At 40.0% G+C, this 144,179-nt stretch overlaps 4 protein-coding genes across 7 annotated transcripts; 2 read left to right on the plus strand and 2 right to left on the minus strand.

Annotated features, from left to right (window-relative positions):
* Positions 1-10,353: 10,353 nt before the first annotated feature.
* Positions 10,354-20,475, minus strand: CNRIP1 (cannabinoid receptor interacting protein 1). Its single transcript, XM_070732581.1, has 3 exons — positions 19,802-20,475; positions 16,811-16,955; positions 10,354-11,854 (listed from the first exon to the last, which is right to left on the minus strand). The coding sequence occupies exons 1-3, from the start codon at positions 19,978-19,980 to the stop codon at positions 11,690-11,692; spliced, it is 489 nt and encodes a 162-aa protein (XP_070588682.1). The 5' UTR covers positions 19,981-20,475; the 3' UTR covers positions 10,354-11,689.
* PLEK (pleckstrin) lies at positions 19,631-51,043 on the plus strand. 3 transcript variants are annotated; one of them, XM_070732580.1, is made up of 12 exons: positions 19,898-20,248; positions 21,171-21,330; positions 25,829-25,968; positions 26,774-26,849; positions 39,260-39,415; positions 41,183-41,364; positions 42,453-42,544; positions 43,824-44,008; positions 44,938-45,042; positions 47,335-47,418; positions 49,642-49,711; positions 50,358-51,043. In XM_070732580.1, the coding sequence occupies exons 4-12, from the start codon at positions 26,796-26,798 to the stop codon at positions 50,495-50,497; spliced, it is 1,068 nt and encodes a 355-aa protein (XP_070588681.1). In that variant the 5' UTR covers positions 19,898-20,248; positions 21,171-21,330; positions 25,829-25,968; positions 26,774-26,795; the 3' UTR covers positions 50,498-51,043. The 3 variants fall into 3 exon arrangements, with proteins under 3 accessions (XP_070588679.1, XP_070588681.1, XP_070588678.1); XM_070732578.1 differs by lacking the exon at positions 21,171-21,330 and having other exon boundaries at positions 19,631-20,248; positions 26,680-26,849; XM_070732577.1 differs by lacking the exon at positions 19,898-20,248 and having other exon boundaries at positions 21,156-21,330; positions 26,680-26,849.
* Positions 51,044-63,729: 12,686 nt separating this feature from the next.
* Positions 63,730-66,053, minus strand: FBXO48 (F-box protein 48). 2 transcript variants are annotated; one of them, XM_070732588.1, is made up of 3 exons: positions 65,973-66,053; positions 65,078-65,432; positions 63,730-63,981 (listed from the first exon to the last, which is right to left on the minus strand). In XM_070732588.1, the coding sequence occupies exons 2-3, from the start codon at positions 65,402-65,404 to the stop codon at positions 63,802-63,804; spliced, it is 507 nt and encodes a 168-aa protein (XP_070588689.1). In that variant the 5' UTR covers positions 65,405-65,432; positions 65,973-66,053; the 3' UTR covers positions 63,730-63,801. The 2 variants fall into 2 exon arrangements, with proteins under 2 accessions (XP_070588689.1, XP_070588688.1); XM_070732587.1 differs by having other exon boundaries at positions 65,078-65,428; positions 65,973-66,048.
* A 2,718-nt stretch (positions 66,054-68,771) lies between these two features.
* APLF (aprataxin and PNKP like factor) lies at positions 68,772-99,584 on the plus strand. The gene is made up of 9 exons (XM_070732585.1): positions 68,772-68,859; positions 72,355-72,426; positions 78,501-78,613; positions 80,471-80,550; positions 84,312-84,697; positions 86,954-87,076; positions 89,404-89,450; positions 92,949-92,978; positions 98,968-99,584. The coding sequence occupies exons 3-9, from the start codon at positions 78,523-78,525 to the stop codon at positions 99,174-99,176; spliced, it is 966 nt and encodes a 321-aa protein (XP_070588686.1). The 5' UTR covers positions 68,772-68,859; positions 72,355-72,426; positions 78,501-78,522; the 3' UTR covers positions 99,177-99,584.
* The last annotated feature ends 44,595 nt before the right edge of the window (positions 99,585-144,179 follow it).

A 144,179-nucleotide genomic window follows, 5' to 3' on the forward strand; every position in this document is an offset into this window, starting at 1 on the left:
AAATAGTGGATTATATAAATATGATTGTGCAACAAAAGCTTAAATTTTCAGGATAATATTCTTTTGAACTATTCTTTTGAACTATATACTGTACTTATTGTCAGACCAAAGCCATTTTACTTGGGGTCTTTGGCCTGCCACACTTTATGCTATTTTAAAATTTATTATTTGCTGTGGGAATTTGGGAGGGGTAATAGCATGAGGGATATCTGCATGTAGCCATAATAAATTCCTTCTAGATTGCCAAGGTCATTTCTTGCCTTTACACTCCTGCACCTGCCCAGAAGGAGATGGGAGTTTCTGCCAAATGAATATAAGTCATTCTTCTATCAGATGAAGATTGATCAATGTGATGGACTTCGGGATGGGGGGTTGGTTCGCGTGCCAAAAGGGTGTGTATGCATGTGAGCATGCACGCACATGCCCACACCCATTCCCCCCATGCGTGCTCACCCGCACATTGCCCCTCTGTGCATGAGCACAACCACCCCTGTGCAAGGCCTCACTGAAGCCTGGGATGGTGAAAAAACAGACAAACCGGAAGTTCGGAAACACAGACTTCCAGTTTGCCTGTTGTGCTGTTTTTCACATTCTGGGGTTTCAGGGACCTTTCCTGAAGCCTCCAGAGGGCAAAACAGCCTTCCGCAAGGCCAAAAATAAACTGGCCAGCACTCACATGCATGCTGGAGCTGACATAGGGTAACGCCTTGCATCTCTTCCAATATGGCTCCCCATGCTATCTGCGGCCATAGGCTGGCCATCACTGCTCTAGGTTCTTAAACTAACCTGGGAAGTTAAAATAACAAAACAAAACTCAAGAAGAATTTAACAGCAAATCTCTTCTGTACTTTTGCCAGGAGAATTACATAAACCTCTTCGCTGGAGTATCCTTTTCCTGGAAAGTTCAAATGAGGTAATCTGAATGAATGGGTTGCTTCAAGTATCTTAGACCCAGGCTACTCAACTCCTAATAACCCCAGAAAATCCCAATCTCCCCATATAACCTTCCTAATCCAACAATCTCTGCAGGTAACAGCACAGTTATCCTCTATGGATAGCTTCTCCAATACTAATATGGGAGAAGGCGGCTTTAAGCTTAACTTTTTCAATGAACCCTGCAGGAAAGGGATTGTTGTGTCTGGGTAAATGAGAAAAGCTGAGTTGATCTGAAGAGAGGAGAGTACAAAAGGATGTATATACTGTATGTGCACATGGGTGCGTGCTTGTGGCGACGTTGGGTGAAAATTAATGCTGCACAGCTAAAACAGCAGGCAGCAGCAATATAGGAATATGCTGGAGACAGACCACTTTAGTGGCAATGGTAAAGGCATCATGTCATGCTGCAATAGGAGAAGGCACTCCTCTATTTTACCAAGAAAACTATGTGCATAGAAAAGACAACATGATTTAAGATATAATATGGACAATGGGGCCCTCAGGTTGTATGGCACTCAACCTGCTCATGAGGAAGGACAAAGGATATTTTGGAATGCTTATGACATTGCTACATTAAAACCTCTAGGACAGTGATGGTGAACCTATGGCACGGGCGACACAGGTGGCACACGAGCTGTTGCCCTAGCTCAGCTCCAACATGCATGTGTGTGCCGGCAAGCTAATTTTTGGCTTGCATAGAGGCTCTGGGAGGGGTTTTTTGGCTTCCAGAGAACCTATGAGAGGATGGGGAGGGCATTTTTACATTCCCCTGGCTCCAGAAAAGCCTTTGGAGCCTGAGGAGGGTGAAACACGAACCTACTGGGCCCATGAGAAGTTGGGAAACAGGCTATTTCTGGCCAAGTCTCTGAGAGGTGAGGGAAGATGTTTTCGCCCTCCCCAGACATTAGATTATGGGTGTGGGCAGTCGCACATGTGTGATAGACAATGCCCATGCTCTTTCATCACTCAAGGAAAAAAAGGTTCACCATCACTGCTCTAGGATGTTGCCATACAGGAAAAGAAAATGCAAAACTGCAAATACAGAATTACACTGGGAACATGGAACATAAGAAGTATGGTCACAAGAAAGCTCAACACAAGGCAATATGAAATTAAATTACCACAAATTAATATCTTGGGCTTCAGCAAACTGAGATGTCAGCAGTCAAACAGTATGTGCTTCATTGAGTATGGAAAGGTCTTTCATTGTGTTGATTATTTCAAGCTGTGAAATGCTTAGCAAACAATAGGACTTCCACAACTTTTTATTGTTCCCGGGTGAAACTTACATGCACATCAGAAAGTCACAGTATAAAGAGAACATGGTGAAACAGACTGAATCCAGTTTGGAAAAGGAGTGAGGCAAGGATGTTATTTATTCAATTTGTACGTGGAATACACATTGAGTGAAGCTGGATTGAAAGAAGATGAGTGTGGTTTTAAAATTGCAGGAAGAAACATTCACAATCTGCACTATGCTGATAACACTATTCTCAAAGCCAAAAATGCAAATGATTTACAAGCTCTTGCAAAAAGAGAAAAAAAACTTGAGCACAATAAAAAAAGAGAGAGAGAGAGAGCATAGTTAAATATAAGAAAGACATAATTAATCACAATAGGTACTAGCATATAGCCTTAAAAATGACAGCAAGGATATTGAAGTGGTGCATTTTAATACTTTTTAGTAAATTGTACAGTGGTACCTCTACTTAAGAACGCCTCTACTTAAGAACATTTCTAAATAAGAACCGGTGTTCAAGATTTTTTTGCCTCTACTTCAGAACCATTTTCTACTTAAGAACCCGAGCCCGGAAAAATTTCCTAGGAAATTTGAAAGTGGCACAAAGTCCCCGGCCAGTTTCCTGCCATTCCCCCTTTAATCCTGGCCATCTTGGACTTTTCTGGGCTGCCAGAGGAGCCTTTCAGTAGGGCTTAAGGAGGCTTTGGCAACCCAGAGCGAACAGAAGGAGATGTGTGCTCCTCCTCGCTGCCTCAGAATCCCTCTCTCTTTTTTTAAGCCTTAAAGCTTTGAATTTTTTTGATTCCCCTCACCTCACCTTCTTTCTTCAGCAGTGACTGTCCTCTTTCTCCTCCCACCCAAATTCTGAGCTTTTGTTTCTTTGCTTTTACATTGATTCCTATGGGAAAAATTGTTTCTACTTAAGAACTTTTCTATTTAAGAACGGCATAGAAATCAAATGGATGGATGGATGGATGGATGGATGGATGGATGGATGGATGGATGGATGGATAGATAGATAGATAGATAGATAGATAGATAGATAGATAGATAGATAGATAGATAGATAGATAGATAGATAATTTGGGGTCTAAATACAATTTTGCACATAAAACGGTATAATGGCCATGACCAGTGTAAGGGATGAGAAAATGATGTCATAGTAAACATACTATGTTTTCAAGATGATAAATCTTTGCATAGTTCAACAGTTAGGTTTATGAAAAGATTCGCCCCAAACTAATACTATTGAATTTATCTCATGGGAGATTCCACATTGTGATGGAATGCCAATAAATTCTAGAGTTCTCTGTTAATTCACTGATCACATGCACCAGGGGTGGGTTCTAATTTACCTTGCCTTTGCTTCAACCCAGGCTGCATGGTTGTGCAGGCACTGCGCACAATGTGGGCTTGCTACATAGGCAGGTGGGTGTTTCATGCGGGTGCACATGCATGCACAGTGCTGAAAATTCACAATTTTTTAAAAAAAATTCAAAACAAGGTGGCAGCGTATGCATAGTGCCAGAAACTCATCTTCTGCGCATGTACAGAAGAAAAAATCAGCAAAAAAAATTATTTAAAAATTGAAAAATAATTTTAAAAAACAGATGGCAACGTCCATGGATTGGCACCAAGAGAACTGGCTCTGTGAGGTCACCAGAGTTTTGCTGCTGGTTCTATAGAACTGGTGCAAACTGGGAGGAACCCATCTCTGACACACATACTCTTTTGACACCAGTGTTGATTTCTAGTAACTGCCCTTACCATTCACTGTAGTTTTCTTGGGAAAACTTTCAAAGTGATTTGCCTAGGGCTGACAGCAGGGATGAAGTCCAGCAGGTTCTCGGGAACTGATAGCAGAAATTTTGAGTAATTCAGAGAACTGACAAATACCACCTCTGGCTGGCCCCAGATTGGGGTAGGATTGGAGATTTTGCAATATCCTTACCTTCCCACACCCACCAAGCCACACTACACCGACCAAATGACGCACACAGAACCAGATAGTAAAAAAATAATAATAATTGGATTTCACCACTGGCAGAGAGTGAATAATTGTCCCAAATTTATTCAGCTGTTTCTAAGGTGAGACTAGAATTCACAGCTCCTGTTTCAAGCATGGTGCCTTAACCACAACGCTCAACTGGCAATATATACTGCTCAAAAAAATAAAGGGAACACTCAAATAACAAATCCTAGATCCGAGTGAATGAAATATTCCCATTGAATACTTTGCTCTGTACAAAGTTGAATGTGCACAACAGCATGTGAAATTGATTGTCAATCAGTGTTGTTTCCTAAGTGGACAGTTTGATTACACAGAAGTTTGATTTTCTTGGAGTTATATTGTGTTGTTTAAGTGTTCCCTTTATTTTTTTGAGCAATGCATATCCTATGCAATCTCTTCCTCTAGCCCAGTGATGGCAAACCTATGTCACGGGTGCCACAGGTGGCACACAGACCCATATCTGCTGGCACGTGAGCCGTTGCCCGAGCTGAGCTCCTATGTTCCAGCAAGCTGATTTTTGGCTCACACAGAGCTTCCAGTGGGATGGGGGAGGGCATTTTTAGCCTGCCCTGGCCCCAGGGAAGCCTTTGGAGTTTGGGGAGGGCAAAACACGAGCCTACTGGGCCCACCAGAAGTAAGGAAACAATCCATTTCCAGCCTCCAAAAGGTGGGGGAAGCTGTTTTCACCCTCCCCAGGCATTGAATTATGGGTATGGGCACTCACGCATGCGTGATAGCACGCAAGCACGTTCTTTTGGCACCTGAGGAAAAAAAGGTTCGCCATCACTGCTCTACCCATGGATGTCAAACTCACATCATCACAGCGGTGTCACATAACTTTTTGAGACTCCCTCCCCTTTGCTAAATGGGGTATGGGCATGGCCAGCATGTGACACATCTGGCCCCCATGTTTGACTGCCTTGCTCTAGCCTATTCCTATTCTCCATAGCAACTGCTTTAAAGAGTCAGGTGCCATATTTGTGGTCTGGCACATTGCAAATTGTGCACAACTCTAACACATGGTATAAACCTGGAACACAATGTTTAATTTAGTTCCATGTCATGCTGGAAGCAAGTTTGTGAAAAAGTTGTTCAGGTTCTCACTGCATTATTGAACACATAGAAAAACCAAAATCACTGCAGTGGATGTCCTTCATAATAGAAACATAGAAACATAGAAGTCTGACGGCAGAAAAAGACCTCATGGTCCATCTAGTCTGTGTTGCTTTTTTATGCCTTTGAAACCAAAGCAGAGCAACGTGTGTGTGTGTGTGTGTGTGTGTGTGTGTGTGTGTGTCTCACTTCGTTGGAAAAAGTGGTGTGAAGTTTCTTCACAGCTGCTAGCTAAGTACTTAATGACTGCTTAAGGCTAATTGTAAAGACTACCCGGTTGTTTTGGGAAGAGTGCTCTTTGCAATACAAAAAGAGTGCTTTGTTTATTTTGAATTTTGTGATAAAGAACATTGTTTTGAATTTTCAAATGTGTGTATGTGTGTCTGAAATTTGTACCCTTGAATTTTCAGGAGGCTCCTATCAGATCGCCCGGCAGAATAGGCTCGATCACACCTCACTTCTCTATCATATTGGATTTCACCCCCCCCCCTCTGTTTTAAAAGGGTCAAAACCCTTCAGAACAGCGAGTTATACTGTATTTATTAATCGGGTCAGCTTCTCCTTAAGGAAAAAAAACCTTAAATGCAATTTTTAAATGTTTTGGAAAAATATCATTTTATGCATTTAAAAGCAAGAGTGCTTGGAATATGGATTTTTATAAAGTTTAACAATAAAGTTAAAATTATAATTATAAATTATAATTTTAAATGCCCACTAAGAGTTTTGGGTTAATTAGAAACAAAAATTAACATGGGAAAATTGTGATTGTTTTGAATATTTTCATGATAAGGAAATCTTGAAGGTTGAACACCAGAGGGAGCTAGTGGATTAAGAAAATGAAGAAAAAAATCTTATGCAAATTTGGTTTGTCTGCCACTTTTTTTAGCAAAACATATACTGTACAGTGTTACCTCTACTTAAGAACTGAATTCGTTCCATGACCAGGTTCTTAAGTAGAAAAGTTTGTAAGTAAAAACTATTTTTTCCCATAGGAATCAATGTAAAGGCAAATAATACATGCAAACCCATTAGGAAAGAAATAAAAACTTGGAATTTGGGTGGGAGGAGGAGGAAGAAGAAGAGGAGGATAGTGGCTGCCGAAGGAAGGTGAGGTGAGGGGAATAAAAAAAATCCAAACCTTTAAGGCTTAAAAAAAAAAGAGGGACTCTGAGGCGGCGAGGAGAAGCACGCACCTCCCATATTCCCAGCGCGAGACTGCCTCCCATACACTGCGCCAGAGAAACCCAGGCGGGTGAGAGGGGGGAACCTCCCGCTCCTTTGACTAAAAGGGGGCTGCTGCTGCTGCTACCTGCTTCCTCTTCCTTCCCATGCTGAAGGGCTCCCCTCTCCTCTTGCTCGCTTTGTAGCCAACGCTTTTCCTTCACTGTGGTGACTCCTCAGTTTGGGTGAAGCACACCCTATTGCCTTTCCATGCCCAAATGCTCTGGGAGGCAACCCCGCACCGGGTGTATGGGAGGCAGCGCGAGGGAGTCACCACAGCGAAGTGGTTTATTCCCTTTCCAAGCTCCCAGAGAAAGGAAAATGCTTTGTTTGCTCTGGGCTGCCAAAGCCTCCTTAAGTACCACTGAAAGGCTCCTCTGGCAGCCTGGAAAAGGCCAAGGTGACTAGGATTAAAGGAGGAATGACAGGAAACTGGCCGGGCCTTCGCGCCACTCTCAAATTTCCTGGGAATTTTTTCCAGGCTCAAGTTCTTAAGTAGAAAATGGTTCTTAAGAAGAGGCAAAAAAATCTTGAAAATCCAGTTCTTATCTAGAAAAGTTCTTAAGTAGAGGCGTTCTTAGGTAGAGGTACCACTGTACAGTACACTTGTTGTTAAGATTGACAGAGTGTGTTGTAATGAAATTACAAGTTCAGCAGATGATTTTGAAATTATTTTTAAGGGGGACTTAAAAATGCAAATGTAAAAAGTAATGAGAAAGACATGGAAGAAGATATGGGACCAGAGGTGGGATTCAGCAGGTTCTGACCAGTTCTAAAGAATTAGTAGCAGAAATTTTGAATAGTTAGGAGAACTCGTATGGGCATTTTGAGAAGTTTGGAGAACCGGTAAAATACCACCTCTGACTGGCCCCAACTCCCATCTATTCTCTGCCTCCCGAGTTGATGATCGGGAGGAAATCAAGAGAGCCGGGGTGGCGCAGCAGGTAGAGTGTTGTAGTGCAGGCCACTGAAGCTGACTGTAGGTCACCGGTTCAAATCTCACCATCCGCTAAAGGTTGACTCTGCCTTCCATCCTTCCAAGGTGGGTGAAATGAGGACCCGGATTATGGGGGCAATATGCTGGCTCTGTTAAAAAGTGCTATTGCTAACATGTTATAAGCCACCCTGAGTCTACGGAGAAGGATGGCATAAAAATTGAATGAATGAACGAACAAACGAACAAACAAACAAATGGGGATTTTGCAGTATCCTTCCCCTGGAGTGGGGAGTGAATGGAGATTTTGCAGTATATTTCCCCTGCCATGCTCACCAAACCACACTCTCCAAGCCACGCCACACCCACCAAGCCACGCTGGTAGTAAAAAATTTGAATCCCACCACTGTATGGGTCCAACAAATTGATGAATTATTCCAGATGTAAATATTGAACCAGCAAACTGATTTAGATATTTTTTTATACACAAAAGAGCTCTGTTAAGATTTGAAAGGACTTTATTAAAAGTGGGAAACAGACTCTACTTGGATATACAAAAGAAATCTGCTAAAGTTCTGAAAAAAATACTGTTTGAAACAGATGAACAGAAAACTAATCCTGAAGATCTTTTTGAAGAGTTTTAAAAAATATATTTTAAAACTTAGGGAGCCTGGTTTAGTTGATGAGAAAAATATTTACATCTGGTTGCCCTGACTGGCTTTTGGTGACAAAGAAGTTGGATTTTTTAAAAAAATCAATAGATGAGCTATGAGGTGAAAAGATATGTTAGAGGTATTAAGATTGTCTTTACTTGCTATGATGAAGGGGAAGTTTTTTTCTCCACTCTTTTTCTTTTATGTTTTTTAGTTTGTATTTTTGTACCTTATACTGGATTCTTTACTTTTAATTTATAATAAAAATGAATCATTGGTTAACACGATTGTTAAGTGAATCTGGTTTCCCCATTGACATGGCTTGTCAGAAAGTTGCAAAAGGTGATCAGGACACGGCAACCGTCATAAAACCCTAAGCGAACTGTTGTCAATCAAGGACTACCTGTACTCTTGCAACAGAGATCTCTGAATTATGGGGATCATTCAGCAATTCCCTGAAGCAAATTAGTTTGGAAAAGCTGAACTAAGTATTTAAGTTATCAACATGTGTCTCAAGACAAGCAATAGCAATCTACTGTACTTCCATTCCATTGCCAAAAAATTGTGATGACTATGAGTCACTTTCTCAATTAGCCCTGTGATGGTGAACCTATGGAACGCTTGCCACAGATGGCATGCAGAGCTCTCTCTGCGGGCACACAAGCCGTCGCCCCAGCTCAGTTCCACTGTGCATGCGTGTGCACCTCCTGGTGGTCACCTGATTTTCAGGTCTCCACCGCACATGCATAGGGGATGGGTCATTATTATTATTATTATTATTATTATTATTATTCATTAGATTTGTATGCCGCCCCTCTCCGAAGACTTGGAGTGGCTCACAACAGGAATACAAAATACAAATCCAATGATTAAAAAAGCAAAACAGTTAAAAACCCTTGATTAAAAACACTCATACAACCCAAACAAACCATACATAAAACGAAGCGGTCGAGGGGAATAAATTTCCAAAGGTGGGTTTTAAGGAGTTTGCGAAAGGCAAGGAGGGTGGGGGCAGTCCTAATCTCCGGGGGGGGGAGTTGATTCCAGAGGGTAGGGGCCGACACAGAGAAGGCTCTTCCCCGTGGTCCCACCAAACAGCATTGTTTTGTCGACCCGACCTGGAGAAGGCCAACTCTGTGGGACCTAATCAGTTGCTGAGATTTGTGCGGCAGAAGGCGGTCCCGAAGGTATTCAGGTCATGCATGGATTATGCTCGCATGCATGGGGGTAATAATAATAATAATTATATTATTATAATTATAATTATAATTATTATTATTATTATTATTATTATTATTTATTAGACTTGTATGCCACCCCTCTCCAAAGACTCGGAGCGAGAGTCATGCGTGAGGAGTGTGTGTGTGTGTAAGCATATGCAGGGGATGGGAGAACGTGGGGAGGTCACGCACACATGCACGTGGGGCGCAAGCAGGGGGAGTGTCAGGATTTAGCATATCCTGAGGTAATGTCTCAATGCAGAAAGAAGGCCTAGGTTGAGAATGCTGAGTCATTCTGAGGCAATTAAGCATGCAGCAATCCCATCAGGTGAAAAATATTTAAATATGCAAGAGCTCTCTGCTTGCCCCCCTGTTCTCTCTGCTCCCTTGCTTTCTCTGATTCCTGATCCTGCTCTGTGTTAAGTGTGCTCTGAAGTTGCTGTATTGATCTATCGGGTCTTGTGAGTTATTGTAATTGAGATAGTTGTAGTGAGATACTAGTGAGATACTAGTGTGATATCTGTATAGTAAAGTAGAATACAGTTAGTAGTGTGAATAAGAAGTAAATATATTTTTCTAAGACTTCCTACTTCTGCTGTGTTTCACGGAAGACTTCAACTCCATATCTATTGGTCTGTGGCTGGCTGGTTGGGTTGTTTATCTGGTTGGGCTGGTTTGCTGCTTGGGCTGAAATGCAGCTCTGATAGGGGGCATAAGTTTATGTGCAGGATCGCACATGCATTGTATTATGGCTGCAAACACGTGTGCTGTTGCACACACTTTCAGCACACAACACCACAAAGGTTAGCCATCACTGATCTAGCCAATATGTTCAAGTTAGATGGCAAGGCCCTGCTTATGATTCTAGTTATGGGTCTGGCTCACACCGAGAAGCTGAGGTAGGAACTTCCAAATGTACCAGTTCCAGCATTCTCTCCTTAATTTTGCATGGAAAACTCTGTTGCTTACTGAATTGGTACAAGTAAATTATTATTCCAAGCATGCTAAATAACTGCTAAGGAAAACACAGGTTTCCAATTCATTTATTACAAAGATCAAAAGCTGTATCACTTTACAGATTGTTCTCATGAATGGCACAAATACACTAATATGCAAAGTATCATCAACACAACCTCCTCTTATTAATCCAGTTGTACTTTGTAAAAGAAGCAGCCTTTATCTGAAATTCCTAAGAGATAAACGATGTGCTTCTCAGTTGCCTCAGATTTGTAAACAGGTTTACATAGGGTATAGCACCAGATTCCAGAACCCTGCACAAGCTTATATACAAATAGCTTTCTTTTTACTTGGAGAGCATCCTGATAAAATCATGTTTGACCTGAAATATCTGAACTGCTGCAGCTCAAATGTTACTTGTAGCAAATTGATTTCATTTTTCTTTTTAAAAAATATCGCTAGACAAGTAGCCTGAAAACTTGTGGGTTTGATATGCAACATTGGGATATATTTAATTGTAGCTGATGAAATTATGAGAATTATGACACAATTTAAAACCATTGATATTTTGCATAATTTCAAGAATCCCAACACTGCTTATAGTTTGATAGGTGAAAACTTACTCAAGTTATGTATTCAGCAAGCCTGAATACTCCTTCTCTGTGAAAACTAAGCAAAATAATAATAATAATTGAGCAGATAATCATTTACTACCACTTTATCAGATGCCCCATTGTCTGAAATTGGCACTGTACCAGGGGAATCTAGGGTATGGGTTTTTTTCAGAAATTGAAGGGTCAGAACAACCCAAAGACCCAATCAGCATGGATAAGGATGAAGAGTGTTGAGAGTCATATAGTCCAGTACCTTCCTCAGTTTTGGAAAAGCATTAGTAGAAAGGAGAGAAGGTATCCTGAATTTCAGAGCACAGAGGCAGCAGTGTAAACTGCATTTCACAACGCTTGCTAGCATGAATGAGAACCAGACTGTTATTATTACCATGTAGCAGATAACATTCTAAAACAATGATTTGGGGGGTGTCACAAACAGTACATTTCAGGATGATTATGGAAAGGGAGCTTCTAGAGCCTAGTGAATATTGCAAGATCACCTTTTGCCCAGTGCAAGTGAAAGGCCATTCACATTTAAGGAGGGAGCAAGAACCGTCTTCCAATCAACACTCACTTCTCACGACCACCATTTCCAGCCTACTCACTTGGAAAGCAAGCCTCGCCAGCTTCAAAGGAAACTTATTTGCAAGCAAACGGGCTGTAAGGTGGGGAAAGGGAGGAATCCGGTTTAATTCCACAAAAATATCTATAATTGAGGGCCTGAGTAAGGCTTTGCACTGGCTTGCAGATCAGTTATTTCACCAAGCAATTGTCCAGACATAGTTGCCTCACTTCAGAAGAAGGTCTCCTTATTGATCCACATGAGGCTGCGGGTTTCGTTAGGTTTGCATTCATACTCGATGCAGCCAAAGCTGTTTCCCCATTGGCAGTGGTCTCGCTTGTGATAGTTGTAGAATTTGACTTGCCAGACTGTTTCAAAAGCCCCAATGTCAGTGACCTGGAGAAAAAGTACAAACTCATCTCATTACTTCACCAGAGCAGCATTTCCTCTTTATATCTCGACAGGACCAACTATACCATACAAGAAGCCAGAAAACCAGTGAATGGCTATCGAAATTTTTACTGTGGCTGTGGTTTATGAAGAATGCCCTGCATTTTCTTTCAACATCTTTCAGTGTAAATTGGGTACTCTGGGATGGAGCTCCATTTTTGCTACCCCACTCTGTTCCCCCCCTTTCTGGGCAGCAGCCCACCCCTGCACAAAACCCACCTTGTTGAAGAGCAAGGAGTAAAATGTTCTCTCTCAAAACAAGACAGATATGTATCGGTGCAATCTGTTCACATCTGGGAAGAGGATAAAAGTTTTACTGCCTAATAAATCTGCCTCAGTTTGTAGCATGACTGCCAATGAGCATTATAGTTTGGATCTAGATTTGCAAGAGATCTTTCCATCAGCAGTTTTATTCAGAGCAACATTTCTGCTGAAAGGGCAAGAATGAAGTGATCTTTGCCAATTCCTTTCTGCCTGTATCAAGCAAGTTCTTCTCTCTTTCCAAAAATTTGGAGTGAGGGATTGTTCTATTTTCCCCATAGTGCAGATAACTCAAACTTAAGGCATTAAAATTTTCTTTACAATCAAAATAAAATTCTTGTCTGTGAGTATATGCCCTATTAAAGATAGGCAAGGGAAGAAATTGCCAGAAATTATCTTTCTTCAGAAATATATTTAAGAAGAGTTTCTCAGTTTTGTTCAATTAATGTAGAGCTAAAGTAAGTCTCTCTATGTTAAGGAAATAAATGATATGCTCATAAACGGAGAGGAATGATGAAAGGGGAAAATGAGTATGAAGAGGGGAGGGAAGGGAACTTGACCAAGGTAAAGCAATAGATGGAATTTACACAGACTTCTGCAAAGTCTTTGATTCAGTGGTACATGACAAACTACTGTTAAAACTATGCTTTTGCAGCATTTCACTGCACAACTGGATAGCTGCATTCTTCTCAACCAGGCAACAAGTAGTGAAAATAAAGAGTGCTCTATAAACCCTGCACCAGTTAGCAGCAGTGTCCCACATGGTAGCATTCTATGACCCAGTCTTTCTAATATATATAAATGACCTTTGCAATCATATTATAAGCAACTGCATCCTCTTTGCTGATGAGGTAAAACTATTTAATACCACTGACAATACTGCTGCCCTACAAAGTGGCCTAGACCAGGAGTGAAATGCTATCAGTTCGGGTTACAGGTAGCGGTGGCTGCTGGTGGTTCAGAGAACCGGTAGTGGCAGAGCACAAGGCTCCACCCATCTACCTGGCTGTCACTATTTCCTTGTTTTTAATCCTCTGTGCATGCATAAAGAATATTGATTATTTCTTCATTGCTTATTTGACCCCTATGACAATCTTTAAGTGTGGTACCGCATGATTCTTGACAAATGTATCTTTTTCTTTTATGTACACTGAGAGCATATGCATCAATGACAAATTCCTTGTGTATCCAATCACACTTGGCCAATAAAGAATTCTATGGAAGGTAAGTAGATTTCACCAATGACCTAGACTGTGTCAGAATGTTCAAATAATTGGCAACTTCAAATCTCAACCAACCAACAAATACTCTGACCTACATATTGGCCACAAAAACCAGAACACCAAATACAAACTGGGCAGATATGACCTCGTAGACGATCCTCCCTCTGTTGAGGACTTAGGAGTACTTATTTCAAAAGCCCTAGAGCTCACTGTAACAGCTTTCCCAAAAAGGCATAAAGAGTTGTCAACCTAATTTTACAAAGCTTCTTCTCTGATAACATTGGACTTGCAAACCAGGGCATATAAAACCTTTGCCAGACCAATTTTCGAATGCTGCTCATCTGCCTGGAATCCACACTGTATACCAGACATTACTCCAATTGAACAGGTTCAGAGGTATTTCATGAGAAGAGTACTCCATTCCTCTTCTCACAATAGAATACCTTATGCCACCACGCTTGAAATTTTGGGCCTGGACAACCTAAAACTATATTGCCTACTGTCTGATCTAAGCTTAGTACAAAAAATTGTCTGCTACAACGTCCTACCTGTCAAAGACTACTTTAGCTTCAAACCCAATAATATACGGGCAAATAATAGATATAAACCCATAGTAAACCACTCCAAACTCGATTGCAGAAAATACACCTTCAGCAATAGAGTGATCAATGCCTGGAATACACTACCTGACCCACTTGTTACATCCTCAAACCCCATAACTTCAACATTGATCTGTCTACCGTGGACCTCACCCAGGGGTGGTCTACTGCCCAGATGGGGGGAGGACGGACGCAGTGGGGTAGCGAAAATGGAGCTCCATCCCACAGCATCCAATTTGCACTGAAAGATGTTGAAAAAAAATGCATACACCATGCCCACAGTGTGGTAGTAAAAATTTTGGTAGCCTTCACTGACCTCACCCCATTCCTAAGAGGCCTGTAAAGGGGGTATGCATAAGTACAGCATGCTTACTGTCTCTGCCCTATTGTTCCCATTTATTCGTACTCATTTCATATGCTTATACCGGTTTATACTTCCATGTTTATCTTATGTTTACACTTATAAAGTACTTATTTTCTCATACATGCTTGGCAAAATAAATAAATAAAATAAACAAATAAATACAATCAACAAAATGGGAACAGCAGTGCAGGGAAAGCAGAATGAAGAGAGAAACCACACAAGTGGAACATGAAAAAAAGAGCAGCAAAGGAAAGTATGGGGCAAACCAAATAGTTGGGAAATTTAATATATGAGATAGGAGAGAGACATTTAACAAAAGGGAAATATGGCAAGAAATGGACAAATATGGGAGAAAAATTGGGAAATCCAATGGACAAAAAATTCAGGCTGAGATGGGTAGCAGGTTACATCTACCCCACTGCTGTGACAGAAGACCACACTACTTGCATTCTTGCCATAAAGCATGATTGTCCAATTACACTGCTAACAAAAAATAAAGGGAATACTTAAACAACACAATATAACTCCAAGTAAATCAAACTTCTGTGACATCAAACTGTCCACTTAGGAAGCAACACTGATTGACAATCAATTTCACATGCGGTTGTGCACATTCAACTTTTTACAGAACAAAGTATTCAATGAGAATATTTCATTCATTCAGATCTAGGATGTGTTATTTGAGTGTTCCCTTTGGTTTTTTTGAGCAGTATATATTGGAAGTCAAGAAATTTTGCAAAGAACTCAATTTAAAGAAACACTGTAAAAAACATTTGGTCATGTTACTGATGACAGCTAATCTTTGTCAGAGTTTCAGTCCAGTGTTCGTGGACTGACCTTTGCTCATCCGTATTTCAATTTTTCCAGTAGAGTGATTTATTATAAATGTCCTTTCCATAATAACTTCTGAGTCAACTCAGAATCAGAAGCTTCTATGTCTCATATATCAGACCCGAATATTTGCTTAATATTAGTTTATAAAGTGTAAAGCAATACTATTTCTGTCCCCAAAATTTATGAAGTGATATTAAAGCAGGGGTGAAAGGTGCCTGGTTCTCTTGTGCCTGTCAGTCATCAGAGAGCTGGTTGGGAAGGGAGTGTGAGGCTCCACCCACCTGACCAGACATTGCCATTTGGGTTCTTTTACCTTCTGCACATACACAGAACGCTTTGCGCATGCACAAAGGATAAAAGAACCCAAGTGACAGTGTCTGGGTAGGTGGGAGGAACCTCATGCTCCTTTCATGACTGGCTCTCCGATAATTGACAGGCACGAATGAACTGGGAGCATTTCACCCCTGTATCAAAGGGACCTTCAGTACTGTTTTTAAATTATAATTGTTATTTTTGTCAAAGGAAAAAGTTCTTAAAACATATCATCAAATCAGCTATACTTCTGTGTATATTCTTTTAAGTTTGAATTTTAATTTCACAAAATCAAATGCAAATTCTATCTGGAACCAATTTTCATCTTTATCCTGGAACTTCATGCTTTTGAAAATACAGCCTTGGCATTAGCTATGTTTTCCATTTGCAGAGTCATTGATTTCAAATGTCTTTCAAAAGAGTAGAAAGATCCAAACCACAGGTAGATTTTAGCAGATGACTTGACAATAATAGTGTTGACCACTTATGCTTAGAAAGAGAAGAATGACCTTGTAGCACCAAAGTTATTTTAATGGTCTCTCTCATCTACACCCATGGGGAAATCTTATGAAGAGCTAAGCATCAGATTCCCATCTGTAAAACACACTATCTCTAGCAATGGTTGTTAGAATTTTTGAAAGTTTACTTAAGTAAACTTAGGTTCACTACTTAAAGTTAATAAATTGGAGTAGACAAGAGACATATTTAATATTTTTAAGGGTTCCCAAATTTGGAGTGGGTAGTATCACATCAGATAAATAAGCCACCGAAGCTCATGTTTTGTATTCAGGTGCCTGGTCATGCAGTTGGTGCTGAGATTATTAACACCTCTGCCTTGCTTCAGGGATTGGTGGCAGAGCATGCAAATGACCTTTGTCTTGTCATCTATAAACTGTTTGAAAAAATGCCATGCTGGTGAGATTCTTTGTGGCACATATGGCCACGGTGGGCAATAGTACCAGCAGACTGAGCACTGAGGGTTTGCACCCTTCTCCCTCTTCTGCAGGCAAATGGGGTTCGGGTTTGGCAAACTTACCCAAACTCTGCCGAACCCGAACTTTGATGGGTTTGCCCAACACTACAGCTGACCACAAAATTAGTTTGCTTCTTTTGGAAGCAGGGAAAAAGATAAATATAAAAACTGAAAAAGTGTACGCAGCCCAAGCACAGCTAATTATCATAAAAATGAATGTGATCAAATCTATTTCACATATCACAGAGTTTACTGTTTTCACTCTTCATTCTACTAACTTTATTCCATTTATTTTTCATCCTCCTCCACCACCCTCCTTTCAGGGATATACACTACCTGTAGGTTGACTTGTATAGGTTGTCTTTCCCCACTTTTGGTATGAGGAACTCCTTCTGTGTCATAGATGCCAGTGTAAGTAACAACTTGTGGTTCTCTTGCTGTCTCTTCAAGGGGCACATTTACTCCACCTATTCCCATTGTCCTGAAACAGAGTTTGGTAAACTTAATATCTGTCAGTACTTAATTATCCTATTGTTTTGAGATGAGAAAATTTAAAAAAAAACCTGAACTGTGATAATAATTTTCTATGCATGTGGTCTATCTACTGTGCTCTCCTATGCAATAAGAATTGATGCCTTTGCTATTGTCACTAAAGTGCCTAGAAAAATCTATCAGTGTAGACACCAGGTATCAAAAATTACTTATGGCACATAATCAATGGAGAATAACCTCTTAAATAATCTTTCACTCAAAATGAAATATTGAGGAGGAAACATGCGGAAAATGGTTGGGTACTGCCATGGAAAGAGGGGGGCAGGAAAGAAAAATGCTGCTTTAAAGTTTGTCTTTATCTCTTTTGAATAAAATCCATAATGTTGATCCCACCATCATTTAAATAACACTCAACTAAATTAAGACAATTGAAATAAAGAAGATAACTCAAAGAAAACTGTGAAATCTTGGGTGTTGATAGCTCAAAAGGGAAAGAAATGCAAGACACAGCGAAACCCTTAATTAGGAGGATGTGAATCACCCAGCTCCAACAATTTAAATAAAGATTCAATAAAGAGGAAGCATGTGCACAGCTGTCCACCAAATTGCTAAATTATAGACTAAAAGCATCCAATCTTTTCCAATACATCAAATCAATTCAGTAGTTCAATTTGAATATTTTATTTGAAGACAGAAGTTGCCTCAACTGGTACTGAATCATGTTTAATCAAACCTGTGCATTGCCCTATTATTGCAAACCAAGTTGCACCATGTGATCAGACCCAAGGTCCCAGACATGGCATCAGGTTTCCAGATATTCCGAAAAGAGAATTTTCCTAGCACTACCTGGAAATACCGTGCATGAAAAAGCATGTGTAAAACTTCCAGGCTACAGCCTTTACAGTTGCGCTTCTCTCCGCCTAGAATAGGCCTTGTGACCTCCAAACAGCAACCTTTCCCAGTTGCAAAGAAACATGGGACTTTTATCTGCAACATCTGGAAGGAAACCTTGGGAAACTGGGCCACATCTACCATATTCCCAAATACAGCACAGCTACATAATCTATCTTTTTTTAATTAGTAAACACAGAATATTAACAGACATACAACAACCATTTGGTTTTTTTGCAACCCCATTTCTATCAGAAGTTCTTATTGGAGATATGCACATTTATACATTGTTCACAATATGATTGCTCATACTTTGTTTATGCTATAGTTACTTCTTCTATTAAACTCTTAAAGAATATCCCTGTATAGTTTTGTTTCATTTATCATTTCTTTCTTTTAATCAATTACAGAATTTGTCCCATATTTTGTAATAACCAGAATCCTCTTTCCCTTTCAGTTTCCTTGTGAGCATGTCCATTCCTGCGCAATCCATAATTATTTTAAATTATTGTTCCCTCTTTCGGTGTCTCTTTATTTTTCCATTGCTGCACATAAACCATCCTCCCCGATGTCAAGATATGAATAATCTACTGAATTTCCTTTTTATAAATCTTGTAAAAAATACTTAATAAAAATAACTCTGGATTTACTTAAGTAAAATTAGCTTTACTGCTTAATGTTCATTGGAGTAGACAAGAGACACATTTAATATTTTAAGGGTTCCCAAGTTTGTAATGGGTAGTGTCACATCCAACACATAAGCCCATCTGGGATTTGGGAGTGGTTCTTTGCTTTTTTTAACTGCTTACTTAAGAGTTTCCATAGATGTGCGAATTCAAAGTGGCAAGCAACTTGATTTTTCAGAAATCATTGTGAAATTTCAAAAGCAGGGAGTTGGGATACAGGTGATTCTAGAACCACAAGTGCTCACTCTTGTCATAAACTTTGATGAAAATGATGCAATAACAAAGAATAGATTAGTAATTATTTTGGGACCTTAGACATAGATGAAGATCTTATGGGCACTCTGGCAAATAATAACCTAGGCAGAAAACATTAATTTACCAGGAAGGTAACTTGGGAGTAATTATTCTAGACCAGGGTCTCCAACCTTCATTTTTTAAGGTCTCCAACCTTCATTTTTCCTTTGCTGTACATAAACCATCCTCCCTGCTGTCAAGATATGAATAATCTACTGAATTTCCTTTTTATAAATCTTGTTAAAAATACCTAATAATAAAAATAACTCTGGATTTTTTTTCTCCTAATCTATCCTTTTTAATACAACCCATGACTTTACTGATCTCAAGAGGCTGACAGCAGCGACTGTAATTCTAAATAAGAAGGTGGCCACAGATCCAACCTGGTTATGTCCCCAACGTAAAGCCGCACCCAAACAGAGAAGAGGCTGGGTAAGCCGGGAGGACCGTTATATAACCAGAGTTGGAAAGCCTTGGCCAATTAAACCGGCTTCTCCCGCAATTCATTCCAGATTGCCACCCGTTCCGCCTGGGCGTTTCTTGCGGCGGTCTCTTTTATTTTCTCCCTCCGCGGCCTATATAGCCCTAAAGATAAGCGCAGGCTCAGGCCTGGGTCCCCCATTGCTTTCCCTCCCGCCTAATGCTATATGGCTTCACCTAGCAGGGCGCGACTCTAGGGCGTTTCTACGAGCCTTAGAAGCGGGGAAGGCCTGGGATGGGTGTGTTCCATCTCCCGCGCTGGCTGCTTTGCCGGGGTCGTTTCGCGAAAGGGAGGAAAGAAGGGAGGCAGGGCGTCGCCCGAAAGCGGCTGACAGAAACCGCTCTATCCCCCCCAAGGCGGAAAAAATGGAAGCGCCTGCCCATCCGCTCGCCGGCCATGAATAAATAAATCTCGGCGCTCTAGCAAAGGAGGGCGGGTGGATTACGAAGAATTGGAGAAGGAAGGCGAGGGATGCGCACTTACCCGGCGTGGACGGTCCCCGGCTTCAGGACCACCTCGACCTTGTATTTGGACCCCGTCAACAATTTGATGGTGCGGTTCTGACCGAACCGCTGGCCGTCCACTTTGAAGAAGACGGGTCCGTCATTCGGCTGAATCTTGAGGGAGACCTTGATCCGGACCACGGGGGGCACCTCGGCCATGGTGCCTTTTTTTTTTTTTTACGGCGCGGCTGGAGGGACGCAAAGGAAAGATGAGGAACCCGCCCTCAGCCCCCCGCGAGATGACGACGGCGGCCCGTTAAGCCCCCGCTCCAATCCGGAATCGACCCAACCGGGCCCATCTGTGCCTGGTCGGCTTTTGCGGAGCCGCGGAAGCGAATCCGGTTCGGCCTGCTTCCTGCGCTCGCCCAATCCCCGGAGGGGGGCCGAGGGTGGGGTTCGAACCCGAACAGCTGGAGCGCGGGATAAGGTGGGCGGAAAAAATCGGGTGGGTGTGGAGTGGGTGGGTGGGGGGAATGAGGGGAAATAGCATTGGTTCGAATTGACCCGGTGGAAACAAAAAGCTTCGGCCGATTGGCCCCGGCGCCGCGGCTATAGTTCGCTCCCCTGCGCCCGCGGTGGGTGAAGTTGCGCAGACGGTAGCTCTTGCCTCGAAAAAGCGAGCACAAGCGTCCTCTGCTCGCCTAGAATACATCCATTGCTCTTGCGTTCTATTTGGCTGGTTCAGCGGAGACCCCCCACCCCCACCCCGCCATATGAAGGGAAAAAGAGAGAGGGAGTGACTGCTGGTTTTTTTTCTCTGTATCGTCTCCTTTCTGCTACCTAGCTGATGGAGAAGCAGGGTTGGCCTTAACTGAGCTTTGACCTTCTGGCCCTTTGGAAGAATATGCTAAGATAGTATGGTTTGTCCTCCGAGCTCTCTGCTTGACTCCGGGGCTTTTCATTAACGAACCTAGGCAACCTCTTCAGCTTTTGAAGGAAAGAGAGGAGAGAGAAGAGAGGAGGAGAGAGAATAGAAGTGACTAGAGAATAGAGGAGGATAGAGAATAGAGGAGAATAGAGAATAGAGGAGGAGAGAATAGAGTAAAATAGAGAATAGAGGTGAATAGAGTATAGAATAGAATAAAATTTGTTTTGGCCAAGTGTGACTGGACATACAAGCAATTTGTCTTTGTGCATATGCTCTCAGTATACATAAAAGAAAAGATACATTCCTCAAGAATCATTAGGTACAACACTTAATGATAGTCTGGATACAAATAGGCAATCTAATCATATTAGGAATCAGTCACTATAAATTGTAAGAATACAAGCAACAAAGTTACAATCATGCAGTCATTTGTGGGAGGAGATGGGTGATGGGAATGATCACCTCTTGTTCATTTATATAGGTCCTGGTTGGTCCATTCACTTTACCCAAACCTCTCCGCTGAAGATGTTACATAGTATGGTAATGAAATGTCTGGAAGCCAAGCAGCAAGCTGGGAGGACAAACATCTCCCCAGATCTACAGCCTAAGCTATGAATATTTTCCAACTTTCTAATAAGATGGTATGTTTTCCATAATCACCCGCCTTTTTCAATCTGGTGCCCTGCATGTGCCTTAGGAGTGTTTGTGCCCTTGACTCTCAGCTGCAATGTTCCATTGGAACCTATATGGGAAGCTACAGGTGCTGGATAGCCAGGGGTGGTAGAAAGGGAGCTACATTCAAATTGCTTCCAGACTGGAGAGAATCATAGCTTTCATTGCCAAAATTAAAGAAGGCAACTGAGCAGGTGCAGAGAGCATTGCTCGTATGTTTTTCTGGGGAGCTCCCCAGGGCCCATCCCCTCTGTTTCAACTGCCCAAAGAAGGTAAGCAAGAGAGTGAACACAGAAGTAGGAGTGGTTTAAATAAAGGAAACCTGACCAACTAATCCCTTTCCAGGTTTATTGTCCTAAAGTGAAAATGATTGCAAATCTTGGATAAATTGCTGGAATTCCTTTATTAGTGTTCTTAACTGGTAGTTTTTATAACAAATGCACCATGGCAGAGGCCTGATCGTGCCCATTTTCTGTAAACATTCAAATAATGGTAGCAAACTTTAGTAAAGTTTATAGCTTGAGCTGCTGCAGAATGGGGCCCTGAGAGCAACTTTGGGTGCCCCAGAATGGTGCATGCAACACCTTTGAAGTGGGACTTTCATTGGATGTCAGTTTGCTTTCAGATCCAATTCAAGGTGTTGATTATCACATTTAAAGCCCTGCATGGCAGAGGGCCAGGTTACCTGAGGAGCCACTTCTATCACATCAGCTCATCCCATCTGGTTAGACAGGGAAGGTATGTTATAGAGCAGATGTCAAGCCAGTACAGAAGTTGGTGATAACTTTTGCCACACTGATGGTGATAAACCTTGCCACACTATCTGTAGAAGGCCTGATGTTTATGGGAACTTGGGAGGGGTGATTTTCATGAGGGAACAAATGCAGCCACAAAGCGTTCTTTCAAGTGGTTCAAGGCCATCCTATGCCCACCCACCTGGGCGGAAGTGGAACAAGGACTTAGCACACTGGCAGAATCTGAGTAGGCAATGTGACACGTTTGTGGGTGGGGGACAAGGGATGCGAACTTTCCCAGTGTGGGTTCCAGGATGGCTCCAGCAATAAATTGGAACTATGAGGAGCACTTTGACTTGGACTCTGATTTAGTTTAGATGCTACCTGGAACCTTGATAGCAGAGATGGCAAACCTTTTTGAAACCAGACCGTGTGTGCAAGTGTGTGCACCAGAGCATCAGAAACCCAAAGACCAGCTGGCCAGTGTGCACATGCCTGGTTTTGGTCATTTTGGGGGTCGTTTTCAGGCCATTTTTGGGCCTGTTTTCACACTGGAATTTTGGGGGGCTCCCAAGCTCCATTTTCAGCTGCAATGGCCTCCTGCAACTCTCTGCCATGGAAATGGAGTTTGGGGGGTTTCCTGCAATGCTTGTGAGCTCCATTTTTGGCTGCAGTGGCCTCCTGGAACCCTCTGCATAGCTTTGTTTTGGCTGGCAGGGGCACCGCGGGCCAGTACTGTACTTTGCTGTTTCCAGAATGGCCCCATGGGCCGGATCCAGCCACTGGGGCCTTGAGTTTGACACCCCTACATTAAAACCACCTATAGCTTTCTCAACCAAATTACTTTCCCAGTAAGAAAGAGGGAGGGAGAGAGAGAGAGAGAGAATGTAATTCTCTCCTACAGCAATAAAACTTGGGAAAAGATATGTCAATGACATCAGTGGACATTTTGGAGAAAACCATAGCTGCATTATTGGAAAAAGTTGAATTGAACTCATATCCTGGAGAGCATCAGTAACTGTGTAGACATGGCTTTTAAATGCTTTCTTTGAATTCCTGGTTGACTCTGATCCATGAAAGTGTTAACTAGAACAGTCTAAGGTTGGCCAGTGGTTTCTAAATATGGCCTGCCTGCTACACAATTGCCATCTGCAGGGTATGTAAAAGATGCTGCAATATTTATGGTTTCAAGACTCAGACAAAATGAGTACAGTGTGAATTACATTGCAGTAGAAGAAAAGTGTAAGTACATTTGGTGACAAAGAAAGAGGAGCAAGTTCTTTTAAATATGATTAGATTCATATAGAATTGTGTAATCCACATTTGCAAAAATTGTCAATTATAAATCTATATTTCCTACTTAATAGATTATTCTGCTAGCCTTATCAGCTCCTCTTAGAAAGCAAAAGAGAACTAGGCTGCTTCCTTTTGATCCCCTAGCAATATAGCAGCAATATTATACAACATATTTTAAATTGAGATATAATATGAATATGTTTAAGAAAAAAGGCAACCATCTATTCTAATGGCTTTTTGATGTTGAGACCCAAATTCAGTGAACTTCCTAGTATTGTTTTCAACAGGATCTGATTACAACTGATTACTGACTATTTTAATCATAAAAAGAACAATGATGGTGTATAGATACACAATTTTATATAAGTTGTAGAGTGGGGGAGGTCCAGTTTTAAATATAGTTTCATTTTATTTTTTTTTAAAAACCAAGTTCATTATATATCCAAAGGCATCTGTTACTGATTGTTTCTGTTTATATTTTAACTGTTAAAAATAGGTTAAAAAGCTGAAAGTGTATATAAGTATTTTTATATGGGAACTTGATTTTATGGCAAAATAGGGAAATAAACCTGCCTAGAAGTCACACAAAATTGCCATAATGTATCTATTTACTCTTATGAGGACACTGCAAGATCTGGTTAGGAGAACTTTTAGTGTCGTAATAACAAAGTAAATATATCATTAGATCAGTCATGGCTAACAAGTGAAGTTACTAATTAACAAAATACTTAGTAAAAAATGCAGGAGCTAGGAAGAAAACTAGTGTAAATATTTATTGCACAATAAACTAGACAGAACTGGTGATCTTTGCAAAAATTAGGTAACTATTAGCTTTGCTAGTATTCACTTGTAACATTTAACAAAAAGGTAAATTATGACTTAAATGAACTGCATTATTGTTGGAAAATCAAATAATAGGTCTCATTTTTATTTATTTATAAAATGCATTGGCTCCCCATCTTACTACAGAGTAATTCTTGACAAATGTCCTTTCAGCACCACAGGTGTGGATAGTTACCAAGGAAGCAATATTTTCAAATTAATGTGTTGGTACATTGGAGTTCAACTCACAGAATTCTCTAGCCAGCTATTTTTCTGGGAGTTGAAGTCTGCAGGTTTAAAAATTGCCAAATTAGGGGATCACTAGTATATACTATAGATTACAGTAGCAATAGCATTACCTTCTGGGAATATAGCACCCATTGCTGTGAGGAGGCTACATTACTGTAAGACAAAAATTCTATTTTCAGTACCAGAAGAGGGCGCTTTTGGTATTAATGTAAAACTTCACCATAATTCATGTAAGCACAGAATTACACATCTTTAGCACTTTGCTAGAGCTTTGTAGCAATTTATTTTGTTTTCTAAAATAGCAATAGAACTTAAGATCTATTGCTTTTACAGCCCTCTCTAAGCAGTTTATTTATTATTATATTGCCCCCAACCATCTGGATCCACATTTTGCCCATGGAAAGATGGAAGGCTGAGTCAGAATAAACAGCAGAGTTATTTCATATTTATTGTGGACTTTCCAATCTCTTTCTTCTAAACCCTCCTTTTTTTATGATAATACTTTTCCCCCTAAATGCAAATATTACTCTTATTCTCATATTTTCTTTCTGCGAGAATGGGAATAATTTTTAGAATTAGTTAGCACATTCACCTCAGTTGAGAACCTTATAGATTATAGTATATAATCTAATATAGTAGTAGTCTAATAGAGCAATAGTAGACTCACAACTTTCTTCAGCTTGGAACCATTTCACTATTTTCCATAAGATTCATTTCAGGTGCTTTTCCCAAATGATTCTCTCCCCCAGTGAAGGGCTACCAAAATTTTTACTACCACATTGTGGGCGTGGCTTATGCATTTTCTTTCAACATCTTTCAGTGCAAATTGGGTGCTCTGGGCTCCATTTTCGCTACCCCACTGTGTTCTCCCACCTTCCGGGCAGTATCCCACCCCTGCTTCCTCCATTCACAGAGAGATCTGAAATATAGAAACAGGTCCTGCAAAAGGATTGGGAGACATCAATCCTTCTCCATTCCTGCCCCACTCAACACACAGTTTGATCCCATACAGCTTTTCAGGAATAAAAAGAGCTATGGGGAAAGGAAGAATTGGCAGAACTGATTGCTCAGCAGAAGCATTGTCCGAATCTCCATTTGCATCAAAGCATGTCATAAGTAGGGCATCCTTTTTTCTTTTTCTTTTTTTTCTGGCTGTGCAATGCTATCAACTACAGGAATCTTTTCTCTCTATATTCCAACATACCACAGAAAGGGACTTCGCATGAGTAAGATCTGCAAGGCTTTGTAACTCATTACCATGGAAGGAAATCAGAGGGCAATAGGTTCTTGATAGAGAGTCATTTGAGACAGAATAGAGATGAACAATGGGCACAGCAAATTTCATTATTGCATAATTTCCCAACAGATCAGAGATGACCAGAAAGCACTTGAGTTCAGCAATGGAAAAGCTTCTTGCTCATAACATATTCATGATCTGAAAGTACCGTAACGAAATGAAGGAACACCCATCTAGATATTTCTGCTTTCTGAGGATAGCTTGAGAAGGTAAGCTACATTTATATTGGGCTTTTATGGTGTCCCAAGCTTCCCTCATACATTATTGTGTCAAGATTCTTAATCATGATCCTTAATTAACAAAAATTTCACTCTGTTTCTCTTTGATTTGAGTGCTTTGAATTTTAATGAGAGATATATTTATTATTCATCCCTATCATTCAAAATGGATTACATCAAATGATCAAAAAGATTCTTAAATAACCAAAATCAGAGCAACATCAACCTGTCATTAATGGGTTAATGTTTAATCATAATTAAAAACCCAGACATTAAAACTGCTAATAAGAAAGTAAGATTTTCAACATTCTGAAAATCTAAGACAGAGGCATCTGTAATAACCTTTTCCAGAAAGGCAGCACCAATTTTTCCAGAAAAAAAAACCATGGAAAACTATGCTGAGGGGAAGACATAAAAATAATTTCAATTAATAAGAGCTCTAAATAATGAATCAAATAATCTTCATCTGGATCTAATTCAACAAGAGCAAAGTGCCAAATTTATTTTGCTTTATTTATCAAGATAATCTGTTTTTTGATCACTGACAAAAGTTAAATAAACACCTCAGACTGGTAATTGTTGAGTTGTCCTCTCATTTAATGAAAAGATGTCTCCGGGTTCATGTTATTTATGTGTATTGTGAGAAAAAAATGTTCTTAATTTAACCTTTACATTTGCTTCTACACGTCCTTCTTCCGGAAGAGGAAGTGAGCACGCTTTCATGTGATTAACAATCAGAGGAACTTGTGAAAGTGATAACTATATAAATGCAACTTACCAAACTCTTCTGAATTAGACTAAAGAAGAACAGTGCAGAGATGGAACCTGAACGAGAACCCAGGCGGATAAGGGAAGGCTATCTCGTGAAGAAGGTATGTGAGGATTATATGCAATTACATTCTTATGGAATTACAGCTGTGTATGTGTCTACATTTATCAGTATACACATAAGCATAATATATTTTTCTTTTTCTTCACTTGTGACTGATTCTTGGAGACTGACTGAAATTTTCTTGGCAAGATTTTTCAGAAATGATTTGCCATTGCTTTATCTCTGCAATATTTTAGAGATTGTTACCTTTCAGATTTGTTGGCATATAATTTCCATTTTCTACCAATGCTAAGATTGGGGAATGACAAAAAAAACATTGGTACTTATTTTCTTTGAGGATACTGGGACTGTGATAGTAATAGATCTAAACATGAGAAATGTACAACCAAAAATATTAAATCCTCCGGGATTTAATTTTATCCTCCATTTGTCTGGCTGATTGACTGAATATTTGGCTGCCAATTCAACACTATCATTCAGTGAAAAGACTTCTGCATGCATAGCTTTTTCTCTGTCCAAGATTATGGGTGTGTTACTGTTCCCATCCTCACCTGATCCTGAATGACATGATGTCAAAGGTGGCTGAATTACAGAATGCTAGGGAGCATTTGAGTATGTATAGTTTAATGAAAAGAAGGATTAGGGGGTGACATGATAGCAGTGTTCCAATATCTCAAGAGTTTTCACAAAAAAACAGTCAAGCTATTCTCCAAAGCACCTGAAGATAGGACAAGAAGCAATGGATGGTAACTAATCAAGGAGAAAAGCAACGTAGAACCAAGGAGAAATTTCCTGACAGTTAGAACAATTAATCAGTGGAACAACTTTCCTCCAGAAGTTGTAAGTGCTCCAACAATGTTTTTAAGAAGATGTTATTATTTATTATTTATTTATTATTTATTAGATTTGTATGCCGCCCCTCTCCAAAGACTGTTAGATCAATGGTTCTCAATCTGGGGGTGGGGATCTCTCTGGGGGTCAAATGACCATTTCACAGGGGTCGCCAAAGACCATGGGAAAAGACCAATTTCCCATGGTGTTAAGAGCTAAAGTTTCTATTCTGGCACCTTGGAACATATTTTTACAATCCAACCAATCAGGCGTTTATAGTGGAAGTGTCTCTCTAACCTTCCTGGCTATCAGCTTAAAGCTCTAGACGTATGTTGAGGGTTGAGATCACTATGTTGGATCATTTGTCCGAAGGGGTATAGGCAGCGGTGGGCTACGAGCCGGAACGCTAAATTGTGCTTGCCGCCGCGGCTCGTAGGTTCTTCCTGGACCAGTGCGATTTTGCTGCTGCACCTGTGGAGGTAGCAAAATCACGCACGGAGCTGCAGGTAAAACCTCATTGAAACACGGGCACAATTTTGCTACCTCCACAGGTGCAGCAGCAAAATCCGCTGGTCCCACAAGAACTTATGAGCTGCAGCAGTGAGCACAATTTAGCATTTCAGCTCGTAGCCCATTGCTGGGTATAAGGTTTTCCGCCTGAGCAGATAGTTGGACTAGAAGATCCCTTCCAACTCTATTATTCTGTTGTGTTCTGTTATGTTCTGTTCTATTCTACTCTATTCGTAGTAATTGATCCATCAGAAAGGCAATGTAATTTCCCTTGCCTAATAACAATTAGCCTTAATGGCCAATTCTTTAGGTTAATGATCAAAACTATGCTGTCCTAAATTTGTTTCAAATTTTTTTTCCCAATCATCCAGTCTGTGATGAGATTTTAAGTGATGTCTTGTATTTTAATCAATTATTTATTTATTTATTTTTATCTATTTAAGCAATAGTGGGGTTTAATGCAGCATAAGCCACAGTAGAAAGCATATCAACCAAATTTTCAATAAACAATTATTCCAAAAGATTTTGTAGGAAGAATTAAATTAAATTAGGACAATTTAAAGCTGTGAGTGATCAGACTTTACATCAAATCTGAATCAAACTATGCATTATGACAAACCATACTATTGAAAGTGGTATGTTTGGTTTTGACTTGTGCTGTATGAAGTTCACCATTTTGGCTTGTGATCCGGAGTATGGCTTAATGTAGTGTAAAAATCTAGCTCTGTATGGTGTAGTCAACAAAGCACGGTTAGCAAATAAAAATAAAAAAATTCTGCCACTAATTTTTTCTTAATTAGGGCTTCAAAGACAGAAACAGAAATCCTGATTAAGCATGAAATTTATCATGTGATTAGCCACCTGTTTGAAGTTCCGCCCACCCCTCCTTGTTATTCAGTTCCACCTATGTTATGAAACTAGATTTCACTGCTAGTAAGATTGCTTTCCTTCTCAATTGCTGCCACTTTGAAAGTCAGCCGCTTCCTGTGTTATCTTAAGTATTTTGGAAAATAACACACCTCATCTCTAATCAGTCTTAAGAAAGGGTTTCCCCACTTCTGATGTTATTTGCATGGTAGAATTTCTACAGAGAATGTGGTTAATGGGCATAAAGGCTTAAACTTTCTCTTTTTCCCCTACTGTGATTTTGGCAACAGTTACCTCTTTTCACTACTCCTGTGGTTAGCATGTGCACTGTATATAAAATGGATTATCAGAACATTTATCTGTTATCACAAGAAAAGGCCTGGCTTACCAGTAAAATTATCTCTTTTATAATGGCAGCTTCTGATTTTTTTGTCCCCAGTGCAAAGATGTTTTCTTTCTGTTTCTTTCCCCTCCTTTCATGGTTCTCTCATTTCTGTAATGTGATACTAATTAAAGTAAAGGGGAACAAGTTTGCCTTTCATTTTTATTTTCCCCTCTAGATCCATAGAACTGGAGCAAAGTTGAATTCTATAAAAGTTATTTCTAGTATATTTTCTGTATGTTGGCAGTTAAAAATTTAGGGGAAACAAGAAAAGGGGAATTTTTGCAATACCATGGGCAGGGATGGGAAAGCACGGAGGCAAACTTTCTCCCAACACGAGTAGAAACTGAAAGAGGCCCAGCAACATATTGTATGTAAGGGCTGAATAGAGAAGTGGGCATCTTAAAAGTGAATGGGAAAACACAGGATGGGGAAAGTTCATTGACGGAATGGGCCATCAGTTGATTATCCACACTAATGGCAGCTGCTGATCAGCAGAGAATGTAGCTATGTATACTGCATAGACAGTATAAGTGGGCTTAGAAGAGAAGGCAACTTCAAACCTGGGGGAGTTTCTACATTGATAATGGCCTGGGAACGGGTAGATGGTTATTTTTAGCTGATCTATCTATCTGCCTGCCTGCCTGCCTGCCTGCCTGCCTGCCTGCCTGCCTGCCTGCCTGCCTGCCTGCCTGCCTGCCTGCCTATCTATCTATCTATCTATCTATCTATCTATCTATCTATCTATCCATCTATCCGTGCACCCTTCTTCTGAGACTAAGGGCAGCTTACAGCAAATTTATGCACAACATGTTAGAAATCTACCAATAAAATCTACATTAAATACTATCCTAAAACCTCAAGCTAAAAATCCATCAGTCACTTCCATACAAGCATTCACTCATTCCCCGGGTTAGATATTAGTGATTCATCAGTCCCATGCCTGTCTGCAAATGTGGGTCTTCAGAGCCTTACTGAAGGTGGGGAGAGTGGGGGCAGTGAAGATCTCCGGAGGGAGTTCGTTCCACAGAGCCAGGGACACCACAGAGAAGGCTCTTCCCTTAGGCCCCACCAATTGGCATTGTCTGGCTGACCAGACCTAAGAAAGGCTGACTCTGTGGGCCCTGACCCATCGCTTTGAATGCAGCTGTTGCTGCAGAAATGACTTAAGTCAACTTGCCTTCAACTAATGGGAATTTGGAAAATTTAAACCACAAAATCAGGGCTGTGTTCATCCAATTCACTGATCTACATTTTAATTATCATATTCAATTAACACAAATGGCTAAATTTGCAGAAGATATTGCTCCATAAACTACCCACTTAATCTAAATAGCACACCCAGCTAAAATTGTTATTGTGGTTTGTGGATCACTGGGACTTGCAGGAACCTAGCCCTGAGGGACGATTAGCAAAGCTCCAGAGACAGTCAGCAAATGCTAGACCACAAAAGCAAATTAAATGGAATATGGGAGGAACTGAAGTAGGGCTCCGGTGTATAGATAAGATATTTTAGTTAATGGAATAATAAGAGCAATGACAAGAATAGAATCTGAAGCAATGGTCTAATATGTATATATATAAATCACCAGGGTGATTCGACACAAAAATATGTAACCCTTCCCTGGTGCAGAGCTGAAGGGATTGGATACTATCACCTAGAGGATAATTCTCTGCCTTACAAGGCAAAGGTTGCAGGTTCAAGTCCCAGTGGGTATGGCTAGCTGATGAGGCCAAAATAAGGCCAAAATAGATCTATCCTAGTCTCCCTTAATTTTCAAATTCAGCAAAAAAAATGTGACGTATATATGTGTGTGTGTGTTTGTTTGTTTATTTATTTATTTATTTGATCTATCTATCTATCTGTCTATTTATCTATTTGGATTGATATGCTGCCCCTCTCCGAGGTCTACAGTATTGTGCTTTGCTGGTTTGTTTTGCACTCCTTTTCTTCATTTCCTAGGGACCTTGTAGGACATCTAGTCCACCCCTCTGCTCAAGTCCCTACACTATTTCGGGCAAATGGCAGTCCAATATCCCTTGGAAAGTTTCAAGTGTTAGAGCTCTCACAACCTCCGCAGACAAGCTTTTCCACTGGTCGATCGCTCTCACTGTCAGAAAGTTCCTCCTTATTTCCAGATTGAATCTCTCCTTAGTCAGCTTACATCTATTATTCCTCATTCGGCCTTCTGGTGCTTTGGAAAACAGCCTGACCCCCTCCTCTCTGTGGGATCCCCTCAAGTATTGGAACACTGCTATCATGTCACCCCTGGTCCTTCTCTTCGCTAGGCTGGCCATGTCCAGTTCCTGCAACCACTCTTCGTATGTTATAGTTTCCAGTCCCTTAATCATCCTGGTTGCTCTCTTCTGCACTTTCTCTAGAGTTTCAATGTCCTTTTTTTAGTGTGGTGACCAAAACTGGATGCAGCACTCTAGTTTGTGGTCTAACTAAGGCTCTATAGAGTGGTATTAGTACCTCTCCAGCCCTAGATTGTATCTTTCTGTTAATGCAATTTAGGATTGCATTGACTTTTTTGGCTTAGAGGAAAAAAGCACCATGTAATAAATGGAACTTTTTTTTTGGCACTTCTCAGTTTTCTCCTTCTATCCTTCTTTTATACCTTCACCTCTTTAATGCTGTGTCAGTATGGAAGAAAACCCTCAGATGATTGTTAAACATACATCATTTGAGTTTTCCCCCCATACTGACATAGTGTTGATGATACAGACAGATATGCGTATAAAACTCTAAGCAAATTAAACAGTCATAGAAACCATGTCAGCAATAATTGAGACAAAAACTCATACAAAGGCTCAACTTAAAAAAAAAAGTCTGCAAGAACCACATTTATAGGTCTCACTAAGAAGCAGGGAAGAACTTAAAAATGAATTAAACTGAGCATGAAAAAAATATCATTGAATTTGGCACAGTTCTGCCAATTTCTCATTCAAACCACTGCATTTGGCTCAGCTGAAATGGAGTGCCTTCAAAGGCAACTATATAAAGTAGAGTACATTGCCATGGTAATTCAACCAGAATAGTGCAATTCCAGGCATATGGATGTTGAAACCAGAATTCAATGGGATTTAGATAAGTGCATGTAGGACTGCATTGGGGAAATGTTTTATTTATTTGTGCATGCAGGCTACAACACAGCACAGTATATGTGGTAAGATTTTGGGTTCTGAGAGGTGGTTTAAGCTGGGGAAATTACATCCTTGTAACAGAAGAGAGAAAAGAAGAAGTAAAGGTTTAGGGAAGTGGCATGGATGCTATTTCTTCATTTTTGAGTGTTCCCTTCTCAGCACCCATAAATATAACACCATTCCTCTGGCAAAAGTTTCTCCCTTGGCTTTGATCTTTGTTTTGGAGAAAGAATTGGTTCTAGTTTCAGTTGAGTTAGTGAAATCGATAAGATTTCAGCTATCAGAATTTTTTCCCCAGCCTGTCAAAGAAAATGCAACACAGTTGCATGAGTTCAAGCTACTCACTAAGAAAAACCTTATACATAATATGGTTAGAGAGTTCATTTGAAATTTGTTGTATTTTGGGAGACGTAGATCCTTCTTGATCTTGCAAAAGAAATCACATTAATAGTATAACTAAATGATAGCAAATTTTAGACCAAACGTTTTTGTCTATTTTTAGATGTCTTTTGCAATCTTTAAATATTTTAATTAATTGGATTATTATGATTTGTTTTCACTGTTGTGAGCCGCCCCGAGTCTTCGGAGAGGGGCGGCATACAAATCCAAATAATAAATAAATAAATAAATAAATCAGGATGCTATGAACTATCAACTATGCAGCACTCATTCTTTCTGATTAAGATGACACAGTATTGTCAGCCAGTCACTCTATTCACCAATACTAAGTGATTTTCCTGCTCCCTTCTGTTCCCTTTTTCACAAAAATAAAACAATTTTCTCACTGTCTGGGCTCACCAAGATGACAAATCTCTATTACTGTGGAACCTTGGTACTTAACTGCTTTAAAACTCATTGGATTTGGTATTCAATACATTTTTAACTCAAAAATTTTGCCCTTGGACTCATTATTTTGTACTCAACCCAAAATCTATAACTCGTCAGTGTCAGCTGCTTTATGACTCACTACATCATTTCTTATAGGAAAAAAATTATTTGGTACTCATCATTTTTGGTATTCATCATACCTCTCGGAACCATTTAACAATGCTACCAAGGTACCACTGTATTTTCAGAATTCCTAGTGCCTGTCTGCTATAATTATGCATTTATTTACTATTTTAGTAATTTAGTAATTACTATTTTAGATTTATTGGCTGTCCAACTCCAGTGGATTCTATCTAATTAATTATAACCCTTGTTTCTAAAACAAGGGTTATAACATCTACTGGTATGTTCTATAAATGTTTACATTTGTAAGGATCTTGAGGTCCCTATGGAAATTTATACAAATCATTTTCTGCACAAAAAGTCTTCTAATAATCATTTCCAGTTTAGAGGACTTAACCCTCTTTCTGATTAGTTTGAGAGAGATAAGAAGTTAACAAATCTATACAATAACTTTTAATAAGAAACTGCATGATCAGCTATGCAATTTCTCCCAAGATAGTTTAATTCAGGTAGTAATTCATTGTAAATGCCAGTGGAAGAAGCCAACCTTGGCAGCAGAGGGACAGAAAGGTGAGCTAAGTATGCAAAGAATGGCAATTTTGTAGCAATTTAAAAGTGCCTTTCAAAGAGTTCTTCAGGCTCAGACCAGTGAACAGAAACCTCAAACACCTGCTAGAGCTCCAGTTGATATTTGTTGGATTACTAATCGGCAGCTGCATTTTAATTTTCCATAAGGTCACCCACAAACCCCTCCTCCTGAGGGTTATAGGAAATTTAAATGCTAGTTTTCCAACATTCATCTGCAAATGAATGCAGATTGAAAATCTGGTACACAGCACCAAAATGGTATTACCAATACCCCAAATTCTATCACACTTGTTAGACAGTCACAAGTCCTCTACTGGGGGGTAATTATCCAATTTAACACTAAGCAAATAGTGCTAAGTGAGCCTTTTTTAGAACCTGATTTGATGCCCTCCCATTAGCTCTATCTGATGGAAGATGTCATGGGACCCCTAATTCACAGAGTCTTTTTACTGTACCCTTTTATTGTACAGGCTGGTCAAAGACCATAATAAAAATATTTGATTAGATTTGATGCTGCTGCTACAGCTTATAATCTGTTATCAGGTGCCTCTTATCAAGGTTTAGACCTATGGAGAAATTAAATCATTTTCCTATAAATTCTGCTTCTGTGCATCTGTTGATGATTCAGGCAAGAAGGAGCTAAAGACATTAGATATATTCACAGGATTTTTTAAAAAATTATTCACTTATTTCATAATTCCAATACTTAAAAACAGATTAGATTCCAATTACAGTGAATTTTGGCAGAAACTAAGCCTTTTCTCACATTTTGAAATATTATTCCTTAGCTACTACACATATGCACCCACATCTTCAAAGGGAATCAATTATTCTGATCAGTAAGCCTGATTTGAAATGGATTTGATCATACTAGGCAACGGCAGAAAATTCTGCCATTTTGCTGGTCTTACTACCTGGTGCTGGTGCTGGTCTTACTACCAAATACTACCAAATAACATATTCCTATGTTATTTGGGTCCATACTATTCCACATATTTCCCTTTTGCAACTCCAAAAGTATTTCAGAATAGGTGGGACTGAGATTTTTGGATTTCTATTCTTTATTTTTGTATTTTATGATGAGAGGAGCATGCTTTCTAAAGAACAAAGCAGGTACCTTAATTTTTTGCAAAAGCTTAAGACACCAGTTGCCATCCTTTGCCCTCTCCAAACTGGCTCCTTAATTGTTTTCTTAATACTAATACATTAAATTTCCTGTTCCATGGCTTTTTTTCTGTGAGGGCTTAGGCAACCTTATTAATTGCTTCATGTTGAACACCAGAAAGATAATTTTAAGCTAATGTGTCTCCCAATATTTATTGTCCCATCCTTCCCCCTTCCCCCATCCTCCCTGAATCTTCTGTTTGGTTTTGGGTTTTTTTAAATACCTCTGAAGTAAAGGAGTGGGAGTGAGTTCTCAACCAGATCCCTTGGCTGGCTGGGAGAATCAGAATTTTTGCCTTTAATGGAATGTGTAAATGACTTTGAGAAGTGAGAGAAAGAGATACATGGGTACCTCTACTTAAGAACGCCTCTACATAAGAACTTTTCTAAATAAGAACCGGGTGCTCAAGATTGATTTTTGCCTCTTCTTAAGAACTATTTTCTACTTAGGAACCCAGAAAAATTTCCCAGGAAATTTGAGAGGGGCACAAAGGCCTGGCCAGTTTCCTGCCATTCCCCCTTTAATCCCGACCATCTCTGGCTTTTCTGGGCTGCCAGAGGAGCCTTTCAGCGGTGTTTAAGGAGGCTTTGGCAGTCCGTAGCGAACAAAGCATTTTCCTTTCTCTGGACATTTGGAGAGGGAATAAACGTCTGCCAGCACCCAGAGAAAAGAAACACTCCCTTTGCTCTGGGCAAAGGCTGTCCTCCTTCACTTCTTCCTCCTCCTCCTCCCACTCATATTCCGAGCTTTTCTTTCTTTCCTAGTGGGTTTGCACGCATTATTTGCTTCTACATTGATTCCTATGAGAAAAATTGTTTCTACTTACAAACTGTTCTATTTAAGAACCTGGTCACAGAACGAATTAAGTTCTTAAGTAGAGGTACACTGTATTGCTTCGGATGCGGAATAAACACACAGACTCAAGTGCTGGGTATTATGGGTCAATTTATTTAATGTATTTTTTAAGACCTGCAGAGGCAACTAAACTGGGCAGAATTTCCTCTCAATAATCTTCCTAGGCATTTATGGACAAAACTCCGTGCTGAGCAAGGGGAGAAATAATTAGATGAGATAAGGGGGAGCCCCCAAGTGTTTAATGGTCAGAGGAAGGACCTATCTTAATGGAGCAGACAGTTAAAATTGGCAACAGGAAGTTTGTACCATCAGGCTTACAAGATTCTATTAATTAATGTAGTCTTACAAAAATGTGGAGTCAGCTTATCTAGTCATGTTTCCTATCTGGTTTCCCGGGAGGGCTAACAGCTATTGTTGTGACTAAAATTGAAGAATAGCAAATGGTGGCACCTGGTTAATTGTGGCTGCACTCAGAAACTATACAGGATCGGATGGAGTATATACTGTATGTATACATTCAGTCCTTTATACTCACTCTGTTAATTCAAAGGTAAAAGTTTCCCCTTTCCAGTTGTGTCTGACTCTAGGAGGTGTTGCTCTTTTCCATTTCTTAGTTGAGGGAGCCACGGAAGATGCTTTTGTGGTCACACAGCCAGCACGGCTATATATATGTTGAGGCTCATAGAATGCTGTTACCTTTCTGAAATATTTATCTGTTCATATTTCCATGCTTTTGAACTGCTAGGTGGGCAGGAACTAACAGGAGCTCCCCCCATTGCACAGTGCTCAACCCTGGACTGTCAGCTTTCCAAATGACAAGCTCAGCCATCGTGGTCCTGTCAGTCTGTTAATATTCAGTTCAAAACACGCCTCCTCCAAGTTTTAAAAAGTAATTTAAAATCCTTTTCTTTTTCCAAATCCAAATCCACTAGGTGGAATGAGGTGCTTTTCGGTGTAGCTGTTCCTGCTCCAGCTGTTACTAACCTTCAGGCAAACTCCTAGATCCAGGCAGGATTTCCACCAATATATGGTGTTTATCATAGCCTGTGGTGGTGACATTTGAATGAAAGTCCTGTTGCCTGCTTTTGATAGCCGCCAACCCACAGAACAGATGTCACCTCTGCTTCTTCATCTGTAGGCCATTTGTTTTTATTTTTCTTATTACTCACTCCTTTTTCTCACTCTGTCTTAATGTTTGTTTTTGTATGCTCAATACTGGGTGGGGTGAAGTTGCCTCTGGCTGTCAGACCCATCAAAACTCCAGGGTGCGGCTCAATTAGCACAGGCAGCTGCAACATCAGCTAGGATGCCTATGAGTAAATTTAAGAGTGCATGTCTCAGTGCCTGAGGAAAGTGTGGGGGCAAGGTTTCTACCAGCTGCAGCTGATTTTCCAAAACATAGGCAGCAATCCCAACTTCACTCACTCTCAAAGGTGATCAAGGACTACCAAAACCCTTAAAAAAAGATTCAAGAAAAAGGCAATGGCAAACCCTTTCTGTTCCATTGCTAACGAAATCATGGTTGTGTCCATGTACTGGTAGCTACCCAGGGCCAAGCTTTATCTTTTTTTTTTTTTTAAAGAACATGTAAATCCTCAATCTGAGTATTGTATTGGCAGTTCTGTGCTAGCAAAAACTTCAGAAGAGAAGGATTTAGGGGTAGTGGTTTCTGACAGTCTCAAAATGGGTGAACAGTGCAGTCAGGCGGTAGGGAAAGCAAGTAGAATGCTTGGCTGCATAGCTAGAGGTATAACAAGCAGGAAGAGGGAGAGTGTGATCCTGCTATATAGAGCACTGGTGAGACCACATTTTTAATACTGTGTTCAGTTCTGGAGACCTCACCTACAAAAAGATATTGACAAAATTGAACAGGTCTAAAGACTGACTACAAAAATGGTGGAAGGTATTAAGCATAAAACTTATCAGGAAAGACTTAATCTGTATAGTCTGGAGGACAGAAGGGAAAGGGGGGACATGATCGAAACATTTAAATATGCTAAAGGGTTAAATAAGGTTCAGGAGGGAAGTGTTTTTAATAGGAACACAAGAACAAGGGGGCACAATCTGAGGTTAGTTGGGGGAAAGATTAGAAGTAACATGAGAAAATATTATTTTACTGAGAGAGTAGTAGAGGTGGTTGGTAAATCCATAGTAACTGAATTTAGATATGCCTGGGAAAAATCCATCCTAAGATAAAATACAAGAAAGAGTATAAGGGCAGACTAGATGGACCATGAGGTCTTTTTCTGCCATCAATCTTCTATGTTTCTATTGAAGTTTATTATACAATAAAATATAATGAAAATAAACATTAAGAAAAAAGGGGTTGATGCAGGAATTTTTTTGTTTAAAAATGAAAAAGAGAAAAATGTTCAACTTCCTATTCTTTCTAAAACAGTAAAAGACTAACTTAGAACCTCAACACATTGCCTATAATTAGTGCAAGCATAAAAACCAGAAGCAATATCCCAATGGAAACAAGACCACATAAAATATATTTCTTTTGTTTAAAACAGTTGATATTGTCATCTTACCAACATCCAAAGGTATTTGAAGACATCCTTCTTTTTGAAAGAATAGAAGCACTTCCCACCACCACCCACAGATTTTGAAGCTCAAGCTTGTGCCCCTGAAATATATTGGATGTCGAATTCTAAGCGTTGTAGCTACATTTCAAAGAATCAAGGGTGGGGAACTATTGGCAGATTCACAGATCAGCTTTAGTGGTGTCATATCACGATATCTATGGGCTATGCACTCAAGAGCTCCCACACCATCTCAGGTTGCCTTACATTTATTTCCAATGCTTATTTCCGGAAGTATTCAGAAGTACTTTTGTCTGATTTTGGGAGGGGAGGTAGGAAACACAGGGATGTGTTTAAAGAGTGCAGAAAGAAAAAGGTGACAGAAGAATCTAAACTGATGGAGTAGCTAAGAAAGGGCATAGGGCCCAATAAAGGACATTTTCTCAAGTCTCCTCATTCTGAAATCACCTGCTGACATTTAGTGGGACAATGGCTGCAAAGCAAATAGTGTATATCACTTTATTCCTAGAATGTGAATATTCATTCTGATAATCTTTCTTTAAAAAGCAACAAAAATGTCCTTTTTGTATAGGCTGTATAGATAATACTCTTTTAATTGATTGATACAGGGGAGTATGTTTAATACCTGGAAGCCCATGTGGGTAGTGCTGTCAGAAGATGGAATTGAATTCTTTAAGAAGAAGACTGATAACAATCCTAAAGGAATGATTCCCCTCAAGGGAAGCACACTGACCAGTCCCTGCCAGGATTTTGCTAAAAGAACAGTAAGTATTTATGGTTTTTTAAAAGCATGCTGAAGTAAGGCCTATCCCAAAAGTAGGCAACACCGTTTGCTGTAGGACAGAAGGAAAAGGGGGGACATGATCGAAACATTTAAATATGTTAAATGGTTAAATAAGGTTCAGGAGGGAAGTGTTTTTAATAGGAAAGTGAGCACAAGAACAAGGGGACACAATCTGAAGTTAGTTGGGGGAAAGATCAAAAGCAACATGAGAAAATATTATTTCACTGAAAGAGTAGTAGATCCTTGGAACAAACTTCCAGCAGACGTGGTTGATAAATCCACAGTAACTGAATTTAAACATGCCTGGGATAAACATATATCCATTGTAAGATAAAATACAGTAAATAGTATAAGGGCAGACTAGATGGACTATGAGGTCTTTTTCTGCCGTCAGTCTTCTATGTTTCTATGCATTCAAGGGAAATGGCTGGGTATGTATTTAAGGACTGTATGTACATTCCCTGTGTTTGCATGTAAATATGTAGCCTTTCTGGACCAAATGATATTATGACATCACCAGGTATGAGGGATGGAATTATTCTGAAGGCATCATTCCAAGGTATACTGCACTTGGAAGTTGGGATGGTCTAAAAAGCAGAATCAATCTCTTAAGCCTTGTGAAATCTTATGATCATTTATTTTGTTCCTAATTACCTCAAGGGAATCATCTCATCTAACACCAAAGCCCTAAACCTTTGCCCTTAGGATGCAATCTGAGATTCAAATGGCTGTAAGAGATCTGATGGAAGGCTGCGCAAGTCCAATAGGCTGTGTCCTATGCTTGGTCTTTGACATTCATCAGACATGACCCCATTGAAGTATATTCATAGTTCCCAGTGGAAAGTGTGGATAGGAGTAAAACCTTGACAGCACAGGTAGCATCATCATCAGTAATCACAAATAATATTTTTATTTACTGCCAAAAGAGAAAATAACTAATCACAAATAGAATCTGGATTGGCCACAAGTGAGTTTTGAACAAAATAGTTTTAGGGTTGGATCCAGCACAGCTGTTTCTTTTGTTCCTGTGACGGAAGAATATAAAATAATCAGCAAAGTTAATGGAAAAGCTACTGATCAAAGAGATCATTTCCTTCTGCTGGTAGTTACCACAATACTTCTGATATACTGTGTTAACACAATGCTGCCTATTGTACTTTTAATAAAATTGTGAGTAAAAAATGGATTCATGTGTAATCCATATACACATTTTCTTTCCCCACCCTCAAAGCAACTGTGAAAATGGTTTTTTAACAGCCCTGTGGTTTTCTGACTAACACATTTCAAATGACAGTCAAATGATAAAATGCTTAGTACAACAGTATTTCCTCTTTTCAGCTAAGCACTTTAGGCTGAGTTGTGCAATATTTTCAGAAAAAGGGGTCTTCTTATTCTCCTGGCATGGCACACCAGCAGCAATGGGATATAAATACTGAACTGTGCTGCTTCCATCCCCTTTTCCCTGATTTTTAAAGTCATTGAAATCTTTAAACAGTGGATAATTTAATTTCTTCCCCTGCCCCTTTAGGCATTTCAAGGTAGATACTAATAAATAGTATTCTAATAAATAGAATAGAATAGAAATAGATTAGAGCGTAGCTACAGTGCTGTAGAATTGGCCCATTTGTCACTGAAGGAAGGCAAAAGATCCCCAACTGAGCACTCTACATTGATTGCTAACATAAGCTGTCAAAAAAAACCCCTACCTATTTATACAGGCTAACAATAAAATGTGTTCCTATTCCAGTTCGTCTTCAAACTCACAACAACCAAACAACAGGATCACATCTTCCAAGCTTCTCATCTTGGGGAGAGAGATGCTTGGGTGAAAGACATCAAGAAGGCCATCAAATGCATTTTGGGTGGGCAAAGGTTTTCTAGAAAATCAACGAAGAGATCTATTAAGCTACCTGAAACCATCAATCTGAGGTGTGTTCCAAAGCTAAACATTGGGATGTGGGAAAATACTTCTATTTCAAAAGCTTTATTTTTATGAGGCAGCTACAGGAAGCAGCTGCTTGAATTATTCTCTGTTAAAACTTGCAATCTAAATGCCTATTTTTTCTATATCAACAAGCTGGAATTAAATCATGCCTTATGTTATGCATTAAGGTTTGAATAAGTGCAAACTGTTTACTCAAAGGTCCACTTTCTAAAGCAGGAAAACCAAGACTGCTGATTGGTTGAACCAGCCAACAGCCCTCTATTTAAGGAGAGAGCTTCCTGGCTGGGTCCTTTACTGGATCTCTGTGTTATTCAATAAAGAGCTGTTAGCTACTACTGTCTCCAAGTGTCTTCAATACCAGAACTTAACACCTTATATGTTTTCTGGTGTGTCTGTTGGGATGTTTTTCCCACCCTTCTTGTTCTGGGGGAACTTAAATATTTCTTTCGGCAGCAGTTCTGAGCCAGTCAGGTAAAGTAGCTAACTTATTATGTCTCTCTCATCACATTTGAGCATCTCTGGCTGTCTGTTGCTTCCTAAGTTGAAAGTTGAGTTACTTCATATTTCTCTCCTGGGTTTAAAAAGATGTTTGGAAAACCTGGCACAATGAAATTTGTTTGAGATAATACCTAATAATAATAACTGGAAGAATATTAATCTCTTATTACACTGAAACCATGTTCCAATGCAGGTTATGGATTTAATCATGAGTGTTTGTCAGCCTCAACAATTTAAAATGGTGGATGTTGTGCAAGTCAGGGAGCACAGATCTAGACAAAACTATTGTTTGGAAGTGTTGATCTATTCCTATGTGTTCTTTCAGGCATAATATTTTAAGCTGTTCACAGGACTGAGGAACCTGGGACAAATCAATAGCCCATTTAGCACAATAAATAACTAAATTCTTTACATGCCTTCATGGGAATCTTAAAAACTTTGTGATTTTATTTAGCAGAAAGCCAATTTTTAAAAAATCAACAATGTTGCTGCTTTGTTTTAAAACATTTGTTTACTTCTTGCTGTTTAAAACAAATCTCAGTGTGGTCATATTACTCTCTTGTTTTCTGCACAGTGCTTTGTATCTCTCTATGAAAGACCCGACCAAGGGGATACGGGAAATGACGCTAGAAAAAGACAAGAAAATTTTCAATCACTGTTTTACAGGTAGGAAGTTGTCAATAATTGCTTAAACAGCAACAAAATGGGAATAAAGGGCAGCAAATAAATTTCACAAATAAATAAAATAATCTGAGGGATTCCGTTCTAATTGCAAGGATGTCCTATCCTATATATCAAAACTTTGTGAATGGAATAGAGATAAGCTTTCAGTTGATTGAAGAAATGTTTGAGAAGTACTATAAGGAATTGCATTGACTGATTCTTTCCTCCTTTCAACTGCTAATGCTTACAAAAACTTTCTCTGAAGACATAAAAAACCATTAACTACAGTTTAAGTATTTATTATAGTAGAATGACAGAATTGGAAGGGATTTTGGAGGTCTTCTAGTCCAATACCCTGCTCAAGCAGGAAACACTATTCCAGTGATGGCGAACCGTTTTTTTCTTGGGTGCCGAAAGTGCAAGCGTAAACCCTATTGTGTGCATGTGAATGCCCACATCCATAATTCAATGCTCCCTACCCCCCATGCATGCACTCATGACCCCACCTCTGGGGTGGGTCTGGTAGGCCCATTTTTCACCCTCCCCAGATTCCAGAGGCTTTCTTGGATCCTGGGAAAGGCAAAAATGGCTTCTCCCACTCCCACCCGGATGCCCTCCAGAGGCCGGAAATAACCCACTTCCCGATGATGGGCCCAGGTAGGCCTGTTTTTTACTCTCCCCAAGCTCTAGAGGTATCCCTGGAGCCTGGGGAGGCCGAAAAAGTTCTCCCCTGCCCCCAGAGGCTAAGAATGTCCTCCCAGAGCCTCTGTGCGAGACGAAAATCAGCTGGCTGGCACACATATGTGTGGTGGAGCTCAGCTAGATCAACAGCTTGCATGCCAGCAGATATGGCTTCACATACCACCAGTGGCACACGTGCCATAGGTTCGCCATCACAGCTCGCCATTCCAGATAAATGGTTGCCTAATCTCTTTTTAAAAACTTTCAACTTCTGGAGGCAACTTGTTCCAGTGATTAATTGTTCAGGAAATTACCCCTTAATTCTAAGTTGCTTCTCTAGTTGATTAGTTTCCATCCATTGTTTCTTGCCTGTCTTCAGGTCTTTGGAGAATAGCTTGACTCCCTCTTCTTTGTGGCAGCCCTTGAGATATTGGAATACCTTTTTTTCATTAAACTAGAACATCGTACATTATCTCAAACAAGATTTAGAGATGATCATTATCATGGGATTTGCTTTTCCGTTTTCTTAGTCCCTACCATATCTACTAATTTTTTAAATATATCTTTGGTGATCATCCTTTGTCCATCTCTTTGCCATCAGGTGATTCTGTGATTGATTGGTTACTTTCAAACAATTCATTACGAAATCGCCAAGAGTGCATAGTATTGGCATCTGCACTATTGAATGAAGGCTACTTTCAGGCAGCTGGTGATACATCGAAGAATGCGCTTGAAGGCCTGTCCGAAACCCCCTTCTTGGATATGGAGGATGCCTATTACTATTTTGTAAGTGTCAAGATGTTGTCGTCTTTATCTAATCGCCAAATATTTCTGGAGTATACCTATCAAACAAGCAATAAGAAAAGCATCTGCTCTCTCATCTAATACATTGCTTGCTCTCTCTACTTCACTCTTTTTTAAACAAAAAAACAAAAGCTACTCTCACAGATGTTTGAGTGTGTGTATATCTACATTTTTAAAAAACAGAAAACATTGCATTAGACCAGATGCTTCTCCACTACCAGTCCGAACATCATACACACTCTATGAACTGAAAGTTCTACTTTTTATACTTCCATGTGCAATGCATAAAAATTCTGCACTAACTTTACTTTAACTTTAAGGCTTCAGTAAAATTAATAAAAATTCGTAACTTTTACGTCTCCCACTCCTAAAATTTGCAGTCCAAAGCCACTCCCTTGAGTTAATTGTGTTCATTTTTGTACATTGGTGAATGAAAACCTGTATACTTCAAATATTTTAAGTACCATATTTTTGGAGAATAAGACGCACCTTCCTCCCTCCCCCCCCACACACACCAAGAGGCTGAAAATTTGGGTAGATCTTATACTCCAAATGTAGCTTTTTCCAAAGCCCTTTTTTCAGCTCTAATGAGGCGCTAACTATTTTCCTGGCTCTTCCGGGCTTGCAGGCTTTTTCATTGTTACTGCCTTCGAAAAAAGTTTTTTTCATTCTTAATAAGTTGCTAATGATCTTCCCGGCTTGCAGAGGTTTTTCATTGCTACCCCCTCAGAAGAATGTTTTCTCCAGCCCTAGGTTTTTGCAGGCTTTTTTTCATTGCTACCCCCTCCGAATAACCGGGAGCTTTCGGATAGCACCGGTGAAGAGGAATCCCACCTGGCTAGCATTATTTAATAGTCCAAATTATCTTATGAGACATTTATCAATTTGGCTTCTTCAATATCTTAAAATAGGCAGACAGTGGTTTCTTCTGTGAGGGCAACTCCAGTGATGATGACACAATCTTCAAGGAAGAATTCAGAGGCCTGGTGGTCAAACAGGGTTGTCTGCTGAAACAGGTTGGTGTATATCTTGGATTGTTTTGGTCACATAAAATGTAAACTTATGTAATACATATGTATGAAATTTTTAGCCAGTCTAAAAATATCACCAAACTCTGAATTTTCCTGGCTATATTCTGCATCTGCAGCATCACACACTGTAACATTGCTAAGCAGCGATCAATTGCTAGTGGAGATCCAGAAACTCTGCAAATTTTCTGAGCTAGCTTGCCAACTCCACTTACCAGCTCCTAGCTTGTTTCAACCCACCAAATAGAATAAGAGGTTTCTTTGAAAAGGGAAAAAACAAAGCTCACCTGTTTTTGAAGCAAGAAAGATACCGTATTTTTCGGACGATAAGACCCACTGGAGTAAAAGACACAATTTTGGGGGAGTAAAATAAGAAAAAAGCTGATTGATGGATGGATCGGCCTCCCGGAATACCCCCAATCAGCTGTTATCAGAGGTGAATTTTAGCAACAGGTTCATTGGTTGTGAGCTCTGCTCCTTGCTTTTTTTTACTGCCACTGAAACCTCAATATCAGAGGCTTTCTTTCTGAAGCTCCATTTCACATGCTTTTTTCAGCCTCTGAAACCTGTTTGAGAGATGGGGCAGGGCTACATTTGGAGTATAAGATGCACCTCCCCTCCCCAAAAAGAGGATGAAAATCTGGGTGCATATTATACTCCAAATGATTTCACCCTGTTTTTTGGAAGGGAAAGGTGCATCTTATACTCCGAAAAATATGGTACATCAGAGGGCAGGACTAGAATTGAGATGTCTTAGATTTACTGTACATCCACGCCAGTTCTCTGAGATGATTGTTACTGATATATGAGTAAATGTTAAAAAAAAGATGTCATCTGCCCTTGCAACAGCTTTAGAAGGAGAACTAAATATAACAGACAGCCAAAAGAATCATTTTCCTTGGTAGCACAGATTGAATGTAACAGTCATCTGATGTCTCAATGGTTCCAGACAGAAGGATCTAGCTTTAATAGAATTACAATGGGATTTTGCTATAAAGAACACTTGAAGACTTAAAAGCATATGACTAATTGAGTTTGTGACTTGATTCATGTTGTTCTGGCAGAAAATTAAAAAGTCACAGCATTTTGTGGAAATGATCAAGACCTACAGCAGAACTGATGATCAGTTTTTAAATGAGTTTCAAAAGCATAAAGTTTAACTCCTAGTTTTTGCTACCCATATTTAATAGACTGGTAAATCTTACTGAGAGAAAAATGTAACCTTTAACAAATTAAGCGTGAAACATGTTATATCTACTTCATTAAAAATCACAAATCACCAGATGTAAATGTCTAGTGCACTGCCTTTCATGCTGTCCATTTTGATTTTTGACACATTTTATTTACTTTTTCAACAAGCTTTTTTACTAAGCTTAAGAAAAGGAAAACAAAGATACACAAAAAGGGGGGAAAGTGGCAAAACTGATATTTTTATTCATATATTTATTAATAAAAAGCAAACTTAACTATACATCAAGAAGAAAACTCATGTACTAAAAGGTTGTATGCAAATGATATAATTTATCTTTTATTCATATTGCATGCAATTATATGGTAAATCCTTACAGGTGGCTGAGTTTAAACCAAACATGGAAAATCTTTTGGTGGCCAAGATCTATAGTTGAGGCAACAAGGCAAAATGAACAGGGTATCAGACATACCTGAGAGAAAGACAAAGGTTTTATCAGATTTAAGTCATACTTTGTGTCTGGAACTCTGTACTTTGATATGGCTCAAGGGCTAATCAATAAAGTAAACTGAAACTGAAACAAAAGTGTTTCTTCCCCTCCTCCCAATATCCTCCCCCCTTTTATCAGCAGGAAGGGCAGATAGAATATATTGTTTTAAAATAGTAAACCCATTTAATAGCTTGCACTATAGCTAGTTCTCTTTGCCCCCTCCCCTCAAAATTACGGGATTATGGAAACATCAAATTCAGACAAATGGTGGTAATCTAAAGCAAGAGGGTTCTAAGACCTGCAGACAGGGGACTCAGCAATCACTTGTAAGCCTAAGGATAGAAGTTATTGAGCCTGGTTTATGTCAAATGTAATAACAATAGTGATTTAACTGAAGGTCTGTCAAATATAAGCAAAATAACCAATTTGATCATCAGAGTAAAGTCCAATAAAATCATTGGAATCTTTGTTATTGATTTTACCAGAATGAGGATAATTTGAAGTGCCTTGTTCCATTGTTAAAACAAGGTTTGGTAATAGTTTGACATTTATTCCTGCAAACCAGAAAATTCAAAATTATGCTTTCTTAATATTTGTTTAGGGTCATAGAAGAAAAACCTGGAAAGTGCGGAAATTTGTTTTGAGAGAGGACCCTGCCTACATGCATTATTACGATCCTGCAGGAGTAAGTGTATATGTTACTCAATTTTGTTGAAATACTACCTGGTGATGAAATCACCTACTTAATAGTATGTTTACTATGTTTAGTATGTTTACTAGGAATGTTTACTAGGAATAGTATGTTTACTATGAATTTACCATTAGTACCCATCATTTACTACTAGCACTTATCCTTCTTCATAACAAAGCTCAAATACATTTGATCAGCTTTAAGTGATGCAGTAACTTTTTGCATGGTTTAATGATGCCACTTTCCTGAGTAAACAACCGTTGTGGATTTGTATAGTTTTGCACATTTGTCTCTGTTAATACTGAACTTCAACACCCAGAATCAATGGTAATTGAGGGTTCTAGCTTTTGCAGTTCAACACATCTGGATGTCAGCTGTGTGGAAAAGACTGCTCCACTCTCTCTGTACATGAATAAGCTTTCTTATCCTTCAAACTCTTTGACAACCGAACGTGTTCTTTATGCACATATGAAAACAAAACTGCAGAGATAATGGGACAGTGCCTCCTATATCTTTGGATGTCATTTCTATTTCTCCCTGACTTCCTTGTGTTGATCAAAGAAGTCTGAAAAGGAGGTTGAACAACTCTTCTTCTTCTCATTATTAAGTCAAAAGTCAACCAAATAATTCACTGAAACAAAATAGATTCTCATTTATCTGTTGGAAATCCAGTAGCCACAAAATTATTTGTAATAGTAGAGAAACTGTGCCCTAGAGCAATTTGTTATGAAATAGTTTCTCACAAGGGAGTTCCCCAGGTCAGACAGTTCATGAAGAAGATCTTTAAATTAATATGATGCTGTTTCTTCCAAACCACAGACCTGACTAAGACATGTGATCCCTTCCTTCCTAAAAGGAACCCATCTGATATCCTGATGAGGTTGGGGAAGGGCTAGGCAGTAATCTTAGGGCTTGTGTCCACAGTCCCATTTTCTACCGTTTACTGTTCATGTTTCCTTAAGAATTACTATAAATTCTCTGTCTTTGCTTGAGATGTCAGCAAAACTACTCATATGTACATACCTTTAACCTCTACTGCAAATAATGTCCAAGAACTTGATTTCTTTTCATTTTATTTTTTTTTGCATTCTCCTAAAATACAAACCTCTTTTGTAAATCCAATAGCGAAAACCTATCTCCTGGTTTATTTGTACATCCCTTTTAATTATTATTCAATTATTAAGACATCAACTGGTTTCTCTTGTATGTGTGATACCTTTTTCCATGTCATTCTTCTAACCTGCCATATTTAAATCTGTTTTCAAATGAGTCTCAGTCTTAACCGATAAGACTTGTTGATAACTTCTTTAAAATATAGTCTATAGAGGCAGACACTATTAAAATTAACTTCTAGGTCTAGACTCTAAAGTTTAAAAATATCATTCAGTACATCTAATATTACCATATTTTTCTTTAGTTTGCACTAAGAAGACAAATTTAAGTGTACTTCTCCTTTAATTGCAATTGTTAGTTCCTCCTGCTTTTCTCTAGTATTCAACCTTCAATGTCCCATCTTATCTTAAAAAAATAAATAAACAGAATTTAAACTAATAGTATTTTCCTGTGGGAAAGATTTTGGTGATTAATTCTAAAAATTTATTTCAAATCCACCTGGACTCTTCGTTTATTTGTAACTTTACAAAATCAAACTTCTAATTACACTTTTGCTGATTACTCCAAAACAGAGGTCTGCAAACTTGGCAACTTTAAGACTTGTGGACTTCAACTCCCAGAATTCTGGGAGTTGAAATCCACAAGTCTTAAAGTTGCCAAGCTTGGGGATCCCTGCTCCAAAATAAAACAAATTAAGTACTTAAAGTTTTATTTAAAACTTCTCTCACTAAGGAGTGAAGGAAACTCATCTGGGACTGTAAAACAATTGATCCAAAAATTCCTAGTAGCTAAAAAACAGTGAAAAAGCAACTGTCAAATAATTAGAAAAGAGATTATGAAATCCAATTTCCATTTGAAGGTATCAACCATGATTCAAGCAAGATGGCTATACCCTCATGTTCCAGAGTTCTAAATCTACTGTAAAACTGCTGTCTTGCAGTCTCCTCATGAGGAGCAACTGTATGGAGCATTTATGGTCAATCTCATATATTATCCAGAAGAAATTACAAAGTTTACATGCAGCTTCTGCATTCTACCACTAAAAGCAGAGCTGTTTTTCCTGGAGTTAGAGTCTGCATGAATATTAAATGAAATTTCTTTCAGGGAGAAGATCCACTTGGAGCCATTCACTTGAGGGGCTGTGTAGTGACGGCGATTGAAGACACATCAGATGGTAATTATTAAGCAGGAGTACTTAAATTAATACAATTGTGGACAGATTTGCCAAAACTGGGGGGGGGGGGGCTTGAGATTTGTACAGAGCCTCTCTTGCCTGATTTTCAGATTTCTGAAAATTATAACATACCTAATAACATTGTATTTTCATTCCCAATATCTGGGAAAATGTTGCTTCCAAGGCAAGCCTGTTACATTTATACATTAGTTCATTTATACAATAACTATGAATAAATGTAAGTATCTAAATAATAATTTATGCATTTGAATGCTATATACTTAAAGAGTATATTTTATATATTGTTGTATTCTTACTATCAGGATGGAGGTGAAGAGCCCTCCCTCCTTCCTTCTCGCTCTCTCTTTGAAGTGGAATACAGTTCTGGGAGGTGGCAGGTCTTAATTTGCATTTTAACTTTAGTCCGTTAAAAAAAACCCTGGACTAGTTGGTTCTACATAGATAAGCAGAAAGAGAGGCTTATAATGATAGAAAATTTGTATGTGAATTAAATGGAAGAGCAAAGAAAAATTAATGCTTGTTATCCAGTAAGAATGGAAGTGAATTATTTCTTCTGAGGCAGAAGTGCTGGAAAAAAATCTGTTCCTTTGCTCACTTTTCCACCCCTCTGTTCTCTCCAAATCAGGCAAGAAAAATGAAGTGGAGGGAAACCTCTTTGAGATTATTACTGCAAGTGAGGTGCACTACGTCCTTCAAGCAGCCACCTCTGCAGAACGTACGGAATGGATCAAGGCTATTCAGCTTGTCTCTAGAACTGGAAAATGAAAGACTCTTAGGTTTTAGTAAAAAAAAACAATCCTCAAAAGTGATTTACCAGCTCAGTAGCTCTTTGGAAAGGGACATCAGCTGGTTTAAAATTTAAACTGTTATTTAACCATAGATTGTTTTAGAATTGGCAGAATATTTAATGTGTGTGTAGATCAGATGTTTATTTTTCCTCTATCCCAAAGAGGGATGGCAATCTACAGATCTTCAGATGCTACTGACAAACACCTAGCAACCAGCAATATGGCCAACAATAAGGGATGGCGAGATAACCAGTTTACTAGCATCTGAAGGATCCAAAATCCCCCACTTTTTTTGTTTAAAACCCAATCTTGCATATAATGAGGATTTTCTGTTATATTTTGTTTTCTTTTAATGGAACAACTCTGAAGCAGATGAATGAATATTATATGATATCTGTGTTAAGATTGCTGCATATAGTGGTTGGGAAGAAAAATGTTTTCCTTGTAAACAGTATTTTCAATAAAATATGTATTTTAATAAAGTTTAATAAAATAAAGCTAGCATTATTGCCTTTGCTAAAAATGCAAACTTTCAGGGGTTTTTTATTCAACCTTGGCAATTTTAAGATGTGTGGACTTCAACATAGTGCCTGGGAAATTATTGGAGTTGAAGTGCATGTATCTTAAAAATTGCCAAGGTCGAGAACACTGTTTTATGTCATAAATGCCTGAGTTCCTGTAACTTAAATACAAAACAATAAACCAAAGATATTTTTCTGTTTGATAATAATAGTAACTTGTACTTGATAATATCTTACTAACTTGTACATCATATCCTAAGATACAAGTTCAACAAAGATACATTGTTGAACTTTTGCTAATTTAGGTGTAAATTTGATTCTCCTCCAGTTTTTGCATAAAATAGTGGGGTGGAGTTTTTTTAGTACAAAGTTATCAAGTTTTACTAATTTGATTCTTCTCCAGTTTTTGCATAAAATAGTGTGTGTATGTGGGAGGGGGGGGGCTTAGTACAAAGTTATAGAGTTTTCATAACAGGTGTTTGGGAAATATAACTTCCACAATCTTTTGATTCCCGGTATCTCTGGAGGGTATTGTATTGGAGAAGCTGAATTGCTATGAACTGAGAGAGATGGGGGAAGGCAGAGAGTGGGGGGACAGAGAGGGAGAGGAGAAGCGAGAAGGGGGGAGAAAGGAGAGAGGGGAGAGGGGAGGGAGAGAGAAGGGAGAAAGAGATTAACAACATTATGAAAAACAACTACTACAACTAGTAAAAAGAAATTTGCTTTTGAATCTTTACAAGCCAGAAGAGTAATATTTGCAAAGTCAGAATTTTTAATAGCAGCTTAAGATACTTCACACATCAGCTTTTGCTGCATTTTCCATATAGAACATGGTGGGACCAACTTTAAAAGTCACACATTCTAAGAATATCACAATCATTTTGTTAATAGTGTGTTAATTTTTACAGCTGCTTTATTAACCTTCCACTATATAACTAATCTCATACCACTGATTTGTAGATACTGTACACATTATTTGAGGCCCATTGAGCAAAAGAATGACCTCTACAGAATTTCTTTTTCTATATTCAGAAGAAATCCAAAAGAAAGGTAAAAACAAAAGTACCCTAAGAGGAGTATTTGTATCTATAAGCTCTAATCCATCTACATATGTTGAGAGTACTAATAGCCCTTTTGAAGTTTCAACAGCATTGAACAAAGTGACTTATGACCAGTTTTCAAACTTATGGCCATTATGGCCACTTAATTTACCTCTGGAAGCTTGACAACAGGTTCATATTTATGATAGTTGCAATGTCATAGGTCATGTGGTCATAATTTGCAACATTCTGACAAGCAAAATCAATGGGGGAACCAGATTCACTTAATGACCATGTTATTATTTTAACAGCTGCAGTGATTAAGTCAACAAATACGACAAGAAAAGTTGTAAAATGGGCCCAAACTCACTTAACAAATTTCTCACTTAGCAATATAAATTCTGGGCTAAATTGTAATATGAGCAGCAGTAGAGGGGTGACAGCTTGCCCCCTACTCCTTGTATTTTATAACAAGTCTTTGCCATCTATTCTCCAAAGCACCTGAAGGCCAGACAAGAAATAATGGATGGAAACTGACCAAGGAGAAATTCAACCTGGAAATAAGGAGAAACTTTCCGACAGTGAGAACAATCAACCAATAGAACAGCTTGCTTTCAGAGGTTGTTGGGAGTTTCATTGCCAAAGTCTTTCAAGAAGAGATTGGACTGCCCTTTTGTCAGAAATAGTATAGCGCAATAATGGTGCATCTTTTTCAGCTCGGGTGACAAAATGGTATGTGCACACACAATAGCACATGTGTGTGTGACCACACCCATAATGCTCTCCCCCCCCCCTTGCATGTGCATAGACCTTACTGAAGCCTCCGGACTTCCAGTAGGCCTGTTGGGCTGTTTTTCACTCTCCCCAGGGTTCAGGGGGAGCCTCCTGCAGCCTGGGGATGGCAAAAAATGGCCTCCATGCATGCTGGAGCTGATACAGGGCAGTGCCTTTCATGCCCTCAGATATGGCTCCGTGTGCCACCAGTGGCATGCATGACATAGGTTCACCATCACTGGTATAAGGTCTCCTGCTTGAGCGGGGGTGGGAGATGGACTAGATGACCTACAAGGTCCCTTCCAACTCTATTAATTTGTTAATCTCTGTGCTTGAAGAGAGGCCTTGAATAGCAGGGAGATTTCTCCTACCTAGCATATAGAATAAAGAAGGTCCCACAAGGAATTGTATAAGAAAAAGTGATTCACATCTGTGCTGAGTCTTTCTGAACAGGGTGAAAGTTGAATAAGTTTGAACTTCGATTGAGTTCCAATTTCCTAACCTAAGTAGAATTTGATCACATAAAGCATACATTCCCAAGCAGAATTTGATCACATAAAGCAAATTATGAAACAGTGTTGCATAATTAATACTACGTCAAAAATATGATCTTGTGTTTAATCAACCATCAGAAGATCAAACTGGTGTTACAGCAGAAAATACAGAACAGTTGATTTTCAGACAGATTCTATATAATTGTAACTCATTCTTTTCAAAAATTGACCCAATGAATTGATCAGACATTTTCCAACAACTTGTCAATATTGTTTCTTTCTTGGAAATGATACTTTGGAAATATGCATTGAAAATTATAAGGAAACATCACATCTCTAGGCACATGGATAGATAATTTTACCCAATCATCTGACAACATTTCCAAAGTAGGTCAATAGCAATAAGACTTATATACCACTTTACAGTCCTCTCTAAACTGTTTACAGTCAGCATATTGCTCCCAACAATTTGGGTCTTTTTACCCACCTTGGAAGGATGGGAGGCTGAGTCAACCTTGAGCCTGGTGAGATTTGAACTGACAAATTGCAGGCACTCAGCTGACAGTCAGTAGAAGTAGCCTGCAGTACTGCACACTAACCACTGTGCTACTGCGGCTTAACAACAGAAATAATATCTGGGATTATGTATTCCAGAGACTCAAGTGCAATACAAGTATTGCCTTATAAATAAGTAACAGTTATAAGAGGTATTATTGACATATCGGAGGTGAGAACTCAAAGAATGGCTAATTTAAGTCCATTGAGAAGTTGTAATTAAAATACCTCTAGAAAGAAATAATTTTCTAGATAATTCACAATTTAATCTTTTTGAATCATAATACTGTAACATTTCTAAGATGAAAGTATATAATAATATTTCCAGTTGACTGATATATTCTTCCATTTTTACTAGAGAGCAAATGTTGCTAAACACAGTACAGTTGTTTTCTGATGAAACATATATTATATTACATTACAGTCAGTAATGGGCTTCACTTACCTTTGCTATCAGTGCGCACAAATGTGTGCATTTGTGCATGTGCCACTTTTGCCCATGCGCAGAACATCCATGATAATATCTGGGTAGGTGGGTGAAGCCTTCACCACTGCGACTGAACTGGGGCGAACCGGTAGAAACAGGTAGAACCGGTAGAAGCAGGAAACTGGTAAAAACCCACCATTGATTAAAGTGAAAAATTAAATCTAATTTTCCATAATTCAGGAAAAATTTACTATTATAAACAAATATGTATAATTATATATGTATAACTATAAATAAGCATCTTGCATCAATTCAAGGTAGGAGAGCCTTCTCTGTGGCGGCACCGACTCTCTGGAACCAACTCCCCCCGGAGATCAGAACTGCCCCTACTCTTCCTGCCTTCCGTAAACTTCTCAAAACCCACCTTTGCCGTCAGGCATGGGGAAACTAAACATCTCCCCCTGGGCCCGCTGAATTTATACATGGTATGCTTGTGTGTGTGTATGTTAGTATAGGGTTTTTTTAAACTTTTAATATTTTAATTAATTGGATTATGTATTGGATTGTTTTTTCACTTGTTGTGAGCCGCCCCGAGTCTTCGGAGAGGGGCGGCATACAAATCCAAATAATAAATAAATAATAAATAAATAATAAGGTAGGATACAGGGCCTCCTGAGCTAAAAGTAGGAGAATTCTCCCCAATCCTATGCTTACATGGACAGAATGTTGATAGTATGTGTCAAAATACTCCATTTAAAAATATTTCAGATTTATATTAAGTTGTTAACTAAATACATACAAATTTACAATGTAAGGGCATAATGCTAGATTTATTGTCAATCATGCCTAAGCAAATAAACAATCAATTTCACTGCTTTTGAAGTGAAATCAGATGTTGACATGTTACATTTCTGTGCAGTGCAGATTGAGGGTGGATATTTTGAGGTGTAAATGATTTTATTTATTTTTCATGACTTCAATACAACTAGAATTTCACATCTCTGGGTGCATCATTCAGGCATCTAAATTATAATGCAATCCACATCATAACACACATTAAAAGGAGCTCAAAATTAGCATAATACAGTACCAAACAGATGGCATACAAAACACAGATTCTAATCTCCAAAAGCTTTTTGGGACAATCAAGTTTTGATAGCTTTCCAAAAGATGATTGAATTAGAGTCCATCTGGATCATGGACTAAACTATAGCTAATTCCACAATAGCGATGCAGAAACATTTTTCGGTATCCTAAACAATGTTCCCTCTAATTTTTTTCCGGGGTGGGTGGAAAAGTATAGTGTCTGAGCGGCAGTCCCCTTGGGACTGGGCGGCATAGAAGTACAAATAAATAAATAAATAAATAAATAAATAAATGAATGAATGAACGAACGAACGAACGAACGAACGAACGAACGAACAAACAAACAAACAAACAAACAAACAAACAAACAAACAATAATAATAATAAATAATAAATAAATAAATAAATAAATAAATAAATAAGATCCCTACTTTTTTATTAAAATAAATTAATAATAAAACAAAACAAAACTCTATTACTATTAAAACTAAAATAACCAGCAAATCCAAAAACATAACTATTAATAAAAACAAGTGAGGGCTGGGGTTTTTTTCTCTGTTATTATTTAAGTGCTTTTACCATATGCTTTAAATCAAGAATCACTTCTCTCTCTATTTCTCTCTCTTTCCTGTCATTCTCTGCCTCAATCATTTTCTCATTTCTCTTCCCCCTTTTTTTCTATCATTTCTCTCTCCCTCTCTCTTCCTTCCACTCCTCTCTCTCTTTTGCTTTCTTCCTCTCTCTCACTCTCTCTCACTCTTCCTTCCTCTCTCCTCTCTCACTCTTTCTTTCTTTCTTTCCCTCTCTCACTCTCTCTTCCTTCCTATCTTCTCTCTCTCTCTCTTTCTTTCTTTCTTTCTCCCTTTCTTTCCTTCTCTCTTCCTTCCACTTTTTTCTCTTTCTCTCTCTCTTTTCCTTCCTTCCTCTCTTCCCCTCCCTCTCTTTCTCCCTCTCTCCCTTTATATTTATCTCTTCCTTCCTCTCTTCCTCCCTTTCTCTCTCCATCTCATTCACTTTTCTCTCCCTTCCCTCCCTCCCTCCTTCTTTCCTCTCCTCTTTCCCTCCCTCTCTTTCCTTTCTCTCCACATCTCCGGCTTTGCTGACTGGCACAAGGCTAGAGCCAGCTGCCCGGGAAAGCCAGGAAAGTCCTCCTGCCCCCCCCCCCCAGCCAAAAACACAATGGAGGTCTTCCGCCCCCAGCTTGAGCCTCGTGTTGCTCCACCTCGCTTCCCCTGTCATCCTGGACCTCCATTGTGTTTTCGGGGGAGAGCGGCAGGAAAGCCCTGTGCGGCCAGGAAAGCCGGGTTTGCATTCCGTGAAAGCAGCGCACCTTTTAAACATGCTGCTTTATTGCAACTCTTTCCTGGGTGGGGGGGGGGAGGAGGCCACTCCCCCCCCCCAGGAAAGGGGTGCAGGAAAGCAGCGTGTTTAAAAGGTGTGCTGCTTTCACGGAATGCAAACCCGGCTTTCCTGGCCGCACAGGGCTTTCCTACCGCTCTCCCCCGAAAACACAATGGAGGTCCAGGATGACAGGGGCCGAATAGGAATTTTTTTGCGGCTGTACCGCATTTTAAGTTGCATCCGTTCTTTCGCCTACTCCACACTGGGATCTGGGGATGGGAGAGGTTAGGGGGTGCTTGGCAGTCTTTGTTTCATAAGGACTAGGTCAATTGGCTTAAATCCCTTTGGTCATTGGGATGGTGGTATGGGGTGGATAAAAAGGGATAACAGCAACTGTATGATCTCATTTAGGGCACCTTTTGGAAAGTGATGGGCTGCTCCTCACCAGAAGCTCTGGGCCTCTCCAGCCTGAGTGTTGGGGAGGGGATGCCCTTGGGGCTCACCTGCCACAGGCTTACAGGTAACAAGCTGGGGGTGAGCCTTCTCACATGCCTTGGGTGTGGCAGAGAACAAGGGAAGGTCAAGGCCAATGCCAAGGCCAGGGCCAAGGGCAAACTTTCCTTGCTAAGCAAGGAGCTTTCGCCCACAGTTGCCCAAGAATGTTTGGAATGGAATTTCAATCCCATTGGTTTATCTCCGCAGGTCCAGATTTAAATTAATAAAGTAACACATAAAATCCAGCTCGGTGGTCCTTGTGCTTAATCCGCGTCCGACACAATGTGGGTCCTCATTTTACCAACTTCAGAAGGATGGAAAGCTGAGTCAACCTTGGGCCTGGTGAGATTCGAACTGCCAAATTGCAGACAGACAGCAGAGGTAGCCTGCAGTACTGCATTCTAACTACTGTGCCACAGTGGCTATTTACCTACATGGAGTGTTTAATTTCTATAAAATACAAACCTGGTGATTCTCAGTTTATGGTTCTCCAGATCAGTTAAGCTCTCTACTGTATCAAAATTTACTTCATGTTGTACCATTCTAATTTCGAAACCTCTTTTTAAATGAGAAAACAACTCAAGCAAAAATGATAATAGGAAAAGTCATCATCTGAACATTCATGCAAATTCAGGTTTTTTTGGAATGCGTTGTAAGAATAGAAATCTACTCACAACAAGCCATTATGGTAAATCAGTCACTGTTGACAGGAACATTGAGCCAACATTGAGGTATTTCAGTGACTCAAAACTTTAAAGGAAGTCACAGGAAGAAGATAAAGCTTACTCCAAGAGCTACTGCCTTCTTGATAATTTGCAATGTGGTTATTACCATTCAAGTGCTCTCACAATTAAAAATATGCTATCATATGTTACAAGCCAAGGAAACAGGATATCTAAATCTATTAGTGTATAGCATCTGTTTTAAATATTTAAAAGAGGTTACTGAGGCTAAGATCCACACCAATGCAGAAGGAGAATTTATCTCACCATTATGGACTCAAAAACATAACTATCTGCATAAAATGTGTGTATGCTGATAGAAAGGCACAAATGAAGTAACAAAACAGATACAGTATCTCTCTGAGCAAATTCAGAAACCATGTGACCAGTTGGCTGTAATCTCTAGAGCCCAGCTGAGTGTTATTGGAATAGCCCTCTAGATATGTTGAATTATTATGTTTATAGTGTCTCTGGTTTGGCACTATGTGTTCTGATCTCTGGCTAAGGCCACTGATAATTGGAATAAAGTATTGCTAAATGCATATATTTGTAAAACACCACATCATCTTTATTTTTCTTTCCTTTGTTCCACACTGAACCATCTCGGCACGCAGCGCTAATCTCTTATCTTAAACTTTGGTATGCAAGGCAACATCAAAATCATTAAAACATTCCACAAGTCATTCTAAGATTTATGGCTAGTCAGAGTTAGCCCAGAGTAATAAAAACTGCAATTAAAAGCACACAAGGCATAGCTTACATTCGGAGCTGCTTGAAAGAAACCTCCATATTTCTTAATGCAGATTGACGACTCAACTCTTCTCTTCTGCTGATACCCGGACGTGACGAATTAATTACTTAATTAATTAACCCGTTCATCTTCTTAATATTTCCTCCCTGACATTTGCTCTCTTCGCCTCTGCAAGCATCTGAAATAAGGATTTACCCATCTAGCATCTACTTCTCCTTCACTTGAATCTGAACCCATAAAAGCACCCTGTGGTTGGTCTCCTACTTCTTCTGCCTCTAAATCAGGCCCTACCACTAATTCATAACCACTTTCTGAATCAGAATCTGAAAAATCCCCACACTGAACAGGAGTATACACAACACCATGGAAGTTGTGATACATTACCTATGGAAAGTGTCATGTGAGAAAAATCTGAAAAAGAAAATGTCTTCAACGAAGGACTATCTTTTACAAACAGGAAAGCCTCTTTAAATTAAAACATATCACAAACTCACCTGTGCATTTCATTATACGTATGTATGTATGTATGTATGTATGTATGTATGTATGTATGTATCGGGGTGATATTCACTTTCGTTCACTATTGGTTCACAAATGTGAGTGTGCACCACAAAAAAGGACTGTCTCTGAGGTCCCATCAGATGGCAACATTTAAAGTGAGGGGACTTGGAGTATGCTTACCCTAATTAACCTAGTAGATTGGAGAAGCAGTCCTGCAAGCAAGCTGACCCATATATATATTGATTGATTTGCTGGCTAAAGCCATTATGGGAAAGGTTGTTCTAGGACCCACAAAAGTGATGCTGGGGTGGTATTTGCACCATTTTGCACCACTATGGGCCACTGGTGGTCATCTTCCTCACCTCCTATTTTATGAATAGATTAAAGCTCTTTTATAGCCCTTTATTTTCCTCTGGAATAATTATTATCAAACTGTTTATTTTTTGTCATAATTGGCTTATTTAGTATATTTCTAGTATAGCATAAGTGAAGTATAGACAGAGGCAAGAGGCACACCTAGCTGGGGCTTGGTTCAGCTGGGGTCTGCAAGAGATATTGTATCCAAGATGCCACTACAATTCATAACTAGTTCTTAGACAGCTATACCAGTGATTTTCTACCTTTTTTGAGCCGCGGCACGTTTTTTACATTTACAAAATCCTGGGGCACACCACCAACCAAAATGACACGAAATGACACTCTAACACAGTACATATTATACATAGACATAACCAGCTGAGACTGAAGCTTCATCTAGTGGTGGCAACATTTACCTCCAGTCCTGACCAGGATTAGAAATCGGGACCATGGGGAGGAGTAGCAGCTTCAACTACTCGCCGTGGCCACACAATGACAAGTGCACGGCAGCCCGAGTGGGGACCTTCCTGGATGTGGATGAGAGGCAGCCTGCTATTGGTTCATCGCTAATGGTCGGGATGAATCCTAGGTGATTGGTCAGTGAGCGTTCCCTGTGCCTCCACTCTTCCTGTCGCTGATAGTTGGAGGGATTCTGAGGGGAATGTTTATGTTCGGATGGAGGCGGCTGGTGGCGGGCCGGATAAATGACCTCTATGGGCCGTATCCGGCACACAGACTGTAGTTTGGGGACCCATGTTTAATTCCCCAAGGCACACCTGACCATGTCTCACGGCACACTAGTGTGCCACAGCACACTGGTTGAAAAACACTGAGCTATACTATTATACCGAACTACAAATTAATTTGACAAGGAAGGCTAAAGCTACTTTTGTTGAGATTGGCTATAATAATAGAATCTTGCAAGTCTATAATGTTCTGGACAAGATTTGGCCATTTCACAATATTTTAGCTATACCTTATGTATTGAATGTGTGCATGTATATGTACCTAATTTGTCATCTACACTCAAACTTTCAGTCAAGCAGTAATTCTCAAACTACAGCTGTGAATCATGTTTTTTGTATTAAAGGTTTCAATTGTATGTGAAAGTTTACAAACAGCTTGCAACCACAAAATGAGAGCATTTCAATTTTAAAATAAGTTTAAAATATTATTTTAAAATGGATATATTCACATACCAAGAAACACACCAAAAGAGAAAAAGACTCAGCAGATTTAAATTTTTGTAATTTCTTGGAATCTCACTTTAAAAAAAGGTTACATTGCAGCTGTAGGGAAGTTTAAAAATTATAATATAATAAACTTAGCACAAATCTGAGGTCACTAAAACCCTAACATTTCATGCATTTGAAACCATTAATTGTAGCATTGAAATGCATCTAGAACTAAATTGTTCTTGCATGACAACAACCATTATTTTTTTCTTTAATGTTATTTTTATGTTATTATAGTAATTGTTACAATTTTCCTTCTTCTGTCTTATAAAAGCCCCAGTAAAATTATAATAAATGTTTTTTAAAGTTGGTATTTTCCCCCCAATCATTTCCGTAAATCATGAGTTGAATTTTTTGTTTTTGTTTTTCAAGCCAAGGATCACCTATGACTTTTGAAGAATGTTTGTTTTAAACACCATCATCGGCAAGTGAGAGCAAAATTAGAATATATAGTGTCCCTAAAATATCAACATCTTGCTAGTTTTTTTAAAAAAACTTCTTTCCATCCTCCCTATTTTTGTTTTTCAGCTTGGTTTTAAAATAAAAGGTTGTTCTTATCAACCCTTTCAGACTTGAAATTGCTGTGAAAATATCAGTTGCTTTCTTTTGAACAGATGTATTTTTTTTGTTTAAAGTTGACATTATGGCCTATTGAGCTTAGAAGGAAGTGTTTGTGTAATTAATAGGCTGTGGGCCTAGTTCTCATTAAGGTTTTGATATGACTCATTCATAGATTAATTCTCATGATAAAATAAAATAATGTGATAAAAATAATAAGTATTGGCCCTGCAGAGTTATAATTTTCAGGTGATATTTTCTAAACCCCCCTCAATAATATATTCTGGGGGGTATTCTTGCTGCATGCCTCCCAGAGACCAATAGGAGCACACAGAGTTGGACTCCTCCAGGTCCCATCGACTAAGCAATGCAAGTTGGCGGGACCGCGAGGGAGGGCCTTCTCTGTTGCCGCCATGGCTCTATGGAATCAACCCCCTGATGTCCATACTGCTCCCACCCTACTGGCCTTCTGTAAGGCTCCGAAAACCTGGCTTAGCCGGCAGGCCTGGGGGCCATAAACTAAAAAACATCATGACCAAATCGTATGAATGATTTGTATGCAGGTTGTTGCGACTGTTCTATCATGGGTTTTTTAATGAGGGTTTTATTGTTTTAGATTTTATATTTGACTTCTTTTTTGTTGTATTGTATTTATATTGTTTATTGTAAGCCACCCTGAATCCTTCAGGATTGGGCGGCATAAAAGTTGAATTAAATAAATAAATAAAGATATATCCTATGTGAATTAGGCTTTGTGGGTAAAAAACTATATCACAATTCTGGGTAATGATTTTAGATTGTAATTCTAATCTATACATCTATATATACACACATGTATATACATACATATATAAAGTTTTAAAAGCACAGTGGACAACAACTACAAGACAATGGAATACCCATAGATTGGTTCACATACATACAAATAAACACAAAGTATAAACAACACAAAATCACATTTGGCTTTCAAAATACAAATCCTCTCGATTTAATAATATTTGGACCCAATACAAAAATGATTTCTAAACTATACACCTATTTGTTAAAACAGGATACTATAGAGGAACAAGTGAAAGGGTCAATGATTGCATGGACACAAAACTTTGGATATACAGTAACACTCACGGAATGGGAAAAAATATACACAATTCACTATAAAATGACACCCACTGTTTCCTACAAAGAAAATCTTTCCAAAATGATATACAGATGGCATCTTCCACCAGCTAGGCTTTCTAAAATGTACCCAAACGTATCTTCTCTATGCTGGAAATGTAAAAAAAACCAGGGAACATACTATCATATGTGGTGGACCTGTACATACGCCCAAAAATTCTGGACACAAATGAAAAAAATAATGGACCAAGTCATATTGACAAAGATCATAACTAAACCAGAGCTATTTCTGCTGGGCATCTTTAGACAGAAATTAAATAAAGAAGACAGATACCTCACTATCCAAATACTAACGGCCGCCAGACTAACATATGCACAACATTGGAAAAAAGAAGACATACCGACAAACCTAACCATCATTGGTAAAATTATGGAATGTGCCGAATTAACAAAATTAACAATGGAAATTCAAGACAAAAATGATTCAGAGTTCTACAAGGTCTGGGAGAAATGGTTCAGATGGCTATCCAACGCTAAAGATGACAAAGCGAAAAATAATTAAAATTGTTTAATATAAACTAAAAGCACAGTGGAATTCCTATATTACAATATTGAAACAAAATGTTTATAAGCAGATAAATCAGATTAGTCAACCACTCTTTATTTTGATCAATGACCAAAAATAAATCAAACTTTTCAGCAAAAATATTCTAAATCAATGTACACACACATGCACAGACACACACATATAGGCCTACTTTAAAATTTTAAAAGCACAGTGGAATTTAATCTCAAATCAATATCTATATTGCAATATTGAAACAAAATGTTTATAAGCAGATAAATCAGATTAGTCAACCAATCTTTATTTTAATCAACGACCAAAAATAAATTAAACTGTTCAGCAAAGATCTTCTAAATCATTGTACTTTAAGAATATATAACCTGTTTCCTCCATAAATTTTACATTACAATTTCCATCATTTTCATTAATGGACTTGCAAGCTTGCATTGAAAGGAATAGCAGTTCTGATCCTTTGGAAGGACCACTAATAGACTAAGCCACCAACTTAATAAATATTTGACATTATTTATAAAGTGCCTTTAATGAGCATCAAAGAACTATTTGTGCATATAGCATTTCAAATTATGCAATAAAGAATTAAAATATTTATAGTTCTGAAAATGTAAAATTAAATAAACATTTATAAAGCAGTCACAAACCAAACTTCAGAAAATGTAGCACATATACATATGTGCACAGGCACACACATACACAAACACGTATAAGAACACACAAACTCCTCTCTAATTTCCTCTGTATAAAACTCTTTCCAGTTCAGCTTCCAAGATTTCTCCCCAGGTATCCACATCCATAGGATACATACATTTTTCTGGTAAATTACTCCGTGACTGAATATTGCTATATTTTCCACTCAGCCATTCATATTTTACTTTGCTTTTCCAGTAGTTTCTATGCAGCGTGACCTGATAAAAGCAATTAGAGAAGAATAGGAAAGAGATATAAATAAAGATACAAAACAGAGATTTCTTATAAATAGCCTTATCTTGCAAGCAATTAGTAGAGGGAGGGGGAGAAATCAACTCTCATCTTCTTAAAAGCTTGTTTCAAGACAGATTATTCCAGTTTTTCACATGTGAGATTAAGAATCTCACATGTGGAAAATTGGGATTAAGAACAAGATTAAGAATAATTTCACTATGTGAAAACTCTAAATTCCTTTCATTAGAAAGGATATATCTATTCCATACCATATCATTTTTATGTTTTTATTGCAAATCTTTTGAAACCAGTATTTTAAAGATGAGGTTTTTTTTTTATAAAGATGATTAGAATGGACTATATATTGCTGCCCACTAGTGATTCATGGAAACTATTACATGCTAGAAGATTCAGATCTTTAAACCATTAATGTTATAACCAATATGTTTACTGAATTTTGTTAATACTGTATATAAAAAAGTAGTTTAAGCGGAAATTGATTAGGTTAAAGAAATAGAGAGTTGGGTGAAGAGCTTCATTCTTTCCCTTCTGGACCTAATCACATCACCAGCCAAAAGGTCTTTCCCCCTCTTTTAATACCACAGTACATTTTTGTTATAATATTTAATTGCACCAGCTCAATTCTGACAGCAGATCCTGGTATTCCTTTTATTATGTAGCTTGAGACTATTAGGAACATGCTGTTACATATTGATAGTAAAATGAGAGTTTAGACATTGCAATTTGTTACTGTCAATTTATGATAGACGGTAAAATAAATGTGTTAAATAGTCATAAGGATCATTGATATATAGTAGTTGCCAATTGCTTACTAGACATAATTTAAGGTACAAAATCTTAAAAACAATTGCTTACAGAAATATATTGTCTCCTATCATACATTTTTCCAATTTTGTCAAAAAATAAGACAAGTAACATAGACTATAATCTTACATCAAGTAAAAATCCTAAAAAGTGTGACGAATTTCAACTGTACCAAAAGACTTAGTAATACTGTACATGAAATTTTAGATCTGGATATAAGAAATCATAATATAATCAAATCTCAATTAAATTTACCTTCCATGAGTACCCTTTTCCTCTATCACCATCAACCTCTCGCTGACAGACAGCTCTTATATTTAAACAGTGGTGTTTCCATAAATTATCACAATGCTCAATCGTTTGGTTCCAGCTCTTGCAAGTTATTGCGGCATTGCACAAGCTGTGAATGTCAAGTTTGCTAAAAATCTTTAAGCTGACTTCTAGTGGAAATAGTTTCACAAAATCCTCTTGACTGTTGTGTTTCTTCTGTTTGGAAGATGTAAAGAATAATTCCTTACAAGTAGTTGTTGCAACATTGTGTTGATTTTGTTTAGATGATTTCTGTTTAGACCCTTTTTTCATAGTTTATATTTTATACCAGTCAACCTGTCTGGGAAAAAAGTATCAGAAATGAAACTATAATCAACTCTGTTTAGAAACAATTGCTGATACTTAATGTCACTAAAACACTATTTCTGGCTAAATATCAGTGCTAAAATATCTCACTGTATATAGTGACTGTGAGCACAATCATTTTGGGAATTTTGGCTTTAATACTTCTGCTTACTGTTTTCTCTGAATGATACCTTGCCTTTCTTAAGGAACATATTTATAGATATGTAAATGTGTGTGTTCACACAGGCATATTTTTTTCTATTCAGTTAAAAGTGAAGTGATACACTAACTGAAAAGTAGCAGTTATACTGAGACAAATTTTCCAATCTGAGCCAAAGGAAATAATTGCTCTCAGACTTTTGCACATACATGTATCCGCCATGTGAAACAATTAAGCTGACTGTATTGCTTCGGTGTGAATATTTACTTTATTAATAGACATTAATAGACATCATTTTTACTGGTACTTTATTACTAATACTTATTATTATTATTATTATTATTATTATTATTACTTTATTCAGTTTCAACTTACATTCATTTGTTGCTTGAAAGCTGGACAGAGGTTTCTATGACTGCAACAAAACTTCTTTTAATAGCTGGGCCTGAGGTGCTGCCTGCTTGAAGGGAAGCTAGTCCTATGTGTAGAATGGAGCCCAGTCTCATGACAGACAAAAAGACCATTTAGGATGACTGGTTTGCCTGAAGGTAAGGATACATTCATGGTTTATACAAGTATCATTCATCTGTATTTATTGATTGGTTAGTTTTATATCCTGCCTTTTCTTACAGAACTGAAGAGAGGAAAAATAAAGGAAAATCACCATGGTTTACATGGTGATCTTCCATTATTTTTTTCACAAGAATCTTTGATATAGGCTAGGTTGAGGCCAGCTGGTCCCAAGTGACTGGCAGAGATTTGCTTGGGTCTTCCCAAGCCAAGCTTAACACTTTCATCCATATTCATATGAATTCCATTGTACTGTAAGTCAATGATCCTACATTATGACTGTAGCCAAGGCCTGTAAAAGTAATGATCAGAATCTGAAGATATATGATAGAATAGTATAGATGAGATAGGTGGTGTCTACATATTATGTAAAAAAAACTGATTTTCTGATAGAACCAATAACTATCATTCTTAAAGTTTTAAATCTTCAGTTTTAAATGATTTCTGCTTCCTACATAAAACTCACAGCCTGACAAGCAGCTTGACAAGCACCTTCTGTTATTGCCACTTGACAAATTTGGTAGCGTGGTTGGAAGGTGTGATACTCTCTAAGTGATACTGTCTTAGGTGTCTTAGGTGTGATAGAAATACTGTCAATGATCTTGAGCCCTTCTTCTAAAAAAAAAAAAAAGAGATACGCCTTGCCCATCAGCTAGCTAAAATACTTTTTTCTCACAAAAAGTTTTGCAGCTAGATGGTGAAAGGGAAAACCCACAGAAGCCTGGAAAGTCTGGTGGGGATGATACTGTGTTGTAACCTAGTATTTCAATATCAGAATGCGTGAGTAGGGGAGCTTGGCAAGAGAGGTTGATTTAGTAATAAGCTAAGATGCTAAAGGTCTTATATAAATGTAAATAAATTTAATCTGGTAACAAAAGAATTGGCAGTTGTTTTGCAGTCACTAAAATAAGCAGCCCTTTAATATTAAATGACTACTGTTCACCTAGGATTTAAAATTGGGTGGCTTAAAACTTTTTTTTGGGGGGGGGGTGTTCAATAGAATAGAATAGAATAGAATAGAATTTTATTGGCCAAGTGTGATTGGACACACAAGGAATTTGTCTTGGTGCAAATGCAAAGCAATAAGCAATGTAACTTCATAATTTTAAAAGGATCAAAAAATTATGTTTAGCTCTTTGAGAGTTAGTGATTTTGAACAGTGTCTTGAGGTTTTTTAAAGAATTTTTTTGAAGTATTGAACCTAATTGAACTATTGCTTTTTAATAGTCATCAAATTTACATACATTTAAAATAAAAAAATTCATGCATTGAAATAAAATAAAAACACAAATTAAACACATTAGCTCCCTCCTAAATTTTTTTATTGCAGCTGGTTTGTAATAAAAAGTGAATATGTAGTTTAGGGATGAACTGTGAAGTCCTTAGCACTTGCAGAAGTTTGGTTGCTCACAGGATGGGTTGTTTAGAATGGAATGGAATGGAATAGAATAGAATAGAATTTTATTGGCAAGTGCGATTGGACACACAAGGAATTTGTCTTGGTGCATATGCTTTGTGTACATAAAAGAAAAGTTCATCAAGAATCATAAAATACAACACTTAATGAGTAATCAAATCATATTAAGAACCAGTCAATATAAATTGTAAGGATACAAGCAACAAAGTTACAGTCATAATCATTTGTGGGAAGAGATTCATCTGTTCACTGTTAGGAATGGCAAATTTTAAAGGAGACAATTTGCAGTTCAGTGTTGTAACAAGGGGTCCTTTGTGCTCTCCCAGCTTGGTTGTTTTCTTGCAGATCTTTCATTACCCAAACTAGGTAATAACACCCATGCTGGTTACTTGAGTAATGAATTATCTGCAAGAAAACAACCAAGCTCGGAGAGCACCAATGATCTCTCATTTCAATCCTGAGCTATAAATATTCTCCTTAATTGGATGGAGAAAAATTGCACATCTTTGTTTTCAAGCAGGTTTGGGGAAATTTTGGTGTTCTAGAAATGCCAATAACTCCAGCCAGCTGGAGAGGAAGTATTTTGGCAACATTTGGAGTGTCCTGAGGAAATTTTCACTTTTAAAAGGTAGATACATATAATACTGTATCAACATATTTTGCAGTTAATAAGTTGTCTTCTCCTATAAAACACCTGTTTTCTTAAGGGGTGGGTGACAGAGCACCAAGGACCCCTCATGGCGAACTTTCGATATTATGGCGGAAAATTTCCACATCAGTTTTGTATCATTTTACGAAATTGAAAGGAATTCGCCTGAGAACGCACGTCAACGGGTTGCCACAACCTTCTCGCGACACCTTTGTTCCCAATGATGGCTGGGAACCCCATTCCCGAATACCCGCTCCCCAGCTCCGCCTTATTCGGTGATTGGATGCAATGTCGACGTCACCGAGGAACGCAGGAGGCTCGAGGCCGCTCACCTGGCTCCCGGCCCTCAGTTTCCGCTAACGGTTTTAACGGCTTCTACATTCGAATTTGTTTGTTTACTTTTTTCCCTCCCCCATTGCAAATTACGTAACCAGAGGTTCCCGAAACATCCGCTTTTGCCGATAAGCATTTTGGGAACTGTAGTTTGGTGCCGAGGCAGGAATTTCCGTAATGGGTTTGTGGCGCAGTTATGGGTGTGTTTCTCTTAAAAGGCAGCGAGCTATTGGTTACGCCGGAACGTTGTGCTTCAGTTCAGCGGATAGGAGGGATATGTACAAGAAGGGACGGTACGTTGCTGTTTTTTCTTCCCCCTTGTGGAATCTTGCATCGGGGGGAGGAAATGCAAGAAGCCTGTTATTAGAATAACCTTTACTGGCCGTGTGATTGGACACGCAAGGAATATGTCTTTGGTGCATATGCTCTCAGTGCATATGCTCTCATCTCTGGGTTTCAGTTAGTGCCAATGCACGGGGGGTTGTCCTTTGCCGCTGCCGCTCGGGGAGGCAGTGATAGGAAGAGGCTCTTTTTTGAGAGTAAGTGCCACAGAGGTGCGCCAAAGGACTACAAGTTTGTCCTAATATGTTTGTGTAGTTTGCTGGGAGGAAGAACAGCAGTGGCAGCGAGTTCGCCAGCAACCGATTTGCGGGCAAACGAAGGAGAGATACACACTTCTTTTACGTTGAATCAGACTGTTCACTCGCGAAGTTTACCTTTCCTTCCAAGACCGGCTCTTTACTGAAACAAATTTAGATAACTTCTCCCTTAAAGGAGGCTATTCAAGATTTTTGACATGTTTTTACAGAATGCAATATAGCGTCCTTTACCTAGTCATGCATTCAAAGCAATGAGATCCGCCCCGCTAGTCTGTTAATGGGGTTGTGTTTTGCAAAAGCTTGTTGAAGTGAAACCATTTCATCAGTAAGATTTAATGGACTTCGTTTGCAAGCTAACAAAAAATGTGGAAAGCCTAAAAGTAATGTTATTCCCATTGGGTAGGGCAATAGAGCATCTGATAATACAGCTTGTATTGTGGCTTGGTTGATATTAGAAGAAGAATTTGGGGTTCTAGTTTGAGCTGGGGTTTGATTGGAGATGCTCTTGACCAAGATTTTGATCCTGAGGTCATTTGAAAACAAAAGGAAGATTGCTGTCAGATATATAGATTCCTTCTTAGGTGTGGATTTATTATGAGAGCATATGGTTTCTTCCCTTATATTGAAAAGATTACATAGGACTTGGTTGCAAAATGCAAAGCCCTGGATGGATTTAATCGCAGTTCAGTCATAAAGTTTGCTGCAGGTTCACCAGCTGGTAGCCACCTTTCAAGTCTAACTTCTAAAAAAAGGAGAGGTAGTTCAGCTCTAGAAGTAAAGATTCTAGAACTGAATGCATATACGCTTCCCAGAAATCTCTGGTGCTGTGCAAATACAACCAATGCTTCAGTTCCTGGGTGCCTTACTTTGCTCCATTTGACAAAATCTCACTCCTCGTCAGCTGCCAGCAAACTCTGGTGCTATTTAAATGCAACCAGTGACTCTTTGTTTTATAGTAATTTTACTAAAGTGTATAATTGCAATAGTAAAAACTAATTCAAACTAGTGTGGAAAATAAAAAAGGAAAAATAGAAGAAAAATAGAAAAGAAAGGAACCATGTATGTAGCAAAGGAAAAGAAAAAATAAATAAAAGTAGTCATTTCAAAACTTCAGGCTGGGTTTGAGCAAAATAGCTGTTCCTTCCTCTTCTATAGCAGGGTTATCAAACTCAAGGTTTAGATCTGGCCCACAGGCCCTTGGAAATGGCAAAGGACCGGCCCACGCTCCATTTTCACTGACAGAGCACTAGGGCCACCACAGGCATCTCCAACATGAGTGACGAACTGGCCATGCTCACCTGATTCCCCCCACACCTGAGGTCAAACACAACCCTGATGTAGCCTTCAATGAAATTGAGTTTGACACCCCTAGAGTTGTGGACCATCAGGAGACCCCTATCTTGTCTCCTTGTAAGGAACAGCAGCTTGAAGTACTTACCAGAGTTCTCAAGTCTTTATTTGGTGATGAATCATTAGCTCTGCTTTTCACACAGCCATTTACAGTCTACCATTTCTTCCACCAGAAGCCTTTTGTTTTATCCTCTTTGAATTAGTTCTTATATCATCCTTTAGTGTACTAATTCAAGGTTGGAACATCTTTTCAGTTCAGAAGCATACATATATTCATTATAATTTCAGAAAAAAAAGTTTCTGATACCAATACACATTTAAAGACATACAAAGATGTAAAACGCAAAAAGAAAAACAATATAAGAAATACTGATGGATAGCCATGAAATCTAAAACAACCAGGTTTACCACAGGAATAACACCTCAGTTTTCAAGTTGTTTCTGAAAGTTACAACTTTTTCTTTAAAAATAATGTTTTGATCCTTTTTTTATTTCATCAATGCTTGCAATTATGCTTTCTAATTTGCAGATTATGGTTTACTTTCAATAGTTGAAAGAAAACTTGAAAGAAGTACTGATAATACACAATATACACTTGCATATTGTGACCTCTAGTGGAAAATACGATATATGTACAGTACTCAACTAGAGTATATACTGCATATTGTATTTTCCACTAGAGGTCACAATATGCAAGTTCTGTGTAGGAATCCCTGTCCCACAATTAATTGTACTTCTTGAAGTGCATATTGTGTATTATAATTATGTATTATAACATTTAAAATTATAATTACGGTATGTTCATGATTTTCTTTTTAGTTTAATAATGGTTTCTCCAGTTATTTAGATCTGTGTAAAACTAAGTAGACAATCACAATAAAAGACGCCACAAGACAATTTGTTACACAGTATTTTTGCATTCAGACTTTATGGATCACAACTGAAATCATTTTTGGAATAATGTCATTTCATGCTTGTATTTTGACCTATTAGCCCAGATGTAAGGGGTCAGCAACCTTAAAACTCAGCCATTTGGACCCATTTCCCAGAGAAAACAAAACACCCGGAGTCACAAACCTAAGTGGCCGTGGCCAACTCAATGTCATTCCCACCAAGTCACATGGCACCCCCCCCAGGTACACCTACCTAGGTTTTGTGACTCTATTTTTTTCTATGAGAAAAAGGTATCTCTCTTTTCCCTCTCTCTCTCAATCTTTTTTCTCCCTCTCCTCCCTCTCATTTTTCTTTCTTTCCCTCTTCTCATTTCTCCCTCTCCCTTTCTCCTCACCATCTCTCCCTCCCACCCTCTCCCTCCCTCCCTCCCTCATCTCTGTCTCTCTTCCATTTCTCTCTTTCTCCTCCTCTCTCCCCTTCTCTCCCAATGTTGAAGAACAGTCTACAACTCCAGCTTCTGTTCAGACGTCCCTCCTCCCCTTCTTGTGACTCCTTGGCTGGTTGCGGCACACGCGAGGAGACCCTCCTCAAGGCGCAAAGGCGCATGCGCAGGGTGGGTGTTAAGTTGGAAGAGCTCTGTCTTAAGTGGCTTTTCACTGTCTATTTTATAGATAGTGAATATGGATTTAGAAAATAATTGGAGGTGCTTTTTTGTTTTTGTTTTTCTTCTTTCTCTCTACCTTAATAGGTATTTAAATTATCCCTCTGAGTTCTTAATTGGATATCTTAATTGGTATTCGGCATGGAATGAACAAAATGTTCATAGATAACAGTATTTTCATAGGTAAAACTAAAGAATTTATTTTTGAAAGAGAGAGCTTATTTATACAATCATTTTTCCCGTCCTATTATCTGCTAAGAAATAATTGAATTATCTATTTCCAGGTTACAAGTAAAAAAGTTTCCAGGAAGCATGCTATTCTGAAAGTAGTTGGTGACCAGCTTAACATCAAACCGGTGAGTAGTGTTTGCTATTTTTCAGTGTAAAAGAAACTAAAAGAAAAATCTAAGTTTTGTACAACCTATTGTAATATTGAATATCCCGTTAATTTTAACCTTACATTGAAAGAGGTTAAAATGGTAGAATTCAAAATATGTATATTTACATACAGAGATTGAGGATTAAAAAATAGAAAATACTTTTTCAGAATATACTGTTAAGTCTCTTTTGTATTTATTAATTAAAATGCAATCTGAATGTAAATAATGTTTGATTTGGTTCACATGTTGCAAACCATAGGCTATTCAGGAGTTTTGAATCAGGCAGAGATAGAATGCAACCATATGTTGCTATGCTATTATTACATCAATTCTGCAAATATTTTTTCTGAAGCCCACACATTGATACAATATTGTGCATACCCGGGAAAATCCATGTTTCCTTTAAAGATCTGCGAACAGATACCAAAATAGTATCCACGCTGGATAGAAAGCACATTTACCTTTTCTATTCTTCTAATTCACATGTTATAATGACCAACAGTTTTGCCAATTATATTTGCACCTGCCATGGTATACCAACTGAGCCTAACTTTTATTTAAGAATCAATTACTGCTACTACTGTTAAAAGAGCTACATATTTTTTCAGGCTTACATAAAAAGTTGAAAAGAGAAATGTCTATTGAAATGAACAACAGAGGTGTTGTGCTCTGCTTCAAAATTCAATTGGCCATTACTTCAAATTTCTCTATTCATTTCCCAAGGATCTAGTGAATATGTTTGTGAGGTAGGATTGAAAGTACAGCTATTTATCTTTAGTAATCCAATAGTCTTTAGTTTCCTTATTTCCACTATAGCATGGTATTCATGGTGGGCCAGAAACATTTATGTGTGTCATGATGTCAGCAAGAAAATGTTCTGGCTTGCATATCAGATGTTGTTTATATATAATTGTGCCATTTGTTCAAAACAATCATTTAACATCACCGTGGCTTGTGATCATTATTATTCAGCTTCGCACAAGGAAGTCTGAACTTCTTCTTAGTGGCATTTGGCAGGAGTATAAATTGATGGAAATACCACATGCAAGGAATTTTCTTGATCCTAGTAAACCTTATTTGTGGTCTGTGAATGCAATTAATATATAACAAACATTTTCTCACTGTAGTTTAAAATAATTATCTATCCCAGAAGAAGCTGCATTGTAATGGAATCGGTGCACATTAATTAAATCTATTATGTCCTACAAGAGCTTCACTAATATTGTACTAAAAGTTTTCTTAGGCAGGTCCATGGGAGCCCTTGTTTTTATTGGCCTGTTGCAGATGACCAACTGTTTCCATAGGACAGAAATAAGTGGCATCAGTTGTGTCTAGGTGACAGTTTTTCTCTGTTGGTAGACAAATATATCTTCAAGATTCTGTATACTCTGCTGGAAAAGGAAAATGAGAAATAAGGTAATGAGATTTGATGTTGAATCAGTGAGTTTCAGTGCCAAATTGCCTCTTACTATATAGTCTGATATACAGTATGCTAAATGAGTCAAATTATTTTTGACTCATAATAGTAAGTGGTAGCTGATTAAATTATGCTATTCTTTATCTCAATTTAGCTGTACAGTAATTGCAGGTATTCCTTTCTTCTCCATAACAAAATTAAGACAGGGACAAGAAGAATCTGACTATTATAAAATTTGGTATAAGTTCTATGAATGGTTGGATAAAAGAATGCTATTGTAAATATTGCAACATACGTATATCAGATGGTACAAAACTATGTGAACTCTTGTACATAGTAATTATTGATAGTCTATACTTTTTTTCTTTTCATTACTTCTATTTTTACCTTTTCTTAATATGATCTTCAAGACTCTTATTTAAATTTCTTAGACTTCTGAAAAGTATAGAGCAGCTTGGGGCCCTTTTTTTGTTGTGTCTTTTTGTATATGTCTTACTTGTCTTGGAATTAAAAAAAACAAAACAAAACACAAAACAAAAAAAAAAGAAAATTAAGACAAATCCTGTAACAATGGTAAAATATAATTAGAGATTTTGATACATATATACACAAATTATATATATTACATGCATTCATGCATACATACTTACATAAATCTATATATAATATTTTAACTGTCCAATTGTCTTGTATTGTTAGATAATGAAACATGACATTTTTTGAAAATGACAAAAGGTAATGAAAATTGTAATGACAGAGATCAAGGAAAACACTGCAGCAAACTTCTGCAAGATATTTAAACGACCTAGGAACATTAGATTTACTAAAATAGCAGGGAATGAATACCTTAAATTTATAGGGCATTAAATTCATAGTATTTAACATAAAATACTTATTTTTCTTCTATGAACAGTATTTGTTTTGTACAAAAAAAAGATACTGTAGCACTTGTGTACATGCCTATTATAATGGAAAAACTATCAGAAGTTTATATAGCATATGGATTCATTACATTGTATTGTACAAATTTTTAAAAAGGCGTTCCTTGGAACAGGGAGGAGCACATATGAAGCAACCATCCATTGTTATATATTCCTGGCTTACACAGCTGTTTTGAAGCAGCTTCCAGCTGTCCCTCTGTGCATTAACAGCAACAATGTGAATCGGCTTTCCAAGCAATAAACAAGCTTAGAAAAAGACATATCTCTTTTAAGAATAAAAGGGGGAAAAGCTTTTTGTAGATTCTGCTTTTGATTCCAAGACACTTATTTTGAAAGATTTGCACATTTATTTAAAGTACATTTTTCCATAATTCGTATTGGGACATCACCAGTTTTGGGCAACTTCAAAACAACTCTGCTCTGATGTCTGATAAGATGTTTCAATCTGTTTATTTCTTCAATCTATGTTAGTGAATTTGGGCCAGTCACTTTCTCCCAGCCTTAAGAAGAGGCAGTGGTAAACCCTTTCTGAAATCTTGCAAAGAATACTGTAAAAACTAGTCACCAGGAATCAAAAATTGAAATTGGTGTCATGAAGGCATAAAATAAATAGGGTTAAAACAATAAAACAACTGCAGCAACAACTCTAAGAAACAATAAAAATAATTCCACTGAACTAATTTGAGTCCCAAATTATAACTTTGGATAGAGGTTTATATTTTATATTTTTAATTCTTCATTTCTTTGACTAAGTAATGTGTAGCAATCTGTATCAATCCATTACCATTAAGAGGTTTATATGCAACAGGGAAAATCATGAGTTTGGTGTAGAAAGCCTACCAGATCAAATTCCCACAACTGTGCAGTCTACAATGAAATTTGACAGTCAGCCTTCAGAACCATCAACAATCCCTTCTACCACAAAACATCTTCCAGAAGTACATTTGGTTATTTTATTGTTTTGTTTATTCAGATTTTATGCTGCCCAACACCCTATTTATGGCAAAATCAAACAAAATCCCAGAGAAGATAATTTTGTTAATAGAAAAGTTAAATGAATTTTATGATGGAGATGCTTTTCACATATCATATGAGCTTATAGAAAACCTATTTTCAGAGAGCCTGCAGTGGCAGGGCTGAGTCACTAGGATAAAATGGGTCCCCAAACCCCAGGCTGAAGCCCACTACTCGGTTTTGGCCCATTTGTAACTGGGCCATGTGAGAGGCAGGTGAATGTATGAACAGCAGGCACTTGCATTCAAAGTTCTATTTGCATCTGCCACTCATACGGTACCCCTCTCCTCTGGGCTGTCAAGACAGAAAGGTTGGAGACCACTGGACTAAAGCATAGATCTCAGTCTACTATGCAAGATGTCCTTAGGTACTTTGGCCTGTCTTCCTATGCCTCTATGCCAGGGGTGTCAAACTCTATTTCATTGAGGGCTGCATCAGGATTGTGTTTGACCTCGTGGGACTGGGGTGGACATGACCAGGGTGGGCGTGCCCAGTTCAACATCATTTGTGCTGATGGTGGCCCAAGCATTCTGCCAGCAAAAACAGCTTGGGATGGTTGCAAGCACCTCCACCCCCATGCTCCATTTTCACTGGCAGGGGCACCATGGGCTGATCATTTGCTGTTCTTGGGCAGCCCTGCAGGCCAGATCTAAGCACCTATAGGGCAGATCCGGTCCCTAGGCCTTGAGTTTGATATCCCTGCTCTATGCAATATAGATTCAAATCCAGATAAATGAATGTGAATTCTGTCTGGATTACTAGTTTAAATCTTGTGATCAGGGGTGGCATCTCAAGAGAGGTTGTTTTGGATGAAGTTACCTCGGTCATCTAAAGAGTGCCATCACCCAGTGAAAGAGTTAGGTTGAAAGTATACAGTGATACCTTGTCTTACAAACTTAATTGGTTCCGGGACGAGGTTCTTAAGGTGAAAAGTTTGCAAGACGAAACAATGTTTCCCATAGGAATCAATGGAAAAGCGATTAATGTGTGCAAGCCTAAAATTCACCCCTTTTGCCAGCCGAAGGGCCCATTTTTGTGCTGCTGGGATTCCCCTGAGGCTCCCCTCCATGGGAAACCCCACCTCCGGACTTCCGTTGCCAGCGAAGCGCCCATTTTGCGCTGCTGGGATTGCCCTGCAGCATCACGAAAACACGGAAGTCCGGAGGTGGGGTTTCCCATGGAGGGGAGCCTCAGGGGGATCCCAGCAGTGCAAAAATGGGTGCTTTGCTGGCAACGGAAGTCTGGAGGCGGGGCATCCAAGTGGCAGCGGTGGGTTTGTAAGGTGAAAATAGTTTGTAAGAAGAGGCAAAAAAATCTTAAACCCCGGGTTTGTATCTTGAAAAGTTTGTATGACAAAGCGTTTGTAAGATGAGGTACCACTGTATTTTCTTTACTGTGAGTGAACTTTGTTGAACTCATTGGGATTAACTTTTTTAGATGTCTTTGTTGGGGCTGAAGAATAAAAGCAATGGGTAGGAAGTAGTATAGTATTACAAGAGGGGAACTTTGTTCTTAACAGAGATATAATATGTACTTATGAAATCATATCTAATAAGGGATGTTTTATCCTCCTCTCCTCCCCTCCAGACCCAGTTTGGTCTAATGGTTAAGGCATCAGACTAGAAAGTGGGAAACTAAATTCCAAAGTCCCACCATAGTCATGAAAGCCAGCTGGATGACTTTTAGCCAGTCACTTAGTTTATTGATTGTTTGTTTGTTTGTCGAAACATATACAAGATAGCAGGTATTGAATAAACATAAACGTAGGTAAAGTAGGTACAGATAAATAGGACAATAGGACAGTAAAACAGGGACAGTAGACACAATGGTGTGCTTATGCACAACCCTTTCTCTCAATTCAGCTTACCTCACAGGACGGTTGTTGTGGGGAAAAGAGGAAAAAGAAGGTATAATAAATAGTTTTGCCACACTTCTACATGTGTTACTTGTAAAAACAATAAAGGCTGGATACAAATAAATGACTCTTGGCAACTTGCCGACTCTGAATCAAGAATAATACTCAGTTAAAAACCAAGAAACAGATCAGTCATCTAGAAGAGAACAGAAACCAAATCAAACAATAACAGTAACCCATAGTCCTCAACTTATGATCACAATTGAATACAGAATTTTGATTGTAATCTGTTATAATCATAAATCAAGTCATCACATAACCAGACTCAATTTTACAACTATTTTTACAATGGTCATTGAGTTACCATGGTCATTTAGAAGTGATTTGCTTAATGCCCATGACAAAACTGGCACAAAACGACTATGGGATGCTGCAACTAGTCATAAATGGGAGGCATCTGCAAAGCACCTAAATTGATATCACATGATTGGAGGGGTGAGGCAGCATTCATAATTTTGAGAACGGATAGTAAATAACTTTGAGTTATCATAACTTTGAATGGTTGCTAAACAACTGATTGTGAGTCAAGGATTTCCTCTACTCTACTTCAGGGCCAGGGAGAATAGTTACCGGTAGGTTTTCAGGGAATTTCAGAACATCCATGCATGAGTTGATTAAGGCTTGATACAGTTGCATAAATATAGGAATATATGGTACATTGTAACAGTATTATGGTAGTTATGGAAAAGATTATCATTGATCTCATGTACATTATTGTTTTTTTTAAACTTCTGTGCAAATATATTTTCTTGTTTTTTTTTAGTTTTCCTAAAAAAGAAGAATCAATGCCTGCTCATCGAAAAAGACAACTTCCAGAATGGATGCTGCCAGAAGATCTAATGGTTTCAAACCAGTCAACCTCAGCCTCTAAAAATGGTAAGTGTGGAGATAGATTTGCTATTGAAGTCATCATGGCAGTTGCCCTTACTAAATTTTCTTTTTTGGAGTTTGGAATAATAGAATTTCATTTAACTTTTGCTTGAGATTCGATACTGTTGTCAGCAACAGAATTGTAGTGACGTTACTCTACTGGGATCAGATAAGACCAGCGTAATCAAGGTTTTGTACTATGTTGATTATACTGTATTGTTGTTGCTTACAAATAAAGTACCAACTAACTATATTTCTAATTAAATAATGAGATGGTAATCAGACGTGAGATTGATGATGGCTCCCATTTAAAAGACAACACACCATTATTAGTTGATTTTCTTCATCTGAAAAAGGTTTTGAAAGAATAACGAGCAAAGATTCTTCGACAATCTATTTGGTTTAGTATAGAGAGAGAACAAAACATATTTGAATTATAATGTATTGGTAGGATTACCTTAATTTTAAACTGCATTTTAAGCATTCCAGAACATCAGACATTAAAATAATAGTTATATATACAGAAGTTGTAAACTGTATGTCTTTAAATATGCATGCATCTATTAGATTGCACATAGGGATAAGTAATATTAATAGAGTGTTTACACATGGTAAACTAAGGCTTTTAAATAATGTTTGTCTGCCTGTTTAGTAATGACTGTCTATATAAATTACATTGAGCAGTCTTAAAAGTCTTAAAATATTTTATTTTCTTATTAATATGATTATCCAAAACTAAAAAAAAAATTAAGCAATTTTACTTTGCTTTGACTGATGCCAATATACTTTGCTTATTTTGTAACTTTTATTATAAACCAAGGAGAATGGTTCTGAACATTGTTTAAAAAAAGACAGTTAAAATTAGTATTAGTATTAGTTGGTAATATTATTTTTTTTTAATCGCTGACTTTATGAAGAAAGCAGGGAGAATTTTGTCACTGTGATACAGTAGGGTATAATTTATTCATTCAGCTCTTTGAATAACCATAGACATTCTGCTAAAAATTGTATCTGTTACAATGATGAATACTTTCTTAATATATGAAGGTATTGGTAGAGTAATGTAATCTATAACAATATTTCTGTACCTCAGCAACTTTAAAATGTGTGGATTTTAACTCCCAAAATTCTCTACCCAGCATGAGATACACTGACCTATAACAAATACATATTTACCATACAAATTGTTTTGAGTTCTTTGATAAAACATTGTTTTGTGCAGACTGAGAAACATTACTGGTACAAATTTTAATCTCATATTAGAAATATTATTTAGTTTAGCATATTAATGTACAAATCAATAGAATTGGGCTGAAATAAACATAATTTTGATACATTGTAATTTACTCTTTAAAACAAAGTATGAAATTGTCAGGCTGAAGTCATTGTATTTGGGATCTTTGGCTTGCCACACTTTATACTATTCTATGAGGCATTTTCGTGGGAAAATGGGAGGATGGATAGTATGAGATTGCTAGTATGTAGCCATAACAAATTCTTTCTAGGAAATCAAGGTCATCCTTTGTCTCTGCACCTGCATGGAAGGAAATGTGTGGACTCTGCCAGCAGGACAGTTGAAGATTGAACAATGTGATGGATTTGTGGGTGTGGGGACAAGGGCTTGAACTTTCAACTGAGTAGTGAAACTGAGGGACTTCAGATTGGGGCTTCATCCATATGTGCCAACATAGCTCTGTTAATAAATTGGGACTTTGAGAAAAACTTTGCCTTAGATTCTGACTTAATCTTGGATGCTATTTGTAACCCTGACAGAAATCTTTGTAACATGTGCAGTTATTCAAAGCTTATATGATAAAATAGTTATGTTTATTAGAGTTATTTATATTTTTAATATCAAAATAGGTAATAATGAAGACGTAAAGCTAGGTTTAAGTAAAAAGCAGAAAGTTCTTGAAAGTGAAGATTCTGCCCTTCCCAAAGAGGTATTCTTTTATATTATTTCAATTAATACTTCATATTATTAATATATAAGAATAAGACTGTACTGGATTTGACTGTTCTGTTCATAGAAATGCATAATATAGTACTTGTAAGGAAGAACCTTCTCAGTAGAGCAGCTATCAAATATCAGGGGCCAGAGGGTGGTTTGGTACAGTCCAAATGGATCATCCTGTTTTCTACTTATGAAACAGGTAATAGGCGATTCATTTATTACAAACATGTTCCTATTTTCTTTTATCTGATGTTTTGCACTAGGCCTTTTCTTCATGAAAGTCATTGATTGCTTTTCATGCTATTAGAAAAGTCAAAATTAAAGTATGCATTCAGGTGTAGATAGAATCTGTTTTTTTATCTTAATGATTGTAACCTGAATGGGAATGACTGATGAACAGGGCTGATGTACCATTTGCCTGTTATCACTGAAAATAGCCTTCCATTTCATTTCATATAACTGGCCATTATAATCTCACAAATACTAGTTCTTAGTGAGGCTGTGAGTTACAACAATTCTTTTGGTTTTAGAAAGTCAGTTACTTACTAATTATGTCCAAATTTCACAGCTCACATGGCTCTATAATGCAGATATACAGTGATCCCTCGATTTTCGCGGGGGTTACGTTCCAAGACCTCACACGAAAATCGATTTTCCACGATATAGCGTCGCGGAAGTAAAAACACCATTTTTGGCTCCCCCCAGCGCCTCCGGCGCTCTCGCCGCTACCACCCGCCTGCCCGATCCACCCCGTTCCCCGTAGGCGCCCGCCCGCCCACTGCCCACTCCCTTCTGTCCAACCTGCTGTTAAGGACGGCTAAGCAACTTTTCCCCGCGCGCACACACACACGCGAGAAGGGGGGGGAAGGAGAAGAGGCGGCGGGAGGCAGTCCCGCATCCCTAAGGCTTCCCTTCCCCCAGCATCTCCCCCTTGGCTCGCCCCTCAAGCTCACGCCTCTTCTCCGCTGGAGCGGGCAGCTGTCCTCGCCCGCCTCTGCTCCCCTTCGTCCAGCTCCCACTCACCCGCCGAGCCCAGGAGCAGCCACATTGCCGCCAGCGCAACAGCCGCTCTGCAAAACTTTGGGGGGCTCTCCCGAGAGCCTCCGCCTCTCGGCCCGGCCCAGGCCCAGGCTGCTGTGGTGGTAGTGGAGAAGAAGAAGGAGGAGGGTCAGGGGGAGGCTCCCTTCCAGCCAGCCGGACCCTCACGCCCAGCCTGCCGCCTGCCTTTCTCCTTCGCTCCCTTGCGCGCGCCCTCCCTCGCGCTTCTTGCCAAATGGAATGGCCACTGCGCCGCCCTCACGACGTCCTAGAGCCCAGGCTGCTCCCGCCTTGCCCAAAGGTAGGAGTGGTCGCGACGGCTCACGCCTTCTCCTTGGAGCCCCTTGGCACCGAGGGGAAAGCAAGTCCATTGGAGCGCAGCCGCTAAACTGCACCGGCGTCTTTACATGCTTTCAATCCCCATTTTAATTATTTTCTTCTTGTTGAGAGATTTCTAGCTGCCCTGGTATAGGGTTCTTTAAAAATTATTTTCTGAGCCAGAACTGCAGAAAAAACAATTGCTGCCAGTCTGCCTTCCATTGAGGACTTTATATACTGCAAAAGAGGGCGGTCAAAATAACCGTGGTATAGAAAAAAAACCGTGGAGTATTTTTTAATTAATATTTTTTTAAAAACCGTGGTATAGCGTTTCGCGAAGTTTGAAGCCGCGAAAATCGAGGGATCACTGTATATCCCAGTGGTCTGAGTATTTTTTTTTTATTATTGCTTTGATCTCTTAAGGTTAAAATAGTGTCACTGAGTCTTTCTCTGTGCAGGATACTATACTTACTAAGATTTATATCCAAATGGGGTCATTATGGAGACAACATCTCTTTAGTAACTGGATCCAAGAAAAGAATCTCAGTTGAGAAGGAAATTTGGGAACTACAGTTCCCCCAAATCAACAAGTCCACATTAAATTTAATAGTTCCGCAGTGTATGTAACAGAGTCCTTGTTAAAGATGGCAACATTTTCAATTCTTACTACTACATAGTCATGAGGGAGAATTTTGGGTTGTGTGTTTTCCTCCCCAACACATATTAGAGATAAGTATAGAAAATATTGGAACTTTAAATGACCACACTTTTATTAGCCAGTGGTAATTATTCTTGAAATTAGTTTTGCATATTGATCATTAGACATTCCATTGACTTCCCTTTTCTGTTTGTTCCTTAAATTAAATTTTGCTTGTGACTATTCTCTTCTATCCAAATTCATTTTTAACATCAATTTCAAGATCTTATTGTCAAAATCAATCTCCTTTCCCATAATTCACTATATCTATTTTGCTCAGATTTATTATTTTGTTTTTTTTACTAAATTTCAGCTTTCTTTTAATTACTGCATTTTCCCTTAATATTATTATCTTTTATTCTGTAGCATTCATTGTTTTTCTTTATGTGCACAAGATCCATGAAGCAAGGACCTGTCTAATTTTGATTGTTATTGATATTGATGATTGTTATTGATATTGATGTTTTGATTGTCTTGTATACTGATTAATCTGTCTTAAATTAACCCTATTTTTACATAAATAACAATAAATTATACTGTATATACTCGAGTATAAGCCGACCCGAGTATAAGCCGAGGCACCAATTTTTGCCACAAAAACTGGGAAAACGTATTGACCCGAGTATAAGCCAAGGTTAGAAAATGCAGTGGCTACTGGTAACTTATAAAAATGGAAAACAATAAAATTACATTAATTGAGACATGTTTTAGAATATTTATTTTAAAGAAAACCAGTAAACTAGCTCTGTAAATTTAAAAGAGGGTAAACAAATTAACAATATTAACAATAAATTAAAAAGTAAAAAAAGTAGCTCGATCAGGAACAAAGCTAAAACCTAAGAGTTAAAATCCTTCAAAACTGGATTCCTTCTCATCATTAATTGGATTTACATTATTGTTCTGTTTTTATATATGCTGTGAGCCACCCTGAGTCCTTGGAGAGGGATTGCATACAAATCCAATTAAATAAATAAACAAACAAACAAACAAACAAATAAGTGTATCCAAAGAAGAGCTTCAGCATTAGCTGCTGTGAGGTTATCAGCATAGAAAACCAAATAGATAGATAGATAGATAGATAGATAGATAGATAGATAGATAGAAATAGATAGATAGACAGATAGATATAAAGATAGACAGACAGATAGAAAAATAGATAGATAGATAGATAGATAGATAGATAGATAGAAAGAAATAGATACAGATAGATAGATAGATAGATAGATAGATAGATAGAAAAATAGATAGATAGAAAAATAGATAGATAGAAAGATAGACAGATAGAAAAAGAATTCCTGTCTAGCTCTGCCTCATAACACATTATTAGATCCTATCCAAGCAAGGACAGCAACTACCACAAAATACCATTTTTTAAACAGTTTAAATCCTTTCAAAGGAGGGGGAGGAGAATCTGACAGCAGGGGGCCTTTTTAATCCGACTCACCATTGCAAATGGCTGCCTTCTTTGCTTGAGTTAGGGAGAGGAACTACAGCGTGCCAGAGGGGACAAAAGCTGGTGCCTCCTCGCTCTGGCTCAAGCAATGGCGCCCTCGTGTGGTGACTTTGTCAATGACCCGAATATAAGCCGAGGCTGTGTTTTTCAGCCCATTTTTGGGGCTAAAAAACTCGGCTTATACTCGAGTATATACGGTAATCTGTTTCATGAACAATTTCACACCAATTTCCATATGATATAGGGCATATATTCTAAAGATGTTATGAAGAAAATACCAAAGAATGAAAGTAAAAAAATATCTCAGAAAGCTGAAAGTTTATTTGAACGATTTAACAATGAGCTAGATGATGAAGAGCTGGACACGGACCTTGAATCAGATGAACAAGCATCTCAGCCTGCTCAAGAACATACAACAAATATAAAAGAAAACAAATTGGATACTGTTAATTCTAAAACCAAGCAAGTTTCTAAGGAAAAGCCGTCACAATCATTACTCAATGAAGATGATATTCAAGAGACTACTGGAGCAGATACTTCAAGTATAATGGAGAATCAAGAGATGCAACAGAGTTATCCCATAAACAAACCTCAGAGGATTGCTTGCCAGTATGGGAAAAGCTGTTACAGGTAAAATCAAGTTGTTGATTTCTAAATGGCAATTTACTGGTGTACTCATATCATCCTGATATCATGTGGTTGCTCTTTGCTGCCTTCCCAGATGGTTTCCAATAAGCAAAGCGAATGGGGGAAGCCACTTAATAACAGTGGCAAGAAAGGTTGTAAAGTTGGCCAAAATCACTTAACAATTGTGTCATAAATTGTATTAGTGATAAAAATTCTGGTCCCAAGTTAAGTCAAGCACTACTTGTATATTGAAAATATATAAATGAAATGGAATGCATCAAATTATTGTTATAGCCATTTGATTTAATACACCTATCAAAATAATTTATACCATTGGGATCTATCTTAAATTAGTTTATTGCTAGGAAAGAGGTCTTAGAACTCTTAAACAACTCCCATTGAAATGTGTATGGCTGCTGCTAGTATTTGTTTATGGGCACTATAATTAGTTTCATAAGTTTGTTCTGAATTTTATGTCAAAATAGTTTGTCTCTTTGTAACAATAACACAATTAAAAATAAGAGCATTTAGTCATACATGGTTGCGGCTTAAAAAGCTTCTGTTTGTGAATGCTGTAAAAACATTTCCCTCAAGGCGAAGTTGATTTTCATTCCTTTAGAATAAATGGTAGGGAAGAAAAAAGGGTAGGTTGCCTCTTAAGAGAATAGCTTTTTCTCTTTGCACATCTAAAGTAGACTGAAGCAGTTAGAAGATAGTCATTACCTATTGACTCTTGAGCTAAAACAGGTGATAGGAGAAGCGTATAATATCAGATTGTGTTTTCATTTTTTAAAGTTTTTCCCATCATATAGGAGGCACATTGTTTCCATGTGCGATTCTTACATGGTATTACAAGCATGCTATATATGCATGCAATCTATGCATGCTTGTAATAGATGGACATAAATAATATTCTGGTAAATTAGAGCCCTCTTCCATCTTGTCCAGCCTACTAGTCTCCCAGCAGATGGCCCTCAGAGGCAGTCACATTGCCATCAAGGCTAATAACCATTGAGCCCCACAACTTCCTTGAATTGGTCCAGTCTTTTTTTTTAAGTCAGCCAAAATGGTAGCTAGCACCACAACTTACGGTAAAAGTGTATGTCTTGACTGAAGCTTCATGTTTGATCTCCAGTTCAGTAGATAAATATAGCAAATCCACTGTGATCACGTACATTCAGAACTTGGAGAGCTGGAAGGAAAGATAAATTTGTCTGAGTTTTAAAATGCACAATATTGCTATTCTTCATGTGTTCACCAGGACTAGCATTGCCAGATGTGTGCTACAGATAGAAAGAGAGAGATAATACAATATGGAGCTTTATAATTCGGTAAAAATTTACTGCCTTTTCAGTTTGCACTGTTTCATGCTTATCTGACATAGGCTTTATGAGAGTCAGTGTATTCTCTGTCTCCAGAAAATTTTATTTAATTCTAATGAATTTATTGAATTTAATTATCCCCCCTTCTCTAGATGTAGGTGTAGATAGATATAAAATATAAGACCACCTATCTCATAGAACGACTCCACACAGTTACCTTTGTTATGAAATTCCCTCATACTGACATACAGTTCTATTTGGCTTGGTTTTAGGGTTGGTTTTAAAAAAAACTATTTGCTTCCAGTGTTCCCTCTAATTTTTTTTGGGGGGTGGGTGGGCAGAAAAGTATAGTCTCTGAGCGGCAGTCCCTTTGGGACTGGGCAGCACAGAAATAATAAATAAAAAAACAAACAAACAAACAAATAAAAAACCCTGTTTTGCCTCAGAGAATTTCAAAATAAAATACTGTACTGTCTATAACAGTGAGCTTATAATAAGGCAACTCTATCAATATCAAAATGCCACTTAAATAGTTGAGCTAGTTTCAAACTAGATTTTGATTTTCTTTCTCTCTTCCTTACTCCCATTCTTTTTCTTTCTCTTTTCCTTCCTCTCTTTTTTCTATCTGTTTCTCTCTCTTCCTCTCTTCCTCTCTCTCTCCTTCCCTCTCACTCTTTCCCTCTCGGCTTCTGGGCAGGTTTGGAAAACTCTGAGTTGATGATGATTTTTAAGTGAGCGATTGCTCACTGCTCAGATTAGAGGGAACTATGTTTGCTTCCTTTAATTTAAATTGAAATAGTTTTGTAATATATACTGGTTTTTATTGTTTTATTGTCCTTTGCATTAGTATAACTGAATTAACAGTATTATATTTTTTCCAGCTGCGTACATTTGAAATATATCTTGATAATTGATATAGTATTTCTAAATTTCACAGAAAGAACCCTATACATTTCCAGCAGTTTAGTCACCCTGGTGATAGCGATTATCCTGACTCAGAAGTTTTAACTCAGGTTGATGATGATAGGCCTGAATGTCCTTATGGAACAGCTTGTTATAGGTAAGAGTGATCACTTCGAATAGTTTGAAGGTTTGGATGATAAATATTTTACTTGCATGGTATGTTATTGGGAGATGCCTATTCAAACATAGCACATATACAGGTATTCCTTGACTTACAACAATTTGTTTAATGACTGTCCAAAGTTACAGAGGTATTGAAAATTATGACTTATGACTGTTTTTCACAATTAGGACCTTGGTCATGTCATAAAAAATCAGAGGTTTGGCAACTGTTTCATATTTATGAGCATTGCTGTGTTCCAAGGTCATGTGATCATCCTTTGTGTCCTTTTCACAATCAAAGCCAATGGGGAAATGGCTTTCCCCATTGGGGCAAAACAATTCAACAAATGTCTCACTTAGCAACAGAAATTTTGGGCTCAACTGTTGTAAGTTAAGGACTACCCATATTTATGGGAATGATGTAGACCCAAGTTTTTACCTGGGTAAACATTACATATGATTACCTAAGCTATTATTAAAGGTTAACTACAACCCAAAAAAATAAAATCTAAAATACAGAATTTCAAATCACACATGCAAAAAATACCAAAGCAAAAATCAGTGAAGATCATGCACCCAACCTATTGCTAGGAGAGATTATAACAGATGCAGTCAAATACTGCATGAGTGAATCCAGTCAGACACAAGCGAGAGACTTTGTGGGAGCCTACCTTATGACAGTAAAATAAGTGAAAAAGGCTTATTTCTCCATCCCTATTGTATTTTCCAAGTTTTTGCCAGTAGCCCTGTTCAGGGCAAACCAATCACTTCTGAGTTAGGTTGGATTGGTGGAGCATCTGCAAGATCCGTTTGGTGAGTGTTCTTCATACCTGAGAGATAAAATAGCTTAAGTGAGTTGTCCAAGTAGAGTTTTGCTATATATTCCAATTCTTTTGGTTCTAAGTTCTACTTTTAATTTATAGTTTATAACAAGAAATTATCTTTTACAAAGAGTCTTAGTGGGTCATGTTTTAAAAGCATAAGATTCAAAAGGTAGATTTTAGCATTGTGTATTACAAATGACAATTATCCACATTTTTTAAAAAATTAAACAGTTGCTTAACTCTCATTCAAAACTTTTTAAAACTTGATTTTACATTTTGACTTTTCTGTATGACATATCTGGGATGATGTTCTTTTCCAAAACAATGATGGAAATTTCTAAAATGTAACCCTTTAGAGCACAGGTGTCAAACTCGCGGCATCATGTTACCATCACATGATGTTTAGCAACGTTTTTCCCCTTTGCGGAGCTGTAGGTGTGATACATCTGGCCCACAGACCACCAGTTTGACACCCCTGCTTTAGATTACTATGTGCTACTGGGTAGAGTTCTTGTCGGTGCCTTCAGTTTTCTTTTGATTTCCATATCAGCTATACTCTCTGGATTCTTGCTTTTGTTTGCCATTTTTGTCTTTGGTGTCATGCAGTATTTGTTGATTCTTTTTATCTCTGGAAGATTAACTTTTTATTGACTTTCCTGCAGAGGAGATGTTGTTACACTGAGGTGCCTATGGCAACAAAAATGCCTTCCAGAAAGAGGGTCTGAAATTTTTCCACCACTAATGAGCATTCATTTTGCTTCATTGATTTAGCAGAAAGACACAGCCAAGGATTTTGCTCATTATTAGTAGCTCTCTAAAAAGGTCACATGGGTTGTTCTTTTTCATTCCCAACATGGGAAATAAGTCTTATCGTGACTTCAGCTTTGGATTCCATAGTGATAATTTTAATACAAAAGCCATCGAACTATCGTAATCCTCAGCAAAGTTGGATTTAATGCAAAGTTGGATTCAACCATCCACACTGAGCAAAAACCTATTGTTCTTCCCTCAAAGATGAAGAACAGCAAGTCAAACTCATGTACTCTTCCCCCAATGGAAAAATACTCCATGGCTTTATTTGTGAAGCCTCCGATAATGCCAAAAATGCAATGCCAAAAATCAAGGGAGAGCAGTTACTTCCCTTGCATTCTGGGCATACTATTTTGGTTGCAGGCCTCTAAGAAAAACTAACACATTGCAATTTCTCCCCACTCTAATTACTCTTCAAGGAGGAATCTTAAGCACAGGAGCCTATGGCAAATGGAGAAATATTTGGAAAGTAAAGATGGAACTGGCTAAAGTTGCCCCTCCCTAAGAAAATGAATGGCTTAAAAGTTATTTTTTCAAAATGAGAAAATCATATTTCCAGTATGAATATAATTAATTTGCTTCCCTTTGAAACAGATGGAAAATTGTTTGATTTGCCTTTTATTTTTATTCGAAATTTCAGATGATTAAATGGAAAACTCAGGCTCATCTTCTCTGTTTTTCTTTGCAGAAAAAATCCTCAACACAAGTTGGAATATAAACACACAGCTCCTCCAGGTAAAGTGTTTTTATTCTAATATGTATGAAGAATAGATCTTTCTTAATGTAACTAATGAGGTAAAATACTAAAGACTGTGTCCAGAAGGTACTGTTGAAGTGTTGTTGCTTCTGTGGTATGATTCAATTCTGCTGGAATGGTAATTGATGTGATTTTGGAAGTTTTTTATTATAGTTTAGGTAGTTTGATTTAGCTTTTGACTATAAATTAAACAATCAAAAATAATTTTGCTTATTTAAACTATACTAACATAATACATTAAATATATTTTTGTAAAATTAACAGATATTAAAAATTGAACAAACATGTAATTTGGAAAAAGTTTGGTGAGCATTCTGGAAATCTCAAATTACTTGCCAGCTAACAAACAGGGCTCTCTCCTGAGCTGCCATACCTTTGAATTACTAGGAGCACTTTTAGGTCCAATTGGTAAGCTAAACAAAAAGAATTCACGGCAAAATTGTTTATTTTCCCATCCAGCAGAATATTAAATCAAGCAGATGTAAGGACTTTCCATAAGTTGGCAGAATGTAATAACTAAGCAAGAGAGAAGGATATAAGATGCTCAGTTATGATAAGAGTGGAGAATTATATTTAAAATATATTGAATTATGTTGTCAAGGATGAATTGCTTCAAGTTTAACCAAACTTTCTTAGAGCCAAATGAGGCAGCTGTTAAGCTGTAAAATTTAAAGCTGCTATAGATTACTAACTGCCTTCCATAATGATATAAATTCACAAGATTAAAGAACTCAGGCAACTATGAATGAAAACTAATATGAGCCAAAATTTTAGGCAGCAAAGCTGTATGTGAGACTCTACAAAAATTATACCAGATTCTAATCTTAATGTGGAATTAGATACTCATCAGGGATTTTGCAGCAGGGATTTAAAAAACTAAATTGGATAGTTTTGATGTAATTAAATTATGGTAACACATTTGGACTCCATATAAAATATCACTGATACTTTAAATATAATTACACACAAGAGATTTTATTCTTCGTGTGACTGGAGTAAAACTATTGCAGTATCAATATATATAAAAGGAGCTTGCTAAGAAAGGAGCTTAATAAGAAAGATACAGGGCAACTTTTGCAGGCAGGGGAAGGGTATAAAAAAAGTCAAAATGATGAGCATGGCTACCTTTTTTAAAATACAGGATGAGATAGATGAAAAAGGAGTGTGACTTTGATTTTGTAATTTTTTTGCCAGGATGCTTTTTTTATTAGGCACACCTGTATGAGTGTCTCTGGCCAGCTATAGTTCAGTCATGTCCATAGAAATTGCTTGAAAATAATAAAGTATACATTTGCCATAGCAGAAGAGAGCCTTTAACACCCTTAATCCCAATAAAAAACAGTATTATGCATCTGGGGCCCTTTTTGTCACAAATTTTTGCTTAGTAGTAAGAGACTCCTTCATTCTAAAAACACTTCAATATCCTTTACAACCTAAGTTGGCATGAGAGGAAGTGTGCAAGTTCTTACCCTGTAAAGCAGTGTTTCCCAACCTTTTTGGAGCCGCGGCACATTTTTCATATTTTCAAAATCCTGGGGAACATTGGGGGGGGGGGCGCTAAAAAAAGTTTGGATAAAAAAAATCTCTCTTCCTCCCTTTCGCTCTATTTCTCTCTCCCTCCCTCTTTCTCTCTCTTCATTCCTTTCTCTCTCCATCCCTCTTTCTTTCTCTTTTCCTTCTCTTTCTGTCTCCTCCTTCCTCTCTCATCTCTCTTTCCTTCCTCTCCTTCCCTTTCTCTCTTTCCTTTCTCTCCCTTTCTGTCTATCCTTTCTATCTCTCACCCCTTCTCCTTCTTTCATTCCCTTTCTCTCCCTCCCTTTCTCTCTCATTCCTTTCTCTCCCTCTTTCCTTTCTATCTCTTTCTTTTTCTCCCTCCTTCATATCTTCTTTCTCTCCCCCCTTCCTCCCTCTTTCCTTTCTCCCCCTCCCTTTCTCTTCCTTTTTCTCTATCCTTTCTACTTCTTACTCTTTCTTTCTCTCCCTCCTTCATTCAATTTTCTCTCCCTCCCTCCCTCCCTCCCTTTCTCTCTCTTTCCTTTCTCTCCCTCCCTTGTTCTCCCCTGGGGCTGCCTGTGCCTGCCCTGCACCACCCAACACGGACGGACAGCCCGCGGTTGTCGGTTCGTGGCCCTCCCCCCACACGGAGGGAGATCAGCCACTGGAGGGAAATCGGGCTGGCGGGGGCGGCGAATCCACCTCCCCACTCGGGTGGAGGGAAATCGGGCTGGCGGGGGCGGCGAATCCACCTCCCCACTCGGGTGGAGGGAGATCGGGCTGGCGAGGGCGGTGGATCCGCGTCCCCAGCCGCGCGGAGGGAAATCGGGCAGGCGGGCGGGTGGCCGCGGCTCTCTGCGCGCCCCTGGAAAAGGGTGCACGGAGGGCATTTTGGGGTGCGTTGGCATGCGCAGCCTACAGGGAACGGTGCCCGGGGCCACTACAGCCGGCAGCCTGTTTCCGCTGCCAGTGCCCTCCCGCCGGGCCCCAAAGGACACTTGCCGCCGATGCCATTGAAGGCGGGAAAAAGGCACGAAGAATGAAGCTCTCCTTCTTCCTGCCTTCCTTCTTTGGGGCGCAGCCGGAGAGCGCCAGAAACCGCGGCATCGGGCAGGAGCTGGGAGGTCAGAGGCACCGGCAGCTCCCCGCCCAGCTGGAGCTGTCGCGGCACACCTGGCTGTGTCTCGCGGCACACTAGTGTGCCGCGGCACACCGGTTGGGAAACGCTGCTGTAAAGGACAGAGGATTAACTAGTTGTCAGCTATGATAAAATGAAAACAATTGTTTTCTCCCAAAGTCCTATCATCTGCTATTTCCTGTAAAAATCAATGGTGTTAGTATCAATTGTAAGTACTTATTTGCATATTTCTTTTCAAGTGTGAACAATCAAGTTCATCCAGGCTGTCATTACTTTATATGGTTTGAATGCTGTCTCTCAGTGTGCCAATTGCAAAGCAATGTTTACATTCCAACTCCAAGTTTTTACTTTATAGTCACATGCATTCTGTGAAATTTGCCCTTTGCCAGATTTGCTACTTTGATGATGATCATTCAGTTCACTCCCACCTGGTCACATGGCCGGAAAGCCATTCCTACCCAGTCACATGACCATTAAGCCACATCCACAAAATAAGCCACACCCACAGTGTGGCAGTAAAAACTTTGGCTGCCCATTATTGTGGCTATGGTATGAGTCAGGAATAAAATTTTCAAGAATTATTGATTAAATATCACTATGGATGCATAAGATGAAAGGGCCTTGATTCAGAACATGTTTGGCTGTTCAGTGAACCAAAATAAATAAAGTTACAAAGCCTTTTCCTGGTATTTGGTGGTAATAAGAGAATGGTTAGAACTCCTCCAAAGAGGTGCAGCTAAGTAGGAGAATTTTTACAGATGTTCCCTTTCAGTTTTAAGTTTTAATAAAATTCACAGCAGTTTGGGTTGTTTTATTGATAATAATTTCTTTTTCTTTTCTCTAGAATCTGAAAGAAGGCAGACAAGATCAAAAGGTGAGATTCTGTAGGATTTCAAAAAGCCCTGGTGTATAAGCATAGGGAAATTCTGTAATTAGCTTTGGTCACAATCCTACCCAGATAAATTATTGTGTTTCCCTGAAAACAAGACCTTGGCTTATATTTTTTGGAACACCAAAATAAGCACTTGGCCTTATTTTCAGGGAGGTCATATTATTTTGGGGCATGGGACAGAAGATGGGGCTCCTCTTGCCATCTTACCTGATTTCCAGCTCTATCTCCCTAACCTTAACCAGAGAAAATGGTATTTTCGGGAGAGGGCTTATTTTTTGGGGAGGGCTTGTTTTCGAGGAAACACAGTAGTATAAAAATGTCTGAATCTATCATTGTAAAACAAAGATAAAATGGCGTGGAGGGGAAGTCCTAGTTTGTTTGATACTGTTCAGAGATTCTATAGGAAGTTCATTTTTCTCAGTATCCTAACATCATATAGATGTGCTGGGCACATGTGCTTTGCACAGGTAGTCCTCAACTTAAAATCATTCATTTAGTGATCGAAGTTATAATGGCAGTGAAAAAAATGACTTAGGATTGTTTTTCAATCATAAAATTGTTTTATGATCTCATGATCAAACTTGGGGCACTTGGCAACTGGATAAATTGGTGACCTTTACACTGTATCAAGGTCATGGAATCACCATTTGTAATCTTTTCAGCTAGCTTCTATGAAGCAAAATCAATGTGGAATTCATTTAACAACCCCACGAGTCATTTAACAATTGCAGTGATTCAGTTCACTGTAGCAAAAAAGACCATAAAATGTGGCAAAACTCACTTAATAAACTACCTTGTTTAGCAATGAAAATTTTGGGCTTGATTGTGGCCATGAGTCGAAGACTAACCTGTAAAGAAGTTAAAGAAGTTCCCCTTATGTGAATAATGATATATTTTAATGTGTTCATAGAGATCATTTTTGTAAGTATACCAGTACTCTTGGGTAAAAAGAGATTGATTTAATGTAATGCTTGGATTTGACATTTGGTTTATTTTGCAAGCAGTTTGAACAATAACAACTTGAAATAGTGACCTTTTAAAATACGTTTCTTGTGGCTTGCTAGACTCAGTTATATCAGTTATAGAAATGACCTATAATGTATCCAAATATCCACAATACATATAACTTTTAAAAATAATTTGCTATTTGGAAGCCAAAGTACCAATAGCAGTTTTATTCCATAATTTTTTTGGGGAAAGGAAGAATTGAGAATTTGTATTTCCTCCAAACATTTTAGCATTGAGAGCACATATGATATTAATTTATAAAATTTATTTACTTAGTTGAGGCTGAGAAGGATGAGCATTAACTTAAAAGTTTTATTGTAAGAGTGAATAAATGTTTTCTTGAAAGTGGGACAAACGTTTTGAAATGTGCTTATTTTTATAGCTGAAAAAGTTGTTGCGGTAACATAATCAGGTAACTGCACTGTTGCTGCTGTCTTGTTTTTAAACCTGAACTCATGACTTAATCATATAATTTCCTTTCAGGGATATGATTTTTAGAAAGAGAACCACTGTTGTGCTAGAGCAGCGTTTCCCAACCGGTGTGCCGCGGCACAGTAGTGTGCCGCGAGACATGGCCAGGTGTGCCGCGAGAAACTCCAGCTGGGCGGGGCGCTGCCAGCGCCCCTGCCTGAGTGTCGTCCTGTGGATGGTCTTGGGCTTCACAGTCGCTTCCTAGTTCCCTCTCCTCCCATCGCCTGTGTCTCCCGCCGTCGCCTCTCACCAAGCCGTCGCCCGTTGCCGTGGGTTCCTCGAGTGGGAGCTGTCGCTTCCCTCCGTCCAGCTCAGCCACGCTGCCGTAGAAAGCACAGAGGTTATTGCCACCGCTTCTGCCTCCACTCAGGGAGCCACCGTGGTCACCGCGCCTTTTCCTCTCGCTCAGCTCAACCACGATGGCTGCCTGAGTGGAGGCAGAGGCGGCGGCAATAACCTCTTGGCGGAGGGGAAGCGCTGACGGGCTCTCCTCCTTCCCCACCCCCGCACTTCTCTCCCACCCTGGCTTTTGCTTCGCCCCATGATTTCCCCGCAATTTCATCCAGGCCACCTCTTGCCTCCTTTTGAACTGCGGGGAAATCTGCGGGCGAAGCAAAAGCCAGGGCGGGAGAGAAGCGCGGGGGTGGGGAAGGAGGAGAGCCCGTCAGCGCTTCCCCTCCGCCAAGCTGCCTGCTTGTCCTCGCGCCTCGTTGCTACCTCCTGCCTTTTTCCAGGGGCCTTTGGAAGGTACCCAGGGAAGGGGGGGGATTGGGGGTGGCTGCAGCGGCTTCTCGTCCTCATCGGGCTGCTAACGCCCGCCCGGCCCCTCTTGCATGCAGCTGAGGCAGGATTTGGAATATCGGGGGTGTGTGCGTGCGGGCTCCGCATCCCCCTGCCACCCGGAACATTTAAAATAAGAAAAACCTTTGCCGGCCTTCGCAGAGAAGAAAGGAAGAGAGAGAAAGAGAGAGAGAGCAAGAGAGACATAGCAAGAGAGGCAGAGAGAGAGAGAGAGAGAGCAAGAGAGACATAGCAAGAGAGGCAGAGAGAGAGAGAGACGGAGAAAGAGAAAGAGAGAGAAAGAAAGAGCTAGCAAGAGAGAGAGAAAGAGAGACAGAGAAAAAGAAAGAGAGACAGAGAGAGAGAAAGAGATAGCAAGAGAGAGAAAAAGAGAGAGAATGAAAGAGAGATAGCAAGAGAGGCAGAGAGAGCAAGGGAGAGAGAAAGACATATAGGGAGGGAAGGAGGGAGAGAGAAAGAGAGCAAAAGAGAGAGGAAGAAAGAAAGAGGGATGGAGAAAGAGAAAGAAGGGAAGGAAGGAAGAGAGAGAAAGAGTGAGGGAGAAATAGAGCGAAATGGAGGAAGATTTTTTTTTTGTCAAAACTTTTCTTTAGCCACCCCCCCCCCCTTTCAGTGTTCCCCAGGATTTTGAAAATGTGAATAATGTGCCGCGGCTCAAAAAAGGTTGGGAAACACTGTGCTAGAGAAATACTTATCCATATCAATTTGAATTCAGGCCATGTCAGGCTGCAAAGTTAACATCCTTGTAAAAAAAGAACACAAAACAAGTAATTTTGGATCATTTGTCCAAAGAAGGAACGTTCATATAAGATGTTAAGTCTGCAACAGAGATGAAATCAAAGGATTTACGGAAATTGAGTTTTATTATTATTATTTGTAAAATTACAGTATATTAGCAGCTCAGTAGTTAGCTGTTAAAAGTGCTTCAAAGAAGTGACGTTCAAATAGAGCTAGCTAAGATGGAAAGAGAGAGAAAATTAACTAAATGAGATTATTTGTTTCACTCTGCAGAGGAAGGAAAGTGATAGTTGCTCTTGAAATTGTAAAGCAGGCAAGAAGAGGAAAGAAGATAATGCTTCTTTATATTCTGTTGAAATGCTGGTACTGTAGAGGAAGCAGTGATGCAGTGGTGAGGAGAGAGGCAGCCAGACTTACGAAAGGATAGAGAGGGCAGAAAACGTAACAGGAGTGAAAGAGGTCTTGATTACATTAGAATGCAACAAAGGGGACTTGGAGTTTTTCATCATCTAGCATACAAGATGTTCTCTTTTCTAAGATAGTAGAAGATGTAATCACATTCTGTTCCCGATTGCTTGTTCTTGCCAACTGTATCGTTTCAGGCAAAACAATGAATGAAAAATAAAATGGGATTAGCAGAGCAAAATTGTGATCAACTCACTCACTTGTCTGTTACTTCCTAGTGTTTCTTCTGAAGGTTAAAAAGCTTATCAAAAGCGGGAGCTTATGTTTTGCATTTCACATACAGGTGAAACTCAAAAAATTAGAATATTGTGCAAAAGTTAATTATTTCAGTAATACAATTTAAAAGGTGAAACTTAATATATGAGAGATACTCATAACATGCAAGGCAAGATAGTTCAAGCTATGTTTTGTAACAATTGTAATAATTGTGATGATTGTGGGTACAGCACATGAAACCCCCAAATCCACCATCTCAGAAAATTAGATCAATAAAGCAAGGATTGTACATAGAACAATATCAGATTTCTGAAAAGTATAAAGCATGCCTCAGTACTTGGTTTATGCCCTTTTTGCAGCAATTACTGCCTCAATGCGGCATGGCATGGAAGCTATCAGCTTGTGGTGCTGCTAAGATGTTATGAAAGACCAGGATGCTTCAATAGCGGCCTTCAGCTCTTCTGCATTGTTAGGTCTCATGTCTCTCATCTTTCTCTTGGCAATGCCCCATAGATTCTCTCTGAGGCTAAGGTTAGGCATGTTTGCTGGCCAATCAAGCACAGTAATCCCATAGTCATTGAACCAGGTTTTGATTTTTTGGGTAGTGTAGGCAGGTGCCGTGTCCTGCTGGAAAGTTGAAGTAAGCATAAAACTTGTCTATAGAAAGAAGCATGACGTACTCCAAAATCTCCTGGTAGACACTGCATTGACCCTAGACTTGAGCATTTTCACTCCAGGATATCTGACTTATATGTATCTTTAGAGAAAACAACAACAACATGAAATTCATATTGAGATGCTTGGGAAATGGAATCATTTTTGTATACAGGGTTGTCCTTGACTTATGACCACAATTGAGCCCAAAATTTACGTTGCTAAGTGAGACATTTTTAAACTGAGTTTTGCCCCATTTTACGACTTTACTTGCCACAATAGTTAAATAAATTATTGCATTTGTTCAGTTAGCAACAAGGTTGTTAAGTGAATCTGGCTTCCCCATTGACTTTGCCTGTCAGAAGGTTGCAAAAGTTGATCATGTGACTCTGGGACACTGCAACTGCCCTAAATGCAAACCAGTTGCCAAGGAGCTGAATTTTGATCACATGAACAAGGGGATGCACTTTTTCAGTGCCATTGTAACTTTGAATAGTCACTAAATGAATTGTTATAAGTTAAGGACTACGTGAGTGGTAATTCTTTTTTTTTTTTTAGGAGAGCCTTAGGAAAGAAAACTAAACTGACAAAAAATTTAAAACCAGCTTTGACTAACCTAGAATAATACAATATATACATATCTTGACGCTTCTCATCTAAATGAGACTTTTCTAAATATGACAATATTACATCTATTACATTGAATGTGTAAGGTCTCACTATCATTAGCACTGTGCAAAGTTATTTTTTTTCAGTAGTTTGCAAATTTCCGATTTGTAAAGTAGAAATTGAAACCAAAGACACTGAGATTAAAATATGCTTTCAGGCCAATAATGCCTAAATATGAATCCAAAATACCAGATTTTCATAAGTAACTATTATTGTTACAATGCCAGATAATATTTAAAATAGTACTACAAGTCCTCGCTACTAGAAAATCACAATTTCTCCAGTTAATGCTAGCAAGAAATACTGGCTGGTAAGACTGTGAATGCTAGACTCAGAAGAAAAAAGTCAAATGGCTTTTAGTTGATATAATGATATTAAACATTTATTTATTGCCTTTCATAACACTAGGCCACAAGAAAACCAATAGGAATTTGGTAGCCATCAATGTGGAATAATGACAATTCAATTAGCTTTTGTTCATAAAAATGGATTTTCAAATTTGTCTAGAAATTGAGATAAGATCAAATAGACTTTCCAAATCAGAATTTGAATTTGCATTGAAGAGCATTAATGCGCATACACGGAAACAAAAAAATATATGCTAAAATCTTGTGCAGAAGCAAAATCTGGTCACCCAGAACCGCACACGAAGCACATCAGTAGTAGCAAGAGCAGCAATCCCTGCCTGCAGTGGACCTGTTCTCTTGTTTCACTAATTAGATTGAAGAGGCAAGGCTCCATCAGTTTAGAGTACATATTTTTGTGCAGTTCCTATTAATAACTTTTTTCTCGCCTGTTCAAATTGTTTTTCTATATTGGTAGAAAAAACACATTTATTTGTAAATCTGAACTTATAAAATTCAGTTCATAAGACATGGTATCTTACTCTCATTTTGTATTGGATACTGAAACCCAAGATTTTATTTTTCTATTGTTGAAAATTATATAGTAAGAAGTGATCTTGTGGATGAGAATGATGATGATGGTGAAGCAAATGAATACGACTTGAATGACAGTTTTATAGATGATGAAGAGGAGGAAGAGTGTGATCCTACTGATGAAGATTCTGATTGGGAACCAGATTGTCAAGACAATGATGTTGAAGAGATGGACATGCTTCTCAAAGAAGCACAGAATTTTGTTAAAACGAAGAACTAAGTGCATTCAACTTCAGTTTATAAACTTTATATATTAGTTTATAAAGTCTCATTCAAAATATGAAACATGTATTCCATTAGGTGATAATGTCACTTTTTAAATAGTGACTTACTTCAGTTTACTCCATAAAATCGGATTATATATGTACATTTTCAAAATTTCATGACTCCATAGTTGATAATGCTTGTGAAAAAATCTTACGTGTTAGGGAGTACACTTAAGATTGCTGGATTAATATATTTTTTGTGGTGATAGATATGGCTTTGTGACTTAAAATGATGAATGTTTTCCTAAACTTTGTATTAACACATTTCATTGCACATATGGACAAATATTGATAATTGCACTAGTTTGGATTTAATTTCTTTATTCTGTCAGATTGATAATAAACTATAATTAGTGACTGCATTTTCTTATAATATATTGTTTAACATTATAAATGGGATTTCTATTTGAGAAGAAAGTATATAAATTTATTCTGAAAGACAATTACCGTATTTTTAGGAGTATAAGATACACCTTTACCCCCCAAAGAAGGTGAAAACTTGGACATACACCAAATGTAGCCCCATGCAGCCACCCCTACTCTTTGGTCTCTGCCTGTCAACAATTTACTTCCTTACAGCAAATAGCAGCAGAGCCTGATTAGCACAAGCCACTAATTATCTGCCTCCGGACACTCAGCTGATAGATTGAAGTTGCTGGCAAGCTCACATTCTAAAATGAAAGTGAAACTAAAGCTGCACAGAGGCAAATTGCTGAAGGGAGAGGCAAAGAGTGCAACAGTAAACTTTGACAGACATTAGTTTCCAAAGTATAGTACTTTCTTAAGTCAGAACTGTATTGCAAGACCCTTACAGTTATGAATCTTATATTTAAAGAGTCGGGAGTCAGTAGCTCTTCGTGTCTTGTGTTAAACCATAGCATGATTTGTATGATTTTGGCACCTCATGTTGTGCAAATTCAGCATTTCTGGACTTTGTGGCTTAGAGTAAGGTGGGAATCTAGCCAGTGTTTTTTGGACAGTTTCCAAGTCACAAAAAGAATACTGCAAGCTTTATTTTATTTGAGCTTTGTTTTCAGAGCTTTTAATAGTGGTTTTAAGAGGTATGCACAATTTATTTTTTATTCTATTTAACTCATGGGATAAAAGAAAAGAAAATATTGTTTATTCTCCCACTCCCATTCTCAGTACTAAAACATTATTAGGGTGGGGACAATTCCATTTGTTCCTTTTGAAAGAATCAAAAAAGAGAAATAACTTATAGTAATAGGAGAGGAGCAAATAAAACATTCGTCTCTCATAGGGAGGAAGGTGTAAGAAATATAAGATGCAAAGGGACACAATTAGAAAATTAAAGTTGTTCCAGCACAATGTATGTTGCCCATCTTAACTGGCTGAGACAAATAAGCATTAATTGCCCCATTTGTATCAGCTTATTGAATATTTAGGACTGAGGGAAATTTGAATTTGAGCAAGATTTTTAATCTAGTATATTGTGATGTTTTATCCTCATTGCAAATTACTTCTATGGTTCTATTTAGGCATTTGAGGAATCATTCAATTTCTCATGAAATATTTTTGAGTAATATATAATATGGTACATAGAACAGTAATGAATTGATAAGGGGAAAGGGATGATAATTTAATGCATTATATTTTTTTAAAATATTCTCAGCTAAGAAATTAAATGCAAAATTAGAGTTCATAACATAAAAAGGCAGTTCTTAAACCTAAAAGAAAAATGTCAATGTGATGTGATTGGAATAAAAATCAAAGTATAGTGTATATGCCATTTCTAGAAATCTCATCCAGCTCAAGTCATTTGGAATGTTCAGTATGGCTGCACCAGATAGTTTGTTGAGTTACTATATGGTATTTTCAGCAAAAAGAAAAATGATTCAATAGCCCCAATTTTTAAATAAATGTGCGTGTGTATAAATAAATAACACATGGAAAGTAAAAACTGCCTTTTCCAATACGCAGTTTTATTTTGCACAGTGAAAGATCAAAGGCTGCTTCTGCCAAATAAAGTTATGTGATAGGAACTATATTTGTAATATGAAGGAATAAAAAAGACATCATAAAATACAGTGAATTGAAGTGAATCTCATCACATCTCGTATTAATTACTGAATGGAAATCTATGTTTAATTTATGCAAAAAAAAGGGATTTGGTCCAATTTTTTTTAGTGGAGAACGTTCCCTAGGAATTTTATGCTATAATAAAGGAATAAAAATTCAACCTAAAACCTTTAAATATTTCAAACTATTATTGAGATAATTAACATTAACTCTGATTAACTGCCATTTACCAAAAAAGATAAAATGATATCACTTGTATAATGAAATAAATTAGGATAGAGTTTTCCGGTTTATCTATAAAACATAAGTGTCTATGTACATCAGACTCATATCCACTGCCTGATTAACTCAAATATTGTTTATGTTTTCAACATTTCTAATGAAACAACTATACAAATTTCCTTTTCAATAGATGTCTCCTCGTGGAATAATTTGTCTTACATTCCAAAATATCTAGGGTGCAGAAGGATTAACTAGGCAGAAAGGAAAGATGGGAGCAAAAAACCTCCCAAACAGTTTATGTAATAGAATTAGCACATACAATTTCATTGTGTAAATGTGTTTTAAAATGGCTGCCAGTAATTCAAAGTTTGGTCACAACTGTCTGTACCCATTTAATCAGGTTGTTAGAGCAGGGTTTTTTAAACTTCTTCATTTTGCAGAACATGTTTGCTAAAACAAAAAAATCCTCAGAATCTCTGGTTAACAAAGGGGGCTTCTGAAAGTTAGCTAACAAGCTTTCCTCTTTAAACTACCGTATTTTTCGGAGTATAATATGCACTTTTTCCCTCCCTAAAAGAGGCTAAAAATTCAGATGATGATTATTATTATTATTATTGTTGTTATTGTTATTATTGTTATTTATTAGATTTGTATGCCGCCCTTCTCCAAAGACTCGGATGTGACTTATACTCTGAATACTGCTTTTTTTTAAAAGCTTTTTCCCCCCAGCCCTAACCAGGTGCTAACAATGTTCCCAGCTCTTACTTTTTGCAATCTCTTTCATTATTATTCTCTGCTAAGAATGTTTTCCAAGCCCTGTCTTTGCAGTTTTTTCCATTGCTCTAACTTGCTCCAAATGTTTCTTTCCAGCCTAATCAGGTGCTAATAATGTTCCCAGTACTTACCTGCTTCCAAGCTCTTTCACTATTACTCTCTGAATAATGTTTTTCAAACCCTGTCTTTGTAGGTTTTTTTATTGTTCTACTTGCTCCAAATGTTTCTTTCCATCCCATACCAGGTGCCAACAATGCTCCCAGCTCTTACCGGCTTGCAAGATCTTTCATTGTTATTCTCTGCTAAGAATGTTTTCCAAGCCTTAAGTCTTTGCAATTTTTTTTTCATTGTTCTACTTGCTCAGAATTTTTCTTTCCAGCCCTAATAGGTTCTAACAATGTCCCCAGCTCTTACTGGCTTGCAAGCTCTTTCATTGTTACTCTCCCCAAATAAGGTTTTTTTTTAAAGCCCTAACCAGGGGATAAAATAATGTGCTGAAACTGAACACACTAGGGATGCTAGCCAGATGAATGTCTGGTAAGCAGATTCTTTTCCTTATTTTCCTCCCCTAAAACTAAGGTGTGTCTTATACTCTGGTGCATCTTATAAATCTCTGCAAGGAACTGGTGGAACAGAACCTTTTCTACAAATGACTAAATCTTTGTCCCTTGTGGAGAAATTATTTTTAAGAGTTCCTTTAAAAAACAGTTTTCTCTCTCTTAGTTGCTTGCAGAGAATTCCCCTTCCCCCTTTTCCATGGAATCCATTCAGATCTTGTGGATCCCTTGGCTTTATGGGACCCAGTGTGAAAACCTCCATTAGAAGGCCATGCCTTTGAAACCAGCAGTTGTTACACTTTTGGAAAGGTGCCCAGAATGTAGGCATGGTGAGCATTAACTTTAGTGTCAGAATTGTTCCATCATTTTAATTAATTTTGCAGTTTTAATGTCTTTTGCAGGGGGGCATTGTCCAATTCAACAACTTCATACTGAGAGTGTCAGTCTTGGGTAAGAGTTTTATCTGAAAGAAAAGGAGCACTATTACTCACAGATAAATGGGTCATAGATTATGTCTTATCAACTCTTCCTTGCTTGGATGATTTTATATAATTAAGCAAAAGTATTCCAAGACAATGGAATATACACTTAACACTTAATATTCCTACAGATAACATTGCTATCTATCAGCTGTTAATTGCAGTGCTAGTCTTCATTGTATTGTGGGAGTATAATGCTTTTGCATTGAAGCCTGGAGCTTGAGCTAATATAGTATATAAATTTTAATTTTTGTACTTTTTATTTGAGTCCTTTTGCAAGAAAGTGTGATTTCTTTCATTAACAGAAGAAGGGGCAATTACTTTTCAACAGACCACATTTTCTCTTTCCCCAGATAAGAGCAAGTCTGGTTTTGCAATATTGATTTCTCTGGTCTCACTGACTTTTATTTATCCTGATAGCAGCTGAATTTCCTGATGCTTACAACCATGACCCTCTGTACTCTCTTTCCTCCTGTTCTTTTCCATGAATTTCTGTAGCACGGAAAGAAGTGACCAAGAGAATTGCTGTGATCTATTTCAATATTTGGTGACAGTCTGTTCTACTGAAGCAAATCACAATTACCAATTTGTTATTGGATAAGGTGATCTGTCAAGATGTTTTTAACTAACTGGTATATTTTTTAAAAAAAGAAATCTGCTCATTACTAGATTTGCAGAGTTTGGGGGAAAAGGGAGCTGAAGCAACCATAGTGTATGCACCATGTCTTCAAACTACATATCCTTTAATCATCTTTTACTTTCTCTACTTTTTGAGTGAGATTTCTTGGTTTTGCCTCTGCTGTACAACATAGCGGAAAAGTGTAGGTTTATATTTGCTGTCTTGAATATGTGTGTGTGAGAGAGAAAGAGATTTTAAGAGAAATAATCCTTGAAATTAACTTTTCTGATACATGTACACTGGGCACAATTATTAGGCAAGTTGTATTTTGGAGTATTAATTTTATTATTGAACAACTACAGTTCTCTTGGTCCATACAAAATGTAAATAAACCTCAAACCTGAATATTTAAGAAAGTAAAAGTGAGGTTATGGCTTTCTTAGGAGAATATCTATGTGTGCACAATTATTGGCAACACCTAGTATGCAGAATTAAATTATTTTTTTCAGTGTCAGTTAAATCTCTTTTTTAGCCCATTTTGCCTGAGGAAACGAATCTGTGTAATAAATTATGCACACCTTGATATAGGGTATTGAAATCCTTAGGCCACATCACCTGCTTATATTCACTAAGCATTCAAGTTTATATAGCTTGAACGTGGCAAATATGCATACAAAGGATGATATGGTCAAAATACTCAACTTGCCTAATAATTGTGCACACGGTGTATTTATTTTTCCATCTAATCACAATTCTCCAAATTTCTGATGATGATGTACTTTTTAAAGCATTTTGTCTCTCCAGCCTGACTTTGACAATATTTTCCACCACTTCATTTGGGTGAAATAGATGCTCCATAAAAATGTTTCTTCGGTTTGAAGAAAAAGTGGAAATAATATGGTGCCAAGTCTGAACTCTAAAGCAATGGGTTAGGACACTGAAATCCAACTTTGTAATTTATTTATTTATTAGATTTGTATGCCGCCCCTCTCCGTAGACTCGGGGCGGCTAACAACAGCAAAAAGACTATGAACAAATCTAATATTAAAAGTACAGTAGTCCCTCACCTATCGCGGGAGTTACGTTCCAGACCTTGCCGCGACAGGTGAAATCCGCGATGGGGAATTTATCCTCCTTCCCACCAGCTCCGGATGCCTGGAGGCGAGCAACGGCCGGCTAACCTTCCCCCCCCACTACTACTTACTCTGTTCTTTGCAGAAGTTCGGCCAAATGTTGTGTTTTTTGCCTTGCCCCGGCTGTAAAGTCCCTGGTGAGCTGCCCCGACTGTTTCTTTTTTTCTCTCTCTCTCTCTTCCGCCCTCGAGCACTTCCTCTTCCGCCCTCGAGCCCAGTCTGGAAATCCCCGCCGCGTCGCGTTCCTTTCTTTTTTTTCCTTTCGGCACTGGCGAGGGGGATCGAACGAGGGGACGGGCCTCCGCCGGAGCTCAGTCCCCGCCCTGCTTATCATTTGGGAGTCCCGCTGGGGGATTCTAGCGCTTGTTTGTGTGGTAAAATCATTCAAATGAAGCTGACTTCAAAACCCGCGATGAAGTGAAGCCGCGGCAGGTGAAGCGCGATAGAGCGAGGGACTACTGTAATGTAAAAAAACCAAAAAAAAACCCAATTCAAGAAACCAATCATACATACAGACATACCATGCATAAATTTTATAAGCCTAGGGGGAAGGGAATATCTCAATGCCCCCATGCCTGACGACAGAGGTGGGTTTTAAGGAGCTTACGAAAGGCAAGGAGGGTGGGGGCAACTCTGATATCTGGGGGGAGTTGGTTCCAGAGGCTCGGGGCCACCACAGAGAAGGCTCTTCCCTTGGGTCCTGCCAAATGACATTGTTTAGTCGACGGGACCAGGAGAAGGCCAACTCTGTGGGACCTAACTGGTCGCTGGGATTTGTGCAGCAGAAGACGGTCCCGGAGATATTCTGGTCTGATGCCATGAAGGGCTTTATAGGTCATAACCAACACTTTGAATTGTGACCGGAAACCGATCAGCAACCAATGCAGACTGCGGAGTGTTGGTGTGACATGGGCATACTTAGGAAAGCCCATGATTGCTCTCGCAGCTGCATTCTGGACAATCTGAAGTTTCCGAACACTTTTCAAAGGTAGACCCATGTAGAGAGCATTACAGTAGTCGAGCCTCGAGGTGATGAGGGCATGAGTGGCTGTAATTGCCTATTGGATGGACTTACATTCCATAAATTAACATTTTCTTTCTGGCTCCTAGTGATGAGCTGAAGTTTCCCTACTGTCATGATTCACCATTTTCATTGTAGCATGACAACAATTGGTTGCAAATTACCGGCTTTTAAAGATTTTATCTATACTGTCAACATACAAAGTTTCTGATATTGAGACCATCAATAATGTGACCCACACATTTCTGTGAACTGCCAAGCTTGACGAGCATTTCTCTGAGTGATGCACTGATGTTCTTATTTAGTTAATATTTCTCATATGAAACTCATTGATTGCTGTCAGAGATCATCTGCTTGGCTTTTAATCACATGTCAGTTCTTTCCAATTTAATAGCTTCACATTTTATGGTCCAGAAACACAAAGTACATAGGTCAATACATCATCACTAAAAACAAACTGCATTTACCAATGAGTTTCAATTGTAGCGATTTATTTAGCAATCAGTCATATTTGTTAAAGGGTTCATTGCCAGTTTCCAATTTATTATAATTGCAGCACATCCTTTTATTACAACAACGGCCCCACCCATAATCTGTTGGTGGCTTACAATATTGGAAGCATTACTTTTCAGTCAACTATGACATACTTTTCTTTGTTGCAACAATGGAGGAACATAACAATTGGACAAAGAATTGAGGCCTCTATAAAAGACATTAAATTGAAAGGCACAGCCATAAGAAGTAAAATTTTAGAGCTGCGGTTCTTCTCCACTTTCTTCTCCAAATAAAAATAAAGAGGGAAATCTTTATTCCTTCCTTCCAAGTGGCTTACAAATATTTTTTTAAAAAATTCTTAACAGGAAAGGGAATTGAAAATTGTTATTTTTGAAGTATATGAATATGTCAGGTGTGATCAACCAGATTCATATATGAAGAGTTCAGTTAGCTGTTTTATTGCACAAGCCTACACACAGGAATCTTCTAGGATTGATAGTTTGCACCTGGATAAGATTAGATAAGGTTCAAAGGGGTTGAAGATTAGACTTCACACTTTTGCCCATGTAGGGATTCCAAATTATTTCCCAATTTGACTCTCCCCCCCCCCTTGGCCAGTCTTTATTCAACAGGATCAGAGATAGAGTGCAATACTATTGAAGTCTTAAGGCTTGTCATAGTTTATTTGATGTTGTTGTCAAATATAAAAGTTTTATTCTGCTTTCAAGATTCTGTACAGCATTTCAATCTTTTTTTTCCTTTTGAATATACATATCAGATATTGTGATCTGAGTGAAATCAGATTTATCATGCTGCTTGTTTTGATGTTTTCTCTCAAACATCAATGCATCAAGCAGTACATAACAAGAACGTGGTGTTGAAAATAACATCAGCTTTGAATGTCATTTCATCTCTTAACTACAGGTAGTTTTGATTTGTGGCTGGTTGCTTAGCAACCCTTCATTATCACAGACCTCTGTGATGGTATTTACAATTCAGTTCCAAAGTTCTGATGACCTCCCTCCTCCCTCATCTCTGATATCACATAACTGTATGTTGGATGTTCAGCAACTAGCCCATATTTATAGCTGTTTTCAGGTGTGTGGCGACTTTTTACAAAGTTTCGCCAAAAATTAGCAATTACTTCCAGTTTTCAGCAAAAGAAACCCATAATGAACTGAGTGTGATCTTATTTACAATGGTCATGACTTACAACCATGATGGACAGGCTTTGGATGGATTACCAATAGATACTCTGAGGTCCTAACTATTGATAAAGTGCTTTTTCTCAGCTGTTCATTTAACCAAATATATGTTGGCCCATTCCCCATTATAAAAAGTGATATGCAGGGAATTTTTTTTCATGACAAAATAGCAATAGAATTTTTGATAATATCTTGAAAGCCACACTATTATTCCCTAATAGCACTGTTAGAATGTTTCAGAAATCATATCACTATAGTAAATCAATATTCAACTTAGATGACTGATACTTATTGGTTATTTTCTTTTTTTACTTGTTGGCGATTCTGTCTAGTTCAATTGTCTACCTTTCAAGAAACAGAGCCAGTTTGGTCTAGCAGTTAAGGCACCAGGCTGGAGAGTAAGAAACTCAGTTCAAGTCCCACCTTAGCCATGAAAGTCAGCTGGGTAACTTTGGGCCAGTCACACTCTCAGCCGATCTACCCCACAGGGTGGTTGTGGGGAAAATAGGAGGAGGAAGGTGTGTTGAATATGTTCATGTCCTTGAGTTACAGTATTTGTAAAAAATAATAAAGGCAGGATATAAACAAACCAAAATTTCTGAGACCACAGGAAATCCAAATAATGTCTATTCTGTAAATTTATAAATGAATAGAATAGAATAGAATAGATTTTTTTTGGCCAAGTGTGATTGAACACACAAGGAATTTCTCTTGGTGCATATGCTCTCAGTGTACATAAAAGAAAAGATAAAAATCGTAAGGTACAACGCTTAATGATAATCTAGGTACAAATAAGCAATAAAATCATATTAGGAACCAGTCAATATAAATTGTAAGGATACACAAAGTTACAGTCACATAATCATTTATGGGAGGAGATGGGTAATGGGAATGGCGAGAAGATTATTTTTTTTAATAAAATAATTTTTATTTACATATATACAATGAGACAATAACGACAAACAGTACATTTACATAAAAAATTGAAAAAACAAGCAAGAGATATGTTTCTTCTGTCCTCCTGTAGTAGGGACTGTTGACAGCGTCCTCAGGGAAGAATTAGTAACAGCTATACGCAAACAAAAAAATAATAAATCTCCCGGCCCAGATGGAATCCCGGCAGAATATTACAAAGAATTAGGAGACATTTTAAAAGACCTGATGTTAGAAATATTCAATGAGGTTTTAAATTTAGGGAAAATGCCAAACTCATGGACAGATTCTTTGATAACTTTAATCCCCAAAGACAAAAACAGGAATGGTGAGAAGATTAATAGTAGTACAGACTTAGTAAGTATTTTGACAATTTTGAGGGAATTATTTGTTTAGTAGAGTAATGGCGTTTGGGGGGAAAACTGTTCTTGTGTTTAATTATTCTGGTGTGCAGTGCTCCATAGCGTCATTTTGAAGCTAGGAGTTGAAGCAGTTTGTGTCCAGGATGTGAGGTGTCTGTAAATATTTTCACCGCCCTCTTTTTGACTCGTGCAGTATACAGGTCCTCAGTGGAAGGCAGGTTGGTAGCAATTGTTTTTTCTGCAGTTCTAATATGGATATACAAGGAAAAAAGAAATGAATGAGATGCAAAATACTTGACCTGAGCAAAACGGTACAGACTTTTCTGAGTAATGTCAGTTATAGGCAATAAATGACACTTTGGATGTTACCAGTTTATAACTCCCATCATCCATTCCTAATAAGGCCAATGATAAAGGATAACGATAGATGTTGTGTGACACTACCTGATGTCCATGAAGTTTGAAATGATTGGTAAAATAAGTACTGCCATTTGTGGAATGCTGCATGCCTCAAAGGGAGAAGAAGAGAGTTAAAGCTATGAGGTCTCCTTCCATGGGCAATTCTTTGTGCCTTTGAAAAGCATACAGCATGTGAAGCCATGTAGCATAAACCAGCGTTATGACTTCTTCATACTTTCTCCTTCCATTATGACATTGCCATTGACCCCATATGTTTTTGTTGAATGCAATGGATTTTCTATTTATGAAATAAGCAACCTCCAGTTCATTGTGCAGATTGTAATCTTCAGGGATATTAATTGCCACATTTTAAGGGGATAAATATGCATCCATTTGAAATATTTATAGATTGCTTCATAAAGTATTTCATTTGAGGTTCTAGGAAGCAAAATATTTCAAAAGAATGAAATGCACTATTACTTTTCCAGCAACAGCTGGTCCACTTGCATTCACCTTACCGAGTGCACAAATTACATTGTGTGAAATAAATTGTTGACCAGACAAAACAAGATTAGAACTGCAGTTAACTTTGGGGTGAGGTCAGCAGAATTATAACTACAGAGCAATGACCTTCAGCAGTCCAATGAAGTATAACACATTTTCAAAACCAGGAGAAAGTGTAATAGTCAACAGTCCTGAGGATTATTTCAATGGAGTGAATACTTAAAAGATGAATTCTTGCCATATGATAAATATAATGTTATGTTGCTCTACTTTACACAGTAACAAAATTATGGAAATATGTAAACCAATAGCATCTTGCCTCATTTTAATCATAATAAAGTGAATGTTTTCACATACTTTCTGATTATTAGAACAACAATCTATTCCTGCTTTAAAATTGATATTTATATCCACAGATATATGGTTACATAATTGGATCTGATTTTCACATTATTTGTTTTTTGTAATTAAAAGAATATTGTAAGATTTAGTATATGTTCTTCCAAGTAGAGCCAGAAACAAACTTGGGTCAGATTCAAGTTCCACTAATTTCACTTGGAAACAAGGTGTGAATAAGTATCATTGTTTAATTTACAAATGGACATCTTATACAAATGGACATAGCATGTACAGCAGCAATAGATTTATATAGCAGTATAAAATCACTAAAAAAAATCTGAAAATCCCAGGTAAGGAGATGAGTTTGAATTAATCGTAAACTATGACAGATATATGTATATACCTATATAATGAAGTTAATATACTGCTCAAAAAAATAAAGGGAACACTCAAATAGCACGTCCTAGATCTGAATGAATGAAATATTTTCATTGAATACTTTGTTCTGTACAAAGATGAATGTGCACAACAGAAATTGATTGTCAATCAGTGTTGCTTCCTAAGTGGACAGTTTGATTTCACAGAAGTTTGATTTACCTGGAGTTATATTGTGTTGTTTAAGTGTTCCCTTTATTTTTTTGAGCAGTGTATATTACAGTATATTCTGCTAAAGTATTGGTCATGTTTTTACATATTTAGTAATAACATTTTAGTAAAGTCTTACAATAAGTTCCTTATTTTAGATTTCTTCTGATCATTAATGCTGGCACCTAAAATGATGAATTATCAAGGCTCCCCTTTAGTGGGATTGAAAAAATTCTCTCCCAATTACAAATATTTTTAAAAAGAAAACTCTTTTAACTCTCTTGTTCTATGATTGCCACTGAACCAACTACAACCCATCTATTGATAAATTTTTGTTATTGGCACATTGAAAAGTAATCCTGCATTTATCAACACATCTTAATTGAAGTGGGGCAAGGAGGATAGAAAAGCTTATACAGCTGGTTGACTCAGAAATTTAGCTTTCTAGTAGATCTCAAGGATGAAGGCGAGAAGGGCTGTTTTTTGCAATTGTAACAAAAGACAGGCAATTAGTTTTGAATTTTGGATCAAACATGACAAATGTATGCCAGCCACACCAAAAGCCAACTTTTTTTCATTTTAGCTCTTCAGCTATTACACAATCTTCTATTCATTAATACCGTAATCACATTTTAGGACTGGTCAGTGAACAAACAGGTTATTTTGACTTTCAATAAAATCATGAAAGAGTTAAACCCCTTTGCTTTGCTTAATTAATCATTGCTCTTAATTTCATATATGTACAATTAGCACAGGTGCCCCCCAAGGCTGTGTACTCTCACCACTTCTCTTCTCTCTATACACTAATGACTGCATCTTATACGATCCATCTGTTAAACTACTGAAGTTTGCAGATGATACAACAGTGATCGGACTCGTTCGAGACAATGATGAATCCGCATACAGACGGGAAGTTGAACAACTATCCTTGTGGTGTGACCAGAACAATCTAGAACTGAACACACTCAAAACCGTAGAAATGGTGGTAGACTTTAAGAGAAACCCTTCCACCCTTCCACCTCTCACAATACTAGACAACACAGTATCAACAGTAGAGACCTTCAAATTTCTAGGTTCTATCATATCTCAAGACCTAAAATGGTCACCTAACATCAAAAACATCATCAAAAAGCACAACAAAGAATGTTCTTTCTGCACCAGCTCAGGAAGCTCAAACTGCCCAAGGAGCTGCTGATTCAGTTCTACAGAGGAATCATTGAGTCTGTCACTACAAAACGTCGCTACAGAGCACTGCACACCAAGACAACTAGACACAAGAACAGTTTTTTCCCAAACGCCATCACTCTACTAAACAAATAATTCCCTCAACACTGTCAGACTTTCTACTAAATCTGCACTTCTATTCTACTAGTTTTTCTCATCATTCCTATCACCCATTTCCTCCCATGTTGACTGTATGACTGTAACTTGTTGCGTATATCCTAAGATTTTTATTAATATTGCTTCTTCATTGCTTATTTGACCCCTATGACAATCATTAAGTGTTGTACCACATGATTCTTGACAAATGTATATTTTATTTTATGTACGTTGAGAGCATATGCACCAAGACAAATTCCTTGTGTGTCCAATCACACTTGGCCAATAAAAATTCTATTCTATTCTACATATAGCTATTTTTGAAACAATTTCTATTCAGTAATTGTACAAATGCCATGAGGAAAACTGTTTAAAATGAAAACTCACAGAGCATCTCCAGATAACATTCCCATTAACAAAGTCATTGAAAATTTCTGTTAATATAATAGTATTATGAACTATCAGATGCAAATGTTTTTCAGCTTCAGGTCACCCAATATTACTGTATACAGTGATCCCTCGATTTTCGCGATCTCGATCTTCGCGAAACGCTATATCGCGATTTTTCAAAAAATATTAATTAAAAATATTTTCCTACCCGATGACGTCACTCTCTTCCTTTCTCATCTTTCTTTCTCTCTCTCTTTCTCTATCTTGCTTCTTCCTCTCTCACACTCTCTTCCTCCCTCTCTCATCTCTTTCTTTCCTTCTCTCTCTTTCTCTATCTCTCCCCCTCTTGCTCTTGAGCGGCGGGCGGCGGGCGAGCAGCGGGCGAGCGGCGGGCGGGCAGCAGCGAGGAGCTGAAGATCGGGGTTTCCCCTTTGCGTGGGCGGCGGGGAAGACCCAGGGAAGGCTCCTTCGGCCGCCCAGCAGCTGATCTGCTCGGCAGCGCCGCAGCAGCGAGGAGCCGAAGATCGGGGTTTCCCCTTTGCGTGGGCGGCAGGGAAACCCCGATCTTCGGCTCCTCGCTGCTGCGGCACTGCCAAGCAGATCAGCTGCTGGGCGGCTGAAGGAACCTTATTTATTTATTTATTTATTTATTATTTATTTATTACTTAGATTTGTATGCCGCCCCTCTCCGAAGACTCGGGGCGGCTCACAACATGTAAAAACAAATCATAAGCAATCAGACAAATTTAAAATATTTAAATATTTAAAAACCCCATATGCTAACAGACACACACACAGACATACCATGCATAAATTAAACGTGCCCAGGGGGAGATGTTCAGTTCCCCCATGCCTGACGGCAAAGGTGGGTTTTAAGGAATTTACGGAAGGCAGGAAGAGTAGGGGCAGTTCTAATCTCCGGGGGGAGTTGGTTCCAGAGGGCCGGTGCCGCCACAGAGAAGGCTCTTCCCCTGGGGCCCGCCAACCGACATTGTTTAGTTGACGGGACCCGGAGAAGGCCCACTCTGTGGGACCTAATCGGTCGCTGGGATTCGTGCGGCAGGAGGCGGTCTCGGAGATATTCTGGTCCGATGCCATGAAGGGCTTTAAAGGTCATAACCAACACTTTGAATTGTGACCGGAAATTGATCGGCAGCCAATGCAGACTGCGGAGTGATGGTGAAACATGGGCATACCTAGGTAGGCCCATGACTGCTCTCGCAGCTGCATTTTGCACGATCTGAAGTTTCCGAACACTTTTCAAAGGTAGCCCCATGTAGAGAGCATTACAGTAGTCGAACCTCGAGGTGATGAGGGCATGAGTGACTGTGAGCAATGAGTCCCGGTCCAGATAGGGCCGCAACTGGTGCACCAGGCGAACCTGGGCAAACGCCCCCCTCTCCACAGCTGAAAGGTGTTGTTCTAATGTGAGCTGTGGATCGAGGAGGACGCCCAAGTTGCGGACCCTCTCTGAGGGGGTCAATAATTCCCCCCCCCCAGGGTAATGGATGGACAGATGGAATTGTCCTTGGGAGGCAAAACCCACAGCCACTCCGTCTTATCCGGGTTGAGCTTGAGTCTGTTGACACCCATCCAGGCCCCAACAGCCTCCAGGCACCGGCACATCACTTCCACCGCTTCATTGACTGGGCATGGGGTGGAGATGTAAAGCTGGGTATCATCCGCATATTGATGATACCTCACCCCATGTCCTTGGATGATCTCGCCCAGCGGTTTCATGTAGATGTTAAATAGCAGGGGGGAGAGGACCGACCCCTGAGGCACCCCACAAGGGAGAGACCTAGGAGTCGACCTCTGTCCCCCCACTAACACCTGGGTCTTCCCCGCCGCCCACGCAAAGGGGAAACCCCGATCTTCGGCTCCTCGCTGCTGTGGCGCTGCCGAGCAGATCAGCTGCTGGGCGGCGGAAGGAACCTTCCCTGGGTCTTCCCAGGTGCGGAAGTAAAAACACCATCTGCGCATGCGCGGCCATGGAAAAAAAGGGCGCGCATGCGCAGATGGTGTTTTTACTTCCGCACCACTATATCGCGAAAAATCGATTATCGCTAGGGGTCTTGGAACGGAACCCTCGCGATAATCGAGGGATCACTGTATATCATAATTGTGTTTGTTGGTAAAGGGGAGGTTACATAGTTAATTGTAAAAGAAAAAGCCCTTTATAGACAGTGTTAAGCAGAAAGACCTATCTGGCATACTGAATCAAAGGATCAAACAGTGTAGATATTGGAAGGGACTACAGTGTTCCCTCGATTTTCACAGGTTCGAACTTTGCAAATAGCCTATACCACGGTTTTTCAAAAAATATTAATTAAAAAATACTTCAGTTTTTTTCCTATACCATGATTTTTCCCGCCCGATGACATCATACGTCATCGCCAAGCTAATAATTTTTGCAAATAAATAACAAAAAAATAATTATTGTTAATAAATAATTATGTTTATAAATATCAGGATCACTAAGTGTCTTATTCAATGGTGAGTACCAGTAATAATGGTGAGTAAATGGTTGTTAAGGGAATGGGAAATGGTAATTTAGGGTTTTAAAGTGTTAAGGGAAGGCTTGTGATACTGTCCATAGCCAAAAATCGTGTATTTACTGTACTTCCGCATCTCTACTTTGCGGAAATTTGACTTTCGCGGGAGGTCTCGGAACGCATCCCCCATTGAAATCGAGGGAACACTGTAGTCCAACTCCTTATCAATGTTTAAATTGACTTCTACAACAGCAGTCCCAAACCTTTTTGGCACCAAGGACTAGTTTTGTGGAAGACGATTTTTCTCCATGGATTTGGCAGAGGGGGTATGGTTTGGGTTTCGCCTACTTGCCCGATGTTCACCTCCACCCACATGCCATAGTTCGTTCTGGAGGCTATAAAGGCTCAGAAGAATTCTTTGGAAGTCAAACTGGTTGATGACTGGAAGGCAGGTTACTCCACTAATGGTAGGAAAGAGGAAGAAATATAGCAATTGAGTAGAAAAGATGATGGGTGACGCAGTGGTGGGGCGAGGTAGCGGTGTTGGATGATCAAGATGAAAGGGGGGGGGAAAGCCTCAGAAAAGCATGAAGCTCTAGAATACAATTGCAGCTTAATGTCTTTACAGTAAGCCCTCACCTATTGCTGGTGTTACGTTCCAGACCCGGCCGCGATAGGTGAAATCCGCGATGGGGAATTTATCAACTGATAGTACTTATTTAAGTATTTATATTGTAATTGTTTGGTAAGTTTTCATTGTTTTAAGTGTTTATAAACCCTTCCCACACAGTATTTATTTTAGATACAGTATTTAAATGCAGTATTTACAATTTTAGATTTTTTTTTTTGAAAAACCTGCCGATCGAGTTCCGCGGGCTGTTTAAATCTGCCGATCGACTTCCTCAGAAACCTGCGAACCAGCGAAGATACGCAAATTATTTTCCTCATTAATATTTCTTGAAAACCCGCGATGAAGTGAAGCCGCAGTAGGTGAAGCGTGATATAGCGAGGGACTACTGTATTTCACTTCTCAAGAAAGGAACAATTTCACCTGTAGTCTGTTAAGGCACTATTTAGTGGACTACTCATTTTCACCGCTTTGCTTCCAGTGATTCTCTGAATGCAAATGCTTCAAAACCCAGCTTAAATTTGGCATGCTCGATAACCTTCCTTTAATGTGGTACACTCCAAAAAGCATAGATTATGCATCCAACTGGGGGATATGGGAGTTATAGTATCACACATCTGAAAGGCTAGAGATGGAAAGGGCATCATTTTGCAAAGCCTAGCAGGGGTTTTCTATTTCTAGCTCCAATAGGCTGTATAATTTTACAGTATGAGAAACAGCTGAACTGTAGCTAATGAAGTCCCACCAATAGAGTTTACATCTATTAATAGGATTTAGTTAGCTCTTTCTCCTTAATGGTGCAATTGGGAGCAATTGAATAAGGCTGCTTTTTATAATCTGATGATATTGTAAAGACTGCTGCAGCCAGAAATATTGATTGTTTTTTTTTGCAACATATGGCAACTGCCATTACCAGTGGTACAAGTCTTGTTTGTTTTGCTATTCCCGAATCTTTATAAATGCATTTATTGCCTCCAACCTTAAAGATCTGCACTGGGTGTTTGGTTGACTCAAGGGAACAGGTGGGTAAATTATTATACAAATCTGAAATAATACCAAGCAGAGAGAGAATCACAGAGATGGAAGGAGATAGTTAATTCACAAACTTTAATCTCACTCAACGCATTAAAGCCTCCCTTAAAGCTACCCAACTCAGCTTAAGCTCTGGGAAAAGGGTGGTCTTACTTCACTTGATGATGGGTTTCATTGTCAAACTGCTCTTAGAATTAGAAACATTTTTCTTCTAATGTTAAATTGGAGTATGCCTCCCACATCATTTTACAGCACAGTTTTATAGCCTTACACTCTGGGATGAAAGGAGAAGATCAAGGGTGCTATGTAAATTAGAACACAGCCAGTTCTGGTGATCATTTATGAACACAGCTTTGCTTTGTATACACCGATTGTCCAGTACTAATGGTTAAAGCAATAATTTAGTGCAATTTGCGAATAAAGTCTGATTCATGCTATTTTTCTATTTCTTGATTCTCCCATTCAGCTTTTTACAGCTTCCTGTCCACTGGAATAATGTGATCTTGAAGGTATTGCATTATTTTGTGCGTATTTAATTGGATCTTAGTATTCTCTATCTGAATGTAATTTTGCGGGCAATTCTCCAGATAACATCATGTTTGATCACTTCTAAAAAGTACAGGGGAAGTTTTATTAGGTCTGAAGCACTGTCGGGTGGTTTGGGTTGTGTGACGGATCCTCATTATTAATCTTATTTTGTGACCATCCCTTCTGTTCCTTGTAACCTCTTTCTCAATCATTATTAAACATTAGTTGATAGATAATTTAAGAATCAGTTCTCTGCCCTAATGACTGGCTAGGTGGGCATGGCAATAGTGTGGCCAGGGGGTATGGCAGGCATACTTGGCTTCCTGCATCCCCCTGGGAGCAAAAATGCATTGGAGGGGGCACCTTCCCCCCATTTTAGGCAGTCTCCCTGCAGCCCCGGGAACAAAAATGGGCCATGGGGCAGCTGCAACACCCCCTTTTGGGGGCTAATAGGTGTTCTGCCGGGCTCCACAGCACGAGCTCCCAATTAAGTGCAAAGGTATGAATTCAGACACACACACTTGAAAAGTCAACACCACAGTTTTTATCAAAAATAAAGTAGAAGTAAAACACCCTTTTTGCACTCAAAGGGCACACTTTCAAAGCAACAGACTTGAATGCAGTGAAAAGCAATAAACAAACACAAAGCAATTAGCAAGCAGCTGTGAAAACGTCACAGCTACCCTTCTTCAAACATTGGCAACTCACACACTTGACTATGTTTTAGTTTCAAAGTCCTGGAATCGATGCAGAGAGTCCTTGAGACGAAAGCCAATTCCTCTTTCTCGGAACAGATAATCTTCCACACTCAGAGGCCGGCACACTGCCCATTTAACAGCAGCCCTCATTAGTTGAACCACACCCAAACACAGGTGAACTCTCTTATCTCTTGTAATACCTAGGTAGCTGCTCTTTTCTAGTCATTGCCCTGCGGCTGCGTAGGTCAATGAATGTCTCTTCATCTGAATCCAGTGAGGATAATGAGGATGATGAATGACTCCCTAATGGGCTGCCTGCCATGACCCCCTCTGAGGATCCCATTTGACAGTCACTCTCTGCTTCTGACGCTTCGCTGTCCGAAGCAGTCGGCAGTAAAACTGGCCTCTGACACTGGGAGGATTCACCCACATCCACCCCCACAGTCCTTGAGGTGGGGGCTGGCCCAGAGCCAACCACAACAGTAGGCTTCCTTGCAGCCTTCTGGGAACAAAAATAGGCCACGGGGAGGTGCACACCATCCCCCTGGGCCCTATTTTGAAACTAGTAGGCCTCCCTATAGCCTCCTAGGAGCAAAGGTGGCCTGCAGGGGGCCCCACACTGCACCCCTGTGCTCCATTTTGGGCTTAGTAGGTTTCCTTACAGCCTCCTGGGAGCAAAAAATGGGTCACAGGGGGGCGCCACACCCTCCCCCCATGACTTATTTTGGGCCTAGTGTGCCTCCCTGGATTTACCTGGGAGCCAAAATGGGACACATGGGAATTCCTGAAAGGGGCAGGGAGGAAAGGGGCCAGCCAGCAATTTAATAACTGGTTCAGCAGAAATGGTGCGAAGTGGTTGAATCCCACCACCAATAAAAAACAAAAACAAAATAAAATCATCCTCAATGGCTGAGAATATAATTAATTTACTAGGTTGCGATCTTAACCCTTTTGTATAATTCCTTTCACACTTTGATGTCAGCAGAAATTTTAGTTCGTGTCATTTGGATTCTACTTATGCTCTATGTTCTAAGTACATTTTATGGATTCTACTCTGTATCCGTGGAGTTATGTTTGTAGTACCCTGTTTTTCTTTTAGTTCATATGGGAAAAACTTTGGAAGCAAAATTCTTGCTTGTTCCAATATTTTTCGACCATAACAAAGCCGGAATATCTATACTAGGCTCCCTTCCTTTTCACTTATCAGCATAAGTGTGTGTGTGTGTATACATATAGATACATATACATACATACATACATCTGGGGAACATATAGTGTTTTGCACCCCATATTTAATTACTCTAAATTATTATTACAGACCTGAAGCCTGAAATATTACTATGCAGATGCACACAAAGGTATAAAACTGTCTTCAGACACAACATTGTTTAGTAGTGATTGGTTACTTAGAGTTCAAAACAAAGTATTATGCAGGAAAAATATGTGATTATGCTGTAAAGCTGTCTCAGCATGCGACTTTGCGTGATCGTGTTGTAACCTAAGTAAAAAGACAAAAACTGGAATACCAATTTAAACATATTAAAATGGGATAGTTAAATAGATACCAAACCCTGATCCCTGTCATGCTTCTTATAATTTTAAATCATTAAACAGATTTACAGAAACACAACCTTGTCTTTATGCATATGTATGAGATATATCAGATAAAAGTGAGCATGGATTTCAAAGGATTATTGTATTAATTTACTAAGTTAATATGTTTATGTACTGTATCCTGATATTTGTAAAAAGGATTATGCCTGTATTGGAAAGAAAATGTTTGTACCAACATAATCCATGGCAATACTGCCTTCAATATGAGCAGCTCTGGCTTTTGAAGCCTTCTGCTAACTTTCTGGAATGCTTAGTGCTATACATATTTGTATACAGAGTCAGGACTTTTTGACCACTAGAGATACAGTAGTTGTATTTTTCTGTGGATGGTGCTTTTCAGTGGTGGGTTCCTACTAGTGTGGTAGGCAACTCTGCACCGGTAGCGGCCGTTAGATTACGTAATTTGCACACAACTGCTCTGGTGCTGGTCCATTGGGCAGCAGCATCTTTTTTCTTGAATTTTTCAGCTTTTTTGCTTTCTGCCCATGCGCAGAAGCAAAATCTTGCGAGGGGACGCTTGCAAGGGTGAAATCTGGGTGATTTTTGCTCCCACGCATGCACAGAAGCAAAAAATCACCAAAATCGTGCATGCACAAGCCTCGCATCATAAGATTTTAGCGTCTTTTTGCTTCCTGCATGGAAGCAAAATCATGCAAGGGACATGCACGCAGGTGCACATGTGAGCACACCCGAATGAAAAGCATGCATACACAGCGCACCGATTTGCAGGTAAGTGCAACCCACTGCTGGTGCTTTTCCCAACTACAGCAGTGATGACACAACTCTTAAGAGGTTAGAGAAAGAAGACTTGTCTCAATGCTGTGAGGCTTCCTGAGTTCAACTTTGCTGTGTTATGTGGAATTTGAAAATGGCTCACAAATGAACATAGTTCTACAATATCACAGTGTAAGTTGCTTAGATTTTGATCCTACTTACACAATCAGCCCAGTATTATGCATTCTACAGCAACACTGAAAGAACAAGGCAATGATTAGCTTCAGATGAAGTTGAACTTTCTAAATATGACTACTAGCTAGGACTAAGAGTTAGTTCTAAGCTGTAAAACCCGAAGCAATCATGAAATGGCTACAAAGAGAGTTATCCGTATCTCTTTTGTGCCATGTAATAGTCATTCTGGTGGTATTGTAGCTCCTAACTTCCCCTCCCCTTATACGGAGAGATTTTTAGTCCCTTCTTGAAGAAATTTAATGAAGCATACAACACTGCATTACTTATAGTGCTACTGGGATTATCACTTGTATGTTTCAATGAACCTCTGTTCAGTCACTGATAATTCTTTGTGAACAGCCCACTCACTATGAATTTGGAAAAACTATGATGGACCATTTGATGGGTCTCTCTGGACCACAACTTGGTGCCAAAAGATACAGGAGAAAATGTGAAGAAAATTATAAAATTGTTACTGACCTATCTCAAGAAATTCTTAAAGCAAAGGCAGAAAGGGGTTTTTTTTGCAATGAATATGAGTAGAAATTTTGCTCCCAAAGAAAATCCACTGGACAAATTCAAAATCACCAGCAGTTATAGACTTCAAAATAAAATAGAAAATGCGAGCAAGAGTTTTGGGATTGGACTTGGGGAAAGAAAGAATACTTTCAAGAGGCCTTTGGCTCAGGGGTTGGTTGTGGTTTTCTTTGCTGCCACTTTGTTCTGTGATGCGCCATGAGGGCACACGCATGTTGTGTGCCATGTTCACACTTCGCACACACGCATGTATGTGCACGCACAGTACTTTTAAAAAGATGTGCATATACAGAAGCTAAAAACAAGATCACGATGCCTATGGCATCACCGGGAGAACCAGGTCAGGGGCATGGCAATCTTGGGTTGCTGCCAGTTCTAGTTATCCAGGCTGCCAAGTTGCTACTGGTTCTATAGAACCAGTCTGAACTGGGAGGAACCCACCTCTGCTCTGGCTAGGTGGCTGGGTTTAAACAAGCCAGTTTGAGCAATGTAATGGCTACACACTTGGATTGGGAGAGTTAGCTGAACGGTTGTTGAATACCACACATCCTAAGAGATCCATAGCTGCTACTTTTTTTTTACTTTTAACACTCCGTAAACTGACTTGCTTTCCTTTGCAAGCCTTCATTTGATTAACGTAAAGGAGAGTGAGTGTGCTTCTATCCATAGTTCCATAGAAGACATTCCCTATATGCTGTTCTGACCTGATAAATAATAAAGCACAAATGGAATCCCCCAAAACCTCTTTTTATTTTAACAGCAGTGAATTATGTTCATTCCTAGCTGTAGTAAGTCCCAAACAATGTTAATAAGTCTTTTGGAAGAAGGCAGATAAACATAAGCCTTTATCTCTCCTGACACGCTGTCAAAGACTTAATTGGCAAGGAGCTTTGCAAGGCCAAACAGAACACAGTCAGAACAGAGTTACACCGATCAGAATTGAACCAAGTTGCTTCCTGCAACAAGCACATCCATTTGCTCCACTTTTATATCCTATGAAAGGGGCCAATCATCTCCAAGCCTTATCCCTATGTAGCACTTTTCCTCTGTAACTGTTCTTGCCCTCTGGCAGCTCTGCACATCTGCCTCACTCATTATCAGCCTCTGGAGGCTCTAAAGTCAGCATAGATTTCCCAGATGGCCCGGACTGGAACTCTGCTTCTGGTTCTGAGCCTTCTCCAAACTCCAGGCCTGGCCCATGTCACCACCCGACAGCCTCTTCACCATTTGACTCTGCTGCTAACACTGCAGGCCGCTGGTGGATCACAACTAAGCTTTTTTCCAATATATATTGATATTAGCAAGAGAAAGACTATTGCCAAACATCTGCAAAATCACATATATCTGAAAAACAAGTACTTGGTGTTTATTTTTATAGTATCTACTGTATGTCAGAATGGGAATTTATTCAGGTGATACCCTCAGTTATCAATTGTATGATGCTTTAAAGGAAGCATGGCTGCCTTATATAAATGATTGAACTCACTTCTGCCTAGAATGGGACTTAGCATGCTTCAGGGTAAACAGAAGTTAGGGTGCTGTGTTCTTTTGCTTCTCTTTAAGTGAGTTGATTTTGCCATTCAGGTGATAAATAAATTGTCTACAAATTTACATGCTGGCTTAATTGTTTGTTAACAGTAGGCTGGAGAAGAGAAGTGGATTCCCATAATGCTTTTAACCCCCATGTTCTGCTCAAAAACACACCCTAATGTTATGTTCCTAGGTCTATTTGACCCAGACTGCAAATTGTTCATTTTAGATACTTATATTTGGTCTTTTTGAAAGCTTTTTTCACTTGGAAACAAGTTTGAACATTTTTGCACACATTGAAATGAAAATTGAAATGAAAAAATTAATGCTTATTGGTTTATTTTGCTGATAAAATGCGCCCCCCGTTTTTGTGAATTTCTTTTCAATTTATAAATAGTTTTGCTTGCAAAATGAATTCTATTTTACTAAAGTTGGTGTGGGACTGGTAGCTTGAACATTTCTGAACATAATGATATGAAAATTGAACAGAAAAAATTGATGCTTATTGGTTTATTTTGCTCATAAATGGGTTCCCATGCTTATACTCAAGTAGGCTTATACTGGAGTATAAGACCATATGGTCTTATATTCGAAAATAAACTGATAAGCATCATTTTTTTCAGTTTATTTCTATTTTTCTTATGATCAGGAATGTTCAATTTAGTATATCAAAAGTTTTTTGGGGAAATTCCTTAGAGATTTGTAGCCTAAAAAAAAAATAAACTGACACAAAATGCTGAAAAAATGGGGGTGGGGCTTTTTGATTAAAATAAAAATATAAGCATCAATTTTTTCAGTTCAGTTTTCATATCATTACGTTCATAAATATTCAAACTAGTTTCCCAGTGAAAAATGTTTTCAAAAAGTCCAAATTCAAGTACCTAAAAAAATTATTTTTGATCCGGGTCATATACGACCAGAAACAGACTCAACGTGATTTTTTATTTTGCCCAGAGAAAAGTTAGCCCCCACCCCCCACAAATATTTTTATGATGATCAGCAATGTTAAATTGAGTAAATAAATGCCTAAGATATTAAAAAATATTTTGGATTTGGAGCCTAAAAAAAAAGTAAAGTGAAAATGGTTGCAAGCAGCCATGGAGGGGGGAGACCTTATTTCTGATTTTAAAAAACCCATAAGCATAATTTCTTTCAGTTCATTTATATTTTTCTTATGTTCAGAAATGTTCAACTACATATCCCACACCAACTTCAGTAAAATTGAACCCACTTTGCAAGCTAAACTATCTATAAATTGGAAAAAAAAATCACAAAAAAAGGGGGGGTCTGCCTTTTATGATCAAAATAAAACAATATGCATACTTTCTTTCAGTTCAATTTTCATATCATTGTGTGCAGAAATGTTCAGACTACTTTCCAAGTGAAAAAAGTTTTCAAATTGACCACACATAAGCTCTTCAAATGAAGAATTTTCAGTCCGGGTCAAGGTGACCCAGGAACAGACTTCTAGGGACTTTTTTTTCCAGCAAGAAAGAACCCCCCCCCCCCAAAAAAAAATCTCATAGAGAGAACCCCTGAAATGATGCAAACCCATGAAATTTCAAGTTTCAGATATGCAGGGAAAATTTTTTACAGGGTCTCAAACTTTGATTTCGGGTCTCACAGGCCCGAACAGAACAGCAGGGTTTTAATACAGCTGTATTGCTGTTGTGTAGGTTGGTTTTGAGACCTAGAATTTCCCTGTGAAAATAATAGGGAAATGGACTAGATTTTCAGTGGTAGAAGACATTCAACATGGGAAGAAATGTCTTAGGGCAGGGCAGGGCAACTTGGGCTATATACAAACTACAAGACACCTGGAATGTCTCATCCCACCACCCTTAATGGATACAGCTAACATTTTCAGCCAGTTGTTTTTCTTTTACCTTCTGTATTTAGAAGAATTGTAAGGGGGGAAAGGGGGTGCCTTCTGTTTATTGAAACCTATTTATTGATGTATACATCAAAATTCTAGACCACTCCATTCATAGCAAGTCTCTATGGGGTGGGACTAGAATCCATTCTCTCTTAAGTTTCTAGCCAGTCACTTTAATCACTACATCAGACTGGCTCTCATACTCCTTTTTCCCTGACCAAATAGGTCTTGCCATTTCTGCTAATTCTATCATCTTCCCAATTTATTCCTCCGTTCTTGATATTTTGCTATTTCTCCATCTTTGTGCATGTAATAATCTTGCTTGTTTGACAATTTTCAATATTTTTTTCCAGCTCTGTGATTTAACTTCCAAACCAGGAGATGTAACCAACTTTTTTAAAAAAAATGCTGGCTTAAATGACATTCAACATACACTGCAACATTTCATAGAAACATAGAAACATAGAAGTCTGACGGCAGAAAAAGACCTCATGGTCCATCTAGTCTGCCCTTATACTATTTTCTGTATTTTATCTTAGGATGGATATATGTTTATCCCAGGCATGTTTAAATTCAGTTACTGTGGATTTATCTACCACATCTGCTGGAAGTTTGTTCCAAGGATCTACTACTCTTTCAGTAAAATAATATTTTCTCATGTTGCTTTTGATCTTTCCCCCAACTAACTTCAGATTGTGTCCCCTTGTTCTTGTGTTCACTTTCCTATTAAAAACACTTCCCTCCTGGACCTTATTTAACCCTTTAATATATTTAAATGTTTCGATCATGTCCCCCCTTTTCCTTCTGTCCTCCAGACTATACAGATTGAGTTCATTAAGTCTTTCCTGATACGTTTTATGCTTAAGACCTTCCACCATTCTTGTAGCCCGTCTTTGGACCCGTTCAATTTTGTCAATATCTTTTTGTAGGTGAGGTCTCCAGAACTGAACACAGTATTCCAAATGTGGTCTCACCATCATTCTATATAGTGGGATCATAATCTCCCTCTTCCTGCTTGTTATACCTCTAGCTATGCAGCCAAGCATCCTACTTGCTTTCCCTACCGCCTGACTGCACTGTTCACCCATTTTGAGACTGTCAGAAATCACTACCCCTAAATCCTTTTCTTTTGAAGTATATCCCTGTATATATCCCTGTATAAACCAAGTGTTATAAAACACTGTTTTTGCTCTGAAGACCTGACATTGTCGATATACAAAAATGTTAACCAATTTATTTTATCTTGCCCAGCTGGGTCCTGTGAAAACAGGAATGGAGTAGGATGAGGTGGGGAGTAGGATTTAACAATGGACTGCATGTGGAAGCATAGCTATGGTGCCAATTTTTTAATATTTATGGTCTGAATAATATATGTATTATTTTGTTTCATATTGATATTGTTTTCATTATTGACTTGAAGAAACCCAGAGTTCATTTAAAAAATGGAGAGCTATTTAAAATGTTTTAAGTAAAATATATAAATAAAGAATAGTAGCTATAATAAACATCACCCTGGCACAAAAGATTATCAGGCTTACCAAATGACACATATCACCATAATTTATGATAGTCTGCAGCAATATATTTCAGAATGTTTTATGTCTTTTTTTGACACCATTAATAAACAATGAGCCTAAAGTAATGATTTTCCAGTTTGTCAGGTTTATTTTGGCCATATTATTTTAAACCATAATTGCATTATTTATCTCCAGCAGATATATGATATTCCTCCTTGGTTTTTGACACTCTATACAGCTGGGCTGCAGAAGGGCAATATGACTGAACTCTGGACTATAGCAAAAATCTTAAACAGATTTTAATTTCTTAGGGCACAACCAGTCCATTACCCTCCATTTAGAAACTAACAATCTACTTTCAACAAGCAATTCGATTTCAGGAAAAAATTATCCTACAATCTAAAACTACTACACTGCCAAAACACATGGACCTCAAAACATGACCAGGGCAAAACAATAGATGCAATTCATATAGACTTCTGTAAAGCCTTCAACTCAGTGGAAACTGAAACTGAAATTCTACGGCATCTCTGGACACCTACATGACTGGATAACTGTGTTCCTGTCAAACAGACAAGTGGTCAAAATAGGCAGTGCCCTATCTAAACCTGTTCATGTTAACAGCAGTGTGCTCCAAGGCAGCATACTAGGACCAACATTCTTTATACCTATATCAATGACTTTTGCAATCACATTACAAGTGACTGCATTCTCTTTGCCGATGATGTAAAACTCTCTAACACCACTGAAAACACTGCTACCCTCCAAAAAGACCTTGACTCTGTGTCAGAATGGTCAAACATCTGGCAACTCCAAATCTCAACCAACAAATGCTCTGTGCTACACATTGACAAAAAGAATCAGTATGCCAAATGCAAGCTGAATAAACAAGACCTTGCAGACAACCCTCACTCTGTCAAAGATCTTGGAATACTCGTATCAAAAGACCTAAATGCCAAAACACACTGCAACAACATCACCAAAAAGGCTTCAAGAGTTGTAAACTTAATCTTACGTAATTTGTTCTCTGGTAATATGACACTATTAACCAGAGCATAACCAGAGCATACAAAACATTCATCAAACCAATCCTTGAATTCAGCTCATCTGTCTGGAATCCACACCACATATCGAACATCAATACATTAGAAAATGTCCAGAGATACTTAACTAGAAGAGCCCTCCACTCTTCTACTCGCAACAGTATACCTTACACAATCAGACTTGAAATCCTGGATTAGGAAGCTTAGAACTATTTCGCCTGTGGCACGACCTAAGCATAGTTCATAAAATTATCTGCTACAATGTCCTACCTGTCAATGACTACTTCAGCTTCAACCACAACAATACATGAGCACGCAACAGATACAAACCCAAAGTGAACCGCCCCAAACTTGACTATAGAAAATATGACTTTAGCAACAGAGTGGTTAATGCCTGAAACTCACTGTCTGACTCTGTAACTTTGTCACCAAATCCCCAAAACTTTACCCTTAGACTATCCACTGTTGAGCTCACCCGGTTCCTAAGAGGTCAGTAAGGGGTATGCATAAGCGCACCAATGTGCCTACCAACCCTGTCCAATTATTTCCTCTTATCAATACCCATCTTATATATATAAACATTCTATGTATATTACAAATAATAAATGGAAAGTAAGTTATCCTTTTAAATCCTTTTAAATACCGAGTCTAAATATTTGTGTTTCTTTAGAATGTGTCTCATTCTTGTATGACTGAAAGGGAGATTGCCAAGAAACCTGGGAAAGCAATGATTATTTAGAATTTTTTTGCTGGGGAGGGGGAAGAAATAAAGGTCTTGACTCTCTTTTTGTCCTTCAAACTACAATAAACTTAAACTTGATTACGATTTCTTAGCTGCAAGCAAAAAAGCAGCAGCTAGACCTTTATAGATTATCTTTCTTTCAACAAAATGGGAATCGAAAGAGTTGATTTGACAAACATACATTTATATTCAGGAAATGGCAGCATCTAACTGACCTTAGCTGATATTGAAAAACTAAGCAGGATCAGAAAGGGTATTACTCCAAGGGGAGGCCACCTAAAGGTACAAGATAAACTGGAAAGTTAAAAAATTACCTTGGGGAAAAAAAGCAATTAAAACATTTTGTTGCAGCTGGAGGTGAGGAAGAGAGAAACACATGAATAGGTCTATGAGGATATTTGCATATTGAGCATAATATGAAAGTAACTTTAAAATAAATAAATAAACAGTATTTATAGTAGGCAAAGGGAAAGAGAATTGAAAACATTTTCTAAAAACCCTTTCCTGGAATTTGCTATTGTTTCTGCATTTCTTGCAAAACAAAAAGAAAACAAAAACCTACCAAAACTAGCCTGGACAACCAGGTACACAATACAATAATGTCAACATGCCTAGTATTGAGTTCTGAATTACTGCAGTCAGAATAATCAAGAAAAATGGCAACTGAAAAACCTATCTTTTTTGGGGGAAGATTAATTGCCATTTGTCAGGGGGAAAAATATTTCTAAAGCAGCTTATATCAAAACAGCTTCTGTATATCTTTATGTGCATTAGAAGGTATTTTCTTACATCTGATGATGAGTCTGATAATGTCTAGAAGGAGTGATTTGAATGTCAAAATATTGATGTGTTCAAGCATTTTGCTCTTTTTGCAATCAAGTGTTTTTCAAGGCAGCTTACAAGCAACTGGTGGCAATTATACAACACAAACGCAAATGCATATTCATGTCCTGGCTCTTTTTCTCGCACGTATTCATTCAGCAACCTTTTATTAATAAGCAATTCTTCCTAGTAAAAGCTACTAAATACTCCTTTGGGCTGATGTTGGAGTATTCTCGTGCCTACAGTGAATAGCCTGCTGGGGACAGGTAAGCTAATTACGAGGAAATGAATTTTCTCTTTGAAGAGTTTTTTTTTAATGAATCATCCCAGATGGTGTTAATCAACGAAATACCAATTGGTGTTAATCAATGAAACTGGAAGGTGGTGCAGGATTAATATTGCAGAAGAGACGGAGTAACGACTCGGACACAAGAGCTGGATTTAAACTTGGGTCATTTTTATTATAATAAATTTGCATAATTTATTAATTAAATTAGCATGAATTAGCATAAATTTGCATAATCAACATACTTAACTATGACCCGGAACCAAATGGACCTGCAGGGTCAAACAAATACTTCCGGGGCGGAAATGACGTAAAAGGTCAACATTCCTGGGCAACTATGGGCGTAATCGATGCTGGTCCAGGTGAGGGACCTCTCCCTCACCTGAGACCCTGCCATACACTCGCATGAGGGGGGTCCCGCCGGCTCACCCCTACCCTGGGACTTCAATAGCGGGACCCAAAGACAGGTTCCCCCCAAGTGCGCAGGTAGCACCCACCATGGTCTTGGAGAGAACCTGTCAATCATCCCCAAAGATGCCCAAGGGAGAACGCGCAGTTGCTGAAACCACCCAGATTTCCGCCCCTAACCTGCCTACCCAATGACCAGAGGTAAGCCAATTAACCTAATTAAATGCAAACACCCCCTAACCGCACATCCATCTCCCCAGTGTGGAATGGGCGAAAAAACAGCCTGGCCTAATGGGCGAAGCTGCAAAAAATTCCCATTCGGCCCTCGAAGGCGACCCCTAGGCACACTGCAAAATAGGGAAGGGCGGGTGGGTGTCTGCTCAGGCAACCAGGTCCGGGCGAAAAGGCTGTTTCCCGGCCTGCTGCCCCTTAAATAGGGCCAGCAGGCCCCGCCCAGACCTGACGACATGCCCAGCCACGTGGGCAGGGCATTCCCGGCCGAAATCTCGTCTCGCGAGATTTCGGCCGAAAACAAGATGGCGGCCGCCATCTGAAGGGTCCGAGTCTGCCCGGCCCTTCAGCAACATCGCCGTGGGGCCGGTGAGTCAGCCGGCGTTATTGCAGAAGAGACGGAGTAACGACTCGGACACAAGAGCTGGATTTAAACTTGGGTCATTTTTATTATAATAAATTTGCATAATTTATTAATTAAATTAGCATGAATTAGCATAAATTTGCATAATCAACATACTTAACTATGACCCGGAACCAAATGGACCTGCAGGGTCAAACAAATACTTCCGGGGCGGAAATGACGTAAAAGGTCAACATTCCTGGGCAACTATGGGCGTAATCGATGCTGGTCCAGGTGAGGGACCTCTCCCTCACCTGAGACCCTGCCATACACTCGCATGAGGGGGGTCCCGCCGGCTCACCCCTACCCTGGGACTTCAATAGCGGGACCCAAAGACAGGTTCCCCCCAAGTGCGCAGGTAGCACCCACCATGGTCTTGGAGAGAACCTGTCAATCATCCCCAAAGATGCCCAAGGGAGAACGCGCAGTTGCTGAAACCACCCAGATTTCCGCCCCTAACCTGCCACGGAGCGGGGGTCAGATCTCTATCTTGGCCCCCCGACTCCCCCCTCTATCTGCGCCAGCTCACGCAGAGACCTCTGCAGGTCCTGTAAGAAAATGGCGTTCCCCTGTTCTGACAGGTGAACGCCATCGGCCCGGTAAAGCCACGGCCGATCTACAGTGATGAGGGGATGGGCAACTACAATCCCCCCTAATTCTTTGACAGTCTTTCCCACGGCCTTATTCACCCTACGTCTAACCCGGTGGATGGCCCTAAGGGAAATGGCGTCCCTCCAAACGATCCGTGGGAGGATCTCTGACCACACCACTTGCGTGGTGGGCCATACCGTGCGAAGCCGCCGCAGGTCTTCGCGCGCCTGGACGATCAACGGTAGACCGCCAAGCAGGCATAGGTCATTGCCACCGAGGTGCAAGACCAGCCATCTGGGTGCGGCTATGGGCTGCCGACCACCCAGTCCCATCTGGGCGCGACCCTGGGTAGCCGCCCGCCCAGCAGCGCCGGGTACCGCCCTGAGATGCTGCGTACCCAGCAGCGTCGGTAGGAGGCCCTCCCACCGCATACCCCTCCGGCCCATCCAAACAACATTGACCCACCGTCCCAACGACAGCTGGGTCCCGATGGCACTTCTGGCTGCTGAGCGGCCGGCCCAGAAGACCATGCTGTGGCCACACAGCAGCGCCGTCGGTTTCTGCCTGGACTGGGAACCTGGAAGAGGACACACACAACACAGAGAGGTTACCTAGCCTAAACCCTGCCCCGGATCCTCAGCGGGCCTGACATAACCCAAATATGCCGCTGACCGCCAGCGGCCGATCTCCTGAATCCGTTGGGCCGGGAGACCGGAAAGTGCCGCGCTAGTGGCGGCGCCGATACGGAACGAATGCGTTCCATAGCCGGCGGGATCCAAGCCTACCTGAGACATAGCCTTAGACACTATCGCCCAGAATTGATACCGGGTCAGGGGGGAACCATCCTGGTGTATAAAAAGGTACCCACGCCCTGACCCACGCAAAACACAAAATTGCTGCAAAGCAGCCACCGGGCAAACAGACTTATCGGTGGCTGCACTAAGTTCAAGTCTAACCCCTCTGTGTAACTGATCCGTCTTGGAGTGTCTCACCAAAAGAGAGACACCCCCCTGTCTAAAGGACAGATCAGCGAGCTGGAAGGCGCGGAGCGACAAGTCAGACTGCGAGGAGGCCATTGCCTCGCTGACCCTGAGGGCCCCGAAAAACATAACGCAAGTCGCTGCCCTGAACAGCCGAGCCTCGTAAGGAGAGACGCACAGACTGCCAAATGTCTGATTAATCAGAGACAGCTGCTGAACCGTCAGGGCCCGACGAGCGTCAGCGGGAAACCCCTGTCGCTCCCTCACCCAACCTTCCAGCATCCTCCGGATGCGAAAATCACCCGTAAAATCACCAAACCCCCCCGCCTTGGACAGAAAGGCGAGGCCGGCTAACCTAGCCCTGATAGTCCTCACTGAAAGGCCACGCCCCTTCAGCAGGACACAGAATTCAGCCAGGTGCTCAACCGGGGCAGGCCAGCAATGGGGGTAACCCTTACCCAGCCTGAAATCCCCAAACTCCTTACCTGCACGCTGATAAGCTCGCAGGGTACTAGGAGCTACCGATAAGGCGATCGCCCTGGAGGCCTCGTCTCTCCAGCTCTCGAGAGCCCGCCCAGGCTCCACAGGTGGGCTGGAAACACCTCCGGCGACTCTCGGGCCCACGGGGCCAGGGTCCGAAACCTGGACAACTGACCACGGGACAAGGCGTCAGCCACCCCGTTATCTAAACCAGGGACGTGCCTACCCAAAAACAAGGCGTTCAAAGACAAGGACCTGTGCACAAAATGGCGGACAAGCCGCATCACCCTGTCACTCTTAGAGGACAGGGCGTTCACAACATGGACAACCGCTAGATTGTCACACCAAAAATGCACAGTCTTATCCCTGAACTGCTCCCCCCAGAGCTCTAAGGCCACTATTAAGGGGAAAAGCTCCAAAAAAGTTAAGTCCTTAACCAAAGAACAGGCACTCCATTCCGGAGGCCATGCCGACCAGCACCACTGGTCACCTAACACTACCCCAAAACCGCAAGTCCCTGCGGCGTCGGAACACAGCTGCAGCTCCGCTTCCAAAAGAAGCTCCTGCCGCCAAAACGACAACCCGTTAAAACGTTCCAAGAACTCCCGCCACACGCAGAGGTCAGCCCTGACCCCTGCACATAGGCGGGTACGATGGTGGGGCAAACTTAGCCCCTTCATCGCATCATACAACCGGCGAGAAAAAGCCCTACCAGGCACCACTACCCGACAGGCAAAATTAAGAATCCCTGCCAACTCCTGGAGCTGCCGAAGAGTAACCTTCCTGCAGCCCAAGACCGCCTCAAGCTTGGACCTGATTTTAATCAACTTATCCAGGGGCAATCTGGAAGATTGCTCCACTGAATCCAATTCAATACCCAGGAAGGTAATCCTGGTGGCAGGGCCTTCGGTCTTCTCGGAGGCTAAAGGCACCCCCAATTGAGCACAAAGGGCTTCGAAGTCCCGCATCAAAGCAAAGCATTGCTCCGATTGCGCAGGCCCGGCCACCAAGAAATCATCAAGGTAATGAACGACAGACCCCAGGCCACTCCGCCTCCTGAGCACCCACTCGAGGAAGGTACTAAAGCTCTCAAATAGGGAGCAGGAAATAGAGCAGCCCATCGGCAATGCCCTATCCACGTAAAACCCACCTTCGAAATGGAAGCCCAGCAGCTCGAAGTCGCCTGGGTGAATGGGGAGGAGCCGAAATGGCGACTTAATGTCGCATTTACCCATAAGGGCTCCCACCCCGCACTCCCTAACCATAGCCACGGCCGCATCAAAGGATGCGTACCGGACGGAACAAAGCTCGTCAGGAATGAAGTCATTCACTGACTCCCCTTTCGGAAAAGACAAATGGTGAATCAACCTAAATTCACCACTCGCCTTTTTGGGGACCACACCTAAGGGGGACACACGAAGATTCGGAAAGGGCGGCTCCGGGAAGGGCCCAAGGACCCTGCCCTCAGCCACCTCCTTTTGAATCTTAGCCCGTACAATGTCTTCATGTCCGACAACCGACCTGAGGTTGTCGGACATGAAGGCCCTCCTAATACCCACATAAGGGATCCTAAATCCCTCGGAGAAGCCCCTCAAGAGCAACTCGGCTCTCGGGCGAGGGTGGTAGTCGATCAACCAACCCTCAAGCACAGAAACATTAATTGGGCTGGGCCCCTTTTCCCCCAGCTGGTGGGGGAGGTTTTCCTGGACCCCCGCCCTTCTTCTCCGCTCCTTTCTTGGGGCGGGGACAGACTGAAGCCGCGTGGGACCCCCCACAATTCCCGCAGGCATGCTTGTACTTACAAAAGGGACGAAAACACGCCCCCTTTGCAGCAAACTCATGACAAGCGGGCGAGGCCCCCTTGCCAGCCACACCAGGAGTCGCCTTGGCCGGCGAAGCCGCGCCGGGCTCCTCCTCCATAAAGTGCCCACTATCCGTGCGCTCACACCCTTCCTTCCCGGACATATGCGTGGCCCGGAACCACAGATCCGGGACCACCATATCCCACGGCAAGTTGGGCTCCACAGACATCCTCATGCGGAAACCCTTATCATAATGGCGCCAGATGGTGCCCTTATATTCAAAGTGGGCCCTGGCAATTAAGTCTATATACTTAAACATGGCAGAGGCCATAGCCGGCTGCCGTTGGATCACTACCGACCCATAGGTAAGAAAGGCATACAGCCAGGAGCTGAAGCATTTCGTTACCTTGGTCTTCTTCGTTTTCTCCCCCGGGACAATCTCTTTCTCCTGCTTGGGAACCTCACGGTTCAAAAGCGAAAAGAGATCCACGTACTCGCCCCGCCAAATAGCCTCCTTGACCGACGGGTGAAGGTGGCAACCTAGAGGGGTGGACGGAAGCCCGCACGGTATGGCCCCCGCTTTAATACAAGCGAAGGGGTCCCACACCGAGTTGGCCGCCACGCCAAAAACACCCGCCCCATGGGGGTAGGGGAAAACCGGGAGCGGGGGCATGACAGGATGGGCCGGAGGAACCCACCCCCCTGCCCCCGGCACCGCAGGTGTCCCCGCAGGACCCGTCCCGGACAGCGGAGCAGCGCCAGCCGCCGACTGCCCTAAAGGAGGAACCGGCGGAGCCCACACCTGCCCGCAGGTGCCCGCGAGGGACCCCAAAAGGCTGGACCCACTCCCGACCCCCGCCGGGGGAAAACCCGGGGCGGGGGGAGGAAGGAAAGACAGGGATGTGGTGTGTGGTGCAGCCTCACCTGCCCCGTACGGGGTTGAAGACATCCACGGGGGGCCCAATGGTGTGGGGCCCGAAAAAGCCGCCATCGGCCCTGCAGGGGCCTGCCGTCCGAACGGAGCCGGCTGCCCAGCCTGGGCCGCCGCCGGCTCTCTCCCCAACGCCGCGGGCACTTGATCGCTGGACGCTCCGGGGACCGCACCGCTCCTCCACTGCTCGAGCTCATCGAGCCTCTCCAACACCCTGGCCCAAGACAAAGCAGGAGAAACATCAGGTTGAGGGGCAGGAGGCAACGAGACCACCCCCCCCTGTCCAGGGACCACCCCAGCAGCCCCCTCCCTGCTGGCCCGGGCCCGGGCAGAAGGCCTAAGAGCCCTCCTGGGGCGCGGCGCTGGCGGAGCCATAGGAGCAGTGGCGGGCCTTTTCTTGGGAGCCATCACCCTTCTTCCCTTTGTATGCAATAAGACACAAAACCTCCTAGGAGAAACCCCCAGCACGAGTGGCAGGCCCAACTCCCCAACCACAGGGCCCTACTTAGGGCCCGAGAGCACCTGCTACCCCTTTAACCCCTTCAAGGGACAATCCTTGCAATTAAATATAATTGACTGTATTTATGGTTTATGTATTATCCCGATAGCAAGCCTCCCTGCGCAGGCAGGCCTGAAAAGCCTGCAATCCGGTAACACCAACCCTCAAAACCGGGGCCCAGACCCAACACCCCCCCACCGCGCCCTCCTCCCAGCCGGGAGGAGGTTACCAGTCCCCCTCGGGCCCGAGGGGGATCGCTGAAGACCGTTCGAGGGAAAGAGAAGGCCTCAAACGTTGTCTTGAAGATAAGTATTGGCAGCAGAGCACTCTTCGCCCCCTCGGCAGGCCACAAAATGGCGGCCGCAACACGAGGGAGACTCAAAATGGCGGCCGAGCAGCACCAAACAAGTGTCTGCTCAGGCAACCAGGTCCGGGCGAAAAGGCTGTTTCCCGGCCTGCTGCCCCTTAAATAGGGCCAGCAGGCCCCGCCCAGACCTGACGACATGCCCAGCCACGTGGGTAGGGCATTCCCGGCCGAAATCTCGTCTCGCGAGATTTCGGCCGAAAACAAGATGGCGGCCGCCATCTGAAGGGTCCGAGTCTGCCCGGCCCTTCAGCAACATCGCCGTGGGGCCGGTGAGTCAGCCGGCGTTATTCAAAGGGAATAAATTGCTTTTTAAAAAGTTTGGTCAACAGACAAAGGTACTGTATTTGCATGGTGTCCTAAGGTTAGACGTGATGGCTAACCTTTTCTGGATGGAGTGCCCGAACTGCCTGCGAATCCCCAAAATGCAATGTCTGTTTGCTCCTGTGATTGCTTGTGCAACCTCCTGCATGTCCCCCGCGCCTGTGCAACGATCCCTGTGCAGGTACATGTGACCCCATGCTTCCTGTGCATGCCCTGCTCTCCACATGTGCCACCCACACATGTACTCATGACCTGCCTGCACACACCCTGCCCCCATGAATGCGTGGCAGAGACCTGTCAACCAGATGGTGATGGAGCTGAACTGGGGAGGTGGCTTGCAGACCCACAGAAAGGGGGTGCGTGCCACCTGTGCCACATATGCTATAGGTTCGCCATCATGGTCTTAAGGTATCACTGACAACATGTTTGTAGTAATGCCATGTTTTTCTGTCCTAGCTTTGGTAATTAGGAAGCATAATTTAATTTATTAATTGATTGATTGATTTTGTCCAATACACAATGAGGGTTTTAGTAGGTATACACATAGTAAAATACATGATGAAGGTTATAGAGGAGATACTCATAGTAAAATATATCTAAGAAAGAATAGAAAAGAAGATATAGTAATAGAACATATCAATGAAAGAATAGAAGAAGAGATATAGGAATAGAAGAAAGGAATAGGAGATATAGGAGAGCAATAGGACAGGGGACGGAAAGCACTCTAGTGCACTTGTACTGACCTCTTAGAAATCTGGCTAGGTCAACCGTAGATAATCTAAGGGTAAAGTGTTGGGGGTTTAAGGATGACACTATGGAGTCCGGTAATGAGTTCCACGCTTCGACAACTCGGTTACTGAAGTCATATTTTTTACAGTCAAGTTTGGAGTGGTTAATATTAAGTTTAAATCTGTTGTGTGCTCTTGTGTTGTTGTGGTTGAAGCTGAAGTAGTCGCCAATAGGCAGGACGTTGCAGCATATGATCTTGTGGGCAATACTTAGATCTTGTTTAAGGCGTCTTAGTTCTCCACTGCATCTGAAAGGAGAGTCCAACATGGGTATTTCACCAATCCTATTGGTAGATTGAGTTAAAATTTACATATCAATTGAGCACCGCCCCCTCTGCTCTCCCCATGAGCCAGTTTTTAAAAACTCAGTCCCAGAGTAGAGACTACTGAGTTTTGCTTTAAGAATAATAAAGATTGCAATTACCTGTTTAATCCCCTTTTTCTTGTGTTTTTCAGGAACGACCAGAGGGAAGAAGACAGGAAGCAGACGGGATGGGGTTGCTGCCCTCCGCGGGCTATACCCCCGACGATTTTCCTCAGGGGTCTTGCTTCCCTCCGCGGGAACGCCCTGCAGACAAGCACCTCAGCCTGGGGTGCCTGGCCTCCGTGGCCATACTAGGGCTGCGAGCCGAAGGTGGGGGGGTCCGTCCCCCCCACTGGGAGGCTCGATAACAGCGCCCAGCCAGCCAAACACTCCGGAGAGTGCCTCACAGCTGATCGGGCAGCCAGCGCGGCGGCCGCCGAAACTGCCACCGAAGCGGCCGCCGCCGCAGCCGCCACAGCCGGGGAGCCCTGAAAGAGGCCATGGCAGGTAGTGGAGGAGCAACCTCCAGACTCAGCGGGACGCGAGTGGTGGGCCCGAGGGACGCCTGCACGGATGCCACCATGTTGGATGACGTGGCGAGCCGTGTCTTGGCGCGAAAGCGGCCCCTTCAAAGGGAACAGAGCGCGAAAGGGCTGGATGGTCCTAGTGCGCAGGCGTGGAGTGCCAGCAAGGTGGCAACGCCATTTTGAGCCCCTGACGAGGCAATTTGGAGGTGGGGAAAAAAACAGCAGCAAAGTAACTCTGATTTACTATTCTGATACCGTGAGTACTATGGAGGCCCACCAGGGAGGTGACAAACCTGGCTCTCCTGCGCCACCTAAAGACAAGGCCAAGGGGAAAGGCAAGGAGAAAGCCAAAGCCTCCCACTCTTCTGCCTCCTCCTCCTCCATTAAGGAGGCTGAAAAGCGCATTAAGGCGCTTGAAAAAAAGCTGGAAGCAGCCCTATAAGCGTCTCCAGCGGGGCTACCTCTCATCCAGAGACAACCCTCAGATCCCATGACACCCCCATCCACATTTGGACCGATTGGGGTCTCTGCTGAAGGGGACTGGTCACCAGACAGGCAGTTCCTGCCTCTCCCTCAGGTCATGCCATCGCCCAGCACCTCCTGGGCCAGACCAGGGTCAGCGGGACACTCAGGGAGAAGCTCCCAGGGGCCATCAGCCACTTTTATCCCCACAGCGGCTGGCCTGAGATCACAGCCTGGTGCGTGGCAAAACATGCCCCCAGACCTGCAAGACATTATCGCTAATGCATATTCGCAGGGCATTGCAACGGGGGCTCAGCAGTATGGCAGGCATCCACAACAAATGAAAGGCTCATGGTCGGCACCGCCCCCCTCGGGTTTGGGGTCCTTGTCAGTGGAACCGGCTCAGTTTGAGGACAGTGACCGGGAATATGACCTCTCAGAGGATGAGACAACACCAGAACAAACACCCACGGTTGGACTGTTTAAGCCGGTGCTCTTTAGAACCTTATTATACAAGGCCAAACAGGTGATGAATCTACCTGGCTCAGTGAAGGAAACGGAGGCCACTGATACAGGCAAGACTTCGGCCACCCTACTCAAGGAGCCTCAGCCCGAGTCCGACCATTTCCCTGCCTCAGAAATTTTCATGGAGGGGGTCAAGAGGCCCTGGCAGCACCCAGCAGTGGCTCAGGGACCCTCCAATCTTGAGAGAAAATTCTATACCTTCGATGAGGAGGTGGAAAAACTTCTCGAATTTCCCCCCATCGACCAGCCAGTCGTGACGCTTGTCTCCAGCGCATTGGTGCCCTCAGAGACCGGTGACAGCCTGAAGCCGGAGGATAGGAAGGTGGAGACATTGCTGCACAAAGCACACCAGATGTCTGGCTGGGGATTCAGGGCAGCTGCCGCAGCGTCATTCCTTAACAGGGCATCGATGCTGTGGATTCAGGAGATGCAATCCCGCCTTGGATCCGAAGACAGCTGCCTTCACCAAGATTTGAGTAAGCTGTTGGCAGCGGCAGAATTCTCCGCGGACGCCACTCTTCACGTGGCCAAGTTCTCCACCAGAAGCATGGCAACCACGCTATCGTCTCGCCGTCTCCTGTGGTTAAGGAACTGGCAGGCAGATCTTAAATCTAAGTGGCGACTGGCCTCCGGTTTCTTCCAAGGCTCAACGCTTTTTGGGGACTTATTAGAGAAAGTCCTCGTTGAGGACAAGGATAAGAGGAAGGTACTTCCCAGGGCCAATAGACGACAGGACCGATGGTCCACTCCATATTCGAGACGCCAATCCTTTCGTTGGGACCCATCTTCCGTATCCACCCAGAACCAGCGGCCCTTTTCCCAGGGTCAATATAATCAACAGCCCTATAGGAGCGACCGAGGCTCCTTCCAGGACAGACCGAGGGGCTACCAACAATCCAGAAGACCCTTTCGTGGAAACAACCAAAGAGGTTTTAAACGCACGAAATGACTCGGCCGCCCCACAGCCCATAGGAGGGAAGCTACAGGGCTTCAGCACCACCTGGCATACGACCTCCTACGACAAATGGGCTCTGGCTACGGTTACACAAGGACTCAGGTTGGAATTCATTCAGCCGCCTCCCAACCGTTTCTTACACTGTCCAAGGATAAGGGACTCTCAAAAGAAACTGCAATTACACAGGGAAATTACGCACCTATTAGACATCCAAGCCATAGAACAGGTCCCCCAACAGGAGGAAGGCAAGGGGTTCTATTCGATGATCTTCACCTTCATCGCAGGTTTCTCTGATTCTGTACCAAAGGGAGGCATTACCAGTACAGGGCCATGCCGTTCGGCCTCTCATTGGCCCCACGGACGTTTACGAAGCTCCTGGACGTGCTAACAGCCAGCTTACGAGCACGATCCATCAGACTGATGGCTTACCTGGATGACATAGTCATATTGTCCAGCTCCCTGTCAGCAACAAGGAGAGACTTAAACGAGACCATTCACACGTTAGAAATCCACGGCTTCACCATCAATGTGGAGAAAAGCCAGCTTTCACCCACCACCAAACTACTGCACCTAGGAGCCATTATAGACACCCTGGCGGGCACGGTGTCACTTTCTTCAGAAAGGCAGGACAACATACGCCGCTTGGTATCCAGCATACAACACAACAAACCGGTCCCATTATCCCTGCTATCAAAGATACTGGGAACCCTGGTGTCGGCCATCGGCATCGTTCCCTGGGCCAGATACCATATCAGGACACTACAGTGGTTCTTGCTTCCAGCACAGAGAACCAAGGTGAGCCATTCCCACAAGCAGGTGCGCTTGTGGGAATCTTTGAGATGGTGGACATCTCCCGCAATAAGCAATGGTTCTCCCTTCCAAATACAGAACCAGATCATCCTGACCACCGACGCCAGCCTTACCGGATGGGGCGCCCACATTGGGGCCCACATGGCTCAAGGCCTGTGGACGGCAGAGGACCTATCGTCGGTCAACATAAACTTTCTAGAACTCAGGGCAATTTTCCTGGCCCTACAGACATTTACACCACTAGTTCAAGAGAGGCACGTGTTGGTGCTCACAGACAATGTTGCGACCAGAGCTCACTTGAACCATCAAGGGGGCACGAGGTCGCAATGCCTCATGGAAGAGACGGACAACCTCTTCAACTGGGCCGAACAACATCTGAAGTCCCTGTCAGCGGAGCACATTGCAGGAGTCAGCAATACGCAGGCGGACTGGTTGAGTCGGTCCACTCTAGACCCATCAAAATGGAGATTGAAACTGGACCTATTCCAGCAGATGGGTCCCCATTAGTGGATTTTTTTGCGAGCTCCCAGAACGCTCAACTCCCGAGATTCTACACACGCTTTCCAGAACCAGGAGCAGAAAAGGTCAACGCTCTTCTGGCCTCCTGGCCCCCGGGACTACTCTATGCGTTCCCACCAACGAACCTTATACCGAGAGTGGTGGAGAAACTCCTGAGGGAAAGGGCGGAGGTGTTGCTGGTGGCCCCACACTGGCCCCGCTGCCCGTGGTTCTCCGACCTGGTGGCATTATCGGTGTCACCTCCATGGAGAATTCCAGACCGGATGATATCCCTCAGCCAGGGGAACCTGCAACACCCAGATCCCCAGTGGCTTCAACTAACCGTCTGGCACTTGAACGGCTCAGACTATGACAACTGAATTTACCAGAGAAGGTCATCGACACTATGCAGGCAGCAAGGCGTCCATCTACATCTCGGATCTACCAGACAACGTGGGCAGCCTTTTGCAGTTTCTGCGACAAACAACAAATAAACCCTAGAAAGGCATCGGTAATTACCGTCCTGGAATTCCTGCAAGCAGGAATTGAATGTGGGTTAGCGCCTAATACTCTAAAACGGCATGTGGCAGCCCTTTCAACCATGATACAAGTAGCCGAAGTACGCTCCTTGGCTTACCATCCTTGGGTGAAGGACTTTATGCGTGGAGCATCGAACCAACATTCTCCACCAGTCCGGAGGTTTCCATCATGGGACCTCGCACTGGTGCTCAGAGCGTTAACAAAGCCACCATTTGAGCCTTTGAGATCCATACCGTTGCGACTGCTTTCCATCAAAACAGCCTTCCTGGTGGCTATTACGTTGGCACGGAGAGTGTCGGAATTATCTGCCTTGTCGGTAAGACCTGACCTTTGCATCTTCTATCCAGATAGGGTAGTACTGAGATTAGACCCTTCTTTCATACCGAAGGTGAACACAGAGTTTCACAGGAAACAGGAACTGATTCTTCCTGATTTTTGCACACACGGCAGCCATCCGTCGGAATTACGCTGGCATAAGATCGATGTATGCCGAGCGGTTAAGATCTACATTAGAAGGACAGAAACTTTTCGGAAAACAGAAAAGTTGTTTATTTCTTTTTCACAGGATAAAAAAGGGACTTGGACTTTCATCTACCTCCATTAGTCGTTGGATCAGAGACTGTATTGCGGAGGCATACAAAGCTCGTAACCAACCCATACCAGCAGGAGTGACAGCTCACTCGACTAGGAGTGCGGCCACCTCAGCGGCCTGGGTCACCCAGGCGTCCATAGATGACATCTGCAGGGCGCCTTCAACTTTCATACGTCATTACAAGTTGGACTCCTTCGCTTCAGCAGAGGCAGCATTTGGGAGACGTGTTTTACAAAGAGTTTGTTCCTCTCCAACGTCCCTGACAAGACCTTCTCCCTCCCATGGGCCTTAAATCTCTGGTATATCCCATGTTGGACTCTCCTTCCAGATGCAGTGGAGAAGAACCATTGTACCTACCTGAACAGTCTTCTCAATGCACTGGAAGGAGAGTCCAAACCCACCCGGTATTGTTATTGGTGCAGGGACGCCGGAGTGGGGCAGTTAAGTCAGTTATTAGTTGTTGACAATAAAACTTGGTTATCCTCTTACTATGGTTTTTCGTTTTTAAAACTGGCTCATGGGAAGAGCAGAGGGGGCGGTGCTCAATTGATATGTAAATTTTAACTTAGTCTCTACCAATAGGATTGGTGAAATACCCATGTTGGACTCTCCTTCCAGTGCACTGTGAAGACCGTTCAGGTAGGTACAACGGTTCTTCTAAGCTTTCTAGGCCCAGGATTGAAAGTCTAGTCTCGTAGGGTATTCTGTTTCGAGTGGAGGAGTGAAGGGCTCTTCTGGTGAAGTGTCTTTGGACATTTTCAAGGGTGTTAATGTCTGAGATGCGATATGGGTTCCAAACAGATGAGCTGTATTCGAGGATGGGTCTGGCGAAAGTTTTGTAAACTCTGGTAAGTAGTGTGAGATTGCCAGAGCAGAAGCTACATAGGATTAGGTTTACAACTCTTGAAGTCTTCTTGGCTATGTTGTTGCAGTGGGTTTTGGCACTTAAATCTTTTGTTATTAGTATACCGAGGTCTTTAACCGAGTGGGGGTTATCTGTGATTGCTGTGGTTCTTCTTCCTTTGGGGTTGATACCAGCTGGGAAGGGCCGGAGGTTCCTCCCCCCAATTCCTATTTAACCTATTTGTGAAACCTCCAGCATTCTCTCCAATGTTCAAATGTTTATTTACTTTTTATAAAGATTTAATGGAGATTTTTACCTGTAAACTGCCCACTATCATGTAGCGGTGGGATAGGTGGTTTCTAAATATGATTAATAAATAAACTGCTGCTATGATTAGTATGAAATCAGGCATCATCAATTTACAAAGTGATTTGCTTTTATACACCTTCCCCCCACCGGTAAATCAAATTATGTCATTGAAATGCTTTCTCTGTGTCTGGAGGCTAAAGGAGGTTAGGATGGGAAAGAATAGGTTTTGATTTAACCCAAGCATTTTGGAATCTCCAAAGTTTGGAGATTCTCCATCTTTACATTTGGATGGAGTTGAAGCCTCCTACGTAAAAAGGATGAACAGTTTGGAGCTTTTCTTAGACTCTCACTCTTGTTGAAAGATCAAGTGGAAACCATGGCCATGAGGGTTTGTCCCAAAAATTCTTCTGCTCTCATTGCACCAGTTCAAAGTTCAGGGGGACTTGCCTATGGTTCCTTATGGCTTGGTAACCTCCTGTTTGGACTACTGTATCACTACAGATGGCATAGATGCATCCAGATGCTTCAATTAATTCAGAATGCAGTGGTATAGGTAGTTATGGGTATCACATGCTATACTCTCTGTGTTTGCTATACACGAATGAAGGGAGAAGGCTGCATTTCAGATATCTTTATCAGTACATGTTTTATGTGCTGATAGGAGATGGATTTTGGGTGAAGTATTAATAGAACTCCATTAATAGAATATCACTCTGGTCTAAGGATGTGACCGGGAAAAAACATTTAATTTTGTTACACACACACACACACACACACACACACACACTTCTAACAAGAGACTGTATCATCCATGCATGAAGCATAAAACCTTGGCTTAATCATAGATTTTATTAAATTGTTTATCAGTACAGTATAGCTTTCATAATTTGTAGTGTTTAGCTGTGTTTGTGTGTGTTAGATCTGATATACCAACATTCCAACTATACATACAGCATTCACAGTTAATTCCTCAGTTGGGGATTTTGGGCAAGACTGTGGATGATGGATAATAAGGAAGAATAAGTGTTTAAATTAACCCCTACACCATGATGGATGCTTTGCAGTTGCTACTTGAACACATCTAAACTCCCATTTCTCTGTGTAATTAGTTTCATGG

This window comes from Erythrolamprus reginae, chromosome 1, assembly GCF_031021105.1.
Source record: "Erythrolamprus reginae isolate rEryReg1 chromosome 1, rEryReg1.hap1, whole genome shotgun sequence".
In the NCBI taxonomy this organism is placed as follows: Eukaryota; Metazoa; Chordata; class Lepidosauria; order Squamata; family Dipsadidae; genus Erythrolamprus; species Erythrolamprus reginae.

Excerpts from the sequence above, each read along its gene's own strand:
- CNRIP1 (XM_070732581.1), bottom strand. The coding sequence starts at position 19,980 with ATGGCCGAGGTGCCCCCCGTGGTCCGGATCAAGGTCTCCCTCAAGATT. Across the intron at positions 16,956-19,801 it reads CCGGGGACCGTCCACGCCGG|GACAATGGGAATAGGTGGAG; the intron begins GTAAGTGCGCAT and ends ACTCTGTTTCAG. Across the intron at positions 11,855-16,810 it reads CTATACAAGTCAACCTACAG|GTCACTGACATTGGGGCTTT; the intron begins GTAGTGTATATC and ends CTTTTTCTCCAG.
- PLEK (XM_070732578.1), top strand. The coding sequence starts at position 26,796 with ATGGAACCTGAACGAGAACCCAGGCGGATAAGGGAAGGCTATCTCGTG. Across the intron at positions 41,365-42,452 it reads CCTGAAACCATCAATCTGAG|TGCTTTGTATCTCTCTATGA; the intron begins GTGTGTTCCAAA and ends TTTTCTGCACAG. Across the intron at positions 44,009-44,937 it reads AGGATGCCTATTACTATTTT|GCAGACAGTGGTTTCTTCTG; the intron begins GTAAGTGTCAAG and ends ATCTTAAAATAG.
- APLF (XM_070732585.1), top strand. The coding sequence starts at position 78,523 with ATGCCTGCTCATCGAAAAAGACAACTTCCAGAATGGATGCTGCCAGAA. Across the intron at positions 78,614-80,470 it reads AACCTCAGCCTCTAAAAATG|GTAATAATGAAGACGTAAAG; the intron begins GTAAGTGTGGAG and ends ATATCAAAATAG. Across the intron at positions 87,077-89,403 it reads TATGGAACAGCTTGTTATAG|AAAAAATCCTCAACACAAGT; the intron begins GTAAGAGTGATC and ends TTTTCTTTGCAG.
- FBXO48 (XM_070732588.1), bottom strand. The coding sequence starts at position 65,404 with ATGAAAAAAGGGTCTAAACAGAAATCATCTAAACAAAATCAACACAAT. Across the intron at positions 63,982-65,077 it reads GAAAAGGGTACTCATGGAAG|GTCACGCTGCATAGAAACTA; the intron begins GTAAATTTAATT and ends TGCTTTTATCAG.